Source organism: Pleuronectes platessa, chromosome 9 (genome assembly GCF_947347685.1).
Source record: "Pleuronectes platessa chromosome 9, fPlePla1.1, whole genome shotgun sequence".
Lineage (NCBI taxonomy): Eukaryota > Metazoa > Chordata > Actinopteri > Pleuronectiformes > Pleuronectidae > Pleuronectes > Pleuronectes platessa.
This window is the reverse complement of record NC_070634.1, coordinates 22,990,955-23,095,129: the sequence shown is the minus strand read 5'-3', so window position 1 is coordinate 23,095,129 and position 104,175 is coordinate 22,990,955. Positions and strand designations below refer to the sequence as shown.

At 43.2% G+C, this 104,175-nt stretch overlaps 4 protein-coding genes across 6 annotated transcripts; 3 read left to right on the top strand and 1 right to left on the bottom strand.

The window, feature by feature from the left end:
• Nucleotides 1-8,768: 8,768 nt before the first annotated feature.
• On the top strand, nt 8,769-38,154 carry LOC128448225 (dynein axonemal heavy chain 12). Its single transcript, XM_053430794.1, has 79 exons — nt 8,769-8,938; nt 9,082-9,223; nt 9,478-9,579; nt 9,753-9,922; nt 10,239-10,958; nt 11,467-11,481; nt 12,586-12,651; nt 12,741-13,088; nt 16,815-16,949; nt 17,071-17,205; nt 17,344-17,404; nt 18,385-18,574; nt 18,679-18,745; nt 18,835-18,993; nt 19,110-19,302; nt 19,594-19,782; nt 19,903-20,056; nt 20,153-20,244; nt 20,330-20,508; nt 20,598-20,733; nt 20,844-20,969; nt 21,079-21,213; nt 21,595-21,788; nt 21,884-22,112; nt 22,227-22,412; nt 22,505-22,705; nt 22,842-23,036; nt 23,133-23,254; nt 23,345-23,627; nt 23,734-23,847; nt 24,010-24,166; nt 24,298-24,470; nt 24,562-24,714; nt 24,814-25,053; nt 25,157-25,402; nt 25,523-25,642; nt 25,761-25,870; nt 25,976-26,156; nt 26,271-26,411; nt 26,520-26,603; nt 26,718-26,906; nt 27,048-27,167; nt 27,330-27,518; nt 27,643-27,794; nt 27,932-28,070; nt 28,177-28,343; nt 28,429-28,684; nt 29,106-29,402; nt 29,549-29,727; nt 29,849-30,041; nt 30,159-30,320; nt 30,408-30,602; nt 30,742-30,875; nt 30,967-31,129; nt 31,240-31,320; nt 31,427-31,603; nt 31,706-31,837; nt 31,920-32,009; nt 32,114-32,254; nt 32,363-32,604; nt 32,720-32,867; nt 33,000-33,145; nt 33,244-33,458; nt 33,570-33,762; nt 33,844-34,036; nt 34,143-34,315; nt 34,589-34,729; nt 34,843-35,001; nt 35,108-35,403; nt 35,488-35,741; nt 35,837-35,974; nt 36,078-36,215; nt 36,340-36,573; nt 36,690-36,878; nt 36,988-37,091; nt 37,183-37,525; nt 37,626-37,717; nt 37,822-37,889; nt 37,964-38,154. Exons 1-79 carry the CDS (start codon nt 8,769-8,771, stop codon nt 38,152-38,154), a joined length of 13,626 nt encoding a protein of 4,541 aa, XP_053286769.1.
• Nucleotides 38,155-38,490: 336 nt separating this feature from the next.
• Nucleotides 38,491-81,696, bottom strand: dock7 (dedicator of cytokinesis 7). 3 transcript variants are annotated; one of them, XM_053429736.1, is made up of 50 exons: nt 81,576-81,696; nt 77,543-77,642; nt 75,612-75,787; nt 74,869-74,937; nt 74,651-74,780; nt 74,309-74,521; nt 74,037-74,122; nt 73,870-73,936; nt 73,206-73,355; nt 72,644-72,724; nt 72,193-72,355; nt 71,589-71,731; nt 71,383-71,476; nt 71,054-71,216; nt 62,094-62,211; nt 61,805-61,875; nt 59,889-60,027; nt 59,609-59,710; nt 59,264-59,350; nt 58,244-58,475; nt 57,728-57,892; nt 56,577-56,746; nt 53,872-53,961; nt 52,675-52,770; nt 52,449-52,589; nt 52,044-52,157; nt 51,552-51,719; nt 51,067-51,206; nt 50,590-50,759; nt 50,218-50,396; nt 49,931-50,113; nt 49,420-49,555; nt 49,063-49,159; nt 48,487-48,504; nt 47,201-47,297; nt 46,971-47,105; nt 46,713-46,865; nt 46,022-46,180; nt 45,810-45,910; nt 45,498-45,690; nt 45,238-45,381; nt 44,828-44,959; nt 44,316-44,330; nt 41,773-41,898; nt 41,489-41,578; nt 41,164-41,400; nt 40,915-41,058; nt 40,708-40,814; nt 40,305-40,472; nt 38,491-39,351 (listed from the first exon to the last, which is right to left on the bottom strand). In XM_053429736.1, exons 1-50 carry the CDS (start codon nt 81,611-81,613, stop codon nt 39,309-39,311), a joined length of 6,333 nt encoding a protein of 2,110 aa, XP_053285711.1. In that variant the 5' UTR covers nt 81,614-81,696; the 3' UTR covers nt 38,491-39,308. The 3 variants fall into 3 exon arrangements, with proteins under 3 accessions (XP_053285711.1, XP_053285709.1, XP_053285710.1); XM_053429734.1 differs by lacking the exon at nt 48,487-48,504; XM_053429735.1 differs by lacking the exons at nt 44,316-44,330; nt 48,487-48,504 and having other exon boundaries at nt 41,773-41,907.
• Nucleotides 65,669-69,799, top strand: angptl3 (angiopoietin-like 3). The gene is made up of 7 exons (XM_053429733.1): nt 65,669-66,367; nt 66,705-66,815; nt 66,978-67,089; nt 67,191-67,304; nt 67,599-67,694; nt 68,304-68,576; nt 68,719-69,799. Exons 1-7 carry the CDS (start codon nt 65,819-65,821, stop codon nt 68,901-68,903), a joined length of 1,440 nt encoding a protein of 479 aa, XP_053285708.1. The 5' UTR covers nt 65,669-65,818; the 3' UTR covers nt 68,904-69,799.
• Nucleotides 81,697-82,965: 1,269 nt separating the features above from the next.
• Nucleotides 82,966-92,793, top strand: atg4c (autophagy related 4C, cysteine peptidase). The gene is made up of 11 exons (XM_053431226.1): nt 82,966-83,168; nt 83,287-83,402; nt 84,846-84,929; nt 85,147-85,377; nt 87,372-87,705; nt 88,156-88,226; nt 89,116-89,318; nt 89,515-89,593; nt 90,367-90,443; nt 90,918-91,037; nt 91,439-92,793. The coding sequence occupies exons 1-11, from the start codon at nt 83,074-83,076 to the stop codon at nt 91,604-91,606; spliced, it is 1,578 nt and encodes a 525-aa protein (XP_053287201.1). The 5' UTR covers nt 82,966-83,073; the 3' UTR covers nt 91,607-92,793.
• Nucleotides 92,794-104,175: the final 11,382 nt, after the last annotated feature.

Genomic DNA, 104,175 nt, shown 5'->3' with positions numbered 1-104,175 from the left:
TAGGCTAAGGGTTAGAATTAGGTGAGGGTTAGGCATTTAGTTTTGATGGTTAAGGATAGGGTAAGGGGCTAGGGAACACATTATATGTCAATGAGTGTCCGCACCAAGATAGAAGTACAAGAATGTGTGTGTGTGTTCCTGTGCTTGACTACACTTTTCCATCACATTAAGCAGCTAAACTGTTCCTATGCAGTTCCACCTATAGCTGGGTCCCTGGTCGCTTTTCCTCCGGTGGGTAATTTAAACAGTTTCCTTTGAGCTGCTCTCTCTATCGATTCGAGCATGCTGATGTTTAGAAAGCATTCAGTTTCGCATGTTCACGAGCTGAGTCTAGCGTGTTAGCACGCTCATGTTTGCTGATTACCACTAAACCAAGAAAACCAAGTGTTAACCGACCCTGACGTCACCCACTGGTTTGGGAACTGCTGTTTTGTGAACAGTATATTGGCCTGAAACCAAGAAGAAACTACATTTAAAGGAGCAGCCTGACTGACAGCTTGAGCATGGTGCACGCCCACCTGCACCTGCACCTGCAGCCATTGGAAAGAACTAGCTGTCAATCACACAGTAGCCATGCCCCATCTCATCCCGTCCTAGACTTATTTTAAAATCAGCCCTCTGCTGGTCATTTGAGAGAGTAAAGGTTTCATTTTAATATACAGACTATAAACACTGGGAATATAACTTCAATTTCAGGTATTTGGCCGTGCACCAAACAGGTGGACAAATTAATAATTCCAAACAAATTGTTATACCGATTCATTAAAATGCTGTTGAGATATTTTACTCAGAACAGCAAATGTCAACCTCGTGGTGGCGCTGGAGATGTAGAAGGCATCATACATCTTGATGTTTGCTGCCTTGGTTCAGCTGCAGGTCACAGAAACATAAAACCCACGTACACAGCAACCACTTCTGTTGGACACACACCAGTATCCGTGACTAAGCTCCAAACAAATCATTTTAAAGCTGCCAAAGCATCGCAAAGCTTGCTAATCTTGATTTTGCTGATCATGAATATTTGAACTTGATTTAAATGATTACGAGCTCCTCTGAGTGCTCAGCAATTTCTATTTGACTTGGGTTTACAAAACCTTCTAAGATCGTATTAGATAAACTTACAAATTCATGGGTATCAAGCTAAAAACAAAAAAACAGTTTTGCTTTAATTTGTTTCCTGAAAAGTTGACATTTCCCCGGGAGATGATTCAATCAGGCAGCGTCAATTTGAAAATCACACTACATGCTTATCGTCACAGTGAACGCCTCTAACAGCCACCAGCGCGTGAGCCGGTGTGACTCACCGCTCTGCACCTCCGAGGGAATCACACTGACACACACTGACATAAAAATAACAACATACGCACACAGCGTGGGACGGCACACTCTAATGCGGGTCAGCCATGTCTCAGAGGACTGTGTGCATGTGTGTGTGTGTGTGTATGCTGTAAATAACAATGTGCCCTTTAACCTGAGCATAGATGGAGAAACCTTAATGCCAGTGAATCCAGCACACACACAGACACTTACAGGTTTAAACAGCCATCCTTATTCAGACACTGCTTTGACTTCCATTCATTGTGGACAGCCTATCCTTATCCGTAACATTAACCATGACCAATTCACACCTAACTCTAAACTTAAAGGTTCAGTGTGTAGGATTTAGTGACATCTAGTGTTGAAGTTGAAGTTGCATGTTGCAGCTGAACCCCCCCTCACCTCACCCTCCCCTTCCAAACATGAAAGAGAACCTGTGGAGGCTTCGGTAAAAAAACATGGCTGCCTCCATAGAGAGGACCACCTCCTGATGTAAATATAGAAGTATTTCAAAATGAAGGTTCGATTCTAGAATTAAGTAAAACAACAATTTTTGCAATTAAGATAAAACACACTATTGAAAACATCACTAGAATTATTCTATATTAAATTTCTGCCAAATCATCTAAATCTTACACACTGAACCTTTAAATTACCCACAATTCACATCTTACCCTTAAACTTAACAAGGACCTCAGAAATTAAGTTCAGCCTCATCAGGACCAGGCTTTGGTCCCCATGAGGTCCATGGGTCTTGAAAAAATCAGTGTTTATGCTGGAAAAGGTCCTAACACAAATAAAAACACATTCACACAAACACAAACACACACACAGGCACACACAATGTGGCACCCTGTAAACATGCCCAATGTAACAGGAACGCTTTGCCTTGTTAATGCTGTGTAGCTGCGGTCAGCCAGCCAACCATGGCCGATGCTCTGTGGCAGGCAGAGCAGTGACCAAGACCGACTGAGAATACATGCAGACGCTGAGCGAGCAGAGAGAGAGAGAGAGAGAGACAGGCAGGTTTTGCATAAGAGAGGTAGAGAGAGAGGAGGAGAGAGAGAGAGAGAGAGAGATGGAGAAGCAGAGCAGGGATGCTCAGTAAATGGATGCAGAGAGGATCACTCCAAACAGCAACAAACATCCCTGGCTCCTGCTCCCCTGCCTGATGGTTAGCATGCTTCCTACAGAATGTGTGAATCGTAACTGCGTGCATATGTGCACATCAGGCTCCAGCTGAAAAACATTAGTCAGGCCGGCAGGGAATTTAACTGAAACCTGGCGCTGCTAATGAACCGCTCCGGAGAAGGGATCAACCGGTATGGAGAGACATTACAGAGAGAGAGAGAGAGAGAGAGAGAGAGAGAGAGAGAGAGAGGAGATGGGGGGGCGTGTTTCTCTGTCAGCATTACTACTTACATACTGCAAACCAGCCATGCATGTATGTACATACATGCACAGATATGTACATACATGCATGGCTGGTTTGCAGTATCTGATCAACACACAGATGCTGAGGATCCCGGAGCTCAGCGCAGATAAACATGGACACACAGAGCGATGCAGATGATAAACGCAGCATCTCTCGTCTCCGTGTGTCTGGAATGTATAACAACTCGAAGATGTAGATTCGGTCGTGTGAAAAGGCCAAAAAAAACTTATTTTCTTGACTTTGTGTGTCAAGATGGGAGAGACATGAATTACACATGGGGCAGCAGATAGAAGCAAAGGAAGGAAGGAAGGCAAACAGGATGAATGAGCAGGTTAAATCTGACAGAAGAGGAGGAGAGGATTACAAAGTAGGCATAGGGGAGATGAATAGAATAAAAAGCTGAGAAAGAAAGAGTAGAATAAAAAGGAAGATGTATAAAAAGGTGCTGGGAGAATCAGTGTTGTCCTTACCTGTGCAGCGGTGTGCGATATCCTCTGGGATTAAAAAAACGTAGTATGGGAAAGAAACTCCAGCAACACTTTCTATCTCCGTTCCAAGGCAACGTGCATTTATATATCTCTGTGTATCAGCTGAGGGAAACTCTTCAGCACACTACGCCGGTGCTCTCGTCTACCTGCGTGGGTTTTGCGTGAATGTATCCTATAGCTGGTGATGAATAGCGGGGAGTGAAAGCAGAGTACTACGCTGGAGGGCGGACAGACTGGCTGAAACAGGAGAGCAGAGGCAGAGCGGAGAGAGCAGACTGAGTGGGACGGAGGAGTTACTGTTGCCTAACGTCAGAGCGGCTGGGGCTGGATACACCCCCCCCCCCTCCTTCAGCGTGCATCACATGGGAGTCGCTCAGATGCTCTAAAGTATGCAGAGAGAGAGAGGGAGGGAGGGGGAGAGAGAGAGAGAGAGAGAGAGAGAGAGAGAGAGAGAGAGAGAGAGAGACAGAGAGAGAGAGAGAGATGTGTGCAGCCCAAGATCTGATCCGATCTGATATATACACACACATGCATACACTCGTAAAGAATCTCATTAACGCTCTTTTACTGACACACACACACACACACAAACACACACACACACACACACACACACACACACACACACACACACACACACACACACACACACACACACACACACACACACACACAGTGCATGTGAGAAGCATGGATTTCAATTGAAAATAATTAAGAGTGAGGCAGCTTTCATTGCAACTGATTGAGACTTGACTGTTCCACTTCTGCCTCTTTTCTATGTGAAACATTTTAGCCTGAGCTCAGAGGTGAGAGGAGGTTCATACACTAACCAGAGGGTCGGTGGTTCGATCCCCGGCTCTTTCAGCCATAGAGCTCTCTAAATTACTCCTGACGGCTGTGCTGACAGTTTATGTGAAAGAAAATGCTGAATGAAAAAGGTTCTGAATATAGAAGTCCTGTAGGAATGTGTGCATGAATGGGTCAAGTGTTCAATAAGACTGGAAAACTGCATATATAATAGGTGATTGACCTTTTTCCTCTACAAAGCCTTCATAGTAAACAACACGCCCACAGACTGGGACGACTGTAACACATGAACGTTGCCTGGTTTTATTTTAATTAAATTATAATTTCTCTCAGAAATGGAAAGACATGATTCTTCCGTCTCAAATACAATGGATCAGGAAAATCTTATACGATATGAGGTTAGAAAAAATCACATTTCAAAATTGACATACTGACAAATTCTATACGATTTCACAACCTTTTCTGAGAATGGCACGACAACCACGAAATATGTCAAAAGATGCTCTATCTTGCAATGTTAAGGAAAGTGAAAGCGAATCCCCCTGATACAGATCTGCACAGAAATGTTATAACTTCTTTCCGGACCCATATCACATCCTTCTACCAAGTTTGACTGTAATCTGTCCAGCAGCTTCTGTAACCCTAAATAACACACAAGCAAACAAATCAGACCTAACCTCACTTTGCGGAGGTAAGAATCTGGGAAAGATCTGATATATGCTCATTCAGGGGTCATGCGCACATTACCCTCACTTATGATAACATCTTAGTGGGATTTAATGGTTAATGGCTACAGGCCTAGAAAATCAGACACAAAAAAGCTGTGCATACATGTGTCTACAGAGGCTTTTGTTGTTGAGAGGTCGACTGCAGGACATGCTTCTCATTCTTGGAAAGCACTATAGCCTGTCCCTCAACATGCTTTCATTTACTCCTCCTGATAAAAAAGGTGGGTGGGCAGGGAGTGGTGGTGGTGGTGGTGGTGGTGGTGGGGGGCTCATGTCATGGGCCAGGGCTTTGAGCCGACACCCACCTCTGCTGCTGCGGTGGCCGTGAGAGCTTCATGCCTCTTGGGACAAAGCCCGCCTTGATAAAGGCAAGTTCTGCTACTCAGTGCATAGAGAATGATCCTCATTACCACGACAGGTTAGAGGTTAAATTCCTGCTGGATCTGCGAGTAGGTGGCAACATGTCCAACATGGTTGCATTCACTGTTGGGGGCCGTTTGTACAAGCTCAACAAAGTTGGACATTTTTCTTCTTGTTTTTGGTTGAATTGGTGGTTTTATGGCCTCATGACAAAAAGGCTGGATGGTACTCGTCTGCCCAGTGGAGGTCGGCCGAGGTACTTTGCTCAAAGAGCGAGGAATCCACGCACAAGCCCTGTGCCCGACCATAAAAGAAGAATCAAGGAACGCAGCGTGAGGGACACACACCCCCATCTGATCAGCCTGTGGTGGACTTGCCTTGGCAGAAGGTGTCTCGTGAATAAAAGGCCTAAACACTCGATGTGCTAATGTACACAACTGACGATGACCACTGGAGGTCGCTAACATCTACCGGCCTTTGGCAACTTATTGTAAAACTCGGAAGACCTTCAAACATACAAGGGACATTCACCATCTTGTCCAATGTTCTAAAACCTCTAAAAAAAATCAGAATGTCTCCTGCGTGTTTTCCATGAAAGTGCATTTCTGAATCTTTATATCAGATCTTTCTGGTGACAAAAAAACAGGCTTTGTTTTAATTCCAGTTGTGTATCACTGCACATCCTCAAACACAGATATGAATACAACACTCTGCCTTCAGACCACTCAGCTTTCCTTGAGAAAACGATGCTATCACCCTCTGTAACACACCTCCTGGTTGGGTTCTGGCTGTGATGTGACGAACCATAACACCTTCTGGACAGATCGCCTGCTGGTTGTCACATCTATTTCTCATTAAAAATATATTTAAACGAGGTGCGAGGCCTCTGATGTTCTGCTGCACTAATTTGTAGTTAATCTACCCCCTGCTGACGCCACCACAGCGCTGGAGATTGAGGTGATAGCAGCTAAACCCTTGAGACTGAGGATGGTGGCATATGCGGCGCCTCCATCCTCACCTACAGGCACAGGAGCTCCACGCTGCTCCCCTCCACAGCTGCATCCTTCCTACAGCATCATCGAGCCGGATAACACGAGTGGACCGTGGAGGCTGAGGGTCTGTACCTCAAGCCCCATGGGTGTTGGTGCGTGTTTGCTGCTGACAGAGCCAGGGCTGCAGCGGTGGATCGTCCTGCACACATGCAGCCATCGTATTAACCAAATGCATCCACTGGCTGCGTGCACGGGAGGAAACGACACATCTGGCGATGCTCATTTGTCGCGCTGCGTTCGGGGGACTGCAAATCCTAATCCGTGGCGTAAGAATAAAAAAACGCAGCAACACTCTGCAGCCTCGTCCAAACCAACACAGAGCAACTGGTTTAAAAATAAATATGATCTACTGCACAGTTAAACAGATACTGGTTTGTTTACTCTGGTAAGGAAACAGTATCTTACCGTTGAAGTCCAGGGAGGGACGCCAGTGATGCGATCAGCTCCAGTGGAGATGATGCTGGACACCTCAGCATCCCTTCCTCGAGTCAGTGTCGCCCCCGGTCGGTGGAAGAGGTGCACTGCCCTTAACAACCTCTAAAGCTGCTTTATTTTTATTTATTTATTTTTTCGTGTTTTTGTGTGTCAGCAGATTTCCCCCAAAACACAACACAATGTAAGTGTTGCACCGCATATCTTGGTATTAAAAATACAAATTAAACATATATTTTTAGATACAGTTCAGTAAAAAGGAGGATTGTCAAGTTGTAAAAGATATAGAAGACCAACACTTCCGTTTAAAAACAAAACACTACAGACTACAAACTACAAACCTATTCAATACAATTATATTGGTATGGCCCATATATACAAATCATAATTTGTCTCATAAGGTTTACCAAGATGTGACATCGTCAGATCTTAACCCTTAACAAGAGAAAAATTAGTAGTAAACTAATAGTCCACCATTATTATTATGGTTATGACTAATGACCATAATAAATTATTATGGTTATTATTGTATGTATTATTGTTTATTGTCAAATAGATAACATGGAGGATTCCGTCTGATCCGAACTGCAGCTCCGCTTTTACTTTGAAAGTCCACCAATCTATCTATCAAAGCAAACTTGTCCAAAGGACTACAAAAATGTCTTCCGGGAGTAAGCAGAGAGGGACCTGAAGGAAATAGGTGTCTTAATATAAGCCTGAGATCTGGAATGTCATTATCTCCTGTTATATATTATTTATCGATCATCTGGATACTTTTACCAGTTTAAACGTGTGGGTTTGAAACATGTGTGGTCTCAGTGGTGACTGTTAATCAGACGTTGTCCCCGGATGTTTTCCTCCGGTGCCGCTGTTTTACCGGCGGCGGAGCAGGCAACCGGGTCCTACGGCAGGAAAAAGCGCCAACTTCTGCCTCAGCGTCCCGATGGTGGTAGTATCAGTCATCGGCTCCTGAACCCGCTCATCCCGGGACATTTACCGAACTCTACCGTGGCATGACTCGCTCAGGTAATACCGAGGACAGATATGAACACGCCAGCTGTGTTGTAGCCTGGTTGTTTACCTCCGGAGAACAGTCAACCGCCTCCCCGCCGTCTTGACCCACTTTACCGCTGCTAACTGCGCAACGAACCCAACGCGTCTTCCGCTAGTTGTCAACCGCTTCGCGCTAAACACACACAAGGGCTGAGAGTGCGAACTGCGATGTGCGTCATGTTTTCTGCGAACAATGATCCTAAAGAGAAGCTCGGTGTTAGCTATCACGGTATTTAGGTGGCTAGCCGTGTAGCACTGTGTTTACACCGAAGCTAGCTCGGGTGTAGCAACACAACTTTACTTTCATTTTCACGTGTTATTCGTCACCTGCACGTTCGCACAGGCTCAACGGTACAATGGGAGGAACAGGTCGGCTCAGCAGTGCAATAGTTGCATTAAAATAAAAAGCAAGGTAGAAAGAGCTCACTATAATAAAGTTTAATATACATAACTAAGGTTATATACATTAAAAGGTGCAGTGTGATATTTGCATGGACCTGAGTGGATAGTGTGTGTGAATAGTTATTGCTCCGTTTGTGTGTCAGTTGTTTCACATTTTTTCAAAATAAAACTGCAAAACGGGCAGGAAAACCACACCGATTGCGCCCATTCGAAATTAGTGTGTTTCCTTCTTGTTGCCGCAGAGGAGCGCTGTTTTTATCTCAATACAAATATAATAACTAGAGATGCGGGCAAAACACTTGCGATCCCGGAATGACTGATGTCCGGTACAAGGGCCCTGGACCACGCCCACTAACCACGCATTACAGTCCACGTCTTCTAAGAACGACCACATGGTGAAGATTTTATGTAAATCGAATTAAAAGTTGTTGTAAAGTTGTACAAGGTTTGCTTCGTGTAGGCAGTAGGTGGTGCTATCTCTATCACTACATACATACTCTCATATCTATTAGTGTAATAGATCTGTTCAGGTCAAAAACACTTGTTTCTCTCGCGATCGTATAAATCGTTCACCTGTGCCACAGTCTAACACATCACAGGAATCTATGGCCAGTGACATTAGAGCAACAACAAATAAGTATTTGATTTATCTCAGCAGAGAATTAATCGCCCCTCCAAGCTGCTCCGAACAACGATGCCAGGTCTGCAAGGTGAGGATGTGGTGGCGGCACTGGGGAGCCCCATCAAGAAGAGCAAACTGTCTCTGAGGTTCTTCCAGAAGAAGGAAGCCAAACGGGTGCTGGACTTCTCGGAGCCTCCGGCCCATGAGCCCAAATCATCTGAACCAACGGAGCCCGAGGACAGGTGGGCCAATGGCGTTATACAAAGTTCTGCATTGTTGACAAATAATGTGTGGGGATAACTGAGCATGCTAACAAGCCTTTTCAGACTTAGCAATGGTTAGCAGCTGTTTTACCAAGTTGTGTTTCTTCCTCACTGTTCAACAGCGGTGATCAGGTGGTTCCTGATCCTCCTGTGTGTCCAGAGTCACCTTGTCTCCTTCCGTCAGGTGAAAAGAGGGAGAGCCTGGTGCCATTTGTGGGCTTCAACAACCTGGGCAACACCTGCTATTTGAACAGTATCTTACAGGTTGGTCTTTTCCAGAGACAGAATAAAATAAGGTCTTTGATAGCTGAATCTACATACATGTGCTCATTACAATATTATATTTATGTTTCGAGAATTAAGATTTTTTTGTAAGGAAAATGTATTTGACTGTTATTCCTGCTGTAATTTAATTTTGGACACTTGTGTTATCAATAAGATAACAAGCTTTTCACTTTTTCTATAGAGATGGATTTGTTGAAACTAATAACTAAACTTGTGTCTGGTTGCACTTGCAGGTTCTGTACTACTGTCCAGGACTCAGAGGAGGAATAAAGAAACTCTACGAACTGTCTAAAAGAAAAGACAAACCAAAGGAAGAAACGGATTCAAGTGAAGAGGTCGGTGCAAAATAAACAACGGTTTTATTTAGCTAAATTTAAATTAGCAAGGAATCTTAATCTAGATAGACCAAAAATTTATCAACACTTACAATTAAGAGTTTTAAACTTTCCTCATCTAATTTTAGGGCTTTTGTATAGAGAATTCAACTGTTTTATCTCCGTGTTCCCAGCAGTCAGAAGATGTAGCCGAGTCCCTGCCGGCTCACGTCGAGCTACTGCAAAGCTTCAACAGTCTGATCACGTCAGTGGAGCAGCTGCAGTCCAGCTTCCTGCTCAACCCTGACAGCTTCAGTGACGGAGAGCTCTCCACACCGCCTCGGAGAATCCTGAACACACTCAGGTAACAGAATCATTTTCATCATCGATCCTACACAAGTGACGGCTCCAAGCATGCAATGAGATAGAAGTGCTTTGTGTCTACCTACACTGATGAGTTTTGAGTTACATCAACTTTTATAATGTTTTACTTTTACAGATTCAATAGGTATAATCTGACCTGGTCTCTATCTTACCTATGAAATAGATATTCTGAAGTTTTCATCAGATTGATTAATTATATGATTTAAAAATTATTTGTCAAACGAAGGTATTTAAATATTAAATTGTTTTAAAAAAAAAAAAAGACATTTATGTGAGATTATCTATTTTCTCAACAGGCAGCTGAACCCCATGTATGAAGGCTATCTTCAGCATGATGCCCAGGAGGTGCTGCAGTGCATTCTGGGATACATCCAAGAGACCTGTGACTCCATCAGGAAGGAGCAGGAGCTGGAAAAGGAGGAGGAGGACGCGACAGAAGTCAAACAGGAGAATGGTGTTCCTTTGGGTTCCAGCGACTCAGACGTTGCTGTGGCGGATCCCTCAGAAGGCCAAACAGACGAGGACGGCCAAGTCACTGGCAAGAGAAAGAGTGACACTGAGGTGGGAAATGCCAAGAAGAAGCCCAAATCTGTCAAGTCTAAGAAGTCTGATGTGGAGGAAGACAACAGTGGTAGGAATCCACCCTTCACCCGCTCCAAAAGGAAGTCCTCCAGTGACATCGTGGTGGACAGCACCCAAGAAAAAGGTGGAGAAAAGGAGGCAGAGGAGGATGAGGCAGTGAAAAAGCTAGAAGGGAAGGAGGATGGAGGGAGCGACGGTGAGGGGAAAGGTGAAAAGACGTCTAAAGAAGCAGAGGGGAAAAGGAAGAAACGCTCTAAGCTGAGCTGGTTGAGGCCTTCTGGGAAACAGCCAAGTATTTTCTCCAAATTCCTCAGCGTGGGGAAGATCAGCTCCATTAACATGAAGAACCAAATTAAGGTGGAGCCGGAGAACGGACAGAGCGACGAGCAAAGTCCGAAAGAGAAGAGCAGTGATGAGAAATCACCACAAAATCTGTCTGAAGAGGAGACCGTGAAACATGAAGGTATGAAACACAGAGCTCTGATAAAACAAACACTTCCGCTCCGTTAAATCCCTGGTATGAGTAAATTCAGTTGTGATGGAAATTCATCTTGAGATTTGAAATAATGAAATCAGACTGGAGTTGCCATTGAGTCTTTATAATAGTAATCTCTACAGAGATACACAACAAGCACGGGTGCTCAGGATGGAACAACTGGCTGCGAAGGTGAAAAAGCCAGGACTTATACAAAGAGGCGTTTCACAAGACAGCATGAGAAAAAGAAGACATGCCAGAATTAATACAAAGAGGAGCTTCATAAAACTTAATATGAAAAAGATATGAAATCCTCCTCAGTGCTCATCTGCTGTGTCCGTCCGCTGTAGCAAACTCCCAGTTTGCCAAGGCCACAGTAGTGAGACACCTGGTCTGTTGAATTTTCCCTCACACAGTTTTACTTGGTTATTTAGTTTTAAAAGATTTCATAAATGCTGCTTCAATAGAAATAAAATACTTATGTGTGTCTGCTTTATTAAGACGGCCTGGACCTGTTGGAGCGCCTGTTCCAGGGTCAGCTGGTTCTGAGGACTCGTTGTCTGGAGTGTGAGAGCTTCACGGAGAGGAGAGAGGACTTCCAAGACATCAGTGTCCCCGTGCTTGATGAGCAGCCCGGCAGCCCGGATGATCTCCCAGATGGTGAGGATTGGTACAGCTTCCGATTCCACATTAACTCTTTGCAATGGATTTTAAAAAAAAAAGGTGCCATCATTCATTGAGCAGCATTAACCCTTGAAGGCCTAAAGGGGCTGAATAGAAACAACCCCCTCAAACCTCGGGGGTTTCTGAAGAGCTGACCGAATTGCCAATGTTTACAAAACTTACATTTCTCAGCCACCGAAGCAGGCAGAGACATGATTGAAAAACTTGGCCAATTTAAATCATATGTGCACACCTTTTCTTTTAGGTCACAGAGTAGGTGAAAAAGAATCCATCCCATAATACATCTAATAACCGATTTTACTCCCTCCAGTCTCTCCGGACCCCAAACCAGAGCTGAGGACTCTGAAATGGGCCATTGGCCAGTTTGCTTCAGTGGAGCGCATCGTCGGAGAGGACAAATACTTCTGTGAGACTTGTCTTCACTACACAGAGGCCGAGAGAAGTCTTCTGTTTGACAAGACTCCTGAAGTCGTCACCATTCATCTGAAACGCTTCTCTGCCAACAGTTTAGAGTGAGTTAGCTGCCCGCGCAGATTTTTGCTTTTAATGTTCAAAGTTCCTTTAATTTTTGTCTGTTTTTCACAAATTCTGTTTCAGTATTTTGCCGCAAAACTATCATAAGGGCCGTGTGGAAGAGAAATCAAATTCAGTATGTGGTATTTATGATAGTAACTCATCTCCTTGTTGCTTTCCCTCTTAGCATGGACCCATATGCTGGCCTCTCTAAGGTGAACACTCCCTTGCAGACTCCTTTTACCTTGTCTCTGGAGGAGTGGTGCACACGTCCCTCCGCCAAAGGTCAACACTACCAGCTGTTTGCTGTGGTCATGCACAGCGGTGTCACCATCAGCAGTGGCCACTACACCGCCTACGTCCGCATGTCTGACCTGAAAGACGTGGAGCTCTGGCCGCAGGGCAGAGAGGAAACAGAAAAGGGGGAAGAGGAGGAAAAGGACAGCAAAGAGGGGGTGAAGGAGGAAGCGCTGGACTACAATGATGGTGAAGTGTCCTTCAGCCTGAGAACGAGGGGACAGAGAGGTGCGAGTTTGGCGAGCAGCAAGGCGGGGGGCAAAAAGTCCGAGGGTGTGGTGGGACTGTTAGGCGGCCAGAGGAGTTTGACCAGCTACGAGCTCGGGAGCAGCAGCAGCAAACACACAGATAAAGCTTCCAGCAGTTCAGCAGCAGAGGGGTCGAAACGCAGGAAGACTAACAGTCATAAAAAGGAGCCTGAGGAAGGCGAGGAGGCAGTGCTGCCCCCTTGTGGTGGGGCGGGGGCGCTGAACTCCCTCCAGGAGTATGAAGGCAAATGGATGCTGTTTGATGACTCTGAGGTGCGTTTGTTTGAGGAGGAGGACTTCCTGCGCGCCTGCTCTCCAGAGACCAGCTCCTCATCAACGCCTTACCTGCTCTTCTACAGAAGGATCCCTGAACCTGGATGCTAACACAAGGACTCATGGGGGGGGGGAAGAGTGCTCAGAAAGAAAAAAGACAGTTGTATTTTTTGCAATACTATAAATTCTGCCCAAAATACTCTGGTTGCCATATTAAGAACCTGAGCAGAAGCTACCTTTCAGGCCAGAAACCATCTCATGGACTCTAGTTGGGTTAGACATCATATATTTCAGGAATGACTCTTCTTGTCTTTCTACGTGTCAGGGATGACTTTTTGAGACTTCTTTTTTTGTACACAATGTTTTTTTCTGTCCATAGTGTTTCTATGACACCGTCATTGTCTTTTACACATCCTCCTTTTTTCATTTTATCAGTCATTGAGTTTCTATGGTTCCCTTTTACAAAATGGAAAAGCACTTTTAAACAAAAATGTCATCAAGTGAAAGTCTGAAATGCTAGAAAAGCCTTTTCCGTGCTAAAAGTGTCTAAATTGTATTAATGGCTGCAGAGTAATCATCATGCAGCCACAAAAACCAAATAAAACTAATCTTCTCCATTTACACACTGAAGCAATCCTTGCAATAAGCCTTTATTCACCTATCACAGACACATCTTTGCATGAAGCCTGATATTGATGGGATCAATGCTTGTGAACCCTGGAGTTCATGCTACACAAATAGCAGCAGCAGATATTTACATAGAACACAAACATATCTAATGTACAACGAGCTTGCACACATTGTCTTGGCGCTGCTGAAACTTGTGGTGTTTATGGAGGGAGCAGTTTCATGCTCAGCATTTTCAAGACGCTGATTCAGTTTGAGTAAAATGTTCATAAAACTTCAGTAAGCTGTTAGGTTGTTATAAGATTAGTTCAGTGAGGTTGTTACAGCCTTGTTCATCTTTCACTTATTTAGTGTGTAACTGACACTTCTCATGTTTGGATGTGAAATGTTTTTACAGGTTAGTTACTTATATTCAGGTTATTCAGCTGTACTTCTGTTCTATGCTGTGAGGAGAAGGACGGGTCACAGACGGGAGAATTTAAGTTTAATTTCGTTGGCGCATGAGAAACCACATATTTCTCATATGTCAGAACATTGTCTATTACAGAGAACTAAAGAATCCAAACATTTAAATATCTCAAACAATGAATCAATTATCAAAATGGATGCTGATCACTTTTTGTGGAGAAAGATCCAAGCAGCCGTACAACTTGCCTCCAGTTGTTTCCGTTCAGATTTTATTCATTTTGTTCAAGGAATTATTTCATGAGGAAAAAGTTTGAAAGTCCTGTGTTTGCTTTCCACCTGCATACCTGCTCATATCCACCATTATCAGTAAAAAGGTTTTAATGTTTTTCTGCATTCAGACTCCAAAAATAACTCATTACAATTGATCACAACTATATTTTGTTTTGTTTTAAATCATTGGTTTATTGACAGTATCCCATTTGCATTTTAATAATATGGAACCAGGTCATAAGCTAAACCTGAGCTGAACAATGTCTCCTTTTACGGAATCTGTCCAGAGGATTGACTCAGTTCTAATTCAGCTGTTTTTCAGGAGAAACACATCATGGGCAAAGTTTCCAATGCAGGTTTATGTGTTCAACAAAATGCTTGTTGATTTGTTTTAACAGATGAAACAAGTCAGAGTAAGTTTGTCCTTTAAAACTGTCCCTCATCCCAAATGTAACTATTCATGTTGGCAGTGTGGTACCGTGACCAATAAAGTTTTTACCTTTACCAAATGTGCTCCATGAAACCATGAGTGGATTTTCATAAATAACGTTGTTGCACATTATACAACATTAACAATCAAACAACCCAGTTGTGAATACAGATAAACAGGATCCTGTCTAAAGATGAATGTCTATTGTTAATATCTAGTGAGGCTAATTTACAATAGAAATGTTAGAATTAAGAAAGCACAATATTAAAGTAGTTCTTCGTATGAATCTTACAGTACTTGGTGCTGTCATCTGCGCTGTAAGATCAAAGCCGGGTAAAGGAACAAGAAGCTTGCCTCAGATTTAAAATAAGCCCAGTGCAGCAGTGTGTACTTTAGCTGTAATGATGGAGGAAAGGTGTGAACAGTGTGTATCCCTTATAAGAGTTATACACAATCATCATTCAGGCTGAAAAGATGTCTATCCCCCTATACTAGTTTCTAGGCTATAAAGACGTAGTCCATATTCACTAGAGGTTCTGGATACGATGTGAAATATACACATTTAATTTGACAGTATCGTGTATTTGAATGAACATGAATCATATGAAAGTTTTAAATAGCAAATACAACATGTTTGGAACTTTGTTACTGAATTCTGAAGCTATGGAATCAAAGGATACAAGACTACGTGCCTCAAAACATTGTCAACTTATAGCAGGTAAAACAAATCATATCTCTGGTTCAGTATTCTCATTGCAGTGCAGTGAATGAAACAGAGGTACCTCGAAATAAAAACATTTATGTTGATTGCTGATGAAAACAGAATGCAACAATGAATTAAACAACCCCAATTTATTTACTATTTTAAATCGAATATTAATTCAGTTTAAAATCCTAGCAGACGTCATCTCAAGGCACTTTACAGGCTCAGGTTTAAACCTTTAGAGAAAAACTCCCTCATTAACTGCAAGAAACTTCCAGCAGAAGCAAAAATGTAAAACTAATTTACATTTAGATGTATCATTTACATTTATATTTAACATTTATAGTTAATATTTAGTTTTAACATTGAACGTTTACATATAGAAACAACATTCATCACTCAACTTATATATGACATGGATTTCCGTCTTAAATGTAATGAAAATTTGCTAAATGTGGAGAAACTGAGCTAAATATTTATAATATCGCCGAGCCCTCAATTGATTCACAGACTATATAAAAATCAAAGGTTTGAATACAGTCATGTCATGGCAGCCTCTTGAATTAAAGTTCAAAGGAAGCTTCTTATAATCAAAGGCATTCTAGAGCCAAAAGTCAAGCAACCCAGCTTTCCCTTCAAAGTTAACCTTTGATTTGCTCCTTCAATTCAGAAAAAACTTCTTGATTCACATTCATTTTTAGAGTGACATATCATCTGCGACAGTTCCCAAATTTGGAGACTATCGCAGCTTACAAAAACTTGTAAGAACTTTCAACACAAACACTGTCTCAAACTCTTCCTATTTAATTGTTATCTCATATTTGATTAAAACATTTTTTGACAGAGTTAGTGCCACGATGATGAATGAGATGTCACGGCATATAGGGGCTCTGCAGAAGGGCCCAGTCCTGCCCACCGTTGGGGTTTTGCAGCTCATAGATCAGAAGGAAAGCCTCGACACATCGTAAGCTTGTCTCTGTCAGCACCCCACAGTAAAGTGACCGTTCAATCGTCTCACCAAGTCGAAATCAACCTAGCACTAACGTTCAACAGCCATAACCCGAGCTAAATCTCTTTCCCCTCCTCCTCTGCTTCTTTGTCAAGTAGGACTCTCTCTCCTGAGGTTTCTAAAACAGTTAGATCGAAGGGGGCACCGAAGGACCCAGTCCTTCCCGCGGTTCAGGTCTTTCAGCTCAGAAGGAAGACGGAATCCCTAAACACATCGTAAGTTTGTCATTGTCAGTCCCCCACAGTAAAGTGAGAGTTCAATTGTCTCACAAAGTGGAAATCAACCTCGCATTAACGTACAATAGCCATAACCCAACCTGAAACTCTTTCACCTCCACCTCTGTTGTTTTTCAGAGTCCCTTTGCCAAACAGGTCTCTCAATGCTGAGGTTAGTACATCAGTTAATCCGAAGGGAACCACAAAGGAGCAGGATCTGCCCCTGGTTGAGGTCTTGCAGCTCAGCGAACAGAAGCAAAACCCCGACACATCGTAAGTTCGTCTTTGTCAGTACCCCACAGCAAAGTGACAGTTCAATTGCTTCACCAAGTGGAAATCAACCTGGTTTAACCGGACCTAAAACTCTCTCCTCTCCTCTTCTGGTTCTTTTCAGGGGGCTTCTGCCGAAGAGGACTATCTTTGCTGAGGATTCTAAAACAGTTAAACCGAAGGGGGCACCAAAGTACCCAGTCCATCCCCGGGTTGGGAGCTTTCCGCTCAGAAAAAAGAGGGTACCCCTCGACCCCTAGTAAGTTCGTCTTTGTCAGTACCCCACAATAAAGTGACAGTTCAGCTGTCTCACCAAGTGGAAATCAACCGAGCTTTAATGTACAACAGCTATAACCCAACTTAAAACTCTGTCTCCTCCTCTTTTGGCTTTTTTCAGTATCCCTTTGCCATATGTTTCTCAGCTAAGTGAGGTCGAGCAGGTGGAGGCAGCAACGCAGGTGCTAAAAAATTGGTTACTTACTCAAAAAAGCCGACTGAAAGAGGGAAAACTACAGGAGCACCAGCAGGCCATGTAGGATTTTTTTCTTTGTCAGTGCCCCACTCCTATCTTGACGGTTAAATAATTGTGTTGGCTTCTGTGTTTAGACTGTGTTCACACTTTTTTGATTGAATTATTGCAGGTTGTCTCAAGAAATGGAGGCTGAAGCAATGACCAGAAGGAACAAGGCATCAGTGCCCATGCAGCTAGGGAGGGCGCAATCAGAGCCATCGTTTTTACCTCCTGTATGACAGTGATCCTAACTACATATGCATAATGTGAATATTAATTCATATATAAATATTAAATGTTGAATATTGGTTAATAACAACGCTTTATTCTCTACTTGCTTAACAGTGGCGTACTGAGAGGGGGAAGGAAAGGGTGAGTTTTTCTTTTTAGTTTTAAATTTGACCTTCCAAGAGACATTAATCTCTCATCTCATAAAATCTATTTGTATGTATGTCTCTATTTATTTACACCTATGTCCTTATATTTACAAGTGATGTAAAGGAAAAACAATTGCATAGCATTGCACACTAACTTGAACTAAGTCAAAGCTGAGCAGAGAACATGAAAAGAACATTCAGTGTTGTGTTCCAGTAAGTCGACTCTTTCTTTTTGTAAGTGAACTCATCATCTCCATTTTTCATCATGTGGTATCTATTGCACTTCTGTCCGTCCTGGGAGAGGGATCCCTCACATGTGGCTCTCTCTGAGGTTTCTATGTATTTTTACCCTGTAAAAGGGTTTTTAGTAGTTTTTCCTTACTCTTGCTGAGGGTTAAGGACAGAGGATGTCACACCATGTTAAAGCCCTATGAGACGAATTGTGATTTGTGAATATGGGCTATACAAATAAAATTTGATTGATTGATTGATTGATATATACTTTTATGTATATCACGCCTCTCTTATTATATTTCGGTCCCATTTACAGAGGATCTATGAGCTCCTGAAGCAGCGAGTGGAGAAGTGCCCAGTCGCTCCCATCCCACGAGAGTGGCTGGACTCAGTCGGTGACAGAATCCCACAGCAGCTGAAAGAGAACGCTCAGTCAAAGAAACAGCTGAAGGAGCTCTACACTGAACTCTGCAACAACTTCAGCATTGCTCTGATCACACACAACGGTATTGCCTATTGTTTGTTAATGTAGGCTACAGCCTGTGTGTAGAGAATATGTGCGAGGTACAAGTGAATCATGTCTCATTATGCCATATCCCCCCCCCATTAGTTGACTCGACAATAAAGAATCCGGATAAGACGCTTTGCTCAGAAGAGCAGGAAGCTCCTCGCGCAAGGTGAGCGTCCAGAAATAAACAGAAGAACCAAGTAGCAGTTGTAGCATTTTCACATCTTTTTGTAAAATACATTTCCAATTATTTTCCAGCGCTGTTGTTGTCTCACCCAATTGGCACAAGAGGTTTATCAGAAACTGCCAGTTGATGGAAAGTAACTTGCACGTTTCTCATCCGGTCCTCCGAGCAATTTCGGATTTGGGGAACATGACATTTTTCACGCTGGTCCTGGTCGATCTTCCCGGATGCCGGTAAGAAAAGACGACACGAATGCTAAAATGGATCAGCTAGAATAAGCAGGTAACTGGGATGTGTCATGGGAAGTTTTTCAGATTTTCTGATTTCCTTTTGGCTTCTGCTGGTTCAGGCATTCCGGACCCGTGAACTATGGCAGTCTACAGGAAAAAATGTCCGAGGGGTGTAGAAGAACAGAGGAGCGTGTCATGAAAGTCTGGTATCACAATGTCATCCACCTGCTTACCAAGAAAGAATACATGGATGACATTACAGATGCATTGGAATCCTTCTATAACTGTGCCTCCACCCTCATCTCCAACCAGGTAACGCTGATTCAAGGCTGGATTTCGATTTGAGAAGAGTCCGATTTAAAGGATCTTAAGCCAACTCCCTTGAATTGAAACGTAGAAAGTTTTCAGTCTATTGTAAAATGGATCTCGTCACATAGTGTCAATAATGCAAATATATAGCCTGCTGTATTGAGATAGATTTGTACAAACAGCAGATGACCAACAACCCATTATTAGGATTTGACTGCTGTGCTCTTTGAATGTATGTTTCTTTGATCAAGCATCTGGACTTAATGGAGATTTCTTTCCCATGTTAACTCCAAGATGAAAGCCATGCTCCAGAGGAACGTGGAGGAGCTTGCCGAGTTGTTCGAGCCGAGAAACGAACACCTCTTACCCATCTTCAGTCTGGCCTTGACCTTTGATGATGAGAAGATCGAAATGTACCCCCCCTCACACGATCTGGAAGAATATGTTTTGGGGATTCTCAATTCCATCACAACTACAATGCAGGTGAGCTCACGTGTGATAGCCACTCAAAACACAATTTGATGTCATGTTATTGTGTTTAGAGCTACCGATGTTATACATGTGTGCTAAGCTAGAGCTGAAATGTGTGATAATGATCCACAGAGAGTCCCGACGATCCAGTCATGGCTGGGAGACAACAGGCCTTCATATGTTGATGCTCAAGTGCCTGCGCCCATCCAATCCTGGGCTCAAGATATATTAAAGGCGTGTGTGTGCAGGAATGTGAAGGATCCTGAGAAACATCTCAACACCTATGGTAATGTTTCATAGTCTCCCCCAGTATTCTCCCCATCATTGAGGTCATCCCCTGATCTTAGGTCACTTCAGTGCTAACTGCTGCTTTATTTTGCAGTTGAAAAGTACGACTGGCTCGTCAATGGAACTGCAAAGGCGGATGTGGAGAAGTTCATGGAGGAGGAGCACTCTTTTGATGAGTACAACAAGGTAACAGATAAAATGTCCAATTCATGCTGCATATGGACCTAAACCTGACGTGCTGTCAATGTTCCATTTCACTGCCCTTTTACAGCGGATAGAGAACTTTCATGTTCTGCAGTATGAGATTCTGAGCTTGCCGAAAGAAGTCAGCATTTCACTGGTCTATCTGAACTGCGAGGAGCTGAGGAACGGGCTCGCCGGCAAAGCCAAGAGCTATGCTGAGATACTTCGACAGAAGATGCTCAGCAACTACCGCAAGCAGAATCTACAGTGAGTAACTTTCACAATAAACCCTCACTCTGTGTTTTTAAACGTCGACATTTTGACGTATATTTAATACTTTTTGTTTCCGTTCGAAGGATCTGTTCTGAATTTGAAAAGATCAGAGAGAAAGCTCTGATTGTACCCAAGACGACAGAGGACATAGCTCAGATGGTCGAGTTCATCGATTTCATTAAAACAAAGGGTGCTGCACAACTGGAACAAAAAGTTGATGTGAGTAACCGAATGATACATTCTACTTGTACAAATTATAATAAAAGATAATATAGGGATTAGAGTTATTCCCTATTAGAGTTAATCCCTACCACTTTGTTTTTTGACAGGACGCCCGCTTCAATATGATGATGCTCTTTGATTACGCCATCTTTGACAATGAGGATCTGGTCCTTAATAGCATTCTCATAAGGTGGCCAGAGAAAATCCAGCACGTCTTAGAACTCAATGAGGATGTAAGTGCCCGTGTGTCGGCCTTTAAACTGATATCACAGATGCTCTTGATTTTTTTTTATGCTTTCTTCTGAGGATGACCTAATTCTGGGCCTCTCTGTTATTTTCCAGATCCTCTTCACGTCCAAGCAGAAAGGAGTGGAAGAGATGTTTTCCAAAAGACAGGCGATATCCACAAAGCTGCGGAAGCTGGAAATCAGAGTCGACGACATCCAATATTATTCCGAGCTGGACCAGACGATTGAGGTACAGAATCATAAATACTTTTAGATCACCTCATTAGATAAACATTTTGGGATATACACATATTAGCTGTCTTGCGTTAAATATATCACTCTCATATCTGTACTATAAATATGCTGCTGGATCTTCTCATCTTACTCTATCCCCAAAAAAGCACATTAAAAAAATTAAATAACAAGGCCTGAAATTACTGGAGGGGACACAAATGACGATGAAAATAAAATGAATGAAAATAATTTGAAATGTTCCATTTTGCCACTTTGTTTTATTCTATTTAGTTGTTGGGGGGTCAGAAACTTTTCATTAATTTATTCAATTTAGTTTGTGTTCTCTTTATGTTGTTTGTATAAATAATTAACTGCCTTGTCCTTTTTTGTTTGGTAGTATATCACCGATGTGCTGAAGGTTCGGGAACTTCTCCACGACACTGAGAGGAATATCGACTCCCTTAACAAGGAGGAGGCCGTCTATGAATTGGAACTCATAACTTTCCCGGAGCTTGATATCATGAGAGAGAACATTACAACGTACCACAGGCTGTTTGAGCTTGCACAGAAGTGGCAGAACACGGAGAAAAGGTTTATTTTCAGTTTTATACATGTGTTTGTATATATATATATATGTATACATTTATAGATATACCCTGATAACCTGTTATCCTCTTTGTGTACAGCTGGATGGATGGAATCTTCACAGAGCTCGATGGGCAGAGCATGGAGGTAGAGATGGATGAGTTCTACAGGGAGATCTACAAGATGCTGAAGAAGTTCCAGAAGAAACAGAGAGAGCTCAAGCAAGAGGCCGAGAAGAAGAACAAGAAGGCTCATCCACAACCGAAGCAGCAGGAGTCTCCCACGGAACTTTTCTGCTCCACTGTATTGGCGCAGATCAAACTGTTCAAGGTATTGTATTAAACTTAGCGGCTCATTGATGTCATCAAGTCTTGCAGTGAATCGAATCCCGTGTCTTGAAGTCCTGATGCCATAATAATCAGTGGACTCTGCTTGTGTCAACAGGAGCACATCCCCTTGGTGACCATCCTGTGCAATCCAGGCATCAGAGGCCGCCACTGGAAGCAGATGTCAGAAATCTTTGGGAGCGACCTCACCCCCGACCCTCGCACGAAGCTACGCAACGTCCTCAAACAGAACCTGGGTCCTTGCCTGGCGAAGTTTGAGGTCATCAGTGCTGCTGCTACCAAAGTAAGGACTGTTGAAGCTTTCCTGTCATTTTGTTAAAACCTCAATAGTGTATCTACGTGTTGACTCTGCTCACACTATTTGTGTCTCAACAGGAATTCTCCTTGGAGAAGGCGGTGCAAGCCATGTCAATTGTTTGGGACGACATTTCTTTCAACCACCAGCCGTACAGGGAGACGGGAATATCCATCCTGGTTTGCTGGGATGATATTCAGACAACGCTAGACGACCAGATTGTGAAGACTCAGACGATGAGGGGCTCGCCTTTCATTAAGCCCATTGAGGAGGAGATCAAGGTTCGTATAATGTTTTAGGGAATGTACATAGATACTAAACAAAGGCTCAACTTGCATCAGGGTTCAACCTGGGGGGTGTTTTGAATTCACCTGCTGTGTATTCAGTCCTTGAACTCTTGTTTTTTTTTACCCTCAGGAATGGGAGACAGGCCTGCTTCACATCCAGGAGACCCTGGACGAGTGGCTGAAGGTACAGAGCTCGTGGCTTTACCTGGAGCCCATCTTCTCCTCTGAGGACATCATGCAGCAGATTCCAAAGGAGGGAAAACTTTTTAAAATTGTGGACAAATCCTGGAAAGAAATCATGAAGCACTGCGTTAAGAATTCTAAGGTACTTGTCAAAACCGTTGTTAATGATCATTTAACGGAAAAAAGCTTTAGCTAAGATACAAAGCTTTAGCTAACCTCTGATTTTTTTTTATGAAAGGTTTTGCCAGCAACTTCACTGCCTGGTTTGTTAGACAAACTGATTGAGTCCAACAACCTCCTGGAAGTCATCATGAAAGGACTGAATGCCTATCTGGAGAAGAAACGTCTCTTCTTCCCACGGTAAACAAAATGTTTCTGCATTGTTTCCTCTCATCCAAATCTTTGTTCATGTCACAGATTAGATTTGATTGTTATCCATGTCGCATCCAGGTTCTTCTTTCTGTCCAACGATGAAATGCTGGAGATCCTGTCTGAGACCAAGGACCCTCTGCGAGTGCAGCCCCATCTCAAGAAGTGCTTTGAGGGCATCTCCAAGCTGGACTTCCTTTCCAATCTGGATATCCAGGCAATGTACAGCAGTGAGGGGGAGCGTGTGCAGCTAATCCGGAATATTTCCACGTCAGATGCCAAAGGAGCTGTGGAGAAGTGGTTGTTGCAGGTGGAGGATATGATGATTCAAAGTGTCAGGGACCAAGTGGCCCAGTCCAGACTGGTGAGATCCCTGTTCTCCTTACCTTACACAATATCTTGATTTGTCGACTGTAATAGTGAGCGAACAGCTGAGTGCTAAACATGCTAAACACGTGGTTGATTAACAGGCCTATGCTGACACCGAGCGGAACCAGTGGGTGAAGGAGTGGCCTGGTCAGGTGGTGCTCGCAACCTCCCAGATTTTCTGGACTACGGAAGTGCATGAGGCCATCTTCAAAAATGTATGTTTTTATGCCTGAAGTTTACAGCAAAATTTCATTTTCTGAAAAATCCTTTGTAGCGTAGGAGCAATGGCATTTGATAGCCTGTTCTCTAGATTATCATGGTGCCTTAATAGTGTCACAATGCAGATGAGACAGTAACGGTGATTGTGATCCATGTAGGCTTTGAAGGAGTACTACGAGCAGCTCCAGGTGCAGCTGACAGATGTCGTGCAGCTGGTGCGAGGGAAACTGCCCAAACAAACTCGGACCACGTTGGGAGCACTGGTCACGATCGATGTCCACGCCCGGGATGTGGTCATGGAGCTGATCGAGAAAGGTACCTCACAGCACAACATTCAGAGCTGATGAGTTTTAAAGAATTTTGCTTCAGCACCCCACAATGGCGCCCAGAAACCGCAACCAGATAACTACTCCACAAACTAATTTCCATTGACCATATTTTAACAGGAGTATCGAATGAAACGGACTTCCAGTGGCTCGCCCAGTTGCGTTACTACTGGAATAACGATAACGTTCGTGTTCGCATCATCAACTGTGACGTGAAATATGCCTACGAGTACTTGGGGAACTCACCCCGTCTGGTCATCACCCCTCTGACGGACAGATGCTACCGAACGCTGGTAAAACGCCAAACAAATAATCTCCTTGTATGTGAGCACATGCCCACTTCCAGCATTGAGTGTTAAATCCCATGCCTTACCTTTGTCTCAGATCGGAGCTTTCTTCCTGAATTTGGGCGGTGCACCCGAGGGTCCGGCAGGAACAGGAAAGACCGAAACCACCAAAGATCTCGCCAAAGCTCTCGCCGTGCAGTGCGTGGTCTTCAACTGTTCGGACGGTCTGGATTACATTGCTATGGGAAAAGTAAATATCAGGAGCAAACGGTAGATTCATAATCATGATGGCATTGTTACGAATTGGAAAGGTTGTTTAACATGATTCCGTTTCTGCGATATCTCCCAGTTTTTCAAGGGTCTCGCCTCATCTGGTGCGTGGGCCTGCTTTGATGAGTTCAACCGTATCGAGCTGGAGGTGCTGTCTGTGGTGGCCCAGCAGGTTCTCTCCATCCAGAGGGCTGTTGGGCAGAACCTGGAGGAGTTTGACTTTGAGGGTACCATACTCAAGCTCAACCCCAACTGCTTTGTGTCCATCACGATGAACCCTGGCTATGCAGGACGTTCAGAGCTCCCGGACAATCTCAAGGTCTGTCACCACGGATAATCAACATTCTACCAGACATCAAATTATGAACTCTATATTCAGGAAATGTGCAACTGACCAACATTTCGGTCTCTTCTGCTTGCAGGTGTTGTTCCGAACGGTCGCCATGATGGTCCCCAACTACGCCCTGATTGCAGAGATCTCCCTGTACTCATACGGCTTCCTCAATGCCAAACCACTGTCGGTGAAGATAGTGATGACCTACAGGCTCTGTTCGGAGCAGCTCTCGTCCCAGTTCCATTATGATTATGGTATGAGAGCTGTCAAAGCCGTGCTCGTGGCTGCAGGAAACCTCAAGCTGAACTTTCCGGATGAGAACGAGGACATACTGGTATTGAATCCATGCATTGTCTCAACATTTGACACTGTTTCCTATTTGGACACTTTTTTGGGGGGTTTGTTGGTTTCTCGGCTGTTTCTGACCCTTTCATTTTCATGTCTTGTCGCTCAGCTCCTCAGGTCCATCAAGGATGTTAATGAGCCCAAGTTTCTTGCCCATGATATTCCGCTCTTCAACGGCATCCTCAGTGACTTGTTCCCCGGTATCACCCTACCCGAGGCGGACTATAAGGTCAGATGCATCCGTCATTACGCATTCTTCTGTACTAGGTTTAAATACACCTACTGTATGTGTGTGTGTGTTTTTATGTTGTGTTGTATATTCAAATGTTTTTATGTACCTTTTGCAGCTGTTCCTGGAGGCTGCTGGAGATTGTTGTGAGAAACACAACCTACAGCAAACAGACTTCTTCTTAACGAAGATGATTCAGACCTATGAGATGATGATCGTCAGGCACGGGTATGTTACATTTCACTTTCTCACAGTACAACATTTTTGACATTGTACCGAGCTTGTTTCCCGAAACACAATTTTGCATTAAAAGGTTCCTTTTTCACATTTCAGATTCATGCTGGTGGGAGAGCCCTTTGCCGGAAAGACCAAAGTGCTGCACGTGCTCGCTGACACTCTGACTCTCATGAATAAGAGAGGGTGCGAGGAGGAGAAAGTCATCTTCAGGACAGTGAACCCAAAGGCCATCACCATGGGGCAGCTCTTTGGACAGTTTGACCCAGTTTCCCATGAGGTAGTTGGCCTGTGCCTTGGATCCACTTGATTCTCTGGTTTTTACAGTATTGGTGTGATCCTCCCTTTCCTTCTCGTAAACTTTTCCCTTTTTCGTCTTCTCTCTCACTTCAAGTGGACGGACGGGATTGTGGCCAACACGTTCCGTGAGTTCTCAGCATCCGAGACACCGGACCGCAAGTGGGTGGTGTTTGACGGCCCCATAGATACACTGTGGATTGAGAGCATGAACACTGTGCTGGATGACAACAAGAAGGTAAAGAAAGACATCGTGAAACCATTAAGACCATTTATTATTTCTTAGATTCTCATTTGTTTTCACGGTACGACTAACATTTTATATTGCTTTGCTCTTCCTCCACAGTTGTGCCTGATGAGTGGCGAGATCATCCAGATGTCCAATCAGATGAATCTAATATTTGAGGCAATGGATCTATCACAGGCCTCAGTAAGTTAGAAGCTCAACAGCTGCTGGTGCATCGCTACAGAATCAAAAACGTGAAGCCCAGTTTGGCTCTGTTGTCTTATCCGATCTAATTTGATCTTGTTTGTGTCACTGCAGCCTGCCACGGTCAGTCGGTGTGGTATGATCTACATGGAGCCATCTCAGTTGGGCTGGGAGCCTTTAGTCATCTCCTGGATAAACACGCTTCCAGAAATTCTGCAGAGCGAGGACAACCGCTCGCTGATGATGGAGCTCTTCCATTGGCTCGTGCCGCCTGCCCACAGGACGCTGCGCAAACTCTGCAGGGTGAGGGACCCCAGGCCCCCAAACCATCCAGACACAAATATCTGCAGAAGATCGAGCTCAAACTCACAGTTGCCACGTTTACTTTTATTTACATGTGTATAAGAAACGTTCTCTCATGCCTGATAATGTTTGTGTTTCCAGGAGGTTGTTCCCACCAGCGACAGCAACACTGTGGTGTCCTTGTGTCGACTGTTTGAGATGCTGCTCACTGAGCCCATCGACAGTGATTCTGCGGATGAACACATTCGCACCTGGATCATGGTAAAAGATCTCAATCATTCATCATCTCATAACCTTAAACAAAACACTTGCGTTGGAAGGAATTGCACCTTGTAAACACCCATGCAAAGGTTTTATTGTTTTTGTGGAAGTTGTATTTTTTTTGTGTGACACCTCCACTTCTCTCATTCTTTGCGACCCCAGGCTGCTTTTACCTTCTCCATGACGTGGTCAGTGGGCGGCAGCTGTGATACAGACAGCCAAGGGGTTTTCAGCGAGTTCTTAATGACGATCATCTCAGGAAAATCTGAGGAATTCCCAGTCCCGGAAGCTGTGGGGAAATGGGAGTGTCCAATGGATGCGGAGGGCACGGTCTATGACTACTTCTATGAGGTATTTTCAGATGTGTTTATCAGTGTTTGAAGTATTTTAAACAACATTTCAAACAGGAGTCGTACAAGTATAGTTGCCTCTGTTCACTCGCACAACAAATAACAACCACTTATCTCTAATTCAGTTCAAAAGAAAAGGTCGCTGGGTTCATTGGAATGACACCATCAGGAACATCGAGCTGGGGGACAAAATGACCAAAGTGCAAGACATCATCGTTCCCACCATCGACACGGCTCGTTACACCTACCTTATGGACCACTGCATCACCAATGGAGTGTAAGTACTGTCGCTATCAATGGTGCTTCATTAATATCAATAGTTATGAATATATCTGTGCCGAATATACTATCTCATTTCATTTTAACCTGAATTGATTTAATCTAATATTTGCATTTTAACATGTCTCTGCTCAGACCCTCCCTGTTTGTTGGTCCTACCGGTACCGGGAAGTCAGTGTATGTGAAGGAGAAACTGATGAACCACCTGGACAGAGATCGCTTTGTACCCTTCTTCGTCAACTTTTCAGCCCGGACAAGCGCGAACCAAACCCAGGTGAGCATTTTGATGGAAGAAGGTTACTTGAAAGATTGTTTTGATGACGACTAGAAATTTATATGAGTTGATAACTTTCTAACCCTCATTGTTTGTGTGTGTCCAGCATATCATCATGTCCAGGTTGGACAAGAGGAAGAAGGGAGTGTACGGGCCCCCGGTGGGAAAGAAGTGTGTGATCTTTGTGGATGACATGAGCATGCCTGCTCTGGAGCAGTTTGGAGCGCAGCCTCCTGTGGAGCTTCTTCGGCAGTACATGGATCACAAAAACTGGTATGAACCATCCACCATTAGTGACCAGTTTCGGTTTTTGTTGCTCCAAACCATTGTTCATTTTACGCCTGTTATGCTCCGTTAGGTACGATCTGAAGGAAACCACCAAAATCTCGCTCGTCGACCTCCAGCTCTTATGCGCTATGGGCCCCCCTGGTGGCGGGAGGAACGCGGTGACGGCTCGCTTCCTGCGACACTTCAACATTTTCGGCATCAACGCCTTCAGCGATGACACCATGGTTCGCATCTTCTCCAATGTGATGTCCTTCTATCTGAAAAACAACGAATTCCCGTCTGACTGTTTCAGTGTTGGCACCAAAATAGTGACGGCTACCATGGAGGTGAGTGAGCTTAGAGGTTCATTGTTCAGATTTAGGTGAAAGGGTGATGTTTTCAATAGTGTGTTTTATATAAATTGTACGAATTGTTGTTTTCTTTACCCTAGAATGGTTCCTTTATATTTAAATACTATTTAATTATATCAGGAGCGGATCCTGTATATGGAGGCAGCCATGTTTTTGACAGTAGCCCAAACTGGACAAACTATACACCTTTTTAGTTTTTCTGACAGCTGAAGGCTATCGTAGGTTCTCTATCATGTTTGGAAGGGGAGGGTGAGGTGAGGGGCCAGCTGCAATATGACCCTTCACCACTAGATGTCACTAAATTCTACTCACTGGAACTTTAGCATCGTGTGAACACCTTTGTTAAAAGCTTGTCTTTAATTTTCTGACCGTATGCATTACTTTTAATCTCCCAAAGGTGTATAAGAAAGCCATGGAGAACCTGCTTCCAACTCCAGCCAAGTCTCACTACACGTTCAACCTGCGGGACTTCTCACGCGTCATCCAAGGCTGCCTGCTGCTGAGGAAAGAGTCTCTGAAGAACAAAAACACCATGATAAGCTTGTTCGTCCACGAGGTCTTTCGGGTCTACTACGACCGTCTGGTGGACGACAAAGATCGAGCTTGGCTCTACCAGCTGATGATCAGCATCCTCAACGACCACTTCAGCGAGAATTTTGTTGAGGTGTTTGATAACCTGAAGCAAGGAAGTGAAGTAAGTTACACTTTGTGTTGTTCATGTGCTTTACGGTTACTGTGTTTTACCAGGTTTGTGGATGAAGGATGCCGTGACATTTATAACTTTATTTGTGCTTTACTTTTACAAAACTGACTCTAATCCGTGGCATCAAATGTTTTCAGCTGGTTGAGGAGGACATGAGCAACCTTATGTTTGGTGACTACATGCAGCCTGACCTGGAGGATGATGAGCGCATGTACTCTGAGGTGCCCTCGATGGAGGACTTCAGTCAGGTGGTGGTGTCGTGTCTCAGCGAGTACAACCAGACGCACAAGAACCACATGAACCTCGTCATCTTCCGGTAAGACGTTGGTCTTGGGCTGTTCATCGACTTGATTGTTATGTGAAACAGATCAGTTTATTAATTTTCAAGTCAGTTTGCATGTGAATTGTACCTTTAAAAAAAATTCTGTTTTATATAGCTACCTCCTGGAGCATCTGTCTCGCATCAGCCGCGTGCTGAAGCAGCCAGGAGGCAATGCCTTGCTCGTGGGAGTGGGAGGCAGCGGGCGTCAGTCCATCACACGCCTGGCTGGGTCCATGGCCCACATGACCCTGTTCCAGCCTGAGATCACAAAGAACTACAGCATAGCGGATTGGAGGGATGATCTCAAGGTGAGCGTCAATTGTTTTGAAAAGTGTCCTTTTATTCTCATCAGTTTCACACTGTTCTGACCTCTCTGTGTGATACAACTGTGAAGAGCTTCAACACGAAATGTCCTTGTAATCCAGATGCTGCTGAAAAATGCTGGGCTCAAGGGGCAGAAGACGGTGTTCCTGCTAACTGACACTCAGATCAAGGAAGAGGCTTTTCTGGAGGACTTGGACAGTGTCCTGAACACAGGAGAGGTGCCAAATATGTTTGCCATGGACGAGAAGCAAGAGATTATCGAGGTAGGTTGTAATAGCCCTTAAAGAGTAGAGGTCCATTTATATTTGACATAACTCACTTGCTCACGTTCTTCATCTCCCTTTCTCTAGACGCTGCGTCCCCTTGCCGAGGGTGGGAATAAGAAGCTAGAGTTGAGCCCTCTGGCCCTATTTGCGTTCTTCGTGTCCCGCTGCAAAGAGAACCTGCACATTGTCTTGGCCTTCAGTCCCATTGGAGATGCCTTTCGAACTCGCCTCCGCCAGTTTCCATCGCTCATCAACTGCTGCACCATCGACTGGTTCCAGGTACTACATAGCCAGGAGTGGATTATGAGATGTGACTGGAGGTTCATCGTAGACCCTGTTCCTATCGGTGTCCGTAAGTCTGTGTTTGCATCGTCTGTGTTTTTTCCCACTCTGAATCTTCTCCTCTCTGCCCTGACAGCCGTGGCCCGAGGAGGCTCTGGAGCGCGTGGCCAACTCCTTCCTGGAGTCAGTGGGGATGAGTGAGGGCGAGAGGCAGGAAGTCATCCCCATCTGCAAATCCTTCCACACCTCGGCCATACAGCTCTCAACCAGGTAAGACATGTGGTTTGTTAGAGATCAGACTTAAATGAGAGTTAAAGGTAAATTAGACGCACTGAACTTCACACTGTTGATTCCTGTGCAGGTTCCTCTCTGAGCTTGGCCGTCATAATTATGTGACGCCAACTTCCTACCTGGAGCTGCTCGCGGCTTTCCGTCAGCTCCTCACTCAGAAGCGACAGGCTGTCATGGGGGCCAAACAGAGATATATCAACGGTCTGGATAAACTGGCCTTCGCTGAGTCTCAGGTAAATGCAGCACCACTTTTAACTGTGTTGTTTTATTGTCCTTTTTATTTTCATTTCAAGATGTTGCGCACGCCTTTGTCAAACCTGATGAGAACAATGTCTCCTTGTAGGTGGGTGCGATGAAGAAGGAGCTGGTGGACCTGCAGCCGAAGCTGGAAGTGGCAAAGATAGAGAACGCCAAAATGATGAAGGTGAAGAAATCGCATCTTTATTTAGCCGCAAAATTCACCGAGATTATACGCGAAATGTAAATATCTGATGATATCATGTTACAATGCTGAATATGACCACTTACAGGTGATTGAGAAGGAGTCTGTGGAGGTAGAGGCCAAAAGCAAAGTGGTCCGTGTTGATGAGGAGGCGGCGACCATTAAAGCCAACACAGCTCAGGCTCTGAAGGATGATTGTGAGAGCGACTTGGCCGAGGCCATCCCCGCCCTGAAAGCTTCGGTCGCGGCCCTGAACACTTTGAAAGTAAGAACCCCTTCGACCACACGTTTAGCTGGTGCAGTTCAGACAGCTGCTGATGCATAGAGCGTTTTTTAATGCTAAAGTTGATGCTTCTTTTCATTTCAGCCCTCCGATGTCACGATCGTGAAGTCGATGAAGAATCCCCCCCCAGGGGTGAAGCTGGTGATGGCAGCCGTGTGTGTGATGATGGAATCGAAGCCGGACAGAATACCGGATCCATCTGGGAGTGGGAAAATGGTCAGATTTATGTCTGAAATATCCCATTTTTCTAAACTACTCATAACAAAATAATTTTAACATGTCTCATTTTATTTTCTAGATTTTTGATTACTGGGGTCCAAGCAAGAAGCTTCTGGGAGACATGAACTTCCTACGAGATCTGAGGGAGTATGACAAAGACAACATTCCTGTGAGTGTCAGAAAAACTACATCCCTGTTAAATATGATCTATAATCAATGTAATTATATTTTCATGTTCTGTTCTGACCAACTCCGCTTATCTCTTCATCGCAGGCGGCTGTGATGCTACAGATCCGTAATGAGTACATGACTCAGTCCGGCTTTGATGCAGCTAAAGTGGCAAAGGCTTCTTCTGCAGCAGAGGGGTTGTGCAAGTGGATAAAAGCAATGGAGGTGTACGACAGGGTGGCGAAGGTGCAGTGTTTCTGTATTTGCACAGACCTTTCTCTTTAATGTGTCCTGATAACAAATGAATGGTTACGTATGTTTGCATTAACACTTGATCGTTCTCTGTGAATTTAGCTTGTGGCTCCAAAGAAGGCCAGCCTGGCAGAGGCAGAGGGGTCGCTGTCGGCCACCATGGCCCTGCTGGATGAGAAGAGAGGCCAGCTGAAGGAGGTCGAGGACCGCTTGGCTGATCTCACGAAAACCTTTGAGGATAAAACGGAGGAGAAGGCTCAGCTGGAGATCCAAGTGGATCTGTGTGCCAAGAAGCTGGAGAGGGCTGAGAAACTCATCGGTGGTCTGGGTGGAGAGAAAACCAGGTGAGGATGCAAGGAAAAATACATTTTTATGGGCAGGGCCATTGTAGTTAGTTTGATATGATGGGAATTTGATTCGAGGGACTGGAATCTGTGCCGACACTCTTGATCTGTCCAGGTGGTCCGAGGCAGCAGATAACCTGCAGAACACATACGACAACCTGACTGGAGATGTTCTCATCTCTGCTGGGGTCATCGCCTACCTCGGGGCTTTTACCGCCGGCTTCAGGCAGGACTGCACCAAGACGTGGACCGAGCTCTGCCAGGTATAACCTCCGTTTGTCATGTAGCTCTTTTAGTATAACTCTATTTGAACGAACACGCCATTTGAGTGAGATGATTGCACATTTGAATTGTTCCTTATCTTATATTTTACTTTCATCTCAAACTCTCTCTAGTCCAAGAACATTCCGTCATCAGATGACTTCTCTCTCAGTCAGACCCTGGGAGATCCCATCAAGATCAGGGCCTGGAACATCGCAGGTCTCCCCAGTGACTCCTTCTCCATCGACAACGGCGTCATCGTCAGTACTTCACGCCGATGGTGAGTTGGTTCTTGTTGAAGTATTAAATCCACATCTTCAGGTTTGGGCTAAAACAGTTCAAACTAAGATGTGTTTTTTCTTTCATGTGTTATTGCAGGCCCTTGATGATTGACCCTCAGGGCCAGGCCAACCGGTGGGTGAAGAACTCCGAGAAAGACAACGACCTAAGTGTGATCAAGCTGACGGATGAGGACTACATGAGGACCTTGGAGAACTGCATTCAGTTTGGAACTCCCGCGCTGCTGGAAAATGTTGGAGAGGAGCTGGACCCGTCACTGGAGCCACTGCTGCTCAAACAGACCTTCAAGCAAGGTGCTGGGAATGGGATTTGGCTTCTAAGAGACTCATCTGACAAAGTGTACATTGTTTGAAATCACATTTAATTGAAGTCAATGAAAGTTAAATCCTTTTTCTTTCTCACAGGTGGTGTGGATTGCATCAAGCTGGGGGACAGCGTGATTGAGTACTCACCCAACTTCTTTTTCTACATCACCACGAAGCTGAGGAACCCTCACTACCTACCGGAGCTGTCCACCAAGGTTTCCCTGCTGAATTTCATGATCACCCCAGAGGGCTTGGAGGACCAGCTGCTGGGCATCGTGGTGGCCAAGGAGAGGTACGTCTTTATTTGCCTGAAAGACTTACTTGTCACGTCGGCAGAGCTTTGCATCTGACTGATGTTTTTCTGAACCCACAGGCCCGAGCTGGAGAAGGCGAGGAACGCTCTGATCCTGCAGTCGGCTGACAATAAGAGGCAGCTGAAGGAGATCGAGGATCAGATCCTGGAGACGCTGCAGTCTTCTAAGGGAAACATCCTGGAGGATGAGAGTGCCATTCAGATTCTGGACTCTGCCAAGGTCATGTCCGAAGAAATCTCCAATAAACAGAAGGTGCGGACCACAGGCAAAACACGAACTCTGGAATGTGTTATTCTACATTCACATACATACGACATATATGTAGCTGGTAATCTGACATTGAACTGTTTCCACCCAGATCGCAGAGAAGACAGAGATCGAGATTGCGACGTCCAGGGAGGGTTACCGAGACATTGCCAAGCATTCCTCTGTGCTGTTCTTCAGCATGGCCGATCTGACCAACATCGACCCCATGTACCAGTACTCCCTGAACTGGTTCGTCAACCTCTACGGCAAATCCATCAAAGACAGGTGGGTGAATCACACACAGCTTCGTGCATCGAGAGCAACTCTGCTCTATGTTCTGTTAACACAAGCTTAAAATCACACGGATGTGCCATGTAGATACGTAACAGGTAACAAATAGAATAGGTTTATTGTACTGTCAGAATATCTGACTGAGCCCTTTACTCATTCACCAGAGATCAAGCTAAATTTTAAATATCAACAGAGGACAAACTCTGAAATCGGATGTTAACTATTACCTCCTCTCCAACTCTTTGTGTTGTGTGTTTCCTCCATCAGTGCAAAGTCTAACGATCTGCCCAAGAGGCTGAAGATCCTGGTCAACCACTTCACCTACAACCTGTACTGCAACGTGTGTCGCTCCCTGTTTGAGAAGGACAAGCTCCTCTTCTCCTTCCTCCTCTGCGCCAACATACAACTGTAAGTGTTCACGATCCCGCGGGACACACTGGTCGAGATTTTATTTCAGAATTACACCAGATTCTCCTATGAAAATAAAATACGTGACGTCTCATATTGATATTTGCATTCAGGGAAAAGAAGAACATTGAGTACTCGGACTTCATGTTCCTGCTGACTGGTGGAGTCGGGCTGCAGACGACCGTCCCCAACCCCGACCCCAGCTGGCTCCAGGACAAAAGCTGGGATGAGATACTTCGAGCCAGTGAGCTGCCAGGACTACAGGGACTAAGGTACAGAGCGCAGAGCCTTTCTTTTTCATTTGTTATCTTCGTCCTTTAGTTTATTATGAATGACGTCTGACCACCTGGGTTAAACTTGGCTTTCTTTACTCCACAGTGACGCCTTCATCAAGTCTCCAGGGGACTTCAAGACTCTTTACGACAGCAAAGAGCCTCACAACACCCCCCCGCCTGCACCGTGGTGTGATCGACTCAACGGCCTGCAGAAAATGATCATTGTTCGGTGTCTCCGTCCCGACAAGATGGTGCCGACTGTGACCAAGTATGTGGCCGGAGAGCTGGGGAAGAAATACGTGCAACCACCTCCCTTCGACCTGAGTAAGAGTTACCTGGACTCCAACGCCACCATCCCGCTGGTGTTTGTGTTGTCCCCCGGAGCCGATCCCATGGCCAGTAAGTCGGACTTCACCAAAGTTAATGTCATAACTATATCATGATGCTTTCATTTTAATGCTAAAACTGAAAATCTCTCAACAGGCTTAATTAAGTTTGCCACTCAGAAGGGAATGGATGGGGCCAGGTTCCAGTGCATCTCTCTGGGTCAGGGCCAGGGCCCCATCGCGGCTAAGATGATCTCCACCGCCATGAAGGAGGGGGCGTGGGTGTGTTTACAGAATTGCCATCTGGCGGTTTCCTGGATGTCCTCCCTGGAGAAAATCTGCGAGGCCTTCAGTGAGTCAACTTGCAATCCTGACTTCCGCCTGTGGCTCACGAGCTACCCTTCACCCAAGGTAAAGCACTGTGCATTGCATTCTGAACGTTAGGAAGCAATACAGAGATCTCATCTGAGTGGAGTCCTGAAGAAACACCTTGTGTCTGCTTTCAGTTTCCAGTGACCATCCTGCAGAATGGAGTGAAGATGACGAACGAGCCTCCTACAGGACTGAAGCTCAACCTGCTTCAGTCCTACTTGACGGATCCTCTTTCTGACCCCGAGTTCTTCAACGATACCGAGAAGCACCAGGTGAGCTGAGGGTCCTTTTTTTTAGACACAACAGGATTTTTCCATTTCCTCATTCAATGTGTCAGGTTCAGGCTGTTCTCTGACTCTGGGATTTCTCTTCCAGACTTGGGGGAAGCTCCTGTACGGACTGTGCTTCTTCCATGCACTTGTTCAGGAGCGGAAGAAGTTCGGTCCATTGGGCTGGAACATTCCCTACGGCTTCAACGAGTCCGACCTCCACATCAGCATCAGGCAGCTACAGGTATTCACCTCAAATCAACTCATCAAATTTGCCTCACCGGGCTCAACGATCTGTAAATGTGCCTCCTCTGCCCTGAGAGACTCAGCGTCTCTGCCATTACAACAAATATGACTTTCTGTTTCAGCTGTTTGTGAACGGTTACGATGAGGTGCCCTTCGAGGCCATCCAGTATCTGACCGGGCAGTGCAACTATGGCGGCCGTGTGACAGACGACTGGGACCGGCGCCTCCTGGTGACCATCTTGGCGGACTTCTACAACAAGGATGTCATCGAGAAGTCTAACCACTCTTTCTCCCCTAGTGGACATTACCAAGCCCCGCCCACATCGGACTATAATGGCTATATCAAGTTCATGCAGGTAAAACCACTTGATTCATTTAAATATGTCCTTATTTAATTTAAAATACAAATACAAATACCACAGTGTCCAGCCGAATGAGTAACGACACCTTCCCTCACATTCCCGTGCGCTAGGCCCTTCCATCCGGCCAGCAGCCAGAGGTGTTCGGAATGCACGACAACGTGGACATTTCCAAAGATCTCCAGCAGACAAAGTTGCTGTTCGATTCCTTGCTGCTCGCCCAGGGTGGTGGCGCCAAAGGAGGAGCTAGCTCCGGGAGCGACAACGCCCTCTACGACATCGCAGATGATATCCTTGGCAAGGTTTGAATGATACGACGAAGCTAATAAGACGATGTCCTCCTTGTGTAGAAATTGTTTGCCATGTTAGTGGTCATGCTCACGGACACCCGTTAATGTTTGTGCCCCACAGCTGCCGAGTAACTTTGACACGGAGGAGGCTCTGGCCAAGTTCCCGGTGCTCTACAACGAGAGCATGAACACCGTCCTCGTCCAGGAGATGGAGCGCTACAACACGTACGTTCAAACAGCTCCGCGTCGGAACCTCACGAAGAACACATTTATCAAACGTGACTTAATTGCTATTTGATCTCTCTCTCTCCGTTAGGCTGTGCGTCGTGATCCGTCGGAGCCTACAGAACGTGCTGAAGGCCCTCAAGGGTCTGGTGGTGATGGACGCTGAGCTGGAGGGCATTGCCAGCAGTCTGGCTGTGGGCAAGGTCCCAGAGCAGTGGGCCAAGCGCTCGTACCCGAGCCTCAAACCCTTGGGCAGCTACATCCTTGACTTCCTCTCGAGGCTGAAGTTTCTGCAGGATTGGTACGACAGCAACAAACCCGACGTGTTCTGGATCTCCGGGTTCTTCTTCACACAGGCCTTCCTTACCGGGGCTATGCAGAACTACGCCAGGAAGTACAAAGTCCCCATTGACCTGCTCACTTTCGATTTTGAGGTAAGACAACACACACACACCTACTGATGGTTTCTCCTGACTAACAGATCCGCTCATACATCTCATCACAAGGCACTGACATGTTTCCATGATCTCTCAGGTTCTTCCCATCACCGAGTCCGACACGTGCCCCGAGGACGGCGTCTACGTCAATGGATTGTTTCTGGATGGCGCCCGATGGGACAAAGAAAGGTTCGTACATAGTTTTTTTTATATTTAGAATAATAGTTACTGTATATCACGATAATCGAGCGGCACAAAGACAAATCTTAACTGCTGTGTGTCTCTATCATCAGTGGAGTTCTGGATGAGCAGCTTCCCAAGGTCCTGTTCGACACGATGCCCATCATCTGGATCAAGCCCAGTAAGTATTCAGACGTTCGTTCCCTCAAATCTCATTTTGTAAATGTGGTTGCTCATCATTTTCTTGTCTCTCAGCAAAAATGTTAACCGACGACCCGGAGAAACTCTACATTTGCCCGATCTACAAGACCAGTGAGAGGCGGGGGAGCCTCTCCACCACAGGCCACTCCACCAACTTCGTCATCGGCATGACGCTGCCCACCGCCAAACCCCCCCAGCACTGGATCAAGCGCGGCGTGGCCTTGCTCTGCCAGCTGGACGACTGAGCCACATAATAAAACTAATTGTAGTCAGTTGATTCTTGTTGTGCTGGGTTTGAACCCTTATGGTTGCTGCACTAATTGTAAGTCAGCTAAATTAAATGTGATGTAATGTAATCACCATCTTCATCATCATCATCATCATCACCACCACCTCCGTCTGCACTCTCTCTCCCTCTCCCCCTTTTTCTCTCTTGCCCCCATGTGATTTATGATTCAACAAAAGAGAATCAATAATAGAAGTGAAAACTTTAACTGCAGATGTATGAAACTTTTGGTACATCACTAAACTTCAATCCCAAATTAACAGGAACACAAATTAAAGGACGCAGCACAACAAACTGAACATTAAAATATTTATTTAGTAAAATATTTAAAATAAACAAAAACAAAACTACATAAAATTATACAGGGTTGTTTAAAGTACCTAACTTTAAAACATTGTCGCTTCCAACTATAAATGATAATAAAGCATCATGATAAATAATAGTATAATTTTTTGCATGTTTTCATTTTTTCACTCCACGTTTTGAATTACATAATCTTCAAGTTGTAAAATGCGTCGCTTACACCGTAATAAAAAAGTGCACACATGAAATTGAATACAGATTTTTTTTTGACACATCATTAAAAAGACACCTTGACTTTTGAAATCGTACCATATCTACAGTCACTTTGATAAAATTTGGCAGGGGAAATATAAGGTTGTTTTTTTTGGCACTTTGACCAATAAATGGATCTCATTCTTTTTCTACTCTGGGGTTTTGTTCGATTAACGCCAGCAGATTCTGTTGGTTTTCAAGAGTGAAGGCTCACATTATTAGCTTTTTTATTAAGGTAGCGTATGGAAAAAATATAAACGTTTGTTCCCCACTGTCACAAATCAACAAGCACAGAAAAGTCTAAATGCCAAGGTGTCCCCTTAATCGTTAAGAACATCTTGTCGCGTCCCTCGGATTGTGTAACAGTTTCTCTGTAAACAAATTAAGACACTGGAATGACGTACCGAGCTGCAGCAGCTTCAGCCTCTCAGCTCCGTCTCAGAAACACCAACCAACTTTGAAGAGACACTCCTATTTACACTTGAGAATAAATTAATATTGCAATTTCTGTTTGTGTGTGTGTGTGTGTGTCTGTCTGTGTGTGTGGTCTCTTCATCTTCAGATGTCAAGCCTACGGAGACTCATTCTGCTGAAGGAATCTCTGTGGACAGAAAAATACAGACACAAGGTTTTTTAGTTACACAACTGGAAAGATCGGATTTTCAACTCTGAAGTCTGGTGTTTTCACCACACAACCAAAAACTCTGAAGAATTCACTTTTTACTGAATTCTTATGTTTTCATCCCCGTCAATTAGTTTGTTTGTTTTTCAGCAGGATGACGCAGAAATTACAGAACGGATTTAATTTTTTTTAATTTTGTTTTGTTTTTAAACATTTTCATAAATATCAGAGGAATAATTCATAGATCTTGATTTTCATATTTTGGGAACTGATTTGGTGCAGATTCAAATAGAAAGTCCAGATCTAGTGAATTTGGATGTAGTCCCATAAGGGGTTATTGTAGTTATCTGTATAAGCAACTTATTATGGATTCCTCGTCAAAACTCGTCAGTATATATTTTTTAGTTCATAGTAAAGAGTTACAGAGTTAGGAAACAATCCATTTGCAAGGCTCCCTTAATATATTATATGTGCGCCCCCGTGTGGTGGTTGGTGGTAACTACAGTGACAGGAGGATGTGGGCTTGTCTTTTCATTGCTGACCATCTCCACTGCTCCTTCTATAAAGTGAAGGGTTCTACACCGGAACGCCCCCCCCCCCCAAATATTGGTTGCTGCCCCCAGAGGCTAATTCCTCTTCAGACGACAGCCGAAGTGCACATCCGCTGATTCAATTTTCTTTTTTTAAATACATCTCTCACAATTTCCTAGTATCCGAGAAATTCAATAAAAACAATAAAAGCGTATGAATGATATAAACGAAAAATTAACATCTCAAAATGAGTCAAACTACCTGGTCAAGCTGTCCGTTTGCTGCATGATTTTACAAAAGCAAAAGCAAAGATGGGTTTAATGCAACATCCAAAGCATATTATCTACACATGCACACAGACACACACGCACACAGACACACAAAGTCACGTTGAGTCGTACCTGTGCGAGTTGACCTGCAGTACAGGTTTATAGAGCTGAGGGATCTTTCTGTTGATGAGCGGCTGCAGCGCCTCCTTCAGCCGGTGGTAGTTCCTCTCCAGCTCCCTCTGGTACTCCTTCTGGTCCGGACCAATCAGGCTCTTGTTCTTACGCAGGGCATCTTCACACCTTTGGCAAAGAAAAAACATGAAATGGCTCGGCCTGGTAGATTCTCATGTACACTCTGTTTTCTCACATTAAAGGTTTTATCCAGAGGTAGTTAAGTTTAAATGCTTTTATTCATTTTTCAGCCAACTGTTGAATCCCTTCTCAAACGAGTCAGTAGGATAAACAACAGTTGAGATGAAACAGTTTTTCCCTAGAAGACGCATTGGACAGTTTTATCATGAGACATCCACAGTACCTCTTGGTGAAGTCCTTGAAGCAGAGCCGCAGCTTATTGTGGTGTCTGTACAGTTTGGGGTCACTGGGGATTTCTGACAGGAAAACCTGAGCCACCTCCAAAGGACCCTGAGGAAAAAAAACATTATCTGATCAGTCACCTACAGAACAGCGTTTGTAATATTACCTTTAGAGTTCAGGACTATATCTTTCAGACAAAACTTTGTACCTGGTTGACGGTTGTACCAACTGATCCCTGCAGGACCATCTGCAGCATCTTGGCATCAGACGGGTCCTGGTGGGTGGCGTAGGCCAGCTCCTGAGTCTTCTTCTGCATGTCCTCTATGGCCACCTCGATGGGTGTGGAGATAACCTGAAATGTGAGGGATCATAACAAGATTTGGACAAGTTTAAAGAACTGTAAAGAAACAAAATAAAGACCGTGTTTCTGAGAATTAGCTGATAAAGCTTCACTTGCCTCCTCCTTGTGGATGATGTTGATCCGTGTCTTGATGTAGGGGAAGGCGTGGGACGTGGTGAGGATGGTCTTGCGTTTGTACTGTTCGTGCAGATCGCCGTGCGCCCGCCCGTCCAGGGTGAAAGGCGTGCAGTACACAAAACGCCGCAGGTTGTAGTTCTTGTCAAAGTAGGTGATGCGGTCCTTCATCTCGTACGTGTCGAAGTACGGCTCCACATACGTGATCTGGATAAAGGCCTGCAGGAGGAGAGATGGTTTGAGATATTAAAATCTATTTAAAATCATATGTTGCTCATTTGAAATCCCACTGAGGAGCCACACCGACCTTGTTTGGATCCAGCTTGCACTTGTCCGGCGGGTTGGAGTCTTTAATGACTTCTACCTGTTCCTCTCCAAATCGCTCCCCATAGAAACCCTGAGAGGAATCACAGCACAAGAGCCTGGTTAAGTTTTAATATAAGACTAACAACACATGTCCAACAGGTAAGGCTTATAGAAAAGTGTTTGAATTAGAAATGTGGCATCAAAACATGTATTTGGGGTCTGACGGAAATATTATAACTTACAAATTCACTGTATTATTTTATGAAGTTGTTTCCAGGTGTTTACCTCGAGCCTGTGAGAGATCTCTGCCAGCTTCGTGATGGCCGGCTCTTTGTACACAAACTCCTGCTCGTCCAAGTCGCCGAATTTTGAACCATAAATTCCGACTCTGAAGTACGTACCAAACATCCTCTTCATATTCTGCGAGCGGAGGAAAATGTATATTAGCGCTGGAATTAATCAAGGACTTGAATTAATGTCCAGTACATACGTTTTAAATTAAAAATCATCGCTCAAATCAGACACAGTAATAAACCATAAACTTCAGTTCAGTGTCTGTATCGCACACAGAAGTGAAGGAAGAGAGAGAGAGCTGCAGTTCATTCAGATAAAAATATCAGATAAAAATATCAGCTCCAACCGCAAGTGTCGTAATCTGCAAACACAACCAACATAGATAAGATAGATTGTAAATAAAGAAGGACGACATGACCACTCCTCCAAAAGGGAAGCCAAATCATCCTGATCACCCCCTGGTGGCCGTCTGATATACAGGTCATAAACCTCACCTCCTTGTTAGTGGATGGGACCAAACTCACTTTTGCACAATAGGAGGAAGAGGAGACTTGTCCTCCATCTTTATATACAGACTATGATAAGTCCTTTGTTACATCACTTTGAAGAATATTGTGCTCCAAGAAACGTGTTCTGACAAACGTGTCAGACGGAAACAACCACAAGGAGCTCGACAAACTTCAGATTCCCATCCCTGCACGCGTCAATAGTCCAACAGGAAGTAACAGACTAACAGACATATTTACATCCACTGCAGAAGTGCCACTATTTTACAAGGCTGATATTTCTCTTCTGTAACTGTAGAGCAGATGAAGGACAGACAGGTGCAGTGTGTCAACCTCAAGAGAGATCCAACGATCAACAGGGAATAACAGCCTATTTAAAATCACTCCTTTGAGAGTAGAGTATCTGCACGGCTCAAATAAGTAAAGCAAATATGTGTATGGGCACATTATTCAATCTGTAATGGTTTTTCTCAGCTTGTATGTTCACATTTAGTCTCTTTTTCCCACATTTTTCACACATGCACAACGCGGCGGGAGGTTTTCTGCTCAGATCGGTGAGTTTGGTGAATGTCTGAAAGCAGCTTGAGAGACGAGTCCAACAAAAGAGACCTCACCTCCAAGCTGCAGCCTGATCTACTCTGTGATTAGGAAAATCAGACATTCAATGATGGGAAACTAATCTTAAAATAGGCTGTTCTCAGACATGAACTCTGCACAATCGGGTTCAGAATTCCTTCGGAGTTTGAGTGTCTGTGTGTGTGTGTGGCTGTGTAGCAGGAGCCATGGGCAAGCTGAGGACAATTTCTTGTGAAGATAATTAAACCCTCCAACAAGGTTTAGGGCAAACCTTCCCAAATAAAGAAAAACATCACCTCACGTGCTGATTTCAAAAGAAATTTAAGTAGTAATTTAAGAAGCCCTGAAAACTAAGGAACTTACCACAAGACACAATTAAGTTAAGTGGGAAGGAAGGGTCGGCAACCGGGGAAATCAAAAAGGAGAAAACAGAACAAATTTTAATCAGGATTTGGTTCCTCCGGAGAATTTACAAAAACAACACAAACTAACACACAACAGCAAACGAATCTCTACTGATTTTAGAAAAAGAACATTAACTGATCGTGCGGGAGCTGGACCATGCAAAGGCAGGCAGTTACAAGAGTGAGATAATAAAGACCCACAACCGTCAGACACACACCATGCACCTGCAGTGCATTTGCAAAAAGAAACTAGGCGGCGTTCTTTCCAACTCATGCAACAAAACACGAAACTCTGGGGTTAATACTGTTAACAAAAGAACAGAATGGATGAAAAATAAAACCAGGGGTCGATTTAGTTTGAGCTATTAAAAGAAAGTTGCAAGAATACAAACTAATCAAAATCAAAAGGGATAAATCAAGAAATCTTGAGATGAACCCTCTTGGGGAAAAACTATCATTGCCTCTGGAATTTAGATTGTAGCTTCACCCCAATGCAAGTTTACACCTTGTGTTTTGAGACGATTATTCAATTGTGTGTGGAAGAGAACGATCCATGCCCGGAGCAGGGAGGCTGACAGATCCCCTGCAGCTAGAAACAGTGACTGAAATCGAGCCCTGTGGTTCAGGATGAGATGAGATGAAGTGTGACAGTCGGCAGTGCCAGTCACTGACACACCAACAGACAGACAGGAGATGCAGATGGGGAAAAGGTGCGGATTGTGCGAGTGATGCATTCACTGAGACTTTTGTCGTTAGTGTCACACACTGTGGCTCCCATGCACAGCCCGACAACACTGTCACGTAGAAAGAACAAGCTCCTCTTGCTCAGAGGAGGAAGGTGAGAGGAAAACAAGTGCCCCCGGTGGCGGGGCAGACACATGACATTGTCTGCAGGTGTTAATGGAGTGGATGTATGTGAAAAAAGCGAAGAGAGTAACAGAATGCCCACTGCTGGCAAATAAAAAGATGAGTGTGAATAATAAAAATGCCAATACAAAAACAAAACAAAACATGAGCAGGGCCAAGCAGGAACCGATAAGCCACCTACCTCCCAGCCAGTACTCTGTGTGACAAAGAGAATACAGGACATGTGAACAAAGACACACAAACACCCCCACTCGCACACACACACTTCCCGTGTGGCACGACACACAATATTAAGGCAAGGACAATGGGATCTTCAATGAGATAAATCCAGGCTGTCGAGCTGGAGAACAGAGCAACTGACCTCAAGATATCAAAAGGTTTAGTTTGAGAGCCGTTGGTCTGATCACCAGACGAGTGTAACCCAGCCCACACTGTCACTTGATATTTGTCAATACGAGTCACACAACTGGCCAAAAGAACCCACCTAATGCATCCTTAGTTTCATACTTCACAGCTATAAGTACAGCATGCAAAGTATATGAATACATATATAAACACAATAGAGTCAAAATGACCAGAATGATGCAGAAAGGGCTCTTGTAAACATCCATCAGCAACTTTACAAATAAAGCTACAGGAACCTAGTGTGAAAGAGGAGATCTACACAGTGTGTGTGTGTATGTGTGTGTTTACCTGGTGAACTATCTTCCCAAAGGCTTCCTGTAGTTTACCATGAATGGTCGACAGCTTCTTTGCGTCCCTGCTGGCTTCGTGAATTGGGATCAGAACCTTGTATACTTCGTTCACTGCCTCGTACATGCCAGCCTGGAAACAAGAGAAATGTGTCAACACCTTGGGTTGAAATCTAACTTATATTTTAGGTTACAATTTATTTAATTTGAAAAAAAAAGGTGACTGGCTGAGAAGATTTCGAATTAACAATTACAATAATCTTTATAAATATATATATCAATATCCACTTACTACAACAACTAATTATTGAGTTATTTTATCGAAATTAAAACTGATAAGAGAAGAAACTCTATCTCAGCATCCTTCAGTCTAAAGAAGAATTCTCCTCCACCTCCACCTCCACTTCTTACCATGGAGAAGGAGGCGGCAGCCTGCTCCAGGAGTCCGACCAGACCGATCTCAGTGAAGTACTTTCCTGAGCAGATGCCCTCTTCATCTGGTGACACCACGTCATCAGAGACCGCTGACTCCTCCAGCACGTTGGAGGAAATGTTCTGTGATGCAAATACAAACAAACACCTGAGCAAAACCTTTCTTGGACGAGGTAGTTATGTAGATTATTTCAGGGAATAGGCTTATGTACAAACATTATAACTAGAACTGTCTTTACCTGGAAGGTGACGCAGCCCACAGGCAGATACTTGCGGTCCTCCAGCATGCTCAGGTATTCTGCAACCAGAGCGGCGCTGTGCACAAGACACTGGGCAGCCTCGGCGTGGTTATTCCTCTCTGAGTGTTTCCCGGCCATGTTCTGGAGCCATGTCAGTCTCAAGTCTGGAGAGGTCTGGTAACCCTTCGCAATCCTGGATTCAAAGACACAGACAAGCTTAAAGGTGCACAAGTTGTAAAATAACCATGATCACAAAGCAGACACATGTAAGTATCAAAAAGGCAGTTGTTTGAGTGTAAACGTATTCTGTACCTGTACATGAGATCTATCAGCATCTCAGGATCTTCCTGGTGCTCCTTCATCTTCACCGTGTCAGAGAGGATCATGTGCAGGTTAAACACAAGATCCTGGACCTGAAGAAATAATTCAAATAAGAATGAGAGACGTTGAGTCATCAAACAGGTCACAGTTTATCTCACAATCTGAGAGATGTTGAACAAACAGCTCGAGGGCGGCAGCAGTACCTGGTCTGGAAACGTGGTCTCCCTCAGCTCCAGGTCCTCCTCTGCGTAGGTGAGGATGGTCTTTAGAGAGCGACGCAGGAACTCCTCGTTGAAATTCTGAGAGGTTCCCACGAGCGAGGAAAGAGACATGGTCACCTGCATCTTTACTCTCGCAAAATTCTGAAAAAAGGGACGAGAAAGACAATTAAGTATTGAACAAAATATATATTGTCAAGAGCGACTATAGAAGCTCTGTGCAGAGCAGACGTCCCTTCTCCCTTATAACCTCTTTTCTTAAGGTGTGTGTGTAAAGTCTGGCTGCACTGGAACAAAGGAAATGATGCATGCACAAGTAATTGGGACTAAATTGGGTGAATGATTGCAGCGTTATGGGTTTGTTCTAACTTTGATGATGGAAAGTGAAAGAAAATAGTAATAAATTGATACAAGTCAGTATAAGTGGAACTGAGAAGTGGCCAACCTACATTAAGTTTGTTATTGATATGAGCTGATTTGATTTTAATAGCAGTGTTTTTAAGAAGTGATCAGATCATTCTGAACGCTCTGTTCTCGTGTGTTCTTGTGCAGAGGAGGTTATTTCTGGAAGAATGTTACATAGAGACTCTGGTGCTTGACAACCTCCACAGATACACATTAGTAGTGCCATGAAAGTTAAACTACATTGGTTGTAAATGTTTACTTTTGTACTCACGTTGCCTATTTCAAAGTTTTGCCTCATGAGGAGGTAGAGGGAGGCGCTGGCGTGGGCCCTGATGGTGCTAATGCTGCTGCTGCAGCTCCTCAGGAGTCTCAGGCACAGGTCAGCACACTGCTCCGTCTCCTCCTCGAACAGCAGCTCAGGAAACTACGCAAAGCAGAGAGAAATATGCACACATTTTCAAGAGTCCTGTGAGAAACTGTAACAATGAAATGAAATGAAAGCACAACTTTAAAAGTCCAGTAGTCTGACCTTAGACACCAGTGCCCTCTGTGTGGCAAAACAGTGCTGGAGGTAGAGGGCGCTCTGGTTGCAGGCCATGCTGTGCAGCAGCACCTTCAGCACTCCACCCAAGATGCTCTCCTTGGACTCAGTCACTGAGACCGTCTGGAGGAGGAGGGACACATAAGCAGTCTGAGATAATTTATGCCCAAGACGATAACACTGATATCAGCATTTCTGCATGTTTGTGTTTTGTATACCTGCACAACGATCTCCAATGTGTCAAGAATAATTATGTTGGCCTCTGTTGCAAGGTTTCCATCGATAAGTGCTTCATGCTCCAACTCTGCCCTGGTCCTACAATTAGGAGGCACATGACAAAGTTAAACTAAATCATTACCAACTCAAGGTAGTGATGATGATGATTTATCCTTGAACGTTGCACCAGTTTCCTCCCAACAAATTCAAACCAGTGCTCAAAACCATTAACAGTGTAAAAGTATTTGAATAGAAGAAAAACGATATGAGCTGAGAGGGACCACAGCCAGTCCTCCCCCTTTTTAATACAGTTTACATACAATACAAGCACAGAGATGATTTAAAATTAATATAATTTATTTGTATTATATTGTGTATATAAAGATGAACAATGCTTCTCCATGTCCTCCTGCTGTCCAGAAATTAAGCTAAATACCCTGGATACAAACGGCAATATTAGTGAGTAGCAATCGTGGAGTGGGAGCAGGAGGGAAATTGTTTGACGGGTACTTAGTGTGGTCCGTCTCCCATCCATTAACATGGAGAAGGCAGGATTTATGACCTACGCTGCAGCCAGACACCAGGTGGCGATCAAGATGCTTTGGCTTCACTTTTTTGCGTGGCAGTCAGGTCGTCCATCTTTATATACCCTCTATGATTTTAAGCCAGCGATTAGCTAAGCCTTTTGATTGTACATGGAACACTAGGGTTAAATGCTGTGTTTTGAAATATCGTTGGAATCTATCTCCCTTTCATGTTATACAAATAATCAATGACAAACAATGGCTACAGTTAGAATTGTCTTGTTTTTCACTCCAGCAGCAACAACAGAGACGCACGAGTCAGAATCCACCAAAAAACAAGAAGCACACTGGTTAAAAAAGCAACAACCCACTGCAACCACTAGCAACCCTGATACAGACGAGGTTACCAGGACAGAGGGGCTGATGGGACGAGAGGGGAGGGGGGGGGGGGGGGTTCAAGGGTCAGAACCAGAATCGGGGGGGGGGGGGTTCTTTTGGTGCATTTATATGCATGTGTAGATTTAAGAGAGTTAAAATGGAAAAAAGTTACTTTATAACATGGCTGCATCAGTGTCAAAAATAAACACAATAAGGAAATAGTTTCTGTAACTTGTTCAAAGCCAAGTTCATCAGGAGGAAAACTTATTCAAATACTTCATCAACTTTTTTCCATTTTAACTTTCTTTCCACGTGCATGAAAATACATTATAAACCATGAATTTAAGCAGAGGGGGGGCACACAGCAAATGTGGACCATACAATACCTGACTGATCTGTGACTCCTACATAAACACACAGCGACACGAGAGAACAAATGGAAATTAACAGAAAACAAAGGCTGGAGCTGAATTTACAAAAGAAAATAAGACAAAAACACTTTATATAAAAAAAATCTACTTTTGTCATTATTTGACAAAAAAAATTTAAAAGAAAAAGCTTAAAAATTGTGATTTAAACATCTGCAATTAATGCTCAGATGTGGAAATGCTCTGTTCCTATGTAAATCCAGCAAAACATAGAAAATAAAAATGAAAAATGAAGTGGCTGTGGTGACATGATGTATATAACAAGACGGATGTGACTCAGATATTCAGTTGCCAGGATTAATTAAGGATCATTTTAACACTTTCTAATGAATTCAAAACTGATTATTGATTATTAATATGGAGCCGTTTACAAACGTTTACACACCCAAAATCTGATCTGTGTGTTTTGTCATTGGATAAAAAAAACACAACACATCTTCATTAACTATCTAGCTCAGGTTTCTTTTAGGGAACTTGAGCTGTTAGATAAAATCTAAATCAGGGAGGAGAGTTTAATTGTCAGAAGGAGCGTACTTGTCCATCCTCTCGCTGTTTTGTCTCCAGTGGGTCATGTCCTTCCTCCAGCGAAGGTTCTCCTGACTTCCAAATGCACTGCCAGATGGACTCCGCTCTAAATAACGGAGAAACGGTTATTCGTTTTTTCAATGGCAGTGAAAGAGATTGGGTTTACTCAGAAAAAAACACCTGCATGCATGTGTGAATGCATCTCTGAGGGGTAAAAAGCAGCATAAAGGGATTTAATAGTTATTATATCAATTTGTGAGTCTCAAATCATCCTTTCAGTTAAGGATTCTTGTTTCTCTTTGCATTTATTTATACATGGTTCAATCTGTATCAGTATGTGCATGTCTGAGGTGTGCGCCCTCTCACCAAGCTGTCCCCGGCTGCGGCGCACCATCTCCTGTCTGGCCCCGATGCTGCCCAGTATGGCCTCCTCCAGCTTGGCCTTCATGTCTTTGGACTTTTTAAAGGTCAGGCTGTTCATTCGCTCAAACGCCTTCTTCCCCTGCATGGTGAACACAACATGGGCCTTGTATCCATAAGGTGGAGGGTGAGTGAACGGACAGAAAAATGCAGGGAAAGCGAGGAAGTTATTGGCAGCACGGCACTCAGCAAGCAAAGCAGGTTAGAAGCACGACAGAGAATGTGCAAGAATTAAAAAAAGCAATCACCAAATGACTAGCAAAGTAGAAAGAGCTAGGTATAACAATTAAGTAAAGGATTAACACTGATTGTATGAAAATTGATATTGAAAGCTCAGCTCAAAGGATTCTATATTGTTAGATTATATTAGGAGAAACTACACTAAATAGGGAGGAATACTCTGTAATGCAGATGCCCTAAGCCTCTCTGTGTCCTTGAGTGTCACTCTAGATGTTACCTTGTATTCGAAGCAGGAGACACAGAGGTAGAGAAGGTCCAGCAGCCGGTTGAGCTGAGACACCGACAGGTCTGTGAACCACTTCTGCAGCACCATCTCATCGGCGTTCTTCAGCACCCACAGCAGACAGATGAGCAGACTGCGACTGGACTCGGCCGAGAAGCTTGCGTGCTGACGACTCGCCTGGAGAGACGAAGCAGGAGACGTTAACTAATAAAATCTTTGTTTGAGTATCAGAATCAGTATTGCACCATCTCACAAACAACAGGTCGCAAACTGTGATTTACCTGCGAGTTGAGCAAGAAGCTGCTTGGTCGGGACATCGGTGAGGGGGTGGAGGTGCCTGCTATAGCCATCGCAACAGTCTGGCTGATTATACTGTTGCCCTCTCCTTCGGCCTCCTCGCCAGTGCTGCCCGCCGCTGCCCCCTGGGGGCAACCTGGCCGACCCCACTGGTTATGGGACTCTAGTGGCCGAAAAGAAGGAGGCAAAGAATAATGGAAAGTCCGCTCTCATTTTGTATGAACATGACATTAAAGGCTATTTGTGTGGGACCAACAAACCTCACAATGTAACTTATAGAAGAAGATAAAGAAGCCAAACAAACACAAACTCCTGTTATATGATTGTATGTTTAAAGTTTTGCTCCTGATCTCTACCTGTGAAGTCGTGGAGCTGTGGCAGCGTTTCCATGATGATTCCAATCAGAGGCAGGTAGAGCATGGCGACCCGGGCCTTCACCTCTGGATCTGCGTAGCGGGGGTCAGAGTCGTGGCTGGACAGGAGGTTGTGGACGACACTCACCACTTTCTTATGTAGAGCAAACATCCTGAAAAAAAAGGGAAGGACAAATCAGACATGTCTAGTTTGTATAAACAAGGACAGTGGGTGAGAGAGAGAAGGAGAAGCTGTTCACATTAAGATACGGCCGTATAACCATAACTCACTCCCATGCACTTATTTACAAGTCACTATGCATACAGGCTTATCTCTGTCCAACAGATTTTCTCTACAATACAAGTTTATTGGGTCGGCACATACAGACACCATGACACCCATCGATTAAATGTAATTCTGATCCTGAAGCTCCTACCAGAACATCTCTTATGTGAAGTTTGAATCCACATCATACTAACCCCTCGTTCTCTGGGTCCAGAATCACAGACAGCTCAGAGAGCACCAGTCCAGCCAGATAGTGTTGCTCTCTGAAGGGGACGGACAGCTCGAACATGTTGGCTATCTTCTGGTCCTGGACATGTGTGGAGAACCCAGAGCTCTGTGGTGAAGAAGAGAAGTTACAACAATCATGAAGGACGCCATAAAAGGTAGAGTATGCAATTTTGGTTTTGTTATAGTTAGAGCTTGATGCAAATAGAAGGCGACCAGAATGTGTTTGATAATGTAAGTGAACAAATCAACAAAATATATAACATAGTTTTAGTTGTTTTTTAGATATTTTAAAGAAGAATTGCTACATGCCATATCTTTAACATTTTATTTCAAAAATATTTCTACTCCAACTTAAACTAGCCCTCTTTCTGTCTTTCTTTAGAGGATGTTAAAGACTACCAACATCAATGATGATGTACGAATTCTCTCCATCTCTCTCTGTCTGTCTGACCTGTGACGTTGCTGAGGACACGGAGGGGGAAGGGGAGGCGGGTGGTGTCAGCAGGCTGCAGGGCAGGTTGAGGGTGACGTAGTGTTCATGGCTGCAGACGATTCTCAAGAAATCCAGCCTCAAAGACTCCAGGTTGGGGTTCTGCAGAGTGTAAAGCTTTGTGGACACCTGGAGAGAAGGAACAATCCACATGAATGTATAGTTTTTAAAATGCAAAATGCATCCAAACACTCATTAGTCTTTGATATATTCTTAATTCTGTGTATTGCTTTACTTAAAAATCTTAAATTGAACACAAAACTCATGAAATACATATACTGACAGGAACTAAATTGAAAGCTTGGTTTGTGGGGGGGGGGAGAGAGAAGGACATTATATTCTGCACACATCTGTTCATCAGTACACATCTACTCTCAGTTTCTGCTTGAAGTGCATTATTATGTATCATAAAAACAATTAAAATAAATACACGAGAGAAATTAAGAGATGTACCTGTTTCCAGTATGCCCTGATGAGGGTGAAGACGAAGCCTCGGTCCATCACTGACAGCAAGTCATTGAGAAAGAAAGCCAGACTCGTGTTGAGTCTCTCCACGAGCTCCAGGTCCTGAATGAATGAAGAGTTGGAGAAGATGAAGAGGATTTCTTCTTTAGTAAATACTATAAAACCAGTGAGAAACAAACGGGACAATATGGAGCATCTCTTGGCCTCAAATATGTTGTGCCACACAAAGTCAGTTCTCTCTTTTAATGATACTTTGAAAGGACTAATTTGCAAAACTGAGAGACCCCCTGACGTCCCTTGTATGCACTTAGTCTCTAAAGTGCCACAATATCCCACAGACTCCATCCCCATTGGGAATCCCTCTGATAGATAATTGATCGGCTCGTTAGTTACCTTCTGGAAGCGAGACACAATGTCCCCAGCGATGGTGCTGACCAGGGCTGTGATGTCATCCATGAAGCGTTCTGGAAAGCGGTTCTTCCTCGGAGACTCGAGGCGCTCGGTGAAGTAAAGGTGGTGGATGATGCTCTTCACCTGTGGTCAAGGAATTCATTGGGATACAACGTGAGATATCGTATTTCACATAAATCACGTTTTCTGTGTCGAGACTGTTTCCTACCATGAGCTCAAAGAAGAACCAGGCCTGCTGTAGAGCGCCCTCCCGGACGCTCCCGCTGCTCACCACCCACTGGAGCGCCAGCTCCTCATGGAAGAGCTGAGACGGGAGGGAGAAGACAACAGAGGTTGAGAGAGACAGAGAGGGAGAGGAAAACAGGAAGCAAAGGGGCCAGAGAGATAGAAAGAGTGTGAGGCATGAGATAATAATATCAATACAGGTGGGTCTACATGTATAAACTGAAACAAGGTTCCAAAATGTCTATTTACAAATAGGGGATTGGACTGCACGCCCCAAACTGAAAAATTTGGTTAAAGACACAGTGAGGTTAGGTTTTTACAAATCAGGTAACAACTTCCAAAAAATATTTCTTAACAAATACATTAAAATATTAAACATTACACAACATTTAAACTTGTTTTATTTCTCTCTCAGAAATGAAGAAAGAAATCATACTTACCACCATGCAAATTGAGTTGTGTGAACACATCTCTATTATATATATATATTTTTTTTTTCTGTCTTTTGCATGGAGAAAGAATTCATTCTTCTTCATTCCTTTCAAGCGTTCGGCAATAACATTTATTACGGTGTGCATTGTTGTGCAAAACCAGCATCAAACACAGTCTGGCTAACAAACTGACTCTAGACCCGTCTGGCAAGTCTTCCTTTATCTTGTGAGACAATAAATGCAGGAAGTGCAAATCTATATATGATGCAAGTGCTCAATGTATTAACTAGAAATTTGTATTATTCTTGCTATTGCATAGCAGAAACAACTGAGCAAACCTCATTCCCTGCAGAGAGCCATGAAAAGCATTTGAAAGCTGTAAATTCAAAAAACTAGTTAGCTAATGCTAGGCCAGATCTTAACATGAGGAAACTCCTTCACAAATTGTGTTCTAGTAGCCAACTAGCTAACCATAGCCACCTGTGTGCATCCTTTTAACTATATATCAGTGACTGAGCTAATGATGAAGACTTCCCAGACTACATGTTTACAACTACCTGTAACACATAGTCAGCGTTAGCCAGACCGAGACCACATCCAGCATTCGACAAGACTCCACGACCACCAAATACAACATCAACCAACCAAGAGGCTCACATCCACATCCACATCCACAGACAAGACAGGTGAGGAGGCGGAAAACAGAGGTGGGCGGGGTTTGGCTCCTCCCCCAGCGCAAGTGGCTCTACCTTTTTTGTGGGCAACCGTCCTGTTAAAGTTTGCAAGAAACTGGCGCTCTCAGTGTGCGAAGACATGCGATTGCCACAGCGCTCCATGGCCTATGGGTGGAATGAATGGAACGGTGACAACAAGGTTAGTGGAGGAGCAACGAGGTGAGGGTTGCCCCTTTTTCCATCAGCACAGAGAAATGTGTCTGCTGGGTTTCACACACACAAACACTCTCACATACACACACACACTCACACTCACACACACACACACACACACACACACACACACACACACACACGCACACACACGCATACCTGTCACACATGAAGACGACAAAAACCAGTAAGACACAGAACAGGGTTATAGCACTCAAGTGTATAGACCCATAATCTATAACAGCACAACACATCTGTATGTTTTGTATTTCCTAATTGAGAGATTCAAAATTGCTGCCGAAAGTCATGAGATCATATGAGGAAATAAGAATTTTTCTTGATGCAACAAACATTGTTTTAACATTTGCCATTCTGCATCCCTCAAGTTGAATACATTACTTCAGAAACATAAAAAAAAACTAGCATAATGTTCAATTGCAGGATAAATTCAAATAATGTGAGCTGTCGATGTAGGAATGTTTAGTTTAAGACTTTATGATGCAATATGCAGAATTATCTTTATCTTTAATCCTCGGCATTCATAATCTTGCATTTGTAAGATAGTAAATAACAAAAGACTATGTCATGACAATTTAAAAGAGGACATATCGTCATGTAGATGACAAGTGAAGCAGACAATGACCTCACATTCACACACACACAGATACACCATGCTGCAGAGATAGAGTGAATGCTATGTAGAGTCAGACATCATGCAGGGATGCTAAGTGAGAGGGGGGGGGGGGACTATGGGGTTAAAGCAGTGAGAGTGAATAGTACAAAAATGAGAAAAGGAAAGAAAATGAATTCAGAAAAGTAATCTTCTGTTGAAGATGATTTCTAACACAACCCTTTTTCTCCACCACCTGCGTACTCACAAAAACACTATTTTAGTTTTAGTTTTTTTAGCAGCAACTGAGCATCGTAAACCCAGAACAGCTGGTTTTAAATCTGGCATTGCAAAACCTGGATTTTTTGCTTATGTGTTTTGCTGCAGGTAATGAGAAAAAGAGAGGTGTCAGGGATGATGGGTAAAGTGGGATGACGCCTGAGACGCTAGCATTGTCAGGTAGTGGGTCATGGAGGCGGCTGTGACTCCCATGTGTGGGATCATGGGAGGGTTGTGATTTTTATAAGACCAGAATACTGAAATATTTTGAAGTTTTGGTCTTTTTTTTTGTCCAAGCACTGCACTGTCCATTTTGTAAATGGTTCAGTACTCGCAATAAAAAGATGAAAGTCATGTTACGGGAAACTACCAGAAATATTAAGTCAATATGTTAAGACATAGATTAAAACAAACAAGACCTCCTCCCTAGAGATTTCTCCCAAGCTCCAATCAATTTCTTATCAATGTACAAATTAACCAAAACTCCAAATATCCCAGTATCCCTTCAAGGTGAACAAGGTGAGTTATTTTGTTTGCAGTGAGGCAAAGTGGAGGACGGGGCATTCATTAAACCACCTGCATGGTTTCTGGAGCGGACCCAGGGCTGGATCCCCAGGGGGCACTCTTACAGCCCATGGTGTTCACCCACGAGTTGGAGCGGTCTAAGCCCTGGGGGTGCCAAGGTCAAAGGACACAGGGCAGGCAGGAGAAGAGGGAATAAGCGAGCAGCACGGGGGGAGGGAAGGCATAACACACGTTACAAAGGTTCTGAGGTCAGTACTGCTAGAAGATGCAAAGGGCCCCCCAAAAAAGGTTAGCTGTCAGTCCAAATCATCAGCACAGAGGAGCAGAGGACATTTAGGTTCTCTCTCTCCCTCTCTCTCTGTGTTAGAAGTACCCCCCCACCCCCACCCCCTCAGAGACAAGAGAAGAAAGGTTTAGTTAAGTATTAGCAGCAAAGGGCACATTCATCAAACAGGGGGCTGCATCCATCACATCACGGTTAAAAGTACAGCAAGACCATAAGAGGAGCACGTTACATCATTCAGTCACCGCTAAGGTTACATTAAATCAAAAATGGTTGAAATCACACATTATAGCAGAGGAAATGCATCACAACAGATCAAGAAGCTCAAATACAAAGGAACAGAGAAGGAAACTGAACACGTACACTGTTATCAATGTCTTTAAAAAGGTCTTGTGTGCCTTTCACAACCTGCACACACTGAGCATTGTGTGGACATGCGTGTATGTGTGTGTCAGGTTGCTGTTACAGCGGTTAGAGAGATAAGATGTCCAGGGCTTATGTTTACGCATTGGCTATACAGTTCACAAATTGATAAAATGGGCCCCTAGGTCACTGCGCACATGTAAGGACTCTGCCTTGATGTGAAATATAGATCCAGTTTAATCATCTTACAAGGGTCGGTCAAATCAATGAGAGCGGCTAGATTGTTAAAATATTTAACCCTGATATCTGACATCTACGTGTTGTGCAAAAAGTCAGAGTGCAAAAAAAGGTGTCCAAAATACATAAAGATCTATAACTGCAGGCCACGTTCAGACATCATGTAAAATGTGGAGTGTCTCTTTTATCCTCTAACAGAAAATCTACTGGCCTGAGATAAAAGAAGCTGCAGGCTCAGGTATAACCACAGCCACGGAGTGATGACCTTACCTTGCTGCCAATGATGGAGCGGACCTCGTCATCAGGAGAGGTGGGCGTCCCGGAAATGTCCGGGTTGCTATTGCTAAGGCTGCGGGAGCGGTTGAGGTTGAGGCTGGCGGGTCGGACCGCCGAGCGGGCCATGGTGGCGTAGTGAACCGAGCCTCCCAACCCTCCCGGGCCTGGGACAACACACAGTGAAAGGTAGAAAGGGAAAAAGGGACAAGTGGGATGAGATCGCAGTTCTACTAGCACGCAATTAAAAATGCTCATACCATCATATAGTCAAAGCCCACCCTTAAAAGGGGGATTCCAGTATTTGTCAACCTGGGTCCTGTGAAATGTGGGAGTGTAAATGATTGATACTTAAAAAAAAACTTTTGGAATTGGTCCAGTAGATCATCTCCACTTGCAGCCTTGACACTGCTGCAGTGGCTTCAATGAAATCGTATGGGGCAACTGTGAGAGTCCATGAATCGTCCACTAAAAGGGCTTTCTACTAAAAGGTGAAATTCTTATTCTGTTTGCTAAGAATCTGGCAACATAAATTCAAATGCTTTGTAACTTTTCAGCAGCTAGTGTTTCCTCCTCTGCTTGTCACCTCACTTTACAATTTGTAGCTCTGCGTTCGTAAACTTCCTCTCTAATGAATAGGGACGGCCATCGAAGTCAAATACCTCATCGACATTGCCATATGTTAAGGTTCTCAATACCATCATTATTTAAGAATATGTTTTTGAAAAAAAGGATATTTAAGTTTAATCTAGTTATATGGAGTTGTGTGAAACAATGAATGTCTTGCTACTGGATAGCTTGAGCTAACACAGGATCTGCAGGAAAATTGTGTCCGTCAAATGCAACGTAACTTAAATTAAAAAGGTAAAAGGAATGAACATAGATGAAAAATGTACAGCAGTGGACCATATCTACCTGTTGAGGATGAGTTGGTGTCTGTGTTGGGTGGAAGACAAAATGGATGTGGGAGGGGAAATAAAGGAAAAGATAAAAAAAGAAATAGCAAAATAAAAATTATGGCAGGTAGGTTTGATCACGGACACCCGGTGAGGGTGAGCTGGTGATTGGATGAGGTCAACTTAGTGGGGAAAACAGAAGAGCAGATGTAAATCAAAGGAAATCGTGAGGAGGCTGATTATATTGATCACCTGGCGATGGCGCGTTGGGGTCGGTGCTCGGCAAGCGGAAGACATAGTGGATGTACGAGGACAGCAGGCTGTTGCGTCCGTGCATGTCCTGGCTGCTGTCCAGGTACTTGTGAAGCCGGTTCACTATGGATGCCATGACCTCGAAGGATGCCTGGCCCAGATTCACTAAACACACACACACCCACACACATACACACAAGGGTTCAGACAGACGCCGATTGACATACAAAAATGCAGACATTGGACAAAGAGCTGATTTGTTGCACATGAGGTTAACATGTGTGTTGCACAGGATGACCTACATACATTTTTTTTGAGAGTGACCATGACTTTTGCATGTATTTACTTAGACTTTTTGCATTATAATAGTGTTATTAACAAAACGACAAATTCGGTATAGGAATTCTGTGCTAATGTAAATGTGTAATGTGTAAACCATGGCCTACTGTGAAATGTAAATGTAAACCAACACCTCCAAGCTCATGGCTTTTTACTCAATGTGATACAGTAGCTTACCTATCTGTCCAGCGATGACCGGCGGCCGCACTATGAGCAGAACCAACTTGTCGAGTAGGAGGTGAAGGAATCGAACCACCGGCTCCAGCTGGGAAGAGTTTAGAGCCGCAATGCTGGACTTGAGCTCGGCCTCCAGGTTGTTCTCCATGATGCGCATGTCTCCTATTCTAACTGGGAACATGTGCTCATCCAGGGCGTGAACCAAGGCAAAGAACTTATCCAGGTACTGGTCCTATAGTGAGAGAGAGAAAAACGAGAGGCATTGGATGAGAACAGAGAGTGGAAAATCTGTGGGTAAAATAAATGCAATGCAGAAATGGGATATAGAAAAAGAGGGATGGTGAAAGAACAGAAGAGAGGAAAGGGGGGAAGCTTAGAGCTTATAGGGAAACACATGTTTAAGTTAGAGAAAGATGAATAAAAAGGGCAGGAAGGCAGTCAACAAACAAAAGTAGGCTTGGATCTACTCGTCTGTAACTCTGAGCCGGCAAGTTGGCTCAGCGAGTGGAAACCGCAAAGCGAACATTACTACAAGAGCACAGGAACCTAGCGCGTGTAATCGACGCCAGCGGCAGTGATTTATGAGCACATTAGTCCCAGTTAGGCTCCTGTGGACCAACGTCCTGCCCTCCACACCACAGCCGACACAGAGATGGAGTGGACCTCAGTAGGAACCTGGTGAGCTGAGCCGCGCCCAGTAATGAACTGGTGCTGGGAAGGGAATTCCTGTCTACATGTGGAAGCAATGTGTGGGTGCTTCTCTTAACTTTAACATGGATATATAAAATGGTTATGTTTGCGTTGTGTAATGTTATGAAATTGATAATTCAGCGACAAATATTACTATGACGCTTTTCTTCTATATTACTAAAAACAGCTTATTTTGGGGATCTAATGTTTCTTATGTTCCAGCAGCAATTCCCCCTGGCTCAAATATATACAGATGGAAGAAAGGGGGGGAGCAAGAGGGGTGACAGGTGATGACAAGATCCACATAAACACTGAATACAGCCCAGTTACCTGTGTGTGTAGGGCTGAGACGGACACCACTTCCACATTGAATACTCCTCGATGGTTATCCACCCACTTCATCCCCGGGAGAGGAACCTGAAGAACAATAACACTGAGTTAAAACTGTGGAGCACTGGCAAGATTTATAGTTTTCAATTGAGCATTGTTGGACATTGAATCTACTGATAATAATTATACAGTTTGAAGGCTGCTCTTGTTTTTCCATCTCACCCCAAAATACACAGTTAATGAGCTTAAATGATGTTGGGTTATCCTTAATAATTTGTTTTTATCAGAACTGATCTTTTATTGATATTAACTTTGAAATATTTGCATTTAAAATATGTGCCTTACATCTGGGGAGAGAACAGAGTAGGATTGTGGAGGTTTTTCCAGAGACACAGGAAGACAGAAGTGTCCCGTCCGCAGACGGCCGCTCTGCAACATGGGGATCCACTACAGAGACAGGAAGAAACAAATCAAATACAGACATCAACCATTTTTTATATAATATACTAAATTCATTAAGGTGTTTTTAAGGCTTTAAATAGAAATTCAGATGTTGTTGAATTCTCTAAATAAATGCTCAAGCATGAACTAGTGACAGTGAGCTTCCCCAGGGACTGTTACCCACCGTGTATCCCACAGGGGTCTCCAGAGGAGTGTTCTGCTTCTGCTGGCAGCTGACGTGGTAAAAGGTGAAGAGAATGTGGTGGTGGTCCGACAGGGAGGCTGGCAACTTGATCTTGATCTCATCGTGGAAGTCAGGTGATCTGGTGACGGCAAACAGTGACAGAGATTCAAGACATCGTTGAAAAACATGTGACAAGCAGCTAGCTATTCATTAAATGTATAGATTGGGAGAGACAACCACACTAAATAGATTCATTCATGTGGACAGGTTAAGTCAATGACTTGGGAATATTTGTCTCAAGAAAGAGCAAGGGTACATTGAGGAAGTCAATTCATCTGATTTCTATATATACAGTATATTCCTACATTAGAACACTCTGTCTGCGAGTCAGTGCCCAAAAACAACAGCCCACAACAACAGCAGGCCCATTAAACAACCCACAAGGATGTAAGTGACCAAAACTGTTTGAAAAAGGTCAGAGAAAGGTTCTTATTTCTCACGGGAAACAACATTTCAGAAGGGAAAAGTCCTCAAAAACAAACAACTTAACTGGTGTAGGAAAGATAATGGTTTATTAGCCGGGCCCAGGGAATTAAAGCTAAAAGCACAAAAGGTGGAAGCTTTCCAGATTTACAAAACAAATCCGTTTGAAAGAGACCCTTGTCATTCACTTTTCTCTCACTTAGCATTAAGGTCCTGATAAAAGAAATATTGTGCCATTTCTGAGCAAAATGATAGACTGTAATTGACCGTTAACTGAAAGAGGTCCTCATGCCTGAGCCACCTAGTCACGGTCGCACATTATTCACAGGTTGATTAACTTTGGCCTTGAATGTTTGACCCTTGGGTGTCAAATGACAAACCACCGGGTGTCGTAAAAAACACCGAATAGTGGTGATAAAAATATAAGAGACCCCTCAACTCTTATGTACAGACGAGGGAAACTCAAGGACACCATATGACCATAACCAGAAGGTTGACTCAACTCTTTCTTTAATGAAAGCCATCAAAATGTAGGACAGTGGAGGTATAAGAGAAGACGGCACAATAAAGGTGAATTAAAAGGGAACATCTGTGAGTTTAATTACAGATTATCCATACGATATAAAGCATTTTGGCTTTCTCAAAATCTATAGGTAAACCGGCACTGCCAAGGTAAGCCATTAAATAAATCATATTGTGATAACGACATAATGGTCGACATTAAAAAGAGTAGGAAGAGAGAAAAAAAAAGACGTATGTTTTTTGATATGGAGATTTGGGGATCTTTGGATTAATCTAATTTCACCTCAGTGTCCAGACCGGTCACTCAACAACTTTTAAACAAGTTAAATTGAAGACTTTTAAGACCCTTTTAAGACCATAATGAATTAACTTTAAGACCTATGTCAAGTACGACAGATGTGATGGAATACCAGAATCCCAGAATTAGACTTCCACATAATTGAAGATAAGGTGAAGTAGCCAAGGAGAGAATAACCCTCAAAATGCCACATTATCTTACAAGCTACAGACCCAGGTTGTGGGCATCCAAAGATTTTCCAACAGACAAGTTTAGTGAGATCAATTTCTGACCAGTTCTACTTTGGTCTTGTTTGAAGTTATATTTCAGAATGCTAATATATATGTATCGTAAAGAAACAACTGTAACACACTAACACTTTTTAAGCTATGCAGGCCGCCTACAATGAACGTTAACATAATTAAGACCAGGCTCAATGTATTTAAGACCTATATTTAAGACATATTTAACACTTTTTTATGCCTTCAATTCTGATGGGGCTAAAAGAGGGTTTTGTAATCTTAGAATGGCCGACTTGCCTCCTATTTATCATTTCATCTCTGCAGCCACCAGGCCTCCATGCCTGCAGCGCCTCTGTAATAAACCACCATGTGCCAAAAGACCAATAACCTACCTGTTATGGTACACCACGGCAGTGTAGGCCTCTTTCGCGAAATCTGCACAACTGGACTTCCCAAATATCACCTGGGAGGATAATTAAAACAATACTGACGTTCAGGGACACTTGAGCTCCATGAAGGAATGAATTATGACTGTATCTGAAGATGTGTATTTGTTAACATTCACACAGCTGTAGAATAACATGAAAATGTAAAACAAACATGAAAATGGTAAAAGTTCTTCAGCTCTTGTGGTTTGGCTGATAACACTTGGTAAGTGGTAACTGTTTTCTGATGACGTACCGGCATTGCATTGTTAGGATCCTCTCCATTCATGAATTGCACTTTCACTGTGATGTTGCGGGCGGAGCCTTGGCGGTTGGCGAAGTTAAGACTTTGAGGGTTCACATAAAGCAGATTCCTGAAAAACACCAAAAAAAAAGCACTGAAACACAGACAGCAAATCAAATCAGTGCAAAATATATCTCGATTTGAAAAACAGAAACTTGCATTCACCCTATGGAAATCCTTGAGTACACAACTTACAAAATGATAAACATCATACACCTTACATGAAGGATTAATTCACATTTTGCAATTACACCCTATACAATGGTAAGATGGTAACAATTAAGTTTGAAATAAATTGGTGAAAAAGGTGAATTCAAAGCACAATTAGAAACCAACTTAAACCATGACCTCTTATTCTGATACCTAAACCAAACATCCTTGAAAGCGCTTGATCATGTTACCTTACATGGTTTAATCAGTTGACATGAACTGATCAATTTAAAGGGCGAGGTAAACCACAATGTATATAAAGGACACATGGCCTGTTACCAACCATAAAAATTGCAACATAAAAATCATAAATCACTTTGAGAGGTATAAAGATAAATAACTCCCTAAATACAGTCCTAAGTCAGTAACATGAAGGAAAACGTTTTAGTCATTACCATATCAAGCTTTTATTTTGGAAAATTAACTCTAGCAGTTCAATTTGAGGGTTAAAAATAAGAACATAATGTATTTAACGGTCTTTACCGTTGCAGTTGTTGTTGCCAGCAGATGTAATGTTACAAAAAATAACTATTACTTCCCTGCTGGGAAGGAGGAGGCCACCCCAGAATTGGAAGTGCAACCCAACCTGGGATCAGCTGACAAACCACAGTGACGTAGTGGAGTCAGTGGGGTTGGCCCCACAGAGACCACAGCTGGAACCACAACTGAGGAGGAAGCGTGGGAATCGCTCTTGTCTGATGATTGGAATTTCTCTTTCTGTTGCCCATCACTTAGTTTGTCCCAACAACTTTATTGGCTGCTATAAACGTGGTTTCAGTTTGAAAAGAAGCTGTATAAGCATTGATTGTTGCATCACCGATTGGACAGTTCGTCTCATCAGATTCAGCTGAGGTTAATGAGTGCACATGAACACTCAATACAAACTGTGTGTTACTGACTGCAGCTTTCCCCAAATAGTGTTATTCACTATTATTTAAGAGCATGCAGAGAAGGAATGATGACTAAGAAGCAGGTGTGCAATATTAAGAGAAGATAGTCCTTTATTAGCATAAATATGTTGGACTTTTAAAGGGAGAATCTAACATCTAATCATGATAAAGGATCAATTAAAAAAGGTTTGAAAGATCTGAGCATGACATTTTTATACAACTTGGGTATAGAAAAAGAAAGAAAAAGAAAACATCAATCTTAATCTTTAAAGAAAATCATGGAATATAGCAAAAACCTTTATAGATAATCTAAATTTAAGTTTATGAATTTAAAAAAAAATTGATGCAGAATTGATAATAATCTAGGTTGAAAAAATCTGAGATTAGCCATGAGTTCAATTTAATTTAATTCTTCTTGGTGCTTCCCAGGGATAAAATTAGAATACATCATTCTTAAATTAACAAACCGCTGTGGATAGCACATTAATTATCGCTCGTAGGGGTTATCAATACATTTAAAAATAAATTACCTCGTTGAACTTGGATACAAACATGTGCAGAATATGACCGCTCCACAGAGACCTGAGAAGACCAGGTCAGGTTCAAACCTTTAACACCCTCACCTCCAATCTTCAGCACTGAACACTGTGCTGGAATGAAGGATACTGAATATCATTACCAGCTTTATGCTGATACAGCATTCTTGCACGTTCACTCAGCTCACGGCCAATTCTTTTTTTTTTTCGTAGGACCTTTTCTTTCTGCTCTGTTCATATGAAAACCGTAGCCCTTCTTTAATTACTGAGAACTGAGGTAATCCATCCTTATAACCATAAATGACTAAAAAGAGCTCATTAAGATGACCGTGGTATTTCAGTGTGCACTGTACCAGCCAAATGTTTCCATTTCAAACCAAAGCTCCAGGCCATTGGGCAATTATCCCAGTATTTTCAGCTATTTGTCATAATGTGAATGTAATAATTTAGTAATACTTTCATTTGCTGTACAACGTGCCTGATTAGTGCTTTACTTTAACAACAATAATGTCCATAAAAGATGCTAACAGGACATTTTCAATGTACACATTCCTGTATGAGCCAAAGACTGCAGTCTGTGTGGTCAAACTTTTTTACACCACATATGGACACGTTTATTTGAGCTGGAAACCAAGCAGTAAGCAATGCCAACAGTATAAATATTTATATTCCTATTAAAGTTTATATCAAGTCATTTCAGTAATTAGTTCCCCCCCCCACACACTCTCTCTGGCTAATGGTGAACACATTTCACCGACACTGCAAGTCTGCTTGAAATCACTTACGAAAAATTTCCCTCAAAAAATAGGACAAGAATGATCCTTTAAAAGCTGCGAGCGCTTCATGACGAACACCTGTACACACTCGTATTCATGCAATCATTCAATGAGCCAATCACGTGGCAGCAGTGCAAGGCATAAAACTGTGCAGATACAGGTGAGGAGCTTCAGTTATCATTCATATCCAAGATCAGAAAGGGAGAAATGTGATGCCTGTAACTTTGACCATGTTTAAACAGTTTGCAGGTAATCAATCTGGTTTGAGCTCCTTTACAAACTTAGACAAACTTTAGGATTCGGCCTAACGGGAGATTTGCAACATGAATGTGCTACAAACAATGTTCATGGAGCTGTGTCAACAAGATCCAGTATCTCAAAGAAACACCTGAAAGAATTGAAGCCATGAAGAACTGAGGCTGAAGGAGAAGCCCTCACCAGTAGGAGTACGAGCTGGGTGGGTGTGTACTCCCCATATCTGGTGACTGGTGGCATTACAAATATTACACACGCTGTGGCAAAGCTGAAAAAACCCAGATAAGGCTGAGCAATACATATCAAGATGATGAGTACACACTGCCCAGCCTCTCTCACATCATTCATGTCCAGAAGCTCAACCCTGGCACAGATGTCAGGCCCGGTCCCCTCTCCCCGAGCAAAGAGGGAAGGAGGAGTGAACGGAGGAGAGCTCGGTGCTCGGCTGATTCAGCAGGATGCTAAATCAAACCCCGGAGCATTAATTACACACAGCCTTATCAATCAGAGCAAAGTGTGTGCAAGGTTATAAGGTTTGAGATTGATCAGGCTGACGATCCATCAAAAACCAGTGATGGCCATTGTTGGCATTCTGCTGATCAGCTAAAGCGCCGCACTATAGATGGAGAACAGTGTAGGGCAGGGTGTGGTATGGAGAGGGGATTGGGGTTAAATGGACAGTGGGGAAGGGAGGGGTGTAAATGTCATTTGCTCACTGCTGTGATTTGTTTGTTCAGGAGAGGGAGGGCTTCGGGGGGGGATTTAGGAGGAGGTGGGGTAAACAGCTAAAACATAGTAGGGTTTAATGATCAGCTAATCCCCCCCCTCCTGTACAGACGGGGTATATAAAACAGAGCAGCCTGCTGCTCTCACATCATTTTAACAGCAAGGACGTCTATGTTATAAGCAGAGGGAGAGAAACAGGCTCAAAGAAGAGGAACACAACAGCAGTGCAACAGTGTTTCAGAAGATTACTGTCATTCCACCGTCAAGGACTGGACGGCGAAATCATGATGAAGCTGTTCTGGCTGTTGCTGCTGCTGCTGCTTGCTGATTTCACCACTGCCGTCCATTTGAAAACCTCAGGTAGAGAAGAGCCAACCACCTTGCAACCCACGCACCATCCCCACGCCTCAACCACGGGACCGAGCCCCACAGAGGCCAAGTCCCGCTTCGCCATGCTGGACGATGTGCGGCTACTTGCAAACGGCCTCCTGCAGCTGGGCCAGAGTTTGCGGGAGTTCGTCCACAAGACCAAGGCCCAGATCAACGACATTTTTCAAAAGCTGAACATTTTTGACCGCTCGTTCTACCAGCTCTCCGTTGTCACGTCAGAGATCAAGGAGGAGGAGATCGAGCTGAAGAAGACCACCAACTATTTGAAGGCCAACAATGAGGAGATCAAGAACCTGTCGCTGGAGATCAACTCCAAGATCAACGGCATCATCCACGAGCGCACGAAGCTGCAGAGTAAGGTGGGGAATCTGGAGGAGAGGCTGAAGGGGCTGTCACAGAGCCTGGTCCCTGCTGAACAGCTCAGTGAAATCACAACACTCAGGGTAAGCAACTTAGGGCTGACTCAATCACAACAAGTTATTTGCATGTTTTAGTGGATGAAAGTGACGATTGAGCAAATAAAAACTGCACAAACTTAGCTAAAAGTTTCCAACTCCAACAAAAGCAGGTAAACTCATTACTTTTGTGTTCTGTTGTTTAGTGTTACAGGCTCTTTGTTACCATCCTGTTACTGATAATATTGCAAATTATACTCATCTACTAATAAGTGATATTCAATCTGTAACTATCTGTTTGTTGAATTCATGTCACACATTTTACAAATTCAACATATGTACAGGGAGAGAGAATGAAAGTATATTTTCCTTGTGGCATTTTCAGGATGTGATTGACGCACAAGAGAGAACGATCACCAATCTGCTGAAAGCTGTGAAAGAGCAGCACGATCAACTTGACCACCAGAAAGTCAAGATTAAAAACCTGGAGGAAAAGGTAGGCAACCAGTTTGGAAGTTTAGAATACATTCAGCCTTTAAAGGCCAAACATCTGCTCTCTGTGAGAATTCGGTTTTAGGAATATTGGGAATGATGTGGGCATTTTTCAAGGGCTGACAACATCATTTAACCCAGCGCATTCATTTGCATTTCCCTGCAGCTAAGCTATGACAGTTTTCAAGATACAGGCGATAAGCCATTGGATTCAGACCCTGCAGCTCAGAATATGTTTGAGTATCTGACAGTAAACTCAACTGGCCTGGACACAAACGGTAAACTTATTTAATTATTTTTGCATAAGGCGCTTTTCAAAAATGTGAAATATCCGAAAATAATAAAATGTGGATGTATTTATTTTGGTATTGTGCTGCAGACCTCCCCGTGGACTGCAGTGAGCTGTATAACAAAGGAGAGGCCAACAGTGGAGTCTATGTTATCAAGCCAAACCGATCAGAGCCGTTCAACGTGTATTGCGAAATGGGTTCAGGTGAGTGACACAACCGCAATTTGAAGTTTCAGCGAAGGCATCAAAATACGTAGTTTGTGTTCAAAGGCATTGACATACTTAAAGATGAAGTCACTAGCGTGCATCTCAGGGCAAGGAACAAAAGACAAAAGGTTATCAAGCTAGACAGCCGCAGGAACAGGTTATCAAGAAGGGCACACACAGGGGTGAATAACCTATTTACACTTTCTGTGATAAGGAATCTCCCTGATCCTTGTGCAAACAGGTGCGTGACTTGTGCCTCGAATTGAAATATGCTTCTCATCCACTCTGCAGATGGTGGCTCAACTGTCATCCAGCACAGGATCGATGGCTCAGTGGATTTTGACCAGACATGGGAGAAATATGAGGAAGGATTTGGAGACCTGGAAAGTGAGTCGCTTTTTTTAAACTTTGTGTTACATGCCAGATTGGCCCTCAAATCGAGTATTAACATAATATACACGGTTGGGCCATAGGTGGTTCTACTCTGTTGCAGAAGTTAAGTAGATACAAATAATTACACTTTTATTTTAATAAAAAAACAACCAAAGATAGCCCCTTGTAGGCCTAGTGATAAGAAACAGAAACTGTTTCCCCATCAGCCCTAAACTGACAGACTGAATCTACTGTCTGCTTAACACACAAAGATTTGGCAACTTTCCCTGCAGTACACACAGGTTCAAACAGCTGCTCACACATGCAGTCGTGCTCCATTCCAGAAGAATGGCTCCTGCAGCCATGAATTTAAGTTGCTCTGCTACTTAAGTACCTGTCAAATATTTATACCTCACAGCTAACTGCAGCATGCAACCACCGACCAAGGGCAACACGTGTAAAGCATATATTCCTTCTGGATTAAAGATGCAGGATTTAAGACTTTACTAGAGATTAATTTGAAATTGATAAATAATGAGTAAAATGTTGTGTGAGACTAGACAGAATTGACTGCTGCTGAAATGTTTATAAAAGGTTAAAACTTTATGTGTATGTTTAACACAGAGGACTTCTGGCTGGGCTTGAAGAAGATCCACAGTCTGGCCCAGCAGGGAGCTTCCATCCTACGTATTGATTTGGAGGATTGGAAGGAGGAGAAGCACTGGGCTGAGTACCGCTTCTTATTGGATGGTCGCTCAAAGGACTACACCCTTCACGTCAGCCAGTTCTCTGGTAGCCTGCCAAACGCCATAGCCAACATAACCGGCACGAGATTCTCCACTAAAGACAGAAATAACATGAGCCAGCAAAACAACTTCTGCACTCGCAATTACTCAGGTAAAGAGATTCTCAAACCCGATTCTCCGACTGAATCCTCAGAACAGCAATAATCCAAATCATGTAATGAGTTGCCGACACGATCAATTTGTTAATACCAAGTTATGTGTAACTTGTGCCTCTTGTCTTTACCCTCTGGCAGGTGGTTGGTGGTTCAATGGCTGCGGAGAGACCAACCTCAATGGAAGGTATTTGTGGCTGAGGGCAAAGGGACGCTCTGCGAGGAGGAAGGGCATTCACTGGAAGCCAGGCACCGGGCCCTCGTATTCCCTCCGGATGACCAAGATCACTGTGCGACCAGCCCCAACTCCTAACACCTACAACTGAACCCCCGCGACTCATACCTTCTGCTCTCTACCAACACTGCAGGCATTTTTCATAAACGTTAGTAATATGTAACGCTCAACCGATAAGTTTCATAGGGAATGGAAAGCAAAGTAAATCAGGCATCAAACAAAAATCTTGATTTATATGCAACATTAAGCAGATTGCCTCCTGATTCCATTCAGACACAGACTGGTGCAGAGTCTGACTGAACGGGCCAAAAAATGGCAGAAAATGCTGAACTGTCGCACTGTTGCAACAAATGCCACATAGGTCGTTAACCTATTGGGTCTGATCCAGCAAGGACAGTAGAATCCTCATGATGCAACATCTGCAATCCCTTGCAAAATGGACATATTGATCCATAATCAGCAGCCCGATTTAGTGCCTGTTGCAAAATGTCACAGGACAGCATTTGGGGAAAAATCTATGGGGAATCTTAAACTGAGATGACCTGGCCATCTTTTTGTTTTGTGAAATACTCAAAAGTTAATTTATCTTTGTGATGTGAAAACATACTGCATGCTAATTATATACTGAATGGCAGGTTTCTAGGCCGACACAGCAACAGGATGGTCCATACTAATGAATGAGGGCCTTGCTTCACCAAATACAAAAACTGGACTTACAAACCTTGGGCAGCATATTACAAAAAACTTTTCCTTTTGTTTGTTCTATGTTTTTTTTTTACTGTGTAAAGTATTTAAACCATGTTCATGCTATTATAAGATATATGCTGGTACTCATTTCCATGTATTTCCTATGTTATTGAGTCATATTGACTCTTGTCCATTCTTTCAACTCTACTGTAAATGTACCTCATCCTAACACGTAACCCTGACAAGTAGCGATGTGCTAACGAGTCATGTTGACAAAATAAAAATCAATGTGGCCCAACACCTTTCCAACATGACTGCATTAGTTGTCTGAGGCAAATAATATTTCCCTGCAAATATATTTCTTCTCGATTAAATGATATGGACTTATATAGGAATTGCATGCTTACATATTAATATAATCTGGATAATTATTATTAAATCAAAGTATGCTCATTATTTACAGTTTTTAAAAACAGGATATTCAGATTAATGTCCTCTCGGAGACTATTACTTTAAATCTGGAATGTCTGGCTTCTAGATACCAACTAAAGTCTTTTCTATTCAACCCCATGTTAAATTAGTTCACACTAGTTAATCAGTGCCAGATAAATCTCTCTGTGTTTCACAGCAGGGATTTAATCTGGTGTCTGTAGTGACATTCCCACGCTAGCCCTGGTAGTTACGTCAACCCAGTGATTGGTTCACAGAGCTGGCTGGCTACGTCAACTGGAAGTATGACAGAAACCATGGCAGAAAAACCTAGAAAGTGTCCAAAGATTGGGATGCTCTATATAGAACCGGAAGTTGGCATTGAGCAAAGGGTATTGGGCGGAGGACAAGTCAATGTCTGTGTCAAAAAGATCCGGCATGGCATCATGCCTCTGATTTCCTAACACCGGCATTCAAAGCACTTATGTGGTAGTAGCAATATCTCGGCTGATACGATTCACTACAAACCAGGGACTTTAACAAAAATGGCAATATAATGGTATCTCTGAATTAAACAAGCTTGTCTAAAAGAGAGAGCGATTGTCTGTGAGGATGCACGACATCTGCACACACTTACAGTTTTTGTTTAATTACTGTCATGTAAGAAGAGAAAGACAAAGGTTCTGCACTAAAGGTTTAAAGAAAACATTGTAATCTTTCAACAATATCAAACCACACTGCTTCTGGAAGTCTTGTATTTCTTTTCATGATAAAATTATTTAAAAAAGACTGTGAATAGAGTAAAAATGCCATGCAATCCTTTCACCCAGTCCACTTAGCTCTCTGCGTGGATCTGGTATTTGTTAATCTACGAGGTGAAGGCACCTGTTATCTTCAAACAAACAAGACATGCAACTGCAATACATGTCATCAGCCACATCTGGTTATATGAACATCTCTCAAAGAGAACTTGGCATAAATAGCACTTGTTCAGAATATCATTTTCATTTATTTCTTTAAAATAAAGAAAATAAATGAATAAACTCTATTGAATAATTTGATTAACCTGAAAGGTAATAAACAAACACTTATTTTTCCATACTGCGAAAATATGTCTTTCCATACCTGTATGTGGTGTTCGGCACGTAGACATCCCTTGCAGGGAACTCCAGGATCTCCCTGGTGGGACGTACCCTACTGTCTGGGTAAGGTTTAACTTGATGGAGGTCAGGGGTCAAGCAATAGTGGGGGTTCTCTGGAGCTGGGGAAATATCCAACTTCAACTGGGCTGTGGTGACAGTCCCAGAAGACCGAAGGAGTAAAGTAAAGAAAGAAAGAAAAGAAGGAAGGATGAAAATTCACTCAAAACACAGGTGGTTCAAGTCATCAAATGTGAACTGTGAATTCAATTAAAGTTGAGTATCGTGTTTAAATTAAAGAACACGTGCCCGTACCTGTGATGGGTCTGAGTCTTCTCAGCACAGAGGAGGGTCTTCTCATATCTGCTAGAAACTTATACAAGTCTTCATCGCTCAGTCTGTCTCCCTCCTGACACACACATACAGAGAATAAAACAAATGTATAAAAAACAGATATTTTAGAGGACACAGCCCTCATATCCCTAAAACTTGTTTGAATGCATGTAAGTTGTAGCAGGGACCTGTTTGAAGAAGTTGGTGATGGTGAGTGTTGCAGGTCTAAAGCCCGTCAGACTGCACGACTCATCTCCACTGGTGGTCCTCTCCAGGGAGCGTCTTCCCATGATGCTCGAGTTTCTTCGCTCTGACCAGGAGCCTTTTCTCTCTACAGACAAAACCGAAATAATTAGAAATCTTCGATTCTCTTATTTGACAGAACATATTTCTGCCTAGCAACAAAGAGGCAGCCAGGATCACAGACACCTTGTGAGGTCAAAGGTCAGACAAACACCAAAGGGTCAAACTCAAAATGACAGACCAAGGATCAATACGGTTAAATACTTTGTTTTGCTCTGTGTTTGAATTTGCTTTACCAACTATTTGTCAACGGAAATAATTTTGAGATAAAGTAAGGTATTGACAAGTCCATGAGCCTCACGCGTGACCACCAGGCCTCTGTTCCCTGACTCTATATGTCACCGAGACTGTGAGTGGCTGAAAGCTCTGCAAAGCAAAACATTGCTCAAGCGTTTGTTTGCTTCCACTCTGTGACTTCTAGTGACCTGATCCCAACATGTCTGCAGCTACAATCCAAAGGGTTTGTTGTGTTGAGAGGGAATGTCCGACCTGAGAGGCTCATCTCCATCTCCGTGTCTCTCTCCAAACTGCCGGCACTGTTAACAATGTTCATCAGGTGGATGGCGGTCCAAGCGAAGGGCATTCGGTAGCGACCCAGACGCTGGCAGAACTGCTCCGACTGGCCGCGCAGCTTCTCCAGCTTCTCTTTATTCTGAATAAAGACATCATTTGATTTAGATCTGTGATTCAAAAAACTTCCTAAAATGCTTACAAGCTATATTTAAGTGTCGATATCCATTCAATCACAGAAAGCATTTAAATAATGCAATATTTCAGCAATAACATGGGTGAAAGTGAAATGAAAAGGAGGTTTTAAAACTACACAAAAGACTGAAATGGTGCATAAAGAAGAATATATTCATTATCTTATAAAATAACATATAGCTACTGTGAACTACACCTGACGCAAACCTTAAAATCTAATTCACACTGATGATACCTTGGCAGCGTCGGACTCTTTGAAGACCATGTAGGGTTCTGCACACTCTCCGATATCACCTTGCTGCAGAACTTTCTCCAGCTGGGGGACAGAGCGCACACAGTTCACAGCCGCACACTCACACAGCAACGAAAACCTCATCCAGGACACACACTGACTGTCAAACAGGTTTTTCAAACATGTTTAAATGACCTTATCTGCCCTTTATATTTATATAACAATACTTTCCTCCAGACATTACATTTGAAAATGTCAAAGTCGTATCGCATTTGAAGACTATTTACAACATCAGATATTCTTTTTGAGAGGGGAGCGGACCAGTGGTAATAGGAGAATTTTATGTGTCATTTTTATGAGAGAAAAGGATTCAAGGATCTTTGTTGGACTAAAACTTTGTTGAGGAAACTTTCCAAGCGAGACTTGCAAGTGTTTTATAGCTTCAAAGGGTCTTTTTTTCAGGTGTTGGATGTAAATCTTACATTTGGGTCGATACAATATTGAAATGAATATGTTTTTGTGCGTAAAAGATTTGATTGAGAATAATATGTCCTAGTAGTCTGACCTTGATGACGAGGAAGACATCCGTGGAGGGATAGGTAATGGAGAATATGGCCGAGCGAGCCAGCGTAGAGATGGCCGCTGTCTGAGTGTGTGGACGCAGCAGCCCCTTCGTCTGCTCGGAGTTCAGGTCAAAGAAAAAGTTCTCTGATATCTGAGGGACACATACAAAACGATCATTATGACATTTTCATGACAGGGATGTTAAACGTAGCAGAATAATCACAACATGACAGCTTCTGGAATCTGATATACAATTTATGTATTTCCTTTTTTTTTATGAACGGCTGTATCACTGCGACCTGATTTCTTGCTCTTGGTATCTGACAAACATCATAACAGTTCAGTGACAAATGACCCACTTGTGATATAAGAGAGCTCCTGTGCAGAGCAAAACATATGAGTGATGCACTTATCAAGGCAAGTGCTACCCTCTAGTGTCTGTCAGCCAAAGGGGAGCAGGAAGAAGAAGGTGATCTTCTTCAGATAGACACGTAGTTCCAGTGTGTGATTTAATTGCGTTCCCGCAAGCATAACAGGGCCACAACATAAAATGTTATAGTCCACTCATCAAATTCATTTTGGCCTCCCAACATTTTTAATGGTTTGCAGAAGTGACCCAACAACTCAGGGCTGAGGGAGGCACTGAGGAAAGCATAACAGCTTACCTTTTTCTTTTCCTTGACATCGTATAAGGCCAAACTAGCAAATATGGGTTCAATTTCGATCTCGAACCTTCAAGGGAAGAGAAAAAGCAGAGGGTCAGCAGAAAGTAGCATTAAATATTAGAGCTAAAAGGCCTTTTTTTTACTGGAAAAGGCTGTTCACCACTTACTTCAAGGACAAGCACTTGACGAGTAGCCTCTGGCCAAAGTGTTCTTTAGGTACTTCAGGCACACAGTGGCGCTCAATGGGCTCTTCCTACACGTTCACATACATTAAAAAAGAAAACAGTATAAATTGTCAATTTTGAATTTCTGTATGTTCATGCTCAAGTGTCACACTAAGAATTCATCCATGCACTGGTTTAAAAGCCGAAGATTGAGGTCAGCACAAAAAGAGCCATGTAAATTGAATGGTTCTTGCAAATGTAGAGGAATGCCTCACCTCATCGAGGGCAGGGTGCAGAGCGAAGAGCTCCCGGTGGCGGTTCGCCTTGCGAAGCTCCTCGTTGTGCCGGTCGATCTCGTCGTTGGGAGCGCGGTCGAGCAGGTGAGGGAGGAGGGCGTCGGGGACGGAGTTCTTCAAGTCAAAGATGCTGCAGGCCCAGCTGCCGCGCGGCGTGTCGTCTATAGACATCGACCGCCGCTTCAAGTCGTCCTACAGAACAACCAGGACGGAAACATGTGTGAGGCTTCAGAGGCAGGACTGGTGGAGGAGCTAGAGCGGCTTGTGGCCTTCAAGACATTTTCAACACACACCAGCAGTTTGGTGAATTGATCTTTTTACCTGGTCGTCCTGGTAGCTGCTGCTGTCTGGCATCTCATCGGCCTCAAACACTTGCTTGGGCAGACCTTTCTGACGCTCCTTCTGCTTGTCCAGAGTGTTGGGGTTGAAACCTGTACCGAGTTTGTGATATCTGAAGGAGCAAACAGCCAATTAAGACACAGTGGACAATTGAACATCTTTAATGAATATTTATATATCATCAGAAAATGAAGCCTTACTTTCTGTTGACGACGGCCCAGTCCTCTGTGTAAGATCTGACACAGTCTCTGACGTGAACATCAGTGTCCCTGCAGACACCATCAGTCAAACAAGGTTTATTTTAATACAAAGACACAGACTTTAAATGCATTAGTGTGAGACAATAAAGTGGACAGGCTGATGTCATATCATCTTCTGGTACATCAGCCATCTGTCATATTCCTGCCATCTCTAATGAAAAACTAAAACCCAGAGCTACAGTGAGTGAAGGCATCGTGTTTGCAGGTTTTTCATCTCTTAGTGTTTGGTGCAGCTTTTACAATGATTAAAAACAAAAGATGGAATTAGCAGAGTTTCATGGCCATGGGCACAAATGCTTAAAGAAAGTGGCTTGGCAAGGGAAAACATTTTTCCATTTAATAAAGGATAATTAGGTCTGAAAACGAAATGTGAAACTAAGTCATAAATCAAAATAACACACAAAACTCCCTACATTTTTCATACTGAAAATAATAAAAAGTAGATCAATGCTATTGATTTTTTTTTTAAAGTGTAACATTTATTTGGGCTTGTTAGAAAAGGGAATAAATGTGTCTAAAAAGGATTATAATTTATTAACATTTATCAGAAATTTAAACATACCTCAGAAACCTTTTTAATACCTTTATTGTCCCAATAATAATAATTATTTGCTTTATAAACAGACACTTAATATGAACCACACTTTCTACTCGAGCCCTTTTCACCCCTCCAGCCCTCTTACCCTTCCTCAGGAACGGCCTGTGCCACTGTGCGACACTCCCTGGGTGTGTAGGTGACCTCGATGTCATCGGGGGGGAACTCGATCAGATCTCTCAGGGGGCCGGACTCAACGATGGGCGGGTGGGTGATGAGGTACTCCTCAAAATCCACCGGCTCCACTGCCTCTGTGAGGGGAACCTGAGGGAGAAGAGAGAGGAACGGGCAAATTCCATCAGCTGCGAAAACTCTGACCGACTTTTATTATTTACTTCAATCCCTCCTTCAAACTCATCAGCGCCTGAAACTATTTTGGATTTCTTTTCTATGCACATCATAACGGCGCCAGAAAAGGTGCAGCTTCAGCGTCTAGACTCCCAAAATAAAGAAGAAGAAACTGCCATCTACCATTCCTTCTCCTCCACATCAAGAGCCTGGTTTATTATTATTATTTATTTGCATGTCAACTTGTGCTCTGTTTGTCAGTGTGTTCACACCTCACCAGGCCTTAGAAGAATATTGTGTTGTCTTCCTACTAGTTGTTAATTGTTGTCTCATACTGTTCCTTCTGTGTATTTTAAGAGCTGTTGCTTTGCCTGTATGTGAGGCAGGCACTTTTTGTGTAACTATATATATGTTTCAATGTTTTTATTCTTAATGTCTGTTCTCTTATTGCCTCCCCAGGGACTACAGATGAAAATTTGCCTCTGAGGCCAATTCTGGCATATTTCCAGAAATGTTATTAATATGCACCGTCCCTGTCAAATAAAAGTTATAAAGTAAAGTAAATACGTGCACTCAGCTGGGTGCCGTGCTTCCATCACTGCCTATCAAAGCCTTACTGCAGAGTCATTTGAAACGGTAGTGAATGCCAATTGTTTCCATTCCAATTGAAGAGAAAAGCCAGTAGCTGGTTTTTTGACCAGTAGAAAGGAGGCTTGATTAATGTATTAAAGTCTTTAGTTTTTAGTTAAGACTTTATGGAAATAAATTGACCTCAGAGACAAGTAGCCTCTCATTCTATGTATCAGGAGTTTTTTACGTTATTTATGTTGAGAGAGCAGTTATTGGATCATCTTTAATTCTAAACAGCTAAATGAATTTTGGGGAAGGACACATCTGTGATTTTGTAAAATGCTTTAAAATGCCCTCAGGTAGATGATACAGGTATTAAACAGATTAGCACGTGTGATGCTTCAAGCACAGACTAACAGTTGAATGTGTCTTTGTCTGCTTCTAAATTGATGAACCCAGGAGGAGTCTTTATTCAGCAGCTTTAGTTTAAGTCTCAGTTTGTTCAGACGAGTTCCTCACTCTCTTGCCCTCTTGAGGAATTTGAACACAAATACCTTTCACAACTTAATTAAAAGTCAACTGTAGCCTAATTAGGATGGGGGGGGGGGGGAGTATTTGCTGGTCAATTGTCAGTCCACCGTTAACAAACAGTGTCTGAGCTCAAACACTGGAAAACCTAGAAACACAGCAGACACTGGATGTGGTGGCTCGGCTAATAACTGGTTTATCTCTCATGTTTTTTTAAATAACTGTTGAGCAGACGTTTAAATACACACCTATGTCTTATGTTTGTACTTGACTTCACTGCATTTAAAGCTACTGTTGACAAAATGAACCAAGTCATTCATGAAACTACAGTCCACAGTCTCACACTTTGTGGGCGGTGGCTGAAAACCCAAAATCATAGCGCACAGGACCTTCTTGTTTTCTGAATAACATGACTTTCAGTTTCTTTACGCCTCCGGACATCATCGGCTCTTGCGTAAAGTTTGTTAACCAAACAGACAGCACGTTTAATTTGAATAAATGGAAACAAGCATTACAGACAGAGACACAGACATTGTATTTATGTCTGTTTAAAAGAGTTTCAGACAAAATGTGGTTTCAGCTGCAGTGAAACCAATTCATTCCAGCACTGATCTCTATGATCGGCGAACTTACTGTGTTGCTTGTTGTGGTCCCAACATTGAGGTTTTTGAGGAGCTGTGGGGAGCCTCCATACTGGCCGGCTATCTGCTTCCTGACCTCTGCTGCCACAGTCCTGCAAAAAGTGGAGACACACAGTCAATTAACAGAGTCAATATCAACAGTCTAAGTAACGAACGATCCACTGAGAAGGGATGGCCGGCTTGTTTGCAATTAAGAGTGTAAATCTCAGGGGAATAAACAACACAATGATATCACAATATTTCCACAAATGTTACAGGAAAACCAATGTTTTGTTAATAAAGAGCCGACAGATATTTCTGTCCTTGGTCGTGATAAACTCTGGTAGGTAGTGTCAGGATTTCAATATTTTAGCTATATTCTCTGTCTGACAGAACTCTAAATGAATAAAGATAGAAGCAGTTTGAGCCAGATAAGGCCTTCACACAAATGATTAATAATAACCTTTTCCTTCCTAGTGGGTAATCTTGAAAATTAGAATGTGTCTGCGTCACAGTTTTGTTTCGTTGTTTTGGTTAAGTTGTTTTGAATGTCTGTACAAACAGAACATTGTTTTGATATAGCAAGAACACAATAATCTTTTCTCCAATTGTCAACACCACTGGTCCACATGCCATCAGCTGTGTCAAGGCTGGTGAAGAGATGGCCATTTTGAGACTTTGCTCCTTGTCACATCCTTATTCCAATGCCAAGAACGCGTGCCCACTTTCGAGGAGGAAGAACCAAGATCTACTGTTATAAAATAGACAGGCGCCGGCTGTTTGATGCGTTCTGATGGGTCTTGGGTTCTGATGCGACTTGTTGGATGCCCATTGCTTTGCTGATTCATACCTGTTCATTGCTTCCTAAATTAATACTTGATTGATCGGCTCATCTTTTCATATTTAGGATAAACGAACACGCCTGACAGTAGTCAAGCAGTAAAGATCTAACATGTTAACAGTAAAAGTAAGAAAATGCTTCTGTGTTAGTATCAGAAAAATTCCTATTTCAGATATGAGCTGGAGTTTATAAAAACATGTTTGCAATACAGATTATTTTTTTATGACCCGTTATGTAATCTGGATAATTTGAAACTAAATGAAAAGCTTCTAAATTAATTTCACCCTTTAGTTTAATTGAAGCATTTATCCCACTGCAGATTTATCCTGAAATACCTCGAGCTGTTAAAGATGAGGCTAACATCCAGTGAGAATTACGCTTCTTGTCCTTTTATGATTTTCTTTGTGTCTCTGCTCATAATGTTCAAGCGTCGCCTCGGACAGAATCATATATTACACCCAGACAGAGGGGAAAAAAGAAACTAATAAAAACCCCTGGACCCTGGTGGTCAGCACAAAGCTCTTGGTGTTCAACCGCTGCTGAAGCCACACACGTGCACAGGTCCTTTAAATCACAGTAAGCACCCGGACCACTCAGAGACGTTTTACCTTGAACAAAACAACAAACGCTGCAAGTCGCACAATGTGACACAAACAAATGACAAATTAGACGCAAGGATAAAAAGCACAGACGACTCGAATCCAAGGTTAATATTGCCAATGATTTTTCAGTACACACTTCTTCATAATCAACAACTCCATCCTGAAAGACAACATCATAATAATAAGTTGTATCTGCAGCAGTGGAGAGGGAAGGATTATGTATGATTCAGTCAGTGAGATCATCGCAAACAGTCTCAGCCTGGGTCTGGTTCTCCACTGACGAGATAGTGGCTCATCTGTGCTGCGTCATAAATATGCGGTAAAACAAACAGGTGAGACAAGACTGCACAAAACCTGGGTCAAGCAAATCAACTCGAGGCAGGAAGTTTGTCTGAAAGCTGCGTGGCCCAACCTGCCAGCTCAAGCTAAACACGATGATGTACTGTAGTGTGTAGATCCAGTGCACGGCCGTGCTGTCACCGCTGGAGAAAGGCAGAAGCACTGATCTGACAAACACATACCACAGTCCCTGTCCCCCCCCCCCCCCCGATGCCTCTTAACAGACCTTAACTTAGCACAGGTCAGTGCACAGAGGAATAAACTCACAGCTCTGAATGCGATCACTTCGACATGGTAAGAACAACAACAACTCCAGCAAGTGGTTCTCATAACATATGGAAACTATTCACTATTTGAATCTCTCTGGGGGCGAAAGCTGTTTCCTATCTTGGTCACTAAATTTGCTTCAGCATGCGACATAAACCAACTTGATTCTGTTATTAAAGGAACATCTGAGCATTTAGAATTAAAATGTTTATTTGCTGCTGAATTAATATCAGCAATGTAAACTTTGACCAAAAGTCCGCAGTAATGAGGCTACTTTAGAAAGTTACTGCCTCATCTTAATGGTAAATCTTGAGTTTGTTGTAAAAGTGTAATTTTATGTTAAGATATGTGTGGTGTCATTGTGCCATCTGTAAGATTAGAAGTTGACTCAAGTGATCACACATGAATCATCCTGTCTGAATGACCTGCAACGAGGGCATGTCAAGTACAGACAGATCATATAAAATTCCAATAACTGAATGTGGTTGCTTGGCTCAACCAGATCAGAAATCCTAGAATAAGAGAGGAAAAGTAGATGTGAGTAGATAGCAGCAAAAACTTTAAAATCCAAAATATATCCTTAAGATGAACTTTTAACCTGTAATTAAAGCAGATTACAAATCCTGACATGAAAGAGTCAATAAATGTAGTAGATGTGCAAGGTCTTTGTAATAAACTAGTTTTTTACAAGTGGCCAAAAAAATTCAAACTTTGACTCCTTATCACTGAAATGAGCCTCTGAATTATGGTTATGAGAACTGGGTTAAAACAGATCACCAATCCTAGAGTGAAAGAGGAAAATACTCAACTAAGTCGATGTGCAAAGCCTTATAAAACATTCTAGTGTTCCCATGTAGAAGCAAAAACTTAAAAATCCAAATTACGACTCCTAGGGAACTTTTTAGACAGAGCTTAACCACATTAACAATCCAACACAACAGGAGGAACCTCAGTGGAGTAAATGTGCAACATCTCTGTAATAACCAGAAACTTCAAAATCCAAACTATGACTCCTGAGATCACAAACTTTCAACCTGTAGCTGAAGAAGCTTGAGCTCGACTACATCCACAATAATGAAGTTTCCCCATGTGGAACAAGTGGCAGTGGGCGTCTCCCCATCCTCCCCAGAAGAACATCTCACTTCAACCCATCTTCCTCCAGACAACAAGAAGGTAAACATCACTGTTTTGGTTTGATAGCTACTGGGGTGACTGTGATTTAGGGGGAACAGCAGGAACTAAAACACACACACACACACACACACGTATAAACACACAGTGATAGTGATGGTGTGTGGCTAACAGCATCTTTTCTACACATCCATCCATCTTTGTATCTCTCCATCAGCTGGGGTGATGGCATTTGACAGCACAGCACAAAGCCCTTTGTTAAAGAGATTACTTTAATCTGTCTGAGGGGCGGGGAGGGATTCTATCATCATCGATGTTTGACAGCAGCTGATGGTTTCTCAGACCCTGTGTATTTCAGACATGTGTGTTCTCACTGCTGTGTTAATAAAAACAACACAACTCCACAAAGTTCAGTCCCATCTCTGCCACTAGCATCTAGCTGCTGCTGCTGCTGCTGCTGCTGCTGCCGCCGCCCCCATCGCTAGCGACGCGATAGCCGACTAGCTGTTCCGAGAGAATAACGGTTTCCACTGCGGAGAACGAGCCTTTGTGTGCGGGGAGTTGTTCAAAACATGGAGCCTCCATGAGCAGGGTGATGGAGGGGGTGGGTTTAACCACACCACGTCCAGTCGCTGAGCGGGTGTCCCGGTGTTGTTCTGTCCGGGAGGGTCAGAGCATCTCCGCCGTTGTGGCTAACAGGCGGCTAGCTCTGGAGCGGCCAGGCAGGCTGCGCTAGCGGCGGCCGGGGCCTGCCCTCCCTCTCCGGGGCTCCCCTCCCCGGTGGTCCGAGGGGGGTGTGGGCGAGCCGCCGTGGGATTCGGGTGTGTGTTTCGCGAGCTCGCTCCGGGGCTCTCGGGTCTGTTTACCTGCTGATTTTTTGGGCGAAGGCGCGGCGTTCAGCCATGGCAGTGGCCGCTGATGTGCTGTGGATTCCCGGGCAGGAGGCGGACTGGCTCCGGTTTCCACTGCGACCGCAGGAGAGACGGGAGAATGGGAGCGTTTTACCGTAATGAGAGCGGCGAGGCGCAGCCGAACACACCCAGTGAAAAGCTCATGCGCGACGTACTTACGGTAATACTGCACTGTACCGAGCTGGACAAATTTAAAGGGATAGTTCACCTGGAAATAAAAATGGGGTTTGAGTCTTCCAACGTAAATAGACAACAGGTAAGCCTCCATTCTGCTCCTGTGGTGTCACCCAAGTGTCCAGAAGCCTCGACATTCATAATAGACTCGGAATGGCGTCATTTACACCATCTTTTTAGCCTAAGTGTTATCCTCAGCCCAGAGCCACATAAATCTTCAGCGAATAATTTCCCCTATTCCATGGTAATTGTCTTTAGTGCTCTGGATTAAAAACACCATCATTAGTTGGAAGTAATTAGTACATTACTCTTTAATTGTTTTTTCTTACTCTCCATCTTTTGTATTTTGCGATTTACAGACATATTAGTTGTCCCCCTGTGCAGTGATTACTTTGATAATCCCAGCAAGACAACACAACATCTGTAATTCTCATGTATGCAGTTAATTAAAAAAGAAAAAAGCGTATAGTTTGAGCTTTATTCACCAATATTTTGTAACTGTTATCAGGAGCTCAACGGACTGTGCACGGAAATACACACACAGAAAAATTAACACCAATTCTAAAAGTACATCTGATCTGCACCTAACTGGAAATGTAATTTAAGTTGTTTGATTTCGCCATAATGGGTTGGTTACAGATAAATGGATGCACTTGATTTGAGTTGACATGGATGTGTCATAAGAAATCTCATACATTAATGCATTTGCCAGCTCAAAGGCATTTCAAATCATCTTGGTTTAGTATATTACAAATATTTGAATGTTTAGCATCACACACTTCTCATCCAGCTGTAGAAACATTGGTATTGTTGTCTATATTTATGTGTGTGTGTGTGTGTGTGTGTGTGTGTGTGTGTGTGTGTGTGTTTATTTGAGTGTTTTCTGTACTTTGTGGGTATTTTATTGTACTTTAACTGGACCCTGAATATCACACACATCTTGTAGCCTTACAACAAGTTACTGATACTGAAAAAGTGAAGTGATGGAAGTGACAGACGTGTCAGAGCTTGTGTTATACTCCTGACCCAACACGGAGCGCTTGTTTTAATCAAACAATCAGCTAAAGCAGGCGGGATGTTCACTTGAGACATGGGAAACTGTCTAAGCGCCGCCCTCCTCAGCTACAACGGTGTATAAAGCGAGCAACCACTTCCGGGCGGAAACACATAGGGATCAGCTGACCCAACACTTCCACTTCCTCAGAGCCTGAACCCTAATGGACGGAGCGGCTCAGTGTCACAGCGCCGAGCGGACCACGGGCGATCGAACCTGTGTTACATGACCCGTGACACACCATGTGAAGTTTATACTGGGAAACAGCTGTGCGGCTGGGAGGAGGGGGGGACACACATCTGGAGCAGAGAAACACAGAGGTGAAGGGGGCTGTGATTTCATGTGCCGGGTTGTGATTGTGATGTGATGCTGCTCACACTTTAATCCTTGTGTGTGTCTGTTTGTGTGTCTGTGTGTGTTTGTGTGTGTGTCCTGTAGTGTGCAGTGTGGGAATGGGTCTCAACTCTTTCTGGTCCAAATGGAGAATAAAGGGAGCGACGAGGCGGAAAAATTGAAGACAAAGTTGTTGTCGGCCTGGAACAATGTGAAGTACAGTAAGTAGTTAGCTTGAGGCCAACACACACACACACACACACACACACACACACACACACACACACACACACACACACACATACACACACAAACACATACACACACAAACACCCATGCTGCTGTCCTCTCTCTCTCCACCTTGTCTTTAATGCTCTCGTGCATCACTGTAGTTATGTGTCGACCAATCAATTTACTTATTTTCTTAATTAACTATTTTTGAAATTTGGTGAATGGGTAGATTGTAAGGGTCAATGAAATATTAGAGAAACGTTGAAGAAATAAAAAAAGAAAGATTTCAATAATACAGACATAATATTACAAGATAAACATCTCGTAATATCATGACTTTTTCACCTGAAATTATGACTTCATTTCCCTAATTTTACAAGTTTCTTCTTGTAAAATTAGCATTATACTCTCTAAATCTCATCATATGTTTTTCTTCACCTTGACCCTAATACCAAAGGGTTTCACACAGTCTTAAAAAGTGAAACAGGAAGTCTAAACCGGTACTAGGGCTTAAATGCTTAGGTCTTAATTACGTTAAAGTTCATTGCAGGCTACTTAGGACTCTGATGTTCTGTCATATCTTTCTTATAGGTCTTACATTGTATTCATCGTGGTCTGTAAAAGGATTAAAAAAAGCCTTAGAAGTTACTTGTTGAAACCTGCAGAAATCATGTTGGAGTTTGAACAATTAAAATGCAGTGGTTCCAAAAAGGAATCGGCACAAATACAAAAACATGAGCTAGAGCTCAGTGAGACAAGAACCTACTGCTGTTGAGTCAGACCTTAAAATAGTTCTTTGTCACACTGTCCACACTGAGTTTGTGTGCATTGATTCAGCTCACACAGATTCTACTGTTTCTGTTCACCTGCAAAACACATTTAATGTAACAGGAGGAAACATGAGACTGTAGTGGGCAGGAATCTTTGAACCAAGCCAGAACATTGAGTGAATTATGGTTGTTAGGTGTGTCAGTCAACTGAGTAAATACAGCATTCCTATTCAGACTGTTTTTGTCCTTCAATAACACCATAATAAGATAAGCTAATCTTTTATTATTCCCACAAAGGGGACATTTGTCACGTCACTGCAGCAACGAGGACACTCAAGCATCAATAGCAAGAAAAAATGCAATATAACCATAAGAAAAGATGAAAATAATAATAATATGCAATGTTAAAAGAGCCGTGCATGGAAAAATATTGAGATTGCACAGAAAAAACTTTTGAAGATGCACTGACAGTTGAAGTATTTCACAATTTAAATTATTTATCTTATTTTAAATTATGCATCACAAAAACATTTTTTTACAGAGGATACTAAACTGTTATTCACAACCTTCTACATGTCAATATGTGAAAATACACCCAAGTTAATAATTAGTACAGTTGTATGTCTTTTTCTTTTATTTTGGACTTTTTATTGTGTGTTTCAGGTTGGGCTCTGAAATCAAAGACCTCATTCAGTAGAAATTCCCCAGTGTTCCTTCTGGGAAAATGTTATCATTTCAAGGCTGAAGGTATATTACACACACAGACACACACACACACACACACACACACACGAGCAAGAAGGACTTAAATATTGAAATAATTACCAGCACTTTATCCTGTTAACCAACTGGTCCCGACATTTTGTGTTGAATAATAAAACATGGTTGTCTCCATCATCCACAAGATGAAAGAAAAGCCATTCACTCTTCATGATTTGACCCCACGATCTTTTGTTTACGTCAGATGACGACAGTCTCACAGACGCCTGCTGTGAAGCCTCTAATGACGACTGCGTCATGGGGAACGCTGAAGCTTTCCGGAAGGACTTTGCTTCTCGAGTGTGGCTCACCTACAGGGAGGAGTTCCCCCCCCTGCCCGGCTCCACCCTCACCTCAGACTGTGGCTGGGGCTGCATGCTGAGGGCCGGGCAGATGATGCTGGCTCAGGCACTGATTCTGCACTACTTGGGCAGAGGTGGGTGAGATGATGGGACCACACCTGAGTTACAGTAAAAAAACACATCTCTGTGATCTAAAGAGATGTATGAACAGTGTGCACAAAAAAGGCAGAAAGTGGAATTAGACTGTTCACAATTCAAAGTCAAAGCTGTGGCAGTCAAGACCCCAACACAGTTCAATGTGACGTGTGATAAAATGAAATGTTAATTTCTCATTTCTAGTAACATTCTTGATACTTTACATCCCTAGAAAATCATTTAAACCAAACAATCTGAGAAGGGAAAATCTATTTACTTATTTATTTGCAAAATTACTTTACTTGCTGGAATCCCTGATCTAAGTAGATTCAGATCAATATGGATTTTTGGGGGGTGATGCCGATATCGATATAAAGGCGTAGAACAATTCCAATACCCACATAGCAGCCTCTCTCTCTCTCTCTCTCTCTCTCTCTCTCTCTCTCTCTCTCTCTCTCTCTCTCTCTCTCTCTCTCTCTCTATATTATGTATAAAAAGAAAATTTAACTATAAAACAACCAAATATTTAATACATGAACTTGTATGTATTGTACAAATATGTGAAAGGTTTACCCTGGCTCTAAAACGATGGGCTTCAGAAAGGGGCTTTGTGCTGGAAGCTCTGTGATTTGAATAGTCAGACAAGCTGGAACTTAAAGTTTTGAAAAAGGACATTAGTATCTCAAAACTCTCGTCCAACAGCAACTGTTAAATTGTCTTTGACGATCAAGGGAAGGAGCCAACGCGGCTGATATTTGGACACTGCCCGTTCCCTGCAGCTCCTGGGGGACAGCTCCAATCATCAGCTTAAAACCTAATTTAGTCCCATGGAAATGGATTAAGTGGATTAAGGAGCAGGAAATCAGATTTTTCTCTGCAAGTTTTGAGTTTTCTCACTTGAAAGTTTAATTCAGTTGATGCAAACCATTCACAACGAGTGAATCCCTCACATCTCTGTCAGATCTATCGTCTCTGAAGTGTCCCCGACTTTATGAGTCTGCCTAATGACACGACAGTGCCGGTTTAATGCAGTCATTCAGAAAACAATATTTAAAACTTGTTCTTCTGTCAAATCTAAAATATGTCACTGATGAAATATTTCTCTATAAAGTGACTAATTGCCACTTAAGGTTATTTATTGATCAATTTCACTTTGATTCACTTTGGATCAAGGTCATTTTGTTAATGACTTAGACTCTATTCTGGTTCGTTTTATAGCCGGGGCCCCTCCCACTCTCCCCGCCTCTGGATCCCCCCCTGTTTGTAAGGCTAAGGCGGCGTTAAAGTGAAATAGTGGGACACTCAAACTTATAATTGGACCGAATTATACTTATTCTGTTACAGAAGCACGCGGGGCTCTGTCTGTTTAAGGAAAAACTTTTAATTTCACAAGTTCTGAAAGACTTTTTCATCTTTATGGTGATGCTGTAAAGGAAACTTTGATGTGTTGAATGAGGCTCAGAGAGCAGACTCTTGGATTCCTGGTCAAATTGGTGCCTTTTTTTATTTTCTATTGCGAATATCAGGTATTCTGTTCTCACAAATTTGATTTTAATTATATGTTGTTCATCTATTTTCTGTGTGGTCATTTTACAGTAGTTTTGAGCTTATTGTATCAGTTAAATCTAATTTCTAGAAGTGTGAAGATATTTTTAGAATTTGGCAGCATCTCAGGAGGTAGAGCGGGTCGTCCACTAACCTGACGGTCGGTGGCTTGATCCCCGACTCCTCCGATCTACATTCTGCAGCGTCCTTATAGAAGACACTGAACCTCAAAGTGCTGCTGGCGGCGTATGAATAGTGTGTGACTGTAAAAGTGCTGCGTATAGAAGAGCTGTATGGATGTGTGTGAATGGGTGAAAGCCACTTTTACTACAAAGCGCTTTGAGTGGTCGATAAGACTGGAAAAGATCTATAAAGTGTAAATACTGTCCATTTAGTCCATATATATTCTATGTTCCTCTAAAATATGAATCATTTTTCTTCCTCATAGACTGGACCTGGTCGGCGGCGCTGAACCTCCAGCCTTTAGACGCAGAGACGTGGACCTCCACTGCAGCCAAACGTCTGGTGGCCTCTCTGGAGGCTTCTCTGCAAGGCTCCCAAGGGCCCTCCGATCCCGGGTTAAACCAGATGCCTCAGGCCCTGGGACCTGCAGAGGAGGCAGATGCACATCTGAAAGAGATGTACCACCGCACACTGGTGTCCTGGTTCGGGGACAGCCCCTCGGCTCAGCTGGGCCTCCACAGGCTGGTCCGCTCAGGCCTGTCGATGGGGAAACAGGCAGGGGACTGGTATGGACCTGCTGTGGTGGCCCACATACTCAAGTAGGTGTATAAAAGTTTGATCTGAGGGTAATTACACTTGTGAATCTCATCCACTCCAAATCTGTATTTAATCACACATACTTTACTTGATATGCTTTTTGAGAAATATACGAAAAATCCCAATCTCACAAAATCCTGATCCAAGTCGGCTGCAACATTTTATGAGTTCCTCCCGGACCTAGACCTCATCTTTCCACTGAGATTCATGGTAACCTGTCGTGTGGTTTAGTGTAATCTTGCTTAAGAGAAACCAACTAATAATCCAACTGACAAGGGTGAAATCATAACCTCCTTGGAATATAAACAGCAACTTATTCCAAATAACAAATTCTTATTATCATTAATAACAGTGGTAATATCAGTAGAAGAAGTTTAATCTCCAGAATCTCTGTCCTTCACTCACTCTCTCTCTTTTCACCCTCTTCCTCCTCCTCGCCCTCTCTCTCTTAGGAAAGCTGTCGAGGAGGCGATGGACCCTGGCTTGGCGGGTATAACTGCCTATGTCTCCCAGGACTGCACAGGTATGAAAGATGAGCCTGATGATGATAAAACAGGAAACTGGACACAATGCAACTGACCCTTCTCTCTCCACTAACTCTCTGTGGAGCGGCTGAGAAACTGTGGAGCGGCTGAGAGTCGTGTCACGAGCGTCCGTTCCCCAACAAACACGTTCCATTCCAAATCTACGACCACATGCTCCAGCCTCCTCTTAACTGCTATGATCTGTGTTGTGATTCACGTTGTCTTCTCGATGTCCAGAGCAGACGTTAGCTGGTGTGAGAGCGAGTGTCTCGGTGTGATGCAGCTCTGATATCAGTGAGAAAATCGAAGTGACTTTAACTTGTGCTCCACAGAGACATAGATGCATCGTAGAATCTAGTTAAGGTCAATCAACAGCTTCATTGTCAGACAAATTTATTTACAGGAATTAAGTAATTTATTAACAGTCAATTAGAAAGAAAGCTAAATATTTGCAGTTACCTGCTTCTACAAATGTGAGAATTTGCTGCTTTTCTCTGTTTACATGACGGTTATTTTAATTATGTTATAATCATTGATCAGACAAATCAAGCAACATAGAAACGTGATATTTACACTTTTTCAGACACTTTAGACATTTAATGGTTCATTAATTAATTGTGAGACATATAACAAAGTATTAACGGCCTATGGATATGATATGTTTGTATTTTGACAATTGTTTGTAGACAAAAATGAGAAAGAGGAACTACAAAAGACAGGATTCTCGTATTTAACTGAGCCCAAAAAACAGGAATGCTACATCAGTGATCGCCCTCGAGGCTGATGCACAGACAACATGTCTGATAGATTGACGAGGGGTGTGTGTGGGGGGGGGGGACACAGACAATATGACCTCCATCCTACCTTTGCATTATTGATCCTCCATAGTGTACAGTGGGGATGTGGTTGATAGCCACGGGGCACCAGCAGCGGGGCAGCCCTCTGCCGAGCCGGCGGACGGCCCTGCTCCTCTGCAGAGTGACCGGCCAGCCTCTGCCTCCACACCTCCGGACGGCCGGGCGGTCATCATCCTCATCCCTGTGAGGCTGGGGGGGGAGAAGACCAACCCTGAGTATTTTGACTTTGCAAAGGTGAGCTTTTTAGAAGTCTGTTTTATTTTAATGCCATGTTTTTATTTGTACGTTTACATATTTACGAAAATAGGGGGAAGAGCAAATTGTCATTTTCCAGAATAGTGGGTTAAAAATAATAAAATAATAATAAATAATAAAATGATAGTGTTTTCGATCATGTACGTTATATGTTTCCCTGTCTTTCTTCATTTAGAGCATACTGAGCCTGGAGTACTGTATAGGCATCATCGGAGGGAAGCCCAAACAGGCATGCTACTTTGTGGGATTTCAAGGTGAGTGTGAGCGTAATGGAAAAACAGAGAAAGACACACAGAGAGCGAGTAGCACATTATTTTGCATAATATACCCTTCTTACATGACGAGACAAAGTAAGTTAATGTATTCGTGTTTGCGTGAGGAAAACGGAGAGTGGAGTCGGGGGGGCGAGTGAAGCAGGGCTTACTTTATTCTCTGTGACCCAGCAGAGCCTCGCCCATTCATCACAAGTAAACCTCCCAAGTTGTAAGCTGTAATTGATTTCCATAGGAGGCATGCATTAAATTTCATCTGGCCCCAAAGTGAGCCACTCTTCATCACCTTCAGGAGCCGGGAGGAACCTTCAGTTGTACATCTTGGCAGTCAATATTTACACATTTACATTTTACCAATTTGAAACACAGTGGTGGATGATGTCTAAATGACAAGCAATACATTCTCCCTGCCAGGGCTCGGCTCCGCGCCGCATTCATCACATGCAAATCATCGAATATAATTGCGTGTTTGTAAAAGTAATTCCCACCGACCAAAAATTAAATGACAACCACTTTTTTTTTGCCCCCCGCGTAAAGAATGTGCTTGTACAAATGCATTTGATTATGTGGAATTTAATCCACCCTGGTGGATATTAAAAAGCAACAACCTTCTGGGAGGCATATTTGACGCACACAAGCCCAACACTGGGCCGAGCTGGTGACTTTGAGCTACTCTGCATAGAAATTGGAGAGAGGCGCGTTTTTGTAATAATCCGATGTTTTTGAATAACTTGTCTTTTGTTTTGTCCTTGCAGATGACAGCTTGATTTACATGGACCCTCATTACTGTCAGTCTTTTGTGGATGTCAGCACCAGCGATTTCCCTCTGCAGGTAATGTGAAATTACACAGACGAGCTGACTGGGGCCTCAGTAATGTGAATTTAATAGTTTCTGTTAGTACTTAAGGGTATGAATCTTAAAGCAGCCCTCGGCCCAATTACCGAGTCCCTGTGCGCTGATTTATTTGCTGCTCAGATGTGTGAAGCTGCCACTTAAGAGAAATACGGCAAATACAGGATCAGGTAGCCTGAATATTTCAGCACCCATACATAAAAATCTGCACATAGCAAATGTGCGGCAACTTTGTTTTATGCTTTTCCGTGGCGTTGTATACAATATGACATGCAGCACAGTCGGGAATTTATCGACGCTGTGACAGCAGATAAATAGGATTTCATTCATCAGATGATGCAGAATACAACTTGTTTTGTGTTGACGCTGCCATGGAGTGTGTATGCACCACCCCCCCCCCACCTTTACAGCTTGACAGACACCTTCACATGTGTTCCGTCTCTTTGTGTCCAGTCGTATCACTGCCCCTCACCAAAGAAGATGCCTTTCAGCAAGATGGACCCGAGCTGCACCATCGGTTTCTACTCGAGAAGCGTCCAGGACTACGAGAGGATCAGCCAGGAGCTGTCTAAGGTGGGGGGGGGGGGGTGCTGCTTGAACACAGGATGCTGGAAATATCACCCCGTCGACGCCACAGATTTATTAGTCATTTCACAAATTCTATCTTCTGTTTTGTGCAAAGGCAAATGACAGTATAGCAAGATGACCAGTAGGTGGCACCATTTAGCCATGAATCTGACTCCCTCGCCTGCCACTCAGCATATTGGCTCCACGTTGTAAACCAGTCTCCTCAAGCTTATACTGCCTCTGCTTAGAGGACTCTATTTCCATGCATTAGAATCAACCAAGTCGCAGCCTGACAGGGAATATACTTCCTGTTAAGTGTTCAAATTCAATGCAAACAGCTTTGAAATGCATAGTGTGGCCTGAGCACCGGCACTTCCACTGAAACACGGGTCGATTGTTTGTTCCAGGTGCTGCAGCCGTCAGCCAAGGAGAAATACCCAGCGTTCACGTTCGTGCAAGGTCGCGGCAGAGATTACGACCTGTCGGCCGGCCTGACCCCGGAGAAGAGAGAGTGGCCTTTCATCCGTGACCCGAGCAGGACGGTCACCACCGCTGGGGACTTCGTGCTGCTCTGACAGGACTGTTTGAAAAGACTCCTCATAAGGTGCAAACTGCCACGTCTGTTTGTGACACCGATGTTTTTTGAAGAACTCCTTTTAAACTCGGTTTCCTAATTCGTCCTGGAAACTTTGTTGCTGGGCACTTTTAAACCAATCTGCTGTTTTACTGGTTGTCCACTAACATGAGTGCACTGAGTAATTTGTCTGGAACACGGTGTTGAATTTAATCACATAACATTTTGATAAACTCATCCAGGAAAATAACAGCATTTAGGGGAACTCTATTCTTTCAGCACTGTTATTTGTATTTGTAGCTCAGCACTCCCATGTTAACATGCTTTGTGAATTCAGGTGTCATGCAGCAGCGTTGTCTAACTTTTTTAAAGGTTTGTGAAGTACTTCACCTGTCGTACTTAGACAGAGATTATCAAGTGTAGATGTCAATACTCAGCAGTGGCCTGAAGTTGAGGAGAAACCTTAATGAATAAATCTCTGGAGACAAAGTAACTTAACAACAGTTCAGCCACATGAGAAACCTCAGCCACACAAGCACCTCATTCTGTGTCTTAGCAATAACCTGATAATAAGTCTGTGTTCTCGTCCCGCTGGTGTTCGTGTGGACTGAGTCGTGGATAAGGAGGTGGAGGTGAAGATGTTTTGTGCTGCACCTCACTAAGCACTGCCTGTTGTCAATCAACCTTTACAACAGGATGGTTTAAATGTACTGTATATACAGAACATTTTTAAATATAATAAAAAAAAAATCCTGAATATTTTGAACTCAGATTCAGGGAATTGCAGTAAAGGAAGAAATACAATATAATTATTTCGGGGTCATTATTGTTATTTGTGTTTTGTTTATAACTGAAACCATTTGGTCGATTATTTCAAAGCTTTTTGTCTAACATTTCATTTTGTGTTTCTTCTATCTTTTGATGATCTATTGCAGATTTTACAAAACAATTTTTACAACAACTGTACTGAATATGAAATAGAAGTGAAGATGCACACAAAAAAACATGCACTTTAGATCATCAAGTTTTCCAACTGTTGAATCTTTCTCATGTGTTTTCCTCCATCACAGCACCTGCATTTAGTTTCTTTAAGATAACCCTGCTAAATTAATTTCTGAAATTTAATGTTTTTAATTTTTTGTTCAAACCACTGGTTGGATAAAAAACTGAATAAAGTAAAATACTTGATTTTCTCTATCAGATTTATTCTCTCGGCTCCTGAAGAAGATGAAGAAAACCCAGTTTGCTTCTTCCCCTCTGCTCGAGACAAACCACAGTCGTGTGCTGAAATGTATTCAATCCCTTTCTCTCCCAGTCAAATGTAGTAGATTAAAACTAATCGTACGTGCTAACCATCTCTACAGCCCATTAACCAGGGACCGGAAAAAATGTGACCTGGTGACACTGGCAGCAATTGTGTTCGTCTGCGAGGAAAAGAAAATATCCTTGTGTGCTGAGCTCTGTTGCCATGGATAATCTATCTGTTGCCCCCTTAGCTCGAGCTGTGCCGGACTGTTTTCCCGTACAATACAAATTCTTGTATTATGATGAGCCGTGCTTTTTAAAGGGGGGAACTGTCCTCTCTGGGCGGGAGCCAGGGCAAGGGTGAGGATGGATGGATGGGCAGAAGAGGAAGAAGAATTCCTCATCTGTTCTCTACCATGGAAAAGCAATGGCAAAGCGCATAAAGGCATCATTTAGATCCCCCCCCCGTCTGATCTGTGTGTTCCTCTATGTTGTGTGTTTTTTCTTTTTGTGGACGGCCGACCGGCTGTGTGGACAAAGCGGGAAAATCAAGTATGCAGGAGAAAAAAGGAGCGGCGACATTCTTCAGCGTTGGAGGATGGAGAGGAAGAGGAAGGGTGGGATGGACAGGAGGGAGGTGAAGAGAGGGGGATGACACATTTGGGGATTTTTCTTGTCAGAAACATGAAAGAGCATTTGTGCTGGGGGGCACAGAGCGCTCTGAGGGCTGAATGTTCTTCATGTATTTACAGGGGATGTATGAATATTTGATTAATGAGTCACAGGCTCAGGGGAAATGCAGCAGGCGAGTGGCTTTACAAAGCAAGCCGATCTCTCTCTCACACACACACACACACACACACGGACACACACACAAACAGACACATAAACCATGCCCTGCTGTTTAACGCAACCGCCTAAAGTGTCATTGACATTGCAGATTCCTGAAAATCGAATCTGCACCCAGGCAAATTCCTCGCAAAGACGGAGTCCACGAGAGTCATTCCTCTGTTCCACAGATGCATGGTATGTAAGAGAGGGGGGGTGTAAAGACAGAGACGCCCAATAAAGATTTTATTTTGGTGTCATCCGCTGGAGGAAGCTGCTTGTGGGGTGCAGTCTCTAGAGGGATCATGTAGTCCCTTCACATCTAGACTGTCTTTGGAGTCGACCCCTGATGACACTTAACAGCTGGGACAAGAACTACAGGACGTTACCCACAAAACCCAAAAGTGTGATGTTGATGCAAGGTGAAGCCATTCAAGTCATTTAGGTTGGATGTTATGAAAAGGAAATCTGGAGATGGAAGAAAAGTGGAAACAAAGAAAACTAGATGGACACTATGAGAACACAAATCTCCACCAAGGCTGATTGACCACTTTCTCACCAAGTTGCATATTGAGAACAGAGACATGACGTTCACAGAAATGCTCTGGCTAAAAGAAGCAGGTCTAATTGTGCATGGGAAGGATGGAACAGATGTAGCTGAGAGGAATATGTGTTTGATATTTGAATAAAAAAAAATATATACTTATTTTGATTTGCAAAATCCCAGTTATTATCCAACTTTCTCCTGTTCATAGATATTTCCCCTCTCATGCCTGGTCAAGATCTCAAAAATTCAAAAATTTCAAAAAATGGAAATCAATTGAGTAGTTTGCAATCTTAATCTTAATCTTAATCTATCTTGCTTGCAAACAAACACTGCCTCGAAAAACCAGTCAAACACAAAAACAGGCGTGCAGATAACACAGCATCTGTGATGGAATGACACAATCTATGTAGAACGGTGCACCTTAATACATCAGCCTCCTTTCAGGGTGCACGTGAAATCTCAGCACCCAGTCTCATGCACACACAGAGTCAACATACACAACATTTCTCTTTTCCATGACAATATTATCAAATTTGTGTCACTAAACTGCGCTGAGGAAGACGATGTGTGATGCACCGCGGTGTCGTTTCTATTCCCTCTCACCCTGTGGCTCTCGGGATTTCCTCCAGCCACAATCACACCATGATGGATGACACGAGAACATCTGAGGGAATTAGATTTAACAAAAAAGGATAAGACACGGGGGGTGTGGGGAGGGGGGGGGGGTTGCAGTGTGCTCCTGCAGTGTGTGTGTTTGTGTGCGAGTGTAAATGTGTGCGTGAAGCCTCTAACAGCTAAAAAGTGATGTCTGGTCCTCTCCAGTCATAAGCAGTGTGTAAATTTATATGGATGAGTGTGTAGTTTACACATGTACGGCTTGTGTGTAAGTCATTCTAAATCTTAGGTGTCACTCTCCCTCCCTGTCTTCACACCAGGTGCAGGGGTGCTAGATTTATACCCGGTAGCCCTTGCCCACCCTTGTGGAATGCCATGCATCTTCAAACAGGTACTTCACTTTGAAATCTCATCTCGGCGTGATATCTCTAGGCGGCTAAATATATCCGGCTCCCGGATCCTGCAGCCGTCAGAGCGTAAATAGTGCCTGCGCTGCATCAGACTGCATTCAGAGTCTCCAGTCTGTCCACGCAACTGTCCACTTGTCTCCACCCGTCTCCTCCTACGCCCCCCCCCTCCTCCTCCTGCTCCTCACAGGAGCTCCTGGAGAAATGCTGAGGCACTGCATGCCTCACACATCTCTTCTGGGCTGAAGCCAGACAGATGTCACGATGCTGTGATTAATCAGCAGCTCCCAGGACAGGAGGGTCTGAGGGCGCTCCACCATGTGAACATGGCCTGCAGAACATACTAGGTCAGAGGTTCTTGAACTTTTTTCTTACTCCAAACTGCAGACACATACTTTTGCCTGGGTGAAAACTGCTTTTCTATCTTGTGCTGGGTGTTTGAGGAATCGTCCGGAGCAGGAATGTTGCACCAGTGGCGGCCTGATGTTTGCAGAGGTGTTCATGAAACATTCAAAATATGACAGCAGGCAGTGTGTGATCTATAGGGCAAATTCCTTTTATTAATCTAGTCATAAAGGTATTTTTTAATGATGCAAAACCAATTTTAATTCAGAAACTGTTGATATGACGTCTTTTTCAATGAGAGGAAAGGTTTTGTCAACTAGAACAAAAATCAGTAAAACCAGTTTAATTTTTTTAAGTGATGTAGGTGATGCATATATTTGCCATATGAGAATATATCAAGATTGATTGGCCGGATGTAACTCATGTGGAGTCGATACCTGAAGGTTTGTGGCTCCAGCCCCATTGTGAAGCTGAAAATGAACTAATGGGCTGGAAGATGAATATTTGTACTGATGCAGCCAACAAAAGGAAAATAGAGGAAACAACAGAATGGTTTACAAATCAAACAAGATGTCCGGAGAAGCTGTTGATTTACGAGATTTGTTGAGATGCTCTTTCGAAGAACTTCAGAACTTACTGTCAACAAACAGGAGATTGTTCTGAAGCATCTCCTGACTTTAATCAATCAATTCATTTAGTCATAATCCATTAAAGTGGCTCCTCCTCGTGAGCAGTGTTGGCGTGAAATACTATTACTTGTATTGCATGCAATTCTCATGAAACCTTTTGTTTGATATTCAATAAAAAAGTTGTGCACAATTTGTTTTTCGTACTAAGTGTATTTATGTGACCTTTCCTTGGAACATGGTCATCAGAGAGGCTTTTACAGAAAGGACTTTGTTTTTTTACAATCCCTAAAATGTTATTGATCTAATTTGAAGTCAAACATTCTGATTTAATGCGAACAATTCACCATCAAACTACAGACAAACCAAATAGTCACAAATCCAAAACTTTAAATGGAACTTATTGAATCAGTGTGGAAACTCCTGCTTTGCTTTATTTTGCAATGTAAAAAGAAATGTATAAACACACATTAAGCCCGTACTCAGATACTGTTTACATCAGACACGACCTCTCCTCCCTCTCCTCCCTCTCCTCCCACTCCTCCCACTGCTCCCACTGAGAGCCTTGTACCAGCAGAGGCCCAAAGCGACGCTCCTCACCCGGTGCCGGCTAACCTCACCTGGCTGTGACAACAAGAAGGGCACCGGAGTTAACATTTAGATAACGGATGTGTGTGCCGCTTTCGATTTCCATTCCTGGTGACAGGGAATCTTAGGAGCACATCACGGGTTGTGTGCGTGTGTGTGTGTGTGTGTGTGTGTTTTTGGGGGTGGGGTGGGGCACGCCTGTGTGTGTTACCTGCATCTCAGGGGTGATGTGGAAGAACGCCGAAATTCCTCATTCTGCTGTCCTCTGAGGCATGGCCGGCCCTCTGTCAGCTTCTACTAACCAGATGCATCCGAATCAGGCGCCGGGGCTGAAGGCAGGGGATATTGCCTGCTGTGTAGCTGTCGACTTGTTTCTTATTGCATGCCTGTGTTGAGCCGGGTGGCAAGTGTTGTGTTGTGTTGTGTGTGTGAACGGGAGCCGGAGGTGAGGGGAGGGTGTCAGCCCCTCTGCCGGGTGTGTGAATGTGTGTGGCAGGACATGCTGCGGGTCCAGGGAGTGTATATCATCCACCAGTCTTAGCTTTACCCGACTCTCGGATTGTAACTCACATCCGTCTCTGCCATGATGTGGCCTGTAAATTTTCAGTCAAGTTAGTATTCCTCTAACACCACCTAATGACACAGAGTGTGTGTGTGTGTGTGTTCGTGTGTGTGTGATGGTGGAAGAGAGTGTGTGACAAAGAGAGGTAAATCATGAGGAAATGTGACATGGAGCCACTCTTCTTTCTCTTTTTTCTCTTATTCGATGAATGCATATATTAGTGTGTGTGTGTGTGTGTGTGTGTGTGTGTGTGTGTGTGTCTGATCTCCCCCATCCTGCAGATTTGTGTCTGTGTGTGATACTTTGCAATCTCATCTCCATCTAAAACTCCTGCAGGCCCCGTGCACCATTATCACGCAGTTGCAATAAAAGCCACAGTAATTAAAGGGGATCCGGACGTAATTGCCTCAGTGAATCAACTTAATCAGCACCTGTGCTCACACTCGACCTAATGGTGCAATCTAACCTTTTAATACCCCAGAAATTAGAAGTGTAAAAAAATGATACACCTTGTGATCATTCTGTATTTCGAATCTCCTGAGTGGACAATGAGTGGACCATTGTCCAAGGCAAATATTAAAGCTGCAGTCGGCCGAGTGTGAGCGAGAGACAGAGTGTGAGCGAGAGAGAGAGAGAGAGAGAGAGAGAGAGAGAGAGAGAGAGAGAGAGAGACAAAAAGAGAGAGTGAGGACAAGCCACAACTAAGTTTTTACATGTTTAAAGTTGATCCTAACAATTTGCATAAATGGACCAAAGATGGAAGGTGTTGTACACACTTTGTATATTAGTTTACATACTTATGAAAAGTTGTCACAACATAGACTGTATATAATTATGGACAACACGTCTCCACTTTCTCCCACTATCCAGAAGTGGAGTTAAAATATCCCGGGTATGAACGCTGCCATCTTGTGATTAGGAGTCTGTGAGGTAGTGACCGTGATGTGGATTCATCGCATCAAATAACTAATTTAAAACAAAGTTATTGCAAAAGTCGTATTTGAACGTAAATCAGTGTGATAAGAACTATACCTACAATGACAGAAACCATCTTTGAGAAAAATATATATTTGACATGTACTTGACTTTTAATATTTCCCACTTAACATGGAGGAGGCGTGGTTTATGACCTGTTCTGCAGCCAGCCACAAGGGGGCGACTGAGACACTTTGGCTTCACTTTCACGTTGTCGATCTTTATTTACTGTCTGTGTGTCGTCACACCATCCAATTTGAAGTAGCCCTGCTGTGTGTACAACTACTTTCCTAATTGTGTAGGATTGAATTTCAACGTGCCATTTCTCAAGTTGACCAAACACTTGGAAGTAAAACAGCCTGGAGAGAACTTTTCACTGAAAAAAAGTTTTGACTTTTCTCATTGCAAGAACAGCTAAACTGCAATAATCAAAACCATCTTCCACCAACCATGAGCAGCTGCTGTAGCTTTGATGCAGCCACTAATAACGTCATGAATTAAACCTGTGCTGCTTCAGCTAATTCATGTTAAAATACCTGCAGTGGAAATGGGCTCCTTTCTTTTCAGACATCTTCCAGAAATTGTTGGATATAATAAATGCTGAGCAAGTCAATCCGCAGCTTGACAGTGAGGCAGCACAGCAGCTGATTTCCATAAAAGTTCCTCAAGTTCACACAATTGACCACAGACTGGTTCAGCAGACACAAGCAGGTAACAGGTTTGAAATTGGTCTGTGGATTAAAGTCTGTGGCACAACTCACAAAGATCTTGACCTAAATATAGTCTGTGGGGATGGTGGTTGCAATGGAATGCAAAGTAAGTGTGTGTGCTTGTGTGTGTGTGTGTGTGTGTGTGTAGTACGACAACCGCGTAAAAGCATCAGTGGCTTAAATGAGCTCACATGCAGATTGTTTCTTCCTTGATGGTATTTAAATAGAAGTGTATGAGAGAGGTGTTCCACAACAACATAGATTTAAAGACACAACAGTATACACTATTAAACAACACGATAACAACCACAAGGAAAAAACACACATAACGACGCAGCTAAAAATCATGAATAAATTAGCACGCCCATTACTCTCGCCGCGGCGGGCCCACGGCCTCATTGAAATATAGGTCTTTTCAACACATATACCTAATATACTAAAAAAGAACATTTAAAATGATTCAGTGGCTCCTGTGAACGCATTAATTTTCAGTACTAAAAATATATTTTTAAGCAGGTCTTGGTCGCTGCTTTTTCTCTTGTGTGGAATGCATAATGGATTCCTGTGTGATCCATTACGGCTGATGAGGGAGCGGGAGATAAAGAGTCTGCGGCGGCGGCAGCCACCCGGGGTTGTTCTTCTTTAAATGAAGTTTTAATAAAGAACGACGGAAAGGCTGCACAAGGTCAATTATCAGAATGTGCCCGGGATCCGACGCTCTCTCCTCAGATCCTTAGTTAACCATAATAGCTGTCAGTCTCAGCCTGCTGATCCACACGTTAGAAGATGCCCAGACGAAGGCTGAAGCGATCTATCCCACATCTCTCCGTGTCGGTGTACGTTGACTGTTGACTATTTTTCGTCCTGACTGGCACATAAGGTCACCACTGTCACAGACGGGCAAATCAGGAGCGCTGACTGCGGCTGACGTTCATTTGTCAGCGCCCCTCGTTGAGGAGGATATCTCTTTATGCATCGAGAATACGTTAAAAGTCACCGGGGGAAGAGGTGGAGATATTAATATCATCCGTCCGGGTGCTCGCTGGGCGTTGAAAGTTGAAAGGCCTCCCCCCCCCCCCCCTGCCCCATCTCAAAGAGTGAGGTGGATTTAATGTACAGGGTGCTTATGAATACACTTATGTATTCATTTGAGCAATAAACGCCGAGCTGGGTCCCACACAGAAAAACAAACTGCCTAGCTTCCGGCAGCCATTTTAATTAAATGCCATGGATTGTCAAATTTATCGATCCCCCCCGCTCCCCCGACACGAGCTTGAAGGATTGTCCTGTTCCATTTCCATATCATGAGCGGGTTCGGCTGCTAATGTGAGGTGAGGGATGGAGGGAGATGGAGGTCTGCTTGGCTAAAGCGGGCCTGGCTCCCGCAGCGTGGGGTTGGAGGGAGAGAGAGAGAGGGGGGGGGGGGGGGTGTAAGTGGATGCAGATAGGCTAAAAGGGGAGGAGGGGGGGGGGGGGGGGGCACATGTCCTGAAGCGGTAGCCTCACTCTCCCTCGCTCAGAGCGGCTCTGTGTACAGATGGGTGTCTGACAGGCCTACAGCTGTTCCCCTAATTGTTCATTAAGTGTTCTATTGATTCCCTTATTTCGAGTACATGTGTCTTTCAGCCTCCATGTGAAATGGCGGACACACATGCCACCCACCCACCCACGCACACACACACACACACACACACACACACGATCACATTTACTCACACCTACACACATCCAGGCCGGGCCGAGATGACAGGACCGCTTCATGCTGGAAATGCGAGCTGCCACTTCTAATCCCGGGCTTCTCTCTCCTCGGGGTCCGGCAGGGCCTTGACGCACCAGGCTTTTATTTTCCAAACTTTTAGCATCAATCAATTAAAGTGCTGGCAGCAGCATGGAAAAATGTTTAATTCCTTGTTAAGCAGCGGCAGCCTCAGATTGCACCTGGCTGATAAGGGAGCTTGTGTGAGTCTATTAGATCCTGATACTCTTGCCTGATTACTCGGGGAGAATACAAGCTTTATTTTAGGGGGGAAGAAGATGGAGAAAGATAGTCCGGAGGAGAGCGGAGGAGAAATGAAACTCAGGCTCAGCACCGTCATCTTGAGGCAGATCAGATGTGATCTTCTGTTGTGGATTATGCCATTCACTGGGAGCAGCTCTGATCCACATTTAATCTGCAAGCAGAACAGATAAAAACCCATTCCAGGGCCCGTGCTCCTGCATTAATCCTCTTCACAAAAAAAAAAGAAAAAATTGCATGAAATAAAAAGTTATTTAAATTTCCATAAGGAACAGATTTCGTCCTTTGACTGTTCTAAGTGCAGCTTGCTCTCTGTAGCGTTGTCAAAGTCTCCCAGAGCGGCCGTATCCTACCACATCCACTTGACGCCACGCGAGATGGAAAGAATCTGACAAAAACCTGAGGTGATCGTGACAGAGTTTCCCTCCGTGTGGGCGAGAGAGCACGGTCATGCAGAGCACGTACAGAGGGAGGCAATTTGTCTCAGTGCTTTTTATGAATTTATAGAAAAAGGCAGCAAATAGAAAGGGTAGTGTTATATGGACTGGTCAACGCTAAAGGGAGAAAAATCACCAGACAAACTGTAACCATTTCTCTTTTTTACCCCCTTTGTTCTAAGCCTCACAATTTGGCTTTCAAATTGGACTGAGCGCTTCAGTGAGTCAAGTCATATACTCCCAGCCCGGGTGGTCGTCTCCATTCCTTGGGCGAGGGAGAATTCTGTTGGCCCTCCCGCGTTGAGTGGAGTGATAATGTTCTCTGTAAAACACAATCAGTCACCTCCCTCCTTGCCTTTGTATAAGCCTCGAGGACCCCCAATCAATACTGGCTGGCTGGGTGACTTATCATCGTGGGCCGGCCGCAGAGCTGAGTCGAGCTGAGCGGGGCAGGAGACAGCGGGCTGCATCCTGATGCAGACGTGAGGCGAGGCCCCGACGCCGACTTGCCCACGAGGCAGTGACCAATTTGTTGTGAGCCAACACAGGGAGGGATGGTGGGAAATATCTGAGAGAGGCCTCGCACACTCACTGTTTGTACAATTTTAACCAAGATAACGTTGACGTGAATCAGATTTAGGAGGAGTCCATGGTGAAAGATTCATGTTTCCATTTGTGCAAAGTCACCTGAAACTCATCATAAACCTCACCTCCCCCATGTTGGTGGATTGGACTTCTGCACTGGCTCCAAATGATGTCAAATGGCAGAACCCATAGATATTTTAACTTAATTTTTGTTATATGGTAGAAAGTGCAGACGCGTTTTCCATCATCATATACAGTCAATGGTTCTCTTCTACAAAGGCAGCCATGTTGCACCACCATGTTTCTACACTAACCCAGAATGGACAAACCTTGAGGAGACATTCTACTTGTCCAGTGAATAGAATATATCTACTTTAATAATTAAAGTCATTAAAGATATCCTATGAAATACAATATTTGGGTTACAGAAGACAACCTGTTTGTATAACCACCTATCACACAGAATATCAAGCCCATTAAATCTAGATTAGAACAGCCTTGTGTATGATGTTGTTAAACTCCAACACAGAGAGAGCTTTTTTAAAAGCAGGAGAACTTTAATCTGGCCGCTGCACAGCCACGATCGCTGCTGCTGAAGGCCACACAGGATGATGTGTGGTCCTGAGCCGTTGTCTCCTGGCCTTGCTTGCCTCTGCAGTTTTAAGACAATACTTTCAAGGTCTTTACTTAACACTTACACTGTTGTCTTTCTGATGTTATACGACGAACGTGAGCTCAGCGCTCAAGACAACGTGAAAAATAAAGTGCACTGGCTCGAAAATAACGATTGATTCCGAACTTAGATGAACACGGTTATATTTCGAAATCACAAAAATCATGATATCAAGGCACTTTAAATTATAGAGGGAAACCAAACAAGTCTCACATGAGCAACTTCCCTTTTTGACCAGAGGAACCAGACTTGAGAAATGTGAGGAGAGGAAGAGAGAAGAAAGCGAGATAGAAACCAGGAGAAAGTATTACAACTTACATACTTATAGATGTAATAATGTTAATAATAATAACAGCTGAACAAATTAATAATAATGAATTTCCCCATGATCCAGATTGGCGTCAACATTTCAAAGGTTCTTCACTGACCTTTACTTCCATTAGTTTAAAACCCTGCAAACTAACAAACAACAACAAATGGCAACGAACACATAATCTCTTTTGGGAGATAATAATAATGTTATTACTGATAATAAATAACCCAACTTTTGCCTTTGTACAGACAGAGGTTTATTAATTGGTCTACAAAAGGTCTGGCTTAATTCACCAGGTTAACCTGTTTCTAAGTTTGGAAAAGGCTTATTTTCTATAAAATCTACATAATATTTCCATTTATGGTGATTGAATTTTTCACAAATTTCTACCAATTTCTACCAATTTACTGATATTGCATTGATTACATTTTAACCTGGACAACTTTTCATTTGGTGGTGAATATGTTGTTTAGTCGTATATCAGATAATGTTAATATCAATCAATTACATTTTCACAACATTATTGTTTTAGCATTTGCCTGTATACCTTTTAAATCTAATTGGACAAACGTCATTCAGATATCACTCCTTGTGTTTACCTTAAAACAGGATTCGCTAAGTCATCACTAATTTGCGAGCGTATGCAGGACCAGCAGCTGTCTGAAGACTCGGTGCAATCAAGGAAATCACATGAACCAGTTAATTGAAAAAGAAAAAGTTAATAGGCCACCACTGAATATGCATTTGAACTCATTAATTTTTGCAAAGTGTGCTGAGCACATGTTGGAATCAATGATCTACAAATGTCTGGCTTCCTCCTCAGCTTTTACTATTGTGATTTTAATGGAGTGATGTTTTGAGTTCAAGTCAGTAAATGATAATGAATACATATTTAGGGTTGAGGCTGACATCAGAAATGTTTGTACACCGCATTGTATAATGTTATTGTAGTATTTCAAATTTCACGTTTTTCATTTCAGATTGTCTCTATTTTTTTATTTTTAATAGTTAAATTCTTTTATTTCTCATTGCCGTTTTTCCCTATCTTATCTGATGCTATCTTCTCTTCTCCCAGGAGCAGTTGTAAGACAAGGACA

Excerpts from the sequence above, each read along its gene's own strand:
- LOC128448225 (XM_053430794.1), top strand. The coding sequence starts at position 8,769 with ATGCCAGGTCTGCAAGGTGAGGATGTGGTGGCGGCACTGGGGAGCCCC. Across the intron at positions 18,994-19,109 it reads GTCGATCTTCCCGGATGCCG|GCATTCCGGACCCGTGAACT; the intron begins GTAAGAAAAGAC and ends CTGCTGGTTCAG. Across the intron at positions 36,574-36,689 it reads GCTATATCAAGTTCATGCAG|GCCCTTCCATCCGGCCAGCA; the intron begins GTAAAACCACTT and ends CCCGTGCGCTAG.
- angptl3 (XM_053429733.1), top strand. The coding sequence starts at position 65,819 with ATGATGAAGCTGTTCTGGCTGTTGCTGCTGCTGCTGCTTGCTGATTTC. Across the intron at positions 66,368-66,704 it reads GTGAAATCACAACACTCAGG|GATGTGATTGACGCACAAGA; the intron begins GTAAGCAACTTA and ends TGGCATTTTCAG. Across the intron at positions 67,695-68,303 it reads AGGATTTGGAGACCTGGAAA|AGGACTTCTGGCTGGGCTTG; the intron begins GTGAGTCGCTTT and ends TGTTTAACACAG.
- dock7 (XM_053429736.1), bottom strand. The coding sequence starts at position 81,613 with ATGGCTGAACGCCGCGCCTTCGCCCAAAAAATCAGCAG. Across the intron at positions 52,158-52,448 it reads TTGTGTCTCGCTTCCAGAAG|GACCTGGAGCTCGTGGAGAG; the intron begins GTAACTAACGAG and ends TCATTCATTCAG. Across the intron at positions 50,760-51,066 it reads CTGGACCCAGAGAACGAGGG|GATGTTTGCTCTACATAAGA; the intron begins GTTAGTATGATG and ends CTTTTTTTTCAG.
- atg4c (XM_053431226.1), top strand. The coding sequence starts at position 83,074 with ATGACCCGTGACACACCATGTGAAGTTTATACTGGGAAACAGCTGTGC. Across the intron at positions 84,930-85,146 it reads TTATCATTTCAAGGCTGAAG|ATGACGACAGTCTCACAGAC; the intron begins GTATATTACACA and ends TGTTTACGTCAG. Across the intron at positions 88,227-89,115 it reads TGTCTCCCAGGACTGCACAG|TGTACAGTGGGGATGTGGTT; the intron begins GTATGAAAGATG and ends GATCCTCCATAG.